The 122,814-nt window shown below is 39.2% G+C and overlaps 5 protein-coding genes across 21 annotated transcripts; 2 read left to right on the forward strand and 3 right to left on the reverse strand.

Moving 5' to 3' along the window:
• The first annotated feature begins 420 nt into the window (after positions 1-420).
• Positions 421-13,209, forward strand: LOC138437809 (uncharacterized). Of its 2 annotated transcripts, XM_069585719.1 has the most exons (5): positions 421-585; positions 1,421-1,516; positions 2,308-2,391; positions 10,822-10,908; positions 11,158-13,209. In XM_069585719.1, exons 1-4 carry the CDS (start codon positions 504-506, stop codon positions 10,896-10,898), a joined length of 339 nt encoding a protein of 112 aa, XP_069441820.1. In that variant the 5' UTR covers positions 421-503; the 3' UTR covers positions 10,899-10,908; positions 11,158-13,209. The 2 variants fall into 2 exon arrangements, with proteins under 2 accessions (XP_069441820.1, XP_069441821.1); XM_069585720.1 differs by having other exon boundaries at positions 456-585; positions 10,822-11,730.
• A 3,929-nt stretch (positions 13,210-17,138) lies between these two features.
• LOC138437807 (killer cell lectin-like receptor subfamily E member 1) lies at positions 17,139-49,866 on the reverse strand. Of its 11 annotated transcripts, XM_069585706.1 has the most exons (11): positions 49,748-49,866; positions 43,713-44,427; positions 38,974-39,036; positions 37,610-37,814; positions 35,783-35,881; positions 35,511-35,549; positions 34,544-34,713; positions 31,066-31,166; positions 29,862-29,962; positions 19,820-19,929; positions 17,912-18,345 (listed from the first exon to the last, which is right to left on the reverse strand). In XM_069585706.1, exons 4-10 carry the CDS (start codon positions 37,794-37,796, stop codon positions 19,895-19,897), a joined length of 732 nt encoding a protein of 243 aa, XP_069441807.1. In that variant the 5' UTR covers positions 37,797-37,814; positions 38,974-39,036; positions 43,713-44,427; positions 49,748-49,866; the 3' UTR covers positions 17,912-18,345; positions 19,820-19,894. The 11 variants fall into 11 exon arrangements, with proteins under 11 accessions (XP_069441815.1, XP_069441807.1, XP_069441816.1 ...); XM_069585715.1 differs by lacking the exon at positions 29,862-29,962 and having other exon boundaries at positions 19,820-19,913; XM_069585710.1 differs by lacking the exon at positions 49,748-49,866 and having other exon boundaries at positions 19,820-19,913; positions 43,713-43,855.
• A 672-nt stretch (positions 49,867-50,538) lies between these two features.
• Positions 50,539-62,368, reverse strand: GABARAPL1 (GABA type A receptor associated protein like 1). Its single transcript, XM_069585717.1, has 5 exons — positions 60,936-62,368; positions 56,116-56,194; positions 54,541-54,659; positions 53,067-53,128; positions 50,539-51,504 (listed from the first exon to the last, which is right to left on the reverse strand). Exons 1-5 carry the CDS (start codon positions 61,023-61,025, stop codon positions 51,501-51,503), a joined length of 354 nt encoding a protein of 117 aa, XP_069441818.1. The 5' UTR covers positions 61,026-62,368; the 3' UTR covers positions 50,539-51,500.
• Positions 62,369-70,757: 8,389 nt separating this feature from the next.
• On the reverse strand, positions 70,758-80,705 carry TMEM52B (transmembrane protein 52B). 5 transcript variants are annotated; one of them, XM_069585725.1, is made up of 7 exons: positions 80,566-80,620; positions 79,980-80,126; positions 77,694-77,737; positions 75,289-75,327; positions 74,573-74,739; positions 72,676-72,820; positions 70,758-71,883 (listed from the first exon to the last, which is right to left on the reverse strand). In XM_069585725.1, the coding sequence occupies exons 2-7, from the start codon at positions 80,031-80,033 to the stop codon at positions 71,808-71,810; spliced, it is 525 nt and encodes a 174-aa protein (XP_069441826.1). In that variant the 5' UTR covers positions 80,034-80,126; positions 80,566-80,620; the 3' UTR covers positions 70,758-71,807. The 5 variants fall into 5 exon arrangements, with proteins under 5 accessions (XP_069441826.1, XP_069441823.1, XP_069441824.1 ...); XM_069585722.1 differs by having other exon boundaries at positions 70,758-72,820; positions 80,566-80,705; XM_069585723.1 differs by having other exon boundaries at positions 70,758-72,820; positions 80,518-80,646.
• A 10,869-nt stretch (positions 80,706-91,574) lies between these two features.
• On the forward strand, positions 91,575-103,190 carry OLR1 (oxidized low density lipoprotein receptor 1). 2 transcript variants are annotated; one of them, XM_069585726.1, is made up of 6 exons: positions 91,575-91,779; positions 93,824-93,925; positions 95,427-95,672; positions 100,848-100,987; positions 101,304-101,419; positions 102,001-103,190. In XM_069585726.1, exons 1-6 carry the CDS (start codon positions 91,701-91,703, stop codon positions 102,143-102,145), a joined length of 828 nt encoding a protein of 275 aa, XP_069441827.1. In that variant the 5' UTR covers positions 91,575-91,700; the 3' UTR covers positions 102,146-103,190. The 2 variants fall into 2 exon arrangements, with proteins under 2 accessions (XP_069441827.1, XP_069441829.1); XM_069585728.1 differs by having other exon boundaries at positions 91,575-91,770.
• Positions 103,191-122,814: the final 19,624 nt, after the last annotated feature.

The following is a 122,814-nucleotide window of genomic DNA, read 5'->3' on the forward strand; positions in this document are numbered from 1 at the left end:
GAAAAGCTATGAATAATTATTTCAACAGAAGTTGTGTTGCGGGAACAGAGTTTTATGTCATTTTCATTCCCTCTAAGGTACATTTTAACAATGATTATGAATATTTATAACCACAAAAAAAAGATATTTAAAAAAAATGAGTATTTGTTACGTTTTATTTGAATACAATATATCACTTATTTACATAACAATGCTTTCATATTCTTTGTTCATTTATTTTTGAAAAATAACAAGACAGAAAAAAGATCAGTATAGTTAATATAATTTTAAAGTTTGTCTTTGGAAATAAAGAAGAGCTTCATTATACATGGAAAAATAACAAAGTTAATCTATTGGGACTGAATTACATTGCCTTTTATTTTCTTAAGTGTAAAAAGTACTTTACATATTAAATTTAGAGTAAACATCCTGTCTGATGTTGCATATGAAGAGATCTGTTTCCTTGATCCTGTTTCATTCTGACCCTCTGCTAGTCACCTGATCCATGCAATCTGAATTCAACTATGGAACCAAAGACACCAGCACTGTCCAGCCCCCGTCCTGGTCATCAACGTTTGCCAGAGGAATTGCATGAACTAAATACAGGTAATGCTGCTATTGCTAATTAATTCCTTTATTTACTGAGAAAATAATATTATAAATAACTAAGTCCATAGCTAGCTACTTTTAGAAGAAGAGTTAAAAACTTTTTGTTCTTGCAAATGAATTTTAGATTTTCTAATGGAAGGGAATTTAAAATACAATCACTGTTTGATGAGTAAATATTTGTAATGGAGTTAGATTTAATATTATTTGGAAAAATATGATTGACTTGGTGGCTGTGAATTCTGCTTTTCTTGTACTGAAAGAGTACATATTGCTAAGAAAATTTATCTACCTAGCAAGAATTAGATGATTTTGTTTCTCACACTCCTTTCATTTACATTAAATTCAACTGTAAGAAGGAGTATATGTAGACATTTAAATTATAGGCACTTAAACTAATTCTTAAATTTCTATTCTTTCTGCAACTGATATTACTTCAGATGCTATTGTCCATTATATTCTTATACTTACTATTCTAAATACTACTATGAGTATTTTTATAATAATAAAATTTATTGCATGTTAATTGCTTCAAGCACCATGCTATTGACTTTATATACATTAGCTTAATCTCCACAATATATATATGGATAAATACTGCTGTTATTCTTATTTTATATAAGAAACTAAGGATAAAAAAAACCTTGCCACAATTCACAAAGCAACTGCCTAACTGAGAAAATTTTTAAAACTTTGTTATAAGTCTAAAAATAGGGACAATTTATGTTTCTAACATGCATTTAATTGTTTGTCATTATAAATATATGTATATATACATGTGTATATACAAAATTACAATAATTTATTGCATGCATTTTTCTAACATACTTTCTAGAGTTTTGTGATGAAAGTGTAACATACTCAGAACTCAAAGTTCGTGATTCTTCAAATATTCAGAAGAGAAAACTAACTAGGATTTGGAAAACAAAAGGTAAAAAAATGTAAAACTCTAGACTCCCTTTTTTTGCCTTCATATTTTAATGAGAAGTCATGAAAATCAATATGGACTAATCTTTCAAATGGAAATCGTCCCTCATACACTTTTAAGCAGGTCATAAGGACCCAAAGTCAAGTGTTTAGAGCAAATGGAAATGAACAATGAACTACTGATCATTTTGCTCTGAATAATCAACCATGGCTTAAAATGATGTACCAAAGCCATAGAATAAAGACTGTTTTTAGATATTTTGTGGGTTGATATTTTAGCTTTGCAAAAGGTAAGTGCTCCTTTTATGCTACAACATTTCTAAAAACGAAATGGAGTGTGGGAGGTATATCATAGTAAACAGATTTTATCAAAACTATCACAGAGTATCTGTCAAGGTCAACAGCTATTGCAAAAGTTTTATTCTTAGTTCTGCTACAAAGATGGGGGAAAAAATTGTTTTAATTAAAAGAAAGTAATGAATTAAATCCCTTATAGGATTTCTGAAGTTCTCTTTTTGATCGTAAAATGTCTTTACTAGAGCAACTTGTTAGTTCAACATTTCTGCATAAAAATATTTATATTTCCCTAGCTATATCCAAATCTTCAAAATAATTTTTAAAGTTTTCCTTGCAGAGTGGGAATACCAATAATGCAGCACTCCTCTGGGTTTAGATTTCAATCAAATTCTAATAGGATGAACATTCCTAGCCAAAATTCCTTCTAATCCCAACTCCTCAATCCTGGTGAAGACCGAGGAGATCATCATGGTGAACTACTTTTTTCTCTTTGGGCAGAGTCTCCATGGTGCATTGCTACAGTGATATTTGCCTTGCTTTATTTAATTGTTCTTGCACTAGCTGCATTTATGATAGCTAAAGGTGAGTATTTTTCAGTTTTTTCATTAACTTGTTAAAAGTTACTAGAATAGAGTTCTGAAGCATTTGAAATTAATTCTAAGGATTTACTAAAGTTATTTTTCTCATTCGTTATTTTAGTTGCATAAAAGTAATTTCACCAATTCAGTTTTTGAATTATCAACAATAACTTTGTCCCAGGTGAGCCTATAAAAGATGTTAGTTGATAGCTGTGCATTTTGAAAAATATGAAAAATAATAGCAATGTTCTCTATGTTATTGTATTTTTACTGACATTAGACTTAGCAACTGTGAGAGGAAAGAAAACTTGGAAATATTTATAGAATTTATTTGGGCAGTTAAAAACTGATTGTAAGAACATCAAGTCAGGAATTTGAAAGAAAGAATCTAATAGAAGAAATAAAATGATAATGGGCAGAGATTCATCAAAAAATGAAAAAAAATATTATCAGGATATTGGACCAAGTCTATATATTGCTTGAACTCAGTGTCTTAATATTAAAAAATATATTAGCTTTAAAAAAATAGACTTATAAATGGTACTATCTGCAAACCAGAAATAAGAAAATTCCTTCAAATATAGAAAGGTAATTTATGCTTACAAAGCAGAGAATATAACAGCACAAAACATATGAATGATAAATTTATTCAAAAGTTATAAGTAGATCTAAATCAGTAGAATATAGTATAATATATAATTATCAGAAATAAACATAAAAACTTTGTGTATAATTTTAAACAAAGATATATATATGATAATAAATGACAATGTAGAGAAATTAAATAAATATAGCTCTATTCTATAGATAAATAAATATCTATTTGGATGCACAAAGATAGTAATTTTTAAGAATGAACTTGAAAAGATGTTAATAACAAAACATGACTCCTATATAAACTGTTTAGTAGCTAGCAAAAGATCAAAGAGTCCCATTCAAATTCATAAGGCAAGCATGTACTGTGCTATGCTTAGTCACCCAGTCATGCTCTTTGCTCTTTGCGACCCCGTGGACTGCAAGCACACCAGGCTTTCCTGTCCTTCACTATCTTCCAGAGTCTGCTCAAATTCATGTCCATTGAGTTGGTGATGCCATCAAACCATTTCGTCCTCTGTCATCCCCTTCTCCTGCCTTCAATCTTTCGCAGCATCAATGTCTTTTCCAGTGAGTCAGCTCTTTGCATCAGGCAGCCAAAGTATTGGAGTTTCAGCTTCAGCATCTGTCCTTGCATTGAATATTCAGGGTTGATCTCCTTTAGGATGGACTGGTTGGATCTCCTTGCAGTCCAAGGGACTCTCAAGAGTCTTCTCCAGCACCACAGTTTGAAAGCATCAATTCTTTGGCACTTGGCCTTTTTTATGGCCCCACTCTCACATCCATACATGACTATTGGAAAAACCATGGCTTTGACTAGACAGACCTTTGTAGGCAAATCAATGCCTCTGCTTTTTAATATGCTTTCAAGGAGCAAGCGTCTCTTAATATTATGGCTGTAGTCATCTTCCACAGTGATCTTGGAGCTCAAGAAAGTAAAGTCTGTCACTGTTTCCATTTTTTACCCGTCTGTATGCCATGAAGTGGTGAGACCAGATGCCATGATCTTAGTTTTTTTAATGTTGTTTTAAGCCAGATTTTTCACTTTCCTCTTTCACCTTCAAGTCTCCCTTTGCTTTCTGCCATAAGGATGGTATTATCTGCATATCTGAGGCTGCTGGTATTTCTGTCAGCAATCTTGATTCCAGCCTGTAATTCTTGCAGCCCTGCATTTCACAAGATGTACTCTGCATAGAAGTTAAATAAGCAGGATGACAATATACAGCCTTGACATACTCCTTTCCCAATTTTGAACCCGTCTATTGTTCCCTGTTCAGTTCTACCTCTTGCTTCTTGACATGCACACAGGTTTATAATTGCTGCTATTCTTTTGGATGTGAGGGGCAAAGAAATCAATGCTGTGGGAAAACCTTTTTAGATACAAATATTTGAAACTAAATACTGAAATTATCAGAGAAGGAAATGACAACCCACTCCAGTAGACTTGCCTGGAAAATTCCATGGACAGAGGAGACTGGTGGGCTACAGTCCAAGGGGTTGCAGAGTTGGACATGTCCTAACAGATAAAAACACACACACTAAAAGTATATGTAGATGATGTGCTTTCTTACATAGATATACCAAGAAAATCTACTGAAAAAAAATCATAATAAAGACGCTTTGATAACAATGCTTGAAACAAAGTTAACAGAGTTTCATTATACACCATCTAGAGCTAACATCCAATATTCAGGTCCACATATTAAGCCTCTCACTTGGCATTTCTTCTTTGATATCTTGAAAAACACTTAACCTACAACATTTTTAAATAGACTTTCTTCCCAGCCATGATCCTTACTGGCATCAGGGGGAAATAACCAAATACTTTAATATTGCTGTCTCTCTTGGCACCTGTCTAGTGAGACAAGACTAGGAATCATCTGCGTTGTTTAACTGCTACTGATTATTCCAACTTAGTGAATAAGTACATTTCTCTACAGTTGCATTATTACCCATCTAATCTAACCAATTCTTTCTCTCTCTTTCTCTCTCTCCCTTAGTCTAGGCTATAAACCTCCTAAAGGTCTACCTACATTCACCCTTGACCTCCTCCATTAAATTTCCAGAGTAACTTCTTCAAAATATAAATTTTATAAACTCACCAGACTTAGCCTATTAATACTCTAAATTCAATATAAATTTTAAAATCTTTAACATGGTGTATGAAGTCCTTCCATACTTGGTCCATGATTTCTATCCCAGCTGGTATCACATACTTTCTCACTCTATGGGTTCCAGTCACAGGTATCTTTTAGTTCCCTGAATGACTCAGAGTTAGTATTACCATGTAGCATTATATAAACAGGGATCATTTTAATAATGAAAGTAGATGATGCTAATAATTACTCTAGGACAACAACATACATCAGGACTTCTCTGTGTAGACTGATATTAACTATAACTTTATCTGTAATCCTTCTTGCTACAAAGCATATGCATAGACTGCTTTGTTTTTTACCTGAAACAGCCTTTCTTCTATGTAGCTATTTCTTCTAAGTAGCTAATCCTTTAGTAGAGTAATCAATTAACACTATCCATTTATAATTAAGCCAGATTTCTCTGTTACAATATCTTAATAGTGATTCATTTGTAGTACCTTTCACAGTCTCACCTGTGTAATTATTTGTGTGATTATTTACTTAAGATCTGTCTCTCCCACTAGCTTGTTAGCTTCTTTAGAAAGAACCCATGTATATATTTGCTCTACATTTTAACCTTTGCTTTTGAAAACTATGTTATCACATTAGAGGTACTTGGTGAATTTTGTATTAAATAAATTAATACACCTAATAAATGCATATGGCTTATGTAAAAGAGATTGTAATACTTTTAATATTAAAAGACATAAAGAAATACATTTAATGAACTCAGTATATATTAAGTGTACCTTGGTGGGAAGACTAATACTGTGTAGATAATTATACAATTCTAGATTTATTGAAGATTTACATGATCCTAATTCATGTGTATCTTCACGATAAGTATGTTAATTATAAACTATGTTGTTGTTATTGTTCAGTCACTAAGTCATGTCCAACTCTTTGTGACCTGCAGCACACAAGGCTTCCCTGTCCTTCACTGTCTCCCGGAATTTGCTCAAATTCATGTCCATTGAGTTGGTGATGCTATCTATCCATCTCATCCCCTGCAGCCCTCTTCTCCTTTTGCCTTCAGTCTTTCCCAGCATCAAGGTATTTTCCAATGAGTCAGCTCTTCACATCAGATGGCCAAAGTATTGGAGCGTCAGCTTTAGTATCCAGTCCTTCCAATGAATATTCAGGGTTGATTTCCTTTAGGATTGACTGGTTTAAGTCCCATAGAAGTAAAAAAATGATTAGCAAAATACCTATTAAATATATTAACAAGAGCGATAGCAATCTAGTATTTCCAAGTACCAAAACAGTCTATAAAGCTAAAGATAATTTAACATTATAGTATTGGTATAAAATAAATATATTCAAAATAAGAGAAAAAGAAACAGCTTAGTCATAAAATCGTATGAATATGTGTACCCATTATATAGATATATTTAGCATTTTAGTTTGCTTGTTTTTTAATCTACATCCTGGCTTACGTGATATTCAATCCTTACTATACATTTGCCTTTTCTGTTGGAATTTTCTCTTCTCTGTAGACTTTTTTTTTTTTTTCTTTTCCATTTGGAGAAAACCCTTTAACATTCTTTTAGGGTAAGTTTAGTGCTCCTGAATTCTTTTAGTTTTTGTTTGTCTAAGATGTCTCTATTTCTCCTGCTTCACTCAACGATAATCTTGCTGAATATGGTATCCTAGGTTGCAGGGTTTTCCCATTCAGAACTCTGACTATATCACCCCATTCCCTTCCAGCCTCTAACTATGCAGAGAAATCAGCTCATAACCTCATGGCTGTCCCCTTGTGACTGACTCTTTGTTTCTTCCTGCCTTTAGAATCCTCCATCTTTAAATTTCACCATTTTAATTGTGATATGTCTTAGTGTAGATCTGCTTGGTTTCATCTTATTTGAAACCTTCTGTGCTTTGTGCACCTGGATATCTGTTTCCTTCTTTAAGTTTAGGAAATGTTCAGCCATATTTTCTCCAAATACATTTTTAAAAATTTTTATTAGAGCATAATTGCTTTACATTGTGGTGTCAGTTTCCGCTCTACAGTAAAGTAAATCAGTTATATGTACACATGTATCCACTCACTTTTAGATTTCCTTCCCATTTAGGTCACCACAGAACATTGTGCTACATAGTAGGTTCTCATTAGTTATCTATTTTATACATAGTAGTGTATATACGTCAGTCCTAACTCCCAGCTTCATTCTACTCCCCGAGCCCCTTCCCCCTTGGTAACCATAAGTTTGCTGTCTGCATCTGTGACTCTGTTTCTGCTTTGCCAAAAGTTCATCGGTACCATTTTTCCAGATATCACATGTATTCATTAATATACAGTATTTGTTTTTTCTTTCCAACTGATTTCACTCAGTATGATAGTCCATCTATGTTTCTGCAAATGGAACTATTTTGTTCCTTTTTATGGCAGAGTATTATTCCATTGCATATATGTGTGACATCTTTATTCATCCCTCTGTAGATGGGCATTTACGTTGCTTCTATGACTTGGCTATTGAAATAGTGCCTCAGTGAACATAGGGGTGCATGAGTGAAAGTTGCTCAGTTGTGTCCAACTCTTTACCACACCATGGGTTGTAGCTCACCAGTCTCTATGCCCATGGAATTTTCCAGTGAGTGAGTGGAATAATGAGTGAGTGAGTAATGGAGTGAGTGGCCATTCCCTTCTCCAGGGGAATCTTCCTGATGCAGGGATTGAATCCAGGTCTCTGGCATTGCAGGCAGATTCTTTACTGTCTGAGCCACCAGGGAAACCCCATAGGAGTGCATACATCCTTTCAAATTATGGTTCTCTCCAGATATATGCCCAGGAGTGGGATTGCTGGGTCATATGGAAGCTGTGTTTTTAGTTTTTTTAAGGAAACTCCATACTGTTCTCCACAGTGGCAGTACCAATTTATATTCCTACCAACATTTGGGAGGGTTCCCTTCTCTTTAAACACATTTTTGATCCCCTTCTCTCTCTTCTCCTTCTGGAACCCCTATTATGTATAGTTGGCATGCTTTATATTATCCCATAGACCTTGCATGTTGTTTTCATTTATTGTTTGTTTGTCTTTCTGTCTGCTATTTTGATTGGAATTCTAACTTTCAGAACACTTAGGCATTCTTCTGAGTCATTTAGTCTGCTATTCATTGCTTCTAGAGTGCTTTTTAATCTCAGAAATTGAATTGTCCATCTTTGATTGAGTCTTCTTTATACTTTCTAGTTTCTTGTTAAAATGACCTCAGATCAATTCTCTTCCCTAATTCAGTTAGAATTTTTACTAGTAATGTTTTAAATTCATTATCTGGTTGGCTGATTACCTCTGTTTCATTATTCAATTTTCAAGGGTTTTCTCTTGCTCTTTCAATTGAGAGGAGTTCCTTTGCCTTTTCATTTTATTTAACTTTCTCTGTCTCTACTAGTTTAGGCGAAACTGTTACCTATTGTGTTCTTGAGGCAGTGAGTTGTGTGGGAGCATCCTCATGTAGACCGAGTGCCCTCCCATTTGGTGGGAGAAGTGGATTTGATGAGGATGCCAGTCACATCTTTCCTCAAGGTGTGCTGGCCGCCATCACCTTGGTAGGAGGTGTGGTGGTAATGGGGTAGCTGGAGGCTGATTAGGGTGTGAGATGGGACTTCCTTTCTGCTCAGTGACCATAGTCGCCATGTTGGGGCAGAGTCTGCTTCCAAGTTGCTAGAGCAAAAGTCTTGAGGGTCGAGCTCCAGCTGGGTCTGTTTCCTTTGTGTGTTCTTCCTTTTCCCCACTGGGGACTTTGCCCCAAGGCAGGGAGTGCTGAAGTAAACGAGGCTGGTGTACTTAAAGATGTCTGATGTGCTGCCTGCGTAGGCATCCATGGCTTCACTCAGACACAGCCCAAAGTCATGCCTTTTCCCTTGCTGTGGTCATCCCAGATCTAGTGCTAGTTTATGGCATGGAATAGCAGGGGTTGGATGTTTGCTTGACTGGGACTGTGGAGTGTGGTGTGGTGGATGCGGAAAATCAAGCAGCTGCGTTGCTTTCAGAAGTCTGGGCTGCTTTACGGGTGCTGTTTGAGTACGCACCAACAGCGACCACCCCTGCCCCACCTGGACCACACCCTGGACCCTGTGTTGCCTCTGTGTCCTTAGATCAAGCCTTTTCCTAGGTCCCGGCTAAGCTAGATCCAGTGTCACGCTGTAGCATGCAGTGAGTGAGGAATCTAGGAGCACAGTGGGGCAGCAGCTGCTACATCAGACCTCTTTCTGCTTTGTTTGAAAGCACTTGGCAGGCAAGCCAGCATCTACCTTACGAGTGGAGTTTAAGCTGCTTCAGCCACTCTTAACCCCAAACCCTCTCCAACAAGCCTAGGGGGATTGCATCCTCCATGTAGAACCCCTGGGCTGGGACACCTGGACTGTGGCACAACCTTCTCATGTCCCAGGGTGAGTGTTCACCTGTACAATCTCCCTTTTGCTCTTAGTCTCCTCCCAAGGATACAGGTTCTGTTGTTGTTGTTTTGGTTTTTTTTTCCAGTCTTACCCAATTCATCCTTGTAGTCTTCATTGTATAGGAGTACTTCTGCCAGTTTCCAGTTCATTTTCCATGACAATTATTCCACAGGTAGTTGCATTTTTGATGTGTGTGTAGGGGGTGGTGAATTCCTTGCCTTCTTACTCTGCTTTTTTGATCCTCTTCTAGTACATCTATTCTTATGAGTCCAGCAATGCATCTGAGACTCAAACTGCAGTGCTATGGTCGAGAGAATTTAAAGTCTCCCTCATATGAGCCTGCACTTGGCTGTTTGAAACTTTATGTCCAGCAAGTTACATGATCTTGTAGTTGGACTAGGATCAGACCTCTAAAAAGTAGGCATGCAGAAAGATTTTCTTTACAATTTGTGTGAAGTCTCCAAATTATCTTAGAAGCAACCATAGGCCATTCAGACTAAATAAAATAAATTCAAGCTAGGAGCATCCCAGTCACTCTATTTTTTTCAGATCAAGTTTAGCCAACTAGAGGGCCAGATTCTCCAAAATAAAACAAAATACATCATGCGAAATGACGTGGGTTAGAGGTTTCAGATTTGAAAACAGAAATATGGATGTTAAGAAAAATGGCACAATTTTAGAAATTGTTTATTTTAATGAGCTTGAAATTTAAAATATAAATAATTGATAGCTTGAAGTTCTTTGAAAGGGTAGCATTAGTAAAGCTGTGTAATGGGGGGTATTAACTTTAGAGGCATCTTGAGAAAAATAGTGGATAGTGATAGAGAGTTTGCAGAATATTATAAAAGTTCCACATAAAAATAATGAAAACCTGAATGGGGAAAAGGTTATGGTGCTGTGAAAAAGTAAATAGATATGTGAAGCACTGTAGTAATAGAATAAACAGTACTTTGTGACTGACTGGATGTGTGCTATGTCAAAGGCATTTGCTTCAGAGGCAAATTTGGTCATTGTGTCCTAATTGGGTTTACTAATTGCTTAGGATAGCATCAATCAGATGTGGAAATCTGCAATGATTAAAGCATCGATCATTACCTCATAAACGTCTGTCATAAGAAAAATGTTTTATATTTAATGTCAGTTATTTGCAAGTGATAATTCCAATTTACTCTACAGCTAATCATTTAAAAAAATAAATGGATAAATTATATTTAAACTTTTCTGAACTTCTATTTTATTTGCATTGTCAAAGGTTTAAAAGTGATAAATCTTAAAATGTATTTTCATTTGTAAATTTTACAAATTCCAGTTAATTGTCTAGAAGAAATTCTGAATACACAGCAAAATAATAAGTCAATTGTGGCTGGACTTTGCAACACAATATAGCAAAACAGAGGTAAGTACTGAATTACAATGAGAATCGTGCTATCAATGTAAGTTATTTAAATTTAGATGCATATATACAATTAATAAATACAAAATCAAAGTTAGTAACTATGGCTTACTTTTCAGAAAAATTCTTAAATATCATGGGCTTCTTTTGAAGTTAGGGAGGATAATTAAAAACAATAATACAAAAATTATGATACACAGAGTTAGCATGGGTGACAAAGTTATCCTCATGGATGCATTTTTTCTTGTCAAGGTAATTGGTCCTTCTCTGAAGAAAATTGATATCTTATTTCTGCTGAAAATAAGATCTTGGCAGCAAGGAAATTGTCCTGAAGCCCTGAGCTCCAGTCTTATCAAGACATAAAGAAGAACTGGAAATGTATGGCCAATAACTCTCCTTACATTTTCTTATACAGAAGATAATTACAGAGACAATTTTAACATTTTGTGTTCATTCAAGCATGCTAAACTCAACATATTGTAATAACTGGAGATCTCTTAATCAAACCCAAACATCAAAATATGGGCTTAAATGGTTATGTGATTTTTAAATTTTAAATATATTTGTACATAAAAGTAAATGCTAATATATTAAAATCTCAGACCCTGGTAAATAAACGAGAGGAAACCACATAGCACATATGCACTAAGGAGCATTTAGTCACAATCAGCACTTAAAAAATACCTAACATTTATTGATTGCTTCTAATGTTCCCAATACTACTTCAATGAATCACATATTAGATCATGTACTGCCCCAATAATTCCTACAAAACTGTATTATCTTTATGGCTGTCATATCAATAAAGAAACTGAGACCCAGAAAGAATGAGGAATTTTCCAAAGTTGTATAGCTAGTAAAAAATAGAAACAATTTAAGCCAAGATAGGTTTACTCTAGAGATTACACATGGAAACTTTATGCTATGCTGACCTCAGAACAATAAGTAATGTCAGATCAAGATGTAAAAATATTGCTTCTTCAGAAATAATGAGGGCTGCAGATTTACATTTTCCCCTGGCTGTATCTTTCAGAGAGAAACAAATGAGAAAAATAACTTTCAAGAATGAAATATTATACTAGCTCTTTTTATAAAGAGTATGTTATGAATATTTTATACTAATCATTCTCTGGAATATGGAAGAAAGAGACTAATAAAAGTGATATTTTTCACCTTAGTAGACTCCAGCAAGCTTAAAGAATACAGGTTTCCTTTATTTTTAGTTCTCATCTACTATGTGACTGTATATTATTTCTTTTTTTATTGCATTCAAGTTCTGTTATTGCCTTTAATAAAGACTTCCGTCTATAGCATGATGATAAGTTGATGGCATATATGCTGACAATTTCCATATGATGCCCTTGGGAGACACACCTCATAATTTCAGCATTCCTCCCTGCCAAGGCTGGCCTCTGCTCTAAATAATTCCTGACAATCTTTCCCAGTTGCATTGCTCCCATCTCAACCACATAAAATGCTCTAAATTGAATTTATATACACAGATAATTGGGCTTCCCAGGGCTCAATGATAAAGAATCTGCTTACCAAGGTAGGAGACGCAGGAGACATGGGTTTGATCCCTGGGTTGGGAAGATGCCCTGGAGGAGAAAAGACAACCCACTCCAGTATGCTTGCCTGAAAAATCCTATGGACAGAGGAGTCTGATGGGCCACAGTCTATAGAGTTGCAAAGAGTCAGACACCATTAAGTGACTGGGCATGCATACATATCAATAGTGAACTCTTTCCTCTTTCAGGAAAAACAATTTTTAAAATGTATAAACAAAGTAACACATTTGTTAAGGCAGTGTCTCCTAATGATCCCTTACCTCAAAATGTGATTTTGTAAATACAGGTTACCCATAACTTACAGTGGAATAGCTAATGTCTGTGAATATCCCAAAACTGATAGAGGACATCAAACTACACAATGCCAAAGCAGTCTGAATTCCTGTCTGGTGAACAAAATAAAAACAATGTTACCTATATCATGCTTAACTGCTGAAAACCAAAGATAAATGGAAGCTGAAAGGCAGGCAGTAAAATACAGAATTTATATATTTGTATATTTATTTTTTAATGCTTTTTTTTTTTGTCTTTATTGAGTTTGTCATAACATTGCTTCTGTTTTCTGTTTTGGTTTTTTTCGCCCACGAGGCACACGGGATCTGAGCTCCCTGACCAGGGATTAAACCCACATCCTCTGCATTGTAAAGTCGAGTCTTAACCACTGGACAAACAGGGAAGTCCAGAATTTACTTTTAAAGAAGGAATTAGTAGCTAATATCTAAAAAGAAAAAAGAAAGCATGGAAGTATTGAAAGACAATTGTTTTACAAAACTCTATCCCCAGAGAAAAGATAATTATATGAGAATCATATGAAGATATACTTATATTCCATAGGTGAAATAAAGATAATTTAAGATAGGCAGAGAAAAATTGTCATTACCTTAGGTCTATGCTAAGGATATACTATAAGGTCCATTAGAAAATAATCCCAAATGGAACCTCTAAGATTCAGGATAACGGGCAATGAAATAGGTAAATGCAGGTATAAATCTAAATGAATAGTTATTACATAAAACCATAATATTAGTGTCTATAGTTTAAAATTGCATAAGCTTGAACTACACTGTAAATGTTGCATTTAAATTAAAAGGAGGATATGGAGTTAAAAGGACCTAAGGCTATGGCCCAGAGAGTAAAGAATCTGCCTGCAAGGTAGACATGCAGGTTAAATCTCTGGATCAGGAAGATCCACTGGAAATATTGCTTGGGAAAGCCTATGGACAGAGGAGACTGGGGAACTACAGTCCACATGATCACAAAAGAGTTGGATGTGCAGCAAAAACAACAAGAAGGCTATTAAAATGTCTAAGAAGAGGTAAAGGAATTATTTATCTTGGGCATTACTAGGTCAAGAATGCATGTTGAGTGGGAGGGGGGTTCATATTTGGAAAAGCATGTACACTCATGGTGGATTCATGTGAATGTATGGCAAAACCAATACAATATTGTAAAGTAAAATAAAGTAAAAATAAAAATTAAAAAAATATATATAATAGAAAAATAAAATAAAATAAAACCTACTGAATTTAAAAAAAAAGAATGTGTGTTGAAATTTTTAGTTATTTAGGATAACTGCTAAAACAATAAAATATTATGTAGTTATGAAGCTAATGAAGGAATTAATCAGTGGAATGATAATAATTTAGTGGATAATTCTTTTTCCTTAATTTCTTTACTTGTTTATTCTTGTTTGGCTGTGCTAGGTCTTTCTTGCTGAGTGTAGGCTCTAGAGCTGAGGCCCATTAGCTGTGGCACACAGGCCTAGTTGTCCTGCATGCGGAATCTTCCCAGGCCAGGGACTAAACCAGTGTCCCCTCATTGGCAGGCAGATTCTTAACCACTGGACCGCCAAGAAAGTCCAAACAGCTTATTCTTAATTAACAGATAATACTCCACGAAATCACTGAGGTAGAAGATTTCATATCAGCATCATTCTTAGACAAAGATAATCAATCTGAGGGTTGCAGGAGTTAAAGCAAGAATTTCAGCCTTATCCTTTCTGGGTATTAAGGGGCCCATAAAGTATTGAGGGTGGCAATTGGAGTATGAGAATGAATAATTCTAATCTCAAAACTAGAAGTAATCTCAAATGCCTCCAAGTCAGAGTGTTCTTGTATTCTCCTTTTCCTATCAACTACTTTCACTTGCAGACTAATTTTATTTACTTCTGTCAATTGGTCATTTATTTAAAAATTACTTCAGCTCCCTTGACTTCTTCATAGTTCTTAACAGATTCATTTATCTCAGATGAATATATATAGTTTAGTAGCGCATAATGTAATTTTCTCAGCCTCTTTTTCTAGAAAAAGAACCATGTGGTTTTGTGTGAGGAAGCCACACTAAGGAACTTCATCTTTGTGTAATCTAACTCATTTATTTCAGTTTCAAAGAATGACCTAAAATAAATTTTCAAGGTACTTTTTGCTCTATTTCTCCCCCTTAACATGTGTTTCTATAAGAACTAGTCTATTATCTTTGTGAGGAACTGATGGTAACTGATTCTTCAAATCATTTTAATAGCTGAGGCTTCAAATATACTTATTATCTTAATTTCTACTTTCAGTGAATTTTCTGCACTAGGATTTTGCAGTCCCTAGACATAATTCCTGTGATTGTCTTATTACTGACTACTCTATTTAGGTTGACTGCCTCATCATTGTTCTCTCAAGAGAAAATGAGTATAACTCACCCTAAGTTTGTTAAAAAGAATATGCTTCACTTCCAAAAGGCCATTATCTTGGGAAAGGGTAATTTATGTTGCATGTTGATAATAGTAATAAACATGGCAGACACTGCAGGTAAAAGCTGAAGGACTACAGACCTATATATACCTGGAGCAAGAGGTAGAGGAAGAGACATACACCAGATCATCTAAAGGCTCTGAGAACAAGCCTGGAAGTTAGGACATTTAAAAGCAGCCTATATGTGAGGGAATAAAAATCTGCACAGAGACTCAGGCAAGATGCAAGTTCAAAAAGGCCTGAGAACCCTGTTTGAGAAAAGCACGTTAGGAACTTGTTCGGAAACCAGTGATCTTTAACAGAGCTGCTCTCGTCTACTGATCTTGGACTTAAGCTGAAACATACAGCTCTTTAAGGATACCTAGCAACCCTTTAGAAATTTATTTTTCACAGCATTGGTGAAAGGTATATCTTCTGGATCACCTCCCACATGTGGGTGAGAGGGTCTTGAATGACAAATCCACTTTAATGTTCTTATCTCCTTAAGCCATTGATATTCCTTCCTCTATATTAAACCAAGGCAGGCCCAGCATTCAGGCTCACTCAGCATGGACTGTTTGTCGAATCTTTGTGTGTACACTCCAAACTAATATATTGTATGTCAATTATATCTCAGTGTAAACAAGGCCTGTTGAAATTAATAAACTAAATCAGCAAAGTTACAGGATACAAATCAACACACAAAAATCAACTGCATTTCTATACACTAAAAATGAGCTAGCGAATTATGAAAAAAATTAAACAATCCCATTTATAATAGCATCAAAAAATAATAAGACACTTAGTGATAAACTTAACCAAGGAGGTGAAAAACTTGTACACTGACAACAAATCATTAATGGAAGAAATTAAGGAAGACACAAATGAATGAAAAGACAATCTATGTTTATGGATTGGAAGATTTAATATTGTGGAAATGTCCAAATATTGGGCTTCCCAGGTGGTGCTAATGGTAAAAAACCCACCTGCCAATGCAGGGGACATAAGAGACATGGGTTCAATCTCTGGGTCGTGAAGATACCCTGGAGAGAAGGGCATGGCAGCCCACTCGGGTATTCTTACCTGAAGAATCTCCATGGACAGAGGAGCCTGGCAGGCTTTAGGCCATATAGGGTCACAAAGAGTTGAACACTGCTGAAGCAACTTAGCATGCACACACAGATGTCCATATTATTCACAGTGATCTGCAGATACAATGCAATTTCTATCAAAACCCGAATGGCCTTTCTTTTTAACAAAAAAATAAATCAACCCAATACTAAAATATGCATAGAACAGCAAGAGATCCTGAATAATCTAAGCAATTTTGAGCAAGAAGAACCAAGTTGAAGGTATCACACTCTTTGATTTCAAAACATATTACAAGGCTACAGTAGTCAAAATGATATGATACTGGCATATGCAACAACACAGATAAGCCTGGAAGACACAATAAGAGAAGGAACCCAGACAGAAGGACAAATACACACGATTCCACTTACATGAGGTAATGAAAAGAGTCAGATTCATAGAAACAGAGAACAGAATAGTGGTTACCAGGGACTGAGAGTGGAGGAAATGGGGAGCTGCTGCTCAATCAGTATAAAATTTTAGTTTTGCGATACAAATAAGTTCTAGAAGTCTATTGTAGAGCATTGTCACTATACTTTAAAAATTTTTAAGAGGGTGGATATCATGTCATGTTCTTATCACAATAAAAATAAATAAAAATGCTCAGAGTGGTTAAAAAAAAGACAAGTGACTACACCCTATACTGTGATAAACTGAATTTCTATTAGTATAGTTCTATGCTTAGAATGTATGGAGAAGAGAGGAAAAATCACATGCATACTACCGAAATTCTGACTCCAAAATAGTGTCCACTTTGACAATATCTATTTCTGTCAACCCTTCAGAAAAAATGACTTCAGAAAACAGATTCTATCAGTTCTTTTTACTTCTGTTCAGTGACACTCCCATAACCATTGCAGATTTTTTTTTGTATTATCTCTTCAATGAATGAATGCATGCATAAATGTACAAATGGAACCTGGAGAAGAATAGCATTCCAAAATTGAATAACTTTTAAGATCTTGGGGAGTGGGAAGAAGAGAGGAGTAAGATAGAGAGAGGGGATTAAGTGATACAAATTACTATGTATAAAATAAATAGACTACAAGGATATATAGTACAGCCCAGGCAGTATAGTTGATGTTTTATAATAATTATAAATGAAATCTAACCTTTAAAAATTGTGAATCACTGTGCCATATACATGAAACATATAATATTGTAAATCAACTATGCATCAATGAAAAAATAAATGGAAAAGATGTATTTTTATAAAAGAGGAAGAAAAGAATCAACTATGAACAGGTTCAACACCATTGTGAGAGTTGTTGTTGTTACGGTTAAAACACTAAGTTGTGTCCGACTCTATAAACTCGTGAAATGCAGCACGCCAGGCTTCTCTGTCCTTCACCATCTCCCAGAAGTTGTTCACATTCATGTCCATTGAGTTGGTGATGCCATCCAATCATTTCATTCTCTGTCACCCTGTTCTCCTCTTGCCTTCAATCTTTCCCAGTATCTTTTCTAATGAGTTGGCTCTTCACATCTTGTGGCCAGTGTTGGAGCTTCTGCTTCAGCATCACTCCTTCCAATGAATAGTCAGGATTGAGTTCCCATAGGATCGACTACTGTGTAGGAAAGGAAAACTGAATTGAATAGATTTATTTAAAAGTGATTATAATCTTTCCAACTTATCCACTGAGTGGGATAATCTAATGAGGAAAAAGTACAGAGTATCTAGAAAAGTGGCAGCACAAAGCTAAATGATATGACAACAGAGTGGCAAGCTACTTAGCATTCAAATCTAATTTTTTTAATCTTTTTACTTGGTATTGGAGTATAACCAATTAACAATGCTGTGACAGTTTCAGGTAAACAGCCAAGGGACTCAGTCATACACATACATGTATCCATTCTCCCCCAAACTCCCTCCCATCCAGGCTGCCACATAACATTGAGCAGAGTTCCCTGTGCTATAGAGTAGGTCCTTGTTGGCTATCCGCTGGAGCTTGAGATGAACAAATCTAATTTTAATTGATCCAAATTGGGGGGACATTCTCTTCCTTTCCTTCTTCAACCTGCTGAACAAGAGATGTCAAACGTCAGTTGTTTCAAGTGTCTGATTCTGTGAAGTGTTATATTTATAAACTTGAATAATATTCACAATCCCTAGAAGATTCATTCTCATCATCTGAAAAAATGTAAAACTAAAATGAACAGAAATATGTCCTGAGAACAGTTCAATGTATATAAAAGTATTAACATATATCACCTAGCAACTAATAATAATAATTAGAAAAAAAAACACGTATGTTGGGGCTCACAGGACAGAGGGTGATATTTAGAGTAAGCTTGGAAATTAAATTTTAACTAAAGAACCTGCACCCTGATATGGCACAGCGCCGAAATTTTCAGAAATGGTAAAAACGTGGTCATTATCAATCAACCTGTCTTCTTTGTTCACACCTTTATGCGTCAGTTGAATACGCTCTATCAGTTTGATAGTTTATACGTGTGTGGCTGAAACATCACACTGAACAGTACAGAATATTTCCAACCACAGACTTGTTGCTGCTCGAAACAACAGTTAACACTGACACTAGTCTTGATGTGGCCATACCGTTCCAGGGAAGAGTTGGAAGGGCATGGAAAACATAAAAAACGGCATGGTTGATTAAAAGAACAAGCAGCAGCTGCAAAATATATGAGGAGTCAAAGCAGTGTACCTGGCCAAGGAATAGAAGATGAAGTTTAAGGAGGAGAGAAAGAGACCAAAAGTGAGGGGCATAACCCTGGATGTGCGTGATCCACATAACCCTGGATGTGTGCTGTCACTTTAACATCATTGTTTGTGTTGTCATCATTCAGGCAGGCAAGTGTGATCACAGGAAATCACACTAGATTCAGAATCATGACAGCCTTTACCCTCTAAAAGAGGAGGGTGCAAGAATAAATACCCAAACAAAGGAAAAAGTAAATAAGTAAAGATGATGATCATAAAGCATTGACTGGCCTGTGGATTCTCTAGCCACATTTTACATGAGATCTATTTTAACCTAAAAATTCATTTTAATATAAAAAATGCATAGAGGTAGCATATACTGTAGATGGAAATACTAGAAAATAAAGACACATCAGGAACACCTAAATTGCCATGAGGAAGGGTCTCAATAATGCCAAACAAAAGTTATTCTGGTTGCTATTAAATACAATTTTTAAAAAATATTTACCTTATACACATCTGTGTCTTTTTTGGACTTTTGGACTCAGAGGGAGAGGGAGAGGGTGGGATGATTTGGGAGAATGGCATTGTAACATGTATACTATCATGTAAGAATCGAATCGCCAGTCTATGTCCGATGCAGGATACAGCATGCTTGGGGCTGGTGCACGGTGATGACCCAGAGAGATGTTATGGAGAGGGAGGTGGGAGGGGGGTTCATGTTTGGGAACGCATGTACACCCGTGGTGGATTCATGTCAATGTATGGCAAAACCAATACAGTATTGTAAAGTAAAATAAAGTAAATATATATATATATATATATATATTTACCTTAGTAAAAATCTTTATTGTCTATCTCAAGTTCCTCAGCACCACTGAAAAGTGATTGAGCTCAATGGAAAGTTCTCAGAATAGCCAACTCACACTGGAAGAAAAGAAAGCTATCATATGACAAAAATTATTCCTGAGATAAAAGATGAATCACACACCCATGATTTTGCAGATTAAGAGAATCAACCTATTCTTAGAAATCAGTTGCAAGACTGTGTAGTTAAATGTCAGTTTTAGCAAGAACACAATTTAAAATTTAAAGCTTATTTTACAAATAGAAGTCAAATTTATAAATTAAAAATATGTTATTCTAATCCAGAATGATATGAGACACAGCCAACATGAATCACACATAACATCCAACAGAGTCAGAAAATAAAGACAAATCAAACAAGTAGTGATTGTTCTTTTATAGACAGTGCTTTCTCATCATTTCTTTATAGAAATTATAATGTGTAAGGTCCATGATATCATATGTAAAGCCTGTGAAGAGAAATGAATTTTAAGATTAATACTTTTTGTTAATAAGCATTACATATGAATACATATATGAATTAGTTCCCAGTGAGGTCATTTGAAAATCAAGCATAATAATATTTGTTCAGCAAAATGTAGAATGGGAAATCTATAATTAGCTTAGTTCAGGCCCTGGAGCCAAACAGGTAAAAATGTTTTACTTTACAAAGATATGGATTTTGGCATTGTGGATAAGAGATAAGACACTTGTATCTCTGATGTCAGTATATCAAATAAAGTATTCTCAATTCTTTCTTTGCCAAACATGTTTTCAATACACCCCCCCACCATTCCTGAACCCTTCTATACATGGTTCCATATTGATAATTTATCTTAGTGATATTACCCATGTGTCACAATAAAGAAGCTGACATACAGATTAGACAAGATAGGTTTACTGAATCTCTTCACAAAATAACTGTGTTAACAAGTCATACTTCTGATTGGGTACAAGAAATATCTCTCCCAAAACACTGTGGTCCTTTGTCCTTGGGAGACCTGCTTTCTTCCACCCTGTGTCAGTCACTACCCTTTTTGTCCCCTTCCACTTACCCCTCTGCTCCTAACTCAGGTGCTGATTCCCACAAAACATATGTCAGTTTTCATACCAACCAGCTTCCAGTCCGATTCAGTCAATGGGAGCAAGTGGCTTGACATTTGAAAGGTGGGAAGTGGTGAGAAGCCTGGTATTCTTGCATCTCTCTCTCTGCTTCAGGCTACATCTCCCACCATGGCTACTTCTCCCACTATGGTTACACCAAATGGGTTTAACTCCTGCCAAACAGCAACTGCCTCTGCTTCCCAGCCTCCACCAGACACCATCCCACCAACTGGAACTGTGGTCCTGGTTCCCACTAAGTGGCTTTGGAGGCCCACCTGCTCCCTCATCTCCTCCAGCCCTGGGAATGGTCCCCACTTTCTGTTTTGCTCATCTCTGGGCTGTCTTCTTTCTCCCTGTTTGTCTTTTCAGATCTATAACTGTTTTGGACATATTTTCCTATATTAAATTCCCTCCATTTAATGATCTGGCCTGGGCTTAGTGTACCTGACTGGACCCTTACCAGTGCTGCTCCCTTCTTCAAATAAGATCCAAACTAATCGACACATCCTTGCTTGCCTGACTAGTCCTGTAGTTTCATTTCCTATCCCTCTTCTCTTCATTCACTCAGCTCTGGTCACAACGCCTTTTTGCTGTTCCTCAAACAAACCATGCCATCTTGCATCTGAAAGCCTTTGCACTGTTTTCATGGCTCCTCCCAAAAATGTTTTGGAGGCTTGTTCCTTCATTTCGTTTATATTTTGTGTAGGTTTTATTCCTGGAAAATTCTCATGGAGCCCTGTACCTATAGTTGTCCTCACCTGGGCAGTGAACTTGCACCGATTTATTTTCCAATCATGATCATCCCCTCAAATCAGATATCCTGTGTCCCACACTCTCTGTTTGAGCTCTATATTTTAAATATATGTATTTACGTATTTATTTGGCTGTATCAGGTTTCATTTGCAGCACAAGTCATCTTTGTTGTATCATGCAGGGTCTTTGATCGCGGTGCACCAGCTCTCTAGTTGTGACACACATGCTCCAGAGTGTGCAGACTCAGGAACGCCATGCATGTAGGACCTTTGCTCCCTGACCAGAAGTTGAACCCAGCTGCCTGCAAGACCCTCAGGGAAGTCTGGTTGAGCTCTATATTTGACGAGACAGTATTCTTATATAGTTGGAGAAGGGGATGGCAACCCACTCCAGTATTCTTGCCTGGAAAATCCCAGGGACAGAGGAGCCTGACAAGCTACAGTCCATGGGATCACAAAGAGTCCAACAAGACTGAGCGACTGAGCACATTCTTATATAGTATCTATATTTGTTTGCTATTACTACAGCAACAAATCACTACAATCTTAGTAAGTAAATGAAAACAACAGAAATTTATTCTCTTATAGTTTTGGAGGCTAGAAATCTAAATGAGGGCCAATATTAAGATTTCATCAGGACTGGTTTCACCTGCAAGCTTCAAGCCTCATCCTTGTCTCACCCAGCTTTCGTGGCTGCCAGCATGTCTTGAACCTTGGCCACATCACTCCAGTCTCTGTTTCTGCAGCATCACTTTCCCCCCCTCACTGATCGCCTGTCAAGGCACACTCTACTTCCATCCTGAAAGGACACTTGTGATTACATTTAGGACACGCCTGGATAATCGAGAAAAATCTTCCTATCTCAGGACTCTTAATTTGCAAGCTTAGATGTGTGGGAACATGGACATTAGCATTATCAGTTGGGCATACATTATCACAAGTAACAGAATTAGCTTCAAAATCATGACTGCTCTTTTATTTGGAAGAGGAAGGAAGGAGGAAAAAGAGACAGAAAAAAAAAATGTGAAATAATATGAGGCTGGAAAAGTCTTTAATGAAAGTTAGGATTACATGAGGATGGAGAAATCATTAATACAAGTCATAATATGATGATATAAATGTTACAATCATATTCTAAATTATATATTTATTCCCGAGAGATTTCGTTTCAACTGAATGTATTGGGTAGCATATTTTTTAGAAGAAACTACTGGGAAAGAAAATGCATTATCAGGAAAAGCTCCCAAATACCTGGCATACTTTCCACTTCTATAAAAATAAAATTTTTTGAAAACTTGAATTATTCCCCCTTAGGGAAATAATTGTAATTGGACAAGAAAGTTATAAGAACAGATATATAGATATTCATGTTAATTAAAGCAGAAAACTAGACTATGCAACCATGATAAAAATAATTCCTAAAATAATAAGTGAATGAGACAGGTATGAGTTACAGAACATGTGGAAGGAAACAATCCATTCCTAGCAACCAGATATAAAACCTCTGTATTTAAATGGAAGTTTTAGGAAGATTATAGAAAGCTAAGAATTTAAAGCAATAAGATTTTAAAATCCATGTTTGTCATGAGACAAAATCTTAAGAGATGAATAAGAAAATCAACAGACAATAAAAAGGGTTAAAGATAGCACCAGTTCAGGGATTGTGTTAAGTACAAGATACAGTCACACTACTTCTTTTCTCTCTCTCTCTTAGTAGATTTATTTAGAGAGAAACACATTCCACAGACAGAGAGTAGCCATCTCACATGGCAAGAGGCCCCCAAATATGTGGTGATTAGTTTTTATGGACTGGGTAATTTCAGGGCTTCCCTGATAGCTCAGCGGATAAAGAATCTGCCTGCAAAGCAAGAAACCTGGGTAGGTCAGGAAGACCCCCTGGAGGAGGAAATAGCAACCCATTCCAGTTTTTTTGCCTGAAAAAATCCCATGGACAGGGGAACCTGGTGGGCTACCGTCCAAATGGTCATAAAGAGTCAGGCACAGCTGAATTACCAAGCACACAGAATGAATAGGTGAATTTTTCCAACATTTTGGGGAAGGAGCAGGGATTTCCAGGAATTGGTCCCGTGCCCACTTTGTTTCCTTTTATGGTTAGCTTCAGAATTGTCATTGTGCCTGTGGGTATGCCCTTTAGCTTATGCTAATGAATTATAATGAGCATATAAGAGGCTCAAGGTCTACTGAAAGTTAAATCTTCCACCATCTTGGACCTAGTTGGTTCTAACTACATTTTTTTTTCCAGTAATAGAACTAGATATAGATGTTAAATCCCTACTATATATATGTTTTATTTTTGGTTGAAAATACACACACACACCCACATGCATGTATCTTTCTGGGGACAGCTTCATTCAGTGATCAAATTGCCTTACTAAGAAGAAGGAAAGTAGAGTCTTTCTTTCATTTCTTTCATAAATTTTTGAGGAAGCCATACTAAAATTCAAAAGCAACTAGATGCCCAAGAATGATATGGGTCATGGTGATCCATTAAACACCTTAACTATTAGCCACTTTGAGTGGCTTTATATGAAAACAATCACAACTGTCAGAATATTAATAATCTCAAAAACTGAGGGCCTGGTACAGAGTACAGTTGTGTTGCTGGAATTGGTTGAGTAAAGTGAAATAGAAACACTATTGCTTAGAAAAGTGCTGATAGCAGTGAGGTATCATGGGTAACTCCAAGAAGGGGTCAAGCATCTGATGTAAGTAATCTACCAGGAGTAGGTAGGGAGAAATGCCCAGTGCTGTGTGGTCTCCTCTACTAGGAAACAATGGAGTCAACTTTAAGAGTCGAAAGTCTGGTACGGAGTAGAAGCCTATGCAGTCAGAAGCAGGGTCCTATACTTGGTGCTAATCTGTGATAACACTGCACCAAAACCCAACTGAAATCCATGAAGATGGTGAAAATGAAGTCATCATTTCTGGAAATAGGACTGTCAAAGTAAGGCTGCCAAAGGAACTCTATGATGCCAAATATAAAACCTTGCCCACCTTAGGAAAAAAAAATCAGTGGAAATTAATATCAATTTTTGTGTGAAATCTGAACATCACATATAATAATGTAGATGAATCACACAAACATTACACTGGAAAAAAAATGCTTTATACAAAACATAACAAAACAGAACTTGAAATAATTCCTGAAAAAGAATATACAAAATATACTAGAGAAATATCAGAATAGTGGTTGACTTTAAAGATAAATAAATTAAAGTATTTATTTAAAGAGTGGATAGGGATCTATTGGAATGAACTTGAGGGAATCTTCTGGGAAAGAGTAATAATCTTCATCTTTTTAGGAAATAATTTAATGTATTTGTTTATTTTTGGCTGCACTGAGTCTTTGTTGCTATGAGCAGACTTTCTCTAGTTGTAGCGAGCAGGGGCTACTTTCTAGTTGTGGTGCAAGGCTTCTCATTGCGGTGGCCTCTCTTGTTGTGGAGCACAGGCTCTAGGGCCAGTGGGCTCAGTAGTTGTGGTATATGGGCTTAGTTGCCCTATGGCATGTGGAATCTTCCCTGACCAGCAATCGAACCTGTGTCCCTTACATTGGTAGGATTCTTAACCCCTGGACCACCCGTGAAGACCAATACTCTGCATCTTGATCACAATTTGCAGCAGACTGTATGATAAACTTATTGAATAATAACACTAGAATCTGGGCATTTATTGTATGCAAATTATAATTCAAAAGAACAAGAGAATTGTAAACAAATATTGAATGCTAGTGAGTGATATACATGCTATAGTACTCAGGAGGGAAGTGTGCTGATATCTGGAAATTATTTTGAAATGTATAAAAAATAAGGTGTATCAAGATAGATAAAAACATAGGAGACAGATATGTAATGGAGCAAACATACTCAAATGTTAATGGTACAATCTGGGTGACGAATATATCTATGCTTGCTATAAAATTCTATCACCAGTTCTGTTATTAAATTTTCACAATGATATGAATGGCAGTGCTTAACTTTATTCTGTGGTTCAACAGCTTTTCAGGTTCTTCTTCAAAGGATAATGTTAATATATACTTCAGGGATATTTGGGGGAAATGCCTATAAATTATGTATGATATTTGCCTGTTGATACTAATAATTCAGTTATATTATTCACTGACTTCTAAACAAGATGAGTTGTAACATGTCATGTCAATGCTTCAGATATTGCCCTTCAACAGTAGGTAATAAAACGATGTATTGTAGCACATGGGCTGCACTGTTGTAAGTAATTATATACCTTTAAGGGAATCAAGTTGAAAACATAGGCAGAACACTCTCTGACATAAATCACAGAAAGATATTTTTGATCTACCTCCTAGAATAATAAAAATAAAAACAAAAATAAGCAAATGGGACCTAATTAACTTAAAAGCTTTTACAAAGCAAAGGAAGCCATAAAGAAGGTGAAAGACAACCCACGGAATGGGAGAAAATATTTGCAATGAAGTGACCCACGAGGGATTTATCTCCAAAACGTACAAACAGCTCATGCACCTCAATATCAAAAGAACAAACAACCCAATCAAAAAATGGGTGAAAGATTTAAACAGATCTGCCCAAAAAAACACATGAAAAGATGCTCAACATGATGAATTATCACTGTTATTCAATTCAATTGTGTCCAACTCTTTTCAAACCCATAGACTATAGTGCGCCAGGCTTCTCTGTTCTTCACTATCTCCTGGAGTTTGCTCAAACTTATGTGCATTGAGTGGATGATACCATCCAACCATCTCATCCTCTGTAGCCCCCACTCCACTCCGCCTGCCCTCAACCTTTCTCAGCACTAATTATTAGAGAAATGCAAATCAAAACACCAATGAGCTATTACTTCACACCAATCAGAATAACCATCACTAAAAATTTTACAAACAATAAGTGCTGGAGAGGGTGTGGAGAAAAGGAAACCCTTCTATACTGTTGCTGGGAAGGTAAAATGGTACTATGGATAGCAGTCTGGAGGTTCCTTAAAAAACTAAACATAGAACTACTATCTGCTCCTACAGTCTCACTCCTTGCCATATATCAGAGAAAACCATAACTCAAAAAGGAAACTTAAAAAAAAATGCTCATGAAACCATACCAGAGTAAAAAGCTAATAAACTCTGAAAAGTTGCTCTGATCTGCTTTTGTGCTTAGAATGACCACCTAGGAAAGAAATTTTTTGTTTAAAATGACCATCTAGGAAGGGAAATTTTTTTGCTTAGAATGACCATCTAGGAAGGGAAATATTTAAAGAATAAAAGCATACTAAAGTAAGTATGGAGGAGTGGAAGAAACTGACAAAAGGAGTTTTGACTTATTGAGGTATGCGGAAGTCACTGTGGCTTATGCATAAGTTAACCTGAATCTTATACTACAGTGAAGGTGTTAGTTGTTCAGACATGTCCGACTCTTTGTGACCCCATGAACTGCAGCCTTCCAGGCTCCTCTGTCCATGGAATTATCCAAGCATGAATACTAGAATGGGTTGCCATTTCCTTGTCCAGGAGATCTTCCAGACCCAGGGATTGAACCCAGGTCTCCCACATTGCAGGCAGATTCTTTGCCATCTGACCCACCAGGGAAACTAACACCCTATTTGTGGCCTATCAAACATACACTGTACATCTGCTTTAATTATTAAAGAAAAGGACACACTGATCATAACTAAAGAGTGTCCATGTTAAAAATAAAGATTAAATGCTCCCTTCTGGGGATGCCAATGCTGATCCTCCTTTGATGATAAGACTCTCTTCCTAGGTGCCACAGCCACACTGACCCTCTGCATACATGCTGATTTTTTTCTTTTTTTGTGAATCCCTGAAGGAATGTTGGGCTTCCCTGGTGGCTTAGAGAGTATAGGGTCTGCCTGCAATGCCGGAGACCCTGGGTCGAGAAGATCCCCTGGAGAAGAAAATGGCAACCCACTCTGGTACTCTTGCCTGGAAAAGCCCATGGACGGAGAAGCCTGGTATGCTACAGTCCATGGGGTTGCAAGGAGTCGGACACAACTGAGCAACTTCGCTTTCACTTTGAAGGAATCCCTGACTTGCTTGTCCTTTGTTCTAACAAGATATGAAACAATGCTGAAAATCCTGCTTCTCCAGAGAAGTTATTGGAGAATCCGCCTTCCAGACTATAGTCCTCAGTTTGACTCAAATAAAGCTCCTTTCTGCTCTTATTAGAGATTGTTTATTGGTTATTTTCATCAATGGAAATGCTTGGATTAAGAACAAATACAGCACAGTTGGACCTCTGCACCCATGGGTTTTGCATCTTTCAATCCAACTTATCATAAATCAAAAATATTTTTAAAAAGCTAGAAATTTCTGAAAAGCAAATCTTGAATTTGCCACACCCAGGCAACTATCTACATAGTACTTACATTGTATTGACAATAACTTACATAGCATTTACATTGTATTAGGTATAAATAACCTAGAGATGACTTATATGTACATCTGTTATATGTAAATAATACACCAAGGTTATTTTTTGTACATAAGCCATACATTTATATGGAGAAGGCAATGGCGACCCACTCCGGTACTCTTGCCTGGAAAATCCCATGGAGAGAGAAGCTTGGTAGGCTGCATTCCATGGGGTCGCTAAGAGTCAGGCACAACTGAGTGACTTCGCTTTCACTTTTCACTTTCATGCATTGGAGAAGGAAATGGCAACCCATTCCAGTATTCTTGCCTGGAGAATCCCAGGGACAGAGGAGCCTAGTGGGCTGCCGTCTATGGGGTCGCACAGAGGTGGACACAACTGAAGTGACTTAGCAGCTATACAAATATTGTAAAATATATGCAAATATTTTATATAAGGACCTGGACACGTCTACACAGTTTGGCACCCACCAAGGGTCCTGGAAGCAATCTCCTGTAAATATCAGGGGACGATTATATCTAATTCTGTCATTATAATGTTGCTTCTGCTCTAGTGAAATAAGAACTTTGGTAAAGCATAGCTTTTGCTCTTTGCATATAATTTTAGACCAAATCTTATTAAATAAACATAAAAGGAGCTTATTGTATCTGTATGTGTAAAAGGTATAGAAGGTTTTAAGACTAAGAGAAGATAAACCACAGCTTGTCATCACTATTGTTTTAATAATTCTAAAGGCTTTGATACAATTAAAAGGAAATAAATACTAATCATTTATTTTTGATTTTTTAAAAATACTATGCAACAGAACAACTTACAGGAATGAACATTTCACAATTGAGACTTTAAAGCAAAGTCCTTTTAAACCACACCTGTGGGTCTAATTAGCTATCTCAGAGTCACCATGTTACAAAATAAATTGGACTTTGGGGCAGTAATCAAGCTGAAAACTAATTTTGAAAAAATTATGGAACAATTCTATTTCTTGGGCAGTTATACTAATCTCTACATCCGGTTCTGTGTTCTATCACTTAACAATATATTTTGACAATTTTATAGACAAAAAAAGCAATGCATATATCAGTGACAATCGTGTAAGTTTACATAAAACAACTGTTTAATGTCCAACACAATCTAACCTTGTCTCATTAACTTTATCTCATGGCATAATTCAGAAAATACTTAAGGCAATGTCTCCTAAAGTTCATTGGCATATATATTCTAAGTATTATCATGGTGTTATTCCATGAAAAGTCATCTAAATCAAAGTATATCCACTCAACAAAATTATAGTACATTTATAAAATAGTATTGCAGTATATTTTGAGAATATCCCGTTTTTACTAGAGGTGTCTATTTACATATTTTCTCTATAGACCAAGAAAGTGATCATTGATGATTCTATCAAGGTGTAGAATTAGATAAGAGTAATGCTCATCTTTTCTGTGAATTTACAGAATAAATAGGGTGATTCTATTTTTTATTTCTTATTGGAGTATAATTGCTTTGCAACTACAGGTCACCATAGAGCACTGAGTAGAGTTCCCTGTGCTAGACAGTAGGTTCTCACTAGTTATCTGTTTTGTATATGGCAGTGTATAGAGGTCAATCCCAATCTCCCGATCCATCCCACTCCCCCTTTCCACCCATCTTGGGGTCCACAGATTTGTTCTCTACATCTGTGTCTCTAGGTTTGATAACAGGTTTTGCAAGTAGGTTCATCTGGATCATTTTTCTAGATTCCACATATATGTATCAAAAAATAAGGTGATTCTTACAAATGTAAGTCTGTTTAATTCCACAGCTTTCACTTAGATAAACTTCTCCTGATTTGTAAGATAGACAGTTTTGTCTTAATATAGGTGTAGGAAGAGAAAACCTAAAACAGAAGAAATGGCATAGTCTTCGTGAAATTCTATAACAAGTAAATATGAGAGAGGAGAAATATAAAACTTTCTTTTCATATATAAACACTTAAAACGTAATGTACATATAATTGAATCAAATTGAATTTCTATCAGTAGCACAGATAACTAAGATTTTTACAAATCTAAAAGTTATTGATAGATTACAGAACCTTAAATATTTCATAAAAACTTAAGTAAGGATATAAGCCTCTGAGAGGATGGAGAGCAGGCTGATTATCATTGCTTATAGAAGTAGAGACAACTTAAAAACAAAAGACTGAAAGGCCTATGAATAACAGGTATCATCACATTTTTCTGGTGAAGAAAATAAACATTTTTAGTGTCCACAGTGTTTAGGCAGATGGTGGGTAGAATATAAAAATGCAGGGAGATTTTAAAGCTATATTAATGACCTGGAAGTTGGGTCTTATCGAGCACTATGGTTAATGAGGAAGTAAGATTTTAATCCATGGTTTGTGTTATGAGCTGAATTGTGTCCCATTAAAATGTATACATTGGGATCCTACCCTCCAACACCCTAGAATATGAGTGTAGATAAGGTCTTTCAAGAATTAATTCTGTTAAAAGAGGTGATTAGGGTGGGCCCTAATCCAATATTGCTGCTGTCCTTACAAGAGGAAATTTGCACATAAACAGGAATGGGGGAAGACCACCTGTAGACCCACGGAGTAGACAGTCAAGGAGAGAGGCCTCAGAAGAAACAAAACTGCCAGGACCTTGGCCTTGGACTTCTATCCTCTGCATTCAAGAAAATAAATTTCTGCTGTTTAAGCTACTTCATCTGCAGTGCTTTGTTATGAGAGCCCTAGCAAACTGAGATGATGTGTAAGAAAAATTCTCAGGAGAGGACTTATTAAGGAACTGAGTTATGTTATCTGCTTCTGGAGGCTATAATTCTGAACATGGGATTGGATTTAAGTTACTGTCTCTTTTCCCACTTCCCTAAATGCACTTGAAATTGTGTCTCGGGCACCATTTATTTCTACTATTTTGGGCAAATGCAGCAATTAAACCAAGGGCAAAGAAGACTGCATTGTGTCAGACAGATACTTACATATCAGAAGGCAGAAGTGAATCATTTTCCCACAGCCAGTGCCTGCCAGTTTCATTATAGTAGACTCCAATCCAAAAGAAAGATTTTAAGGAGAAGAAATGCTAGTGATAAACAAATACATGCAAATACAAGGTTCTCGTTATTATCTTTTCATCAACTGCATGAGAGTCCTTTTAAAAAAATCCAACACTGTGTTTATCTTTATTCAATTCATCCCATCCACAAACTCATTATCACATGCTATATTCCAAAACCATTTTGAGATTTAGCTAATGATACAGCAAGAAACAACACAAATTCCCAATTCTCATGGGAGACACGGAAAATAAATAAATATGAGTAAAAAGATAGTGTGGCTTTGGTGAATAAGGGAGTAAGGTTTTTAATGGCAGCAAGGTCTATAAGCAACAACTTTATAGATGTCTTAAAGATTACTTTTACCCCTAACTCCTGTCTAACTCCTGTCTCTTCCGGTGCAGAATGGAGAGAACATCCTCTATCAGAAGAATTCTTACAGTGGATGCTTTAACTCGATGCTGATGTCCATTGGCAGAGTGAGGGAAAGCTCTTCTATCTCCTTGTATCCTGTTCTAGATTGTGAGGCACTGCTCACACAATGCCATTAACTTTTGGACCACAAAGGCTATACTATCTGGTTGTTGGGCTATATACCAGGTTCTTTTTTCTCTGATTGGGATAGTTCTTGTAATAAGTGTCTCCTTCAAAATTCATTCAATATGCATATTTTCCAACTGTCTTTTTTTGAGGGGTGTAGAATTCACCTGGGCTAGGAAGCTCCCCTGGAGAAGGGCATGGCAACCCATTCCAGTATTCTTGCCTGGAGAATCCCACGGACAGAGAAGCCTGCTGGGTTACAGTCCAAGGGGTCACAAAGAGTAAGACACGACTGAGCGACTGCCATGTTCGCATAATATAAAATATACAATTTGAACTATATTGAACTGTACAGTTCATGATGGCACTAAGTACATTCACATTGTTATGAAACTCTCAACCTTCATCTGTCTCCAGACTTTTTCACCTTCCTAAACCAAAGCGATCAATGCAAAGAAATAGAGGAAAACAACAGAATGGGAAAGACCAGAGATCTCTTCAAGAAAATTAGAGATACCAAGGGAACATTTCATGCAAGATGGGCTCAATAAAGGACAGAAATGGTATGGACCTAACGGAAATGCTATGGACCTAACAGAAGCAGAAGATATTAAGAAGAGGTGGCAAGAATACATGGAAGAACTGTACAAAAAAGATCTTTACAACCAAGATAATCACGATGGTGTGAACATTTACCTAGAGCCAGACATCGTGGAATGTGAAGTCAAGTGGGCCTTAGAAAATATCACTACGAACAAAGCTAGTAGAGGTGATGGAATTCCAGTTGAGCTGTTTCAGATTCTGAAAGATGATGCTGTGACAGTGCTGCACACAATATGCCAGCAAATTTGGAAAACTCAGCAGTGGCCAAGGACTGGAAAAGGTCAGTTTTCATTCCAATCCCAAAGAAAGGCAATGCCAAAGAATGCTCAAACTACCGCACAATTGCACTCATCTCGCACGCTAGTAAAGTAATGCTCAAAATTCTCCAAGCCAGGCTTCAGCAATACATGAAATGTGAACTTCCAGATGTTCAAGCTTGTTTTACAAAAGGCAGAGGAACCAGAGATCAAATTGCCAACATGTGCTGGATCATGGAAAAAGCAAGAGAGCTCCAGAAAAACATCGATTTCTGCTTTATTGACTATGTCAAAGCCTTTGACTGTGTGGATCACAATAAACTGTGGAAAATTCTGAAAGAGATGGGAATACCAGACCACCTGACCTGCCTCTTGAGAAACCTATATGCAGGTCAGGAAGCAACAGTTAGAACTGGACATGGAACAACAGACTGGTTCCAAATAGGGAAAGGAGCCTGTCAAGGCTGTACATTGTCACCCTGCTTATTTAACTTCTATGTAGAGTACATCATGAGAAACGCTGGGCTGCAAGAAGCAGAAGCTGGAATCAAGATTGCTGGAAGAAATCTCAATAACCTCAGATATGCAGATGACACCACCCTTATGGCAGAAAGTGAAGAGGAACTAAAAAGCCTCTTGATGAAAGTGAAAGAGGAGAGTGAAAAAGTTGGCTTAAAGCTCAACATTCAGAAAACGAAGATCATGGCATCTGGTCCCATCACTTCATGGGAAATAGATGGGGAAACAGTGGAAACAGTGTCAGACTTTATTTTTGAGGGCTCCAAAATCACTTCAGATGGTAATTGCAGCCATGAAGTTAAAAGACGCTTACTCCTTGGAAGGAAAGTTGTGACCAACCTAGACAGCATATTCAAAAGCAGAGACATTACTTTGTCAACAAAGATCCGTCTAGTCAAGGCTATGGTTTTTCCAGTGGTCATGTATGGATATGAGAGTTGGACTGTGAAGAAAGCTGAGCGCCGAAGAATTGATGCTTTTGAACTGTGGTGTTGAAGAAGACTCTTGAGAGTCCCTTGGACTGCAAGGAGATGCAATCAGTCCATTCTAAAGGAGATCAGTCCTGGGTGTTCTTTGGAACGACTGATGCTAAAGCTGAAACTCCAATACTTTGGCCACCTCAAGTGAAAAGTTGACTCATTGGAAAAGACTCTGATGCTGTGTGGATTGGGGGCAGGAGGAGAAGGGGACAACAGAGGATGAGATGGCTAGATGGCATCACCGACTCGATGGACGTGAGTTTGAGTGAACTCCAGGAGATGGTGATGGACAGGGAGGCCTGGCGTGCTGCAATTCATGGGGTCACAAAGAGTCGGACACGACTCAGCGACTGAACTGAACTGAACCGAAACCAAAACTCTGTCGCCCCTACACACTAACTCCCCATCACCCCTCCCCGGCGATGTACTCCCCTGCCGCTAGCATCTACCAATGTACCTTCTGACTGTGAGTTTGACTATTCTAGGTGCCTTGTATAAGGGGACTCTAACAGCATCTGTCTGTACCTGAAGGTCTTTCTACTTATTATTTCAAAACATCTCCCCCCTTTACATAAGAGCCTGATCCAGTGGCACATTTTGCATATGAAAATGTAAACAAAAGATAAACTAGTCATACCCTTCAGCCATTTGTCTAGTTCTGAAACTCCAGTACTTTGGCCACCTGATGTAAAGAGTTGACTCATTGGAAAAGACTCTGATGCTGGGAGGGATTGGGGGCAGGAGGAGAAGGGGGCGACAGAGAGTGAGATGGCTGGATGGCATCACTGACTCGATGGACATGAGTCTGAGTGAACTCTGGGAGTTGGTGATGGACAGGGAGGCCTGGCGTGCTGCAGTTCATGGGGTCGCAAAGAGTCGGACACGACTGAGCGACTGAACTGAACTGAACTGAGGTCATGTAAATGTAAATAACTCTCAGCTTAATCCACTCAGTCGACTTCACATGTTTCACATACCATTATGATGCTCTGTTTTACAACTTACCATTTCCTCCTTGTTTATCTTGATGAGACTGGAATTTAGAGATGAACAGGCACTTTGACTCTCTCTCCAAGTTAACTTTTCCTTGGAAAAGTAGTAACATCTGCATCTGAACCAAACCCAATTCTCTGGACAAGAATGACACTGAGGTCCAAGACACAGGTTCTCTATGACTGCATTGGGGAAAAAAAATCACATAGCCTGACTTTATTGTGTTAAATACACCTTGTAAACAGAAGTACACCTTTGTCATGAGAGTAACATTTGATAAACACAAAAATTACTCATAATAAAATTATGAATTAGAATGAAAACTTTCCTTTTTCTCTCACTTCTGAGACATGTTGGAGCCTTCATATTTTATATGACACGGGTGACCTAGAATTTATTCATGTTCTTATCTCCATACTTTGATATTACTGCATTTCAGGGTTAGAATGTCTTCACATTACATCTCCATTAGATTAATGTGTGTTACTATTTTGCCCCTGTAATATAAACTCTACTTCCCCAAAATTTGTTCTCATTACAGGTATTTCTATTCCCCTACAAACATATGAAGTCTTACAACAATTTTTTAAAACACCCCAGAAAACCCCCAGAAAACCTTACCCCGGTCTTCTTATATTTCAGTTAATTATACACAAACATCAGTTTCACAAGACTGTAAGTTATTTGATGGCTGGAATTATGTCTTATATTTTCTATTACACATTCTAGAGTAACTTGCCCAGAGAAATCTCCATGTGTGTGGATAGATAGTGATAGTGTTAGTTGTTTAGTCATGTCCAACTGTTTGTGACCCCATGCCAGACTCCTCTGTCCATGGAATTCTTCATGGCAAGAATTCTGGAGTTGGTAGCCATTCATTTCTCTGGGGGATCTTCCCAACCCAGGGATAGAACCTGGGTCTCTGACCAGCACAATAATACTTTTAAATACGTTTAAGAAATCAGTGTGTAAAACCTACCTTTCTGCTGGATTTTGAGAGATGGTTTTTTGGAAGAAGCTGCAAAAACAGTCAAATATCATGAGTAGATCTTATTTTAAGTTGAAACATCAAAAATGAGACACTCAAAGACTATATTTCATAGAAATAAATCAGCAATTTTCAAGAAAATAAAAAAGGAAGAATTTGGGTAAGCTAAAATTATTCTCAGTCTGTTTTGGCTTATCATATTCTATGAAATTAAACAGTGCTCCTGAGGGGAAGACAATTTGGATGTTTCTGTATTTACTTACAGTCTGCAGTAACAACAGCTACCACAATGGCCATTAGGAGAAGGCACAAGACACCCAGCATGCTAGAAATGAGCCTCCATGGAAGAGGCAAGACATTTCCTGAGAGGATTGAAAACACAGAATCAAAATTAGATGAAGCAAGATGACTGGATGAATAAACACAATGCTTCAAGAGTAGCTTACAGTAAGAACACATCAAATACATGTCAATTCTTGATTCTCACAACAGGCCTGAAAAATATTTTCAAACAGTTTTAGATAATACTGAAATAGAAGTTTTAAAAAAATCTCATTTTTTCCATAGGCTTTTTGTCTAAGATAACACAATAAATTCACAGCCAAACAGAGTCCCTAATTCACTAATGCTGCCTCCAAAGCTTACCATCATTCTTCTCCCTGCCACCCCCCCCAACTCCCACCCCCACCCACCCACTACAAAAAAGAAAAGAAAGATAAGTTGAGCAAGAAAACTGCAGAATGCCAATCGATTCATTTAGGCACTGAGCAGGTTTCCACATGAAAAGTGAAAAGAGGCTACAATTTAGATTAGGAAGTCAACAAATGGCGTCTGTTTACTCTTCTCTCACATATTAAGGTTCGTAGTGTTTCATGCAAGTATAGAACCAGTGATGGTGTTATGGAAAGAAGAAGCTAGGGGCTTCTCTGATGGTTCAGTGGTTAAGACTTTGCCTCCTAATACAGGGGCTGTGGGTTTGAGCCCTGGTTGGGGAGTTAAGATCCCAAATACCTCACGTCCAAAAAGCCAAAACATAAAACAGAAATAATAGTGTAAGAAATCCAATAAATACCTTAAAAATGGTCCACATCAGAAAAAAAAAAATCTTTAAGAAAAAAAAATAAACAGCTGCCAGCATCCCTGATGGACCTATACTTCACCAGTTGGAAGATCAGAAGCAATAAAATGCAGGCTTATTTTTGTCATTCAACTCGGGGACATTTAATATGTAAAAAAATAATTTTTGAGTATCACCTTTATCTTTCATATCAACTTCCTTCCTCCCACTGAATTTCTTCCCCAATATTATTGTCACGCATCTCTTACAGTCTCTTCATTCGTTATCACCACCATGCCTTAATCACCCAACTTAGACCTAGTGATGGGTCACCTGAGTGATTGCACTGATGCCAACTGCTCATTCTCCATTTTATACACCTTGTGTACGGTTACAGATATCTGATGAAGGAAGTCAGACAGCTTGCTACTGATTCACATCAGGGTCCCAAACTTCACCTGGATTCTCAGTGGCACTTGACAATGATTTACCCAATCTATTTTGTGCTCCAAATTTAAAAGAAATACATTTATGTTCTGCTTATGTAAATAGTTACATCAAAGATTTTGGCACAAAGTATACTACACTCTAGCCCAGAGATCAATCAGTTGAAAATATTTATTTCTCACACTATACAACTTCTGGCTTCCAATCAAGGTATCTAACTCAATCCTCTCAAACAGCTACAGCTAGTCATTGTCCTTCATTTACCATTGTTGTCTCAAGGGAATTACTTTCCAATGCATTTCTATTCAAATCATATTCTTCCTCTAGAGTCTAAATAAATTCCCACTTTAGCAGTGAGATTTCTAAACTATACAAGGTATCTTTTAAATTATTTACAGTATTTAACATTTGGCCTTTAGCATTATCTGCACTAAATTAACATTTACATTTTTGGTTATACATTTTCATTTTCTAACTAAATTTAGAAACTATTGTATTTTTCTATCCCCCAGTGCATAGCATGTCAGTATACAACCTTAGGCATTCTCTACATGTTTACTGAATACTCTGTTTTAATGTAGCTTACCTTCATCATTGACATCTTCTGCTATATTTTTGTGCTGTTTTTTACAAGGTTTCTGGTGTTTCAGCTTCTTCTTGGTTAATGGCAATTCATTTGGATTCAGTTTATCCTTAATATTTTTTGGTGTGTGCCTCTGCTGAAAATCCTGGTTTAGAGCAGTAATACTATAAATTATGGGTTCTTCATCCATCTTTATATAGGAAAAAAACTGTAAGGGATAAAGTGCTCAAATATCAGTATATCCTTCTATAATTTGGGAAGGCATATTATAATATAGAAAAGTGAAACAATAATATAAAATCTGAGTTGTGGAGAATTCCCCAACAGTCCAGTGGTTAGTACTCTTTACTTGTACTGCTGGGGTCATAGGTTCAATCCTTGGTCAGGGAACTAAGATCCTGCAAGCCACGTGACATGGCCAAAATAAAATGAAATAAAATCTGAGTTGATAAATAGATACATTTATTACACTTCCCGGAAGTATGTTCTCAACAGTTTGAAGCCCTGAGTACAGGGAAAAAATGTCACCAAGAACACAAAAGTAAAGGAAACAGAACCCTACAAAAGTTAAGCTCTCTTTATTCTTAACCAATTCTTATATAGAAAGTAATCATTGCTTTTAGTACAGAATTTAAAATTTAAAAATTCTAGGTCTGCAATGAAGTCACCCAAAAATCCCAAGCCTATTTCTGACATAGTTGCAGTTTGCCTCATGAAATTGAATAGTAAAAGACAGAGCTGGTATTCTGCTATTATTAGAAATTGAAATATATTTATTAGCTGTGATTCTCGGAGGCATTGCATAATTTACGATTAGAACACAAAGTTAACCATTTCACTTTTCCTAAGTGACTCTATGATTAACAACAGGACTTATGAACAATATCTTTTGTATTATTTTGTAACTGAAATAAGACACCTCATAAGTGGACTTAATAGCTTGTTTCTATGTTTTATATAAATTCTCTTTATTGTTAAAAAATAAGCAAAATAGGTTAAGCATCCAAATAGCTAAACTTCAAAAGTGTGAAGAATTTTGTTGTAAACACGGGCTATCAGATTCATCGCTGGCAAAACACTAAACAGGATGAAGTCCCTTATTTGTCAGGGTTCTAAATCCCTTCAGTTTAAACTTCTCCGAGAAACTTTATTTAAAAAAGATTACTGGACATACATCAAAGACTTGAACATAGTCAAATAAAGCAAAATGCAATATGTTGAAGCAGAAAAAATATTATACTTGATGTTTAAATTTATTTAAAATGTTTAAAACTAGAAACTGCACAAAGAAGAACTGTCTAGTGGTCACATCTTTCAGGAATGAGAGGGGGATGGATTACAAAAGAGCCAGAAGCAGTAAAACATACCTGAAATGAGGAGGGAATTCCTTGTGCTACAAATTAGTTTGTGTAAGTCTGAGGAAGCAGGACCTGGCACAGAATCAGAAACTGGGCCTCAGCAGAAAAACTACTTGTTATGCAAGGTTTCAGAATTAACCAACAGGAAGCCTTATTCTTTTTTTTTTTTTTTTCCTGCATTTGTCCTTAGCAGCCACAATATTGCTGATATAATCTTATCTCTTGTAACTTGGGCCAAAGTTACAAGAAAATATTACATGCATTTTATTCTCAGCCATACTAAATAATAATGTTTCTGAACTGAAAAGAAAACTTTGCTCCTCTATATTATTTACTACACTGCATTATAATTGATGTTTGTATATCAGTCATTCCACTGGACTAAAGTCCTGAGAGAGACCATATATTTTGATCATTTTATCTGTAGGTAATTTTATGTTTATGAGAACATAGTAGACATAAAATTCATCTAGAGTGGATAAAGAAATCCCTTGCAATTTCTTCATTCAGGCTACTTAGACGACTTTGCACTGACATATTTCCCGTCAGAGATTTCTCTTCACACATTCGCACATAGAGAGAAATTTAAAAAGGTAGGAACAATGTGCAAGTTAGGGGGGAAATTACCTTTAAATAAATCTCAAGGAAATCACAGTATTGGCTCTCTCAATGACAATATGATAATAAAATGAAGTTTATTATATCAGAAAGTATCACAAAATCCTAAAATAAACAAAGGGAGAGTGAGCTATTTTTTAAGTCAATATATGCTCTAGGATTCTTGCCTGAAGAATCCCATGGACAGAGGAGCCTGGCAGGCTACTGTCCATGGGCTCACATAGAGTCAGACCACGACCTAGGGACTAAACCACCACCACCTCCGTGCCCCTTAATGGACAGAACACGGGGAAAGAAAAACACTAGGAAATAAGGCACGTCATGGAAGCATGCCAAAATTCCTCAAACTACTCTGCTTATGACAAAATCGATAACAGACCCCCAAATTTATGTTTTGGTTCAATGAAGATGGGTAGATAGTATGCAGTCAAGTGCTATATACAGCCATTAATGATTAAATAATCAATGCGCATGTAATACGTGCATGCCTGTTTACAAAGCTAAATTTAACCAGAGAGCTACAAAATGACTAGGGTAAATAACGTAAAAAAAATACTTTCTGTATGCTTACCTCTCTGAAGTGAGACAAGCCTTTTTCAGGCTATTGGTTCTTTTTTTAAAAATTTTATTTATTTATTTATTTTTGGCTGCAGTGGATCTTTGTTGCTGCACACAGGCTTTCTCTAGCTGTGGTGGGCGGGGGCTACTCTTGTTGCGATGCTCAGGCCTCTTATTGCAGTGGCTTCTCGTTGCTGAGCACAGGCTCTCGGGTAACCGGTCTTCACTAGCTGTGGCTCGTGGGCTCTAGGGCGCAGGCTTAGTAGCTGGGGCCATGGGCTTAGTTGCTCCCATGCGTGTGGGATCATCCCAGACCAGGGATCGAACCCATGTCCCCTGAATTGTCAGACGGATTCTTAACCAATGGACCATCAGGGAAGCCCTGTTATCAGTCTTTTCCCCATGCTCGGCCATTGGCCCAGGATTCAGTATCTAATCTCCAGATACTGAAGAAATATCTTTAGTTCTTTGGGGTTTTTCTTATTAAATGATTAATAAATCAGCTGAGTAATTAGCCACAACAAAAACCAGCATAAGGCAACAGGAAAAACTTTGGTGAACGTCAGGCTTCCCAGTCAAGACTTGCAGAATTCCTGAGCTTCTAGAGCAATTTAGTAATAATTAATGATGCTAAAGCTGAAACTCCAGTACTTTGGCCACCTCATGCAAAGAGTTGACTCATTGGAAAAGACTCTGATGCTGGGAGGGATTGGGGGCAGGAGGAGAAGGGGACGACCGAGGATGAGATGGCTGGATGGCATCACTGACTCGATGGATGTGAGTCTGAGTGAACTCCAGGAGTTGGTGATGGACAGGGAGGCCTGGCATGCTGCGATTCATGGGGTCACAAAGATTCAGACACGACTGAGCGACTGAACTGAACTGAACTGAAGTGACTGCCCAAGAAAACTGGGGTGTAGGGGTGCAGTGGAAAGGAAATCCAAGAAGGAGCGCATAGGTATGTGCATAGAGCCGAAGAATTGATGCTTTTGAACTGTGGTGCTGGAGAAGACACTTGAGAGTCCCTTGGACTGCAAGGAGATCCAACCAGTCAATCCTAAAGGAAATCAGCCTTAAATATTCATTGAAGGACTGGATGCTGAAGCTGAAACTCCAATACTTTGGCCACCTGATGTGAAGAACTGACTCACTGGAAAAGACCCTGATGCTGGGAAAGATCGAAGGCAGGAGGAGAAGGGGACCACAGAGGATGAGCTGGTTGGATGGCATCACTGACTCGATGGACATGAGTTTGAGAAAGCTCTGGGAGTTGGTGATGGACAGAGAAGCCTGGAGTGCTGCAGTCCATGGGCTTGCAAATAGTCTGACACAACTGAGCAAGTGAACTGAAATGAACTGATAGCTGATTCACTTTATTGTACAGCAGAAACTAACACAACATTGTGAAGCAATTATCCTCTAACAAAAAAAATTAAAATAATTGCAATTTTTTAAAAAAGGTTTGAAAGTCTGACTGAGTAGATGGATGAACTGGAAAAATCACAGGTCAGAGACCGCAAACATCACCTCCAACTCACATTGTTATCCTTCTTCAGATCAGAGTCACACAGTCCTAATGAAAGGAAGGTCACCAGCAACCACAGGTTAAAGTTGAAACATCATGATAATTTAGACCCTAAATGGGCTGGCTTTGTCTCATTTCACCAAATTTCAATTCATCACTTTGTTAAACTAATATTGTATGTTCAATTATTTAGGTTACATGGTTCTGGTTCTGTGATATTTGTTCCACACATTTAAATTTTTAGGTTAGTGATGCACTTTTTTCTTATACATGTTAATAGGTGTATATATCACATTACTTCTTTACTGATATGGAAATAGGATCATGTGCTTATTTCAAGTTCTGAACTTCTGAAAAGTTCAAGAGTTTGAACTTTTACTACTTGCTTCTCTTTATTTATATATAGAAACTTTAAAGGAGAGAGGGTTCCCTCTAAAGAGATATTGTTATTCATTTAACAGTTATTGAGTGCCTAATGGTATACTACCTGATAAAGAGTAGACACGCAGTGGGCTTCCCTGGTGGCTCAATCTGCCTGCAATGCGGGAGACCTAGGTTCCATCCTTGGGTTGGGAAGATCCCCTGGAGGAGGGCACGGCAACCCACTCCAGTACTCTTGTCTGGATAATTCTATGGACAGGGGAGCCTGGCAGGTTACAGTCCATGGGATCACCAAGAGTCAGACATGACTTAGAGACTTACACATACACACACACACACATTAAATATTTAAGTGACAAAATTATAGAATAATTAAAAAACAGACATGGTCTCTGTTGGTCTCATGATCTCCATGGTCTCTGGTCTCATGGAGATTATACTCTTCCTAATAAGAGAAATTTTAAAATCTAAGTAAAAAGGCAAATTAAAAAAATGCAAGTTCCAGACTTCCCTGGTGGTGCAGCAGATAAAAATCTGCCTGCTAGTGCAGGGGACATGGGTTCAATCCCTGGTCCAGGAAGATCCCACACGCCACAGCACAACCAAATGGGTGCATCACAACTACTCAGCCCAGGCTCCTAGAGTCCGTGCTCTGCAACAAGAGAAGCCCAAGAACCACAACAACGAGTAGGTGCAGATCGCTGCAATTAGGGGAAGACCACACAAAGCTATGAAGCCAAAAATAAAATAACAAATACAAGTTCCAATTTGTGTTACAAATGAAACAAAAAAGGGTTTGAGATTCAGAGCAATAGTGAAGGGGGCCTATAATCTCTAACATGGCGATCAGAGATTATAAAATTTAAGTGAAAACTAAGTATAAGAATGAGCTGGACATAAAGAGTGAAGGAAGCAGCAATTCAACAGAACCTGCGAGCATGCACACAGCCCTCAAAGAGGAAACTGCTTAGCATAGTTCCCAAAAGAGATAAAGGACCCATGCGGTTCAAGATTAATTAGTGAGAGGGCAATTGACAAGCAGTGGTTAAGCCTGCAGAGATAAGCCGAGGACTACTGTATATGTGTGTATATATATATATAAAATCTCTTTAGATCTGAACGTTATAAACAAACTCAGGAGTGTATTTTCCTAGTTGCAGAGGTTCTTTTTATTTTTCTGTTTGCCTTTTTTCTTTTTTAAGGAAGTACCAAAATGTAGCTCTAGTCTTTTATTCTTGAAAGCTTGCATGCATGCATGCTAAGTCACCTCAGTCGTGTCCAGGTCTTTGCGACCCCATGGACTGTAGCCCACCAGGCTCCTCTGTCCATGTGATTCTCCAGGCAAGAATATTGGAGTGGGTTGCCCCGCGCTCCTCCAGGGGAGCTTCCTGACACAGGGATCAAACCCGAGTCTCTCATGCTTCCAGCATTGGCAGGAGGGTTCTTTACCACTAGTGCCACCTGGCAAGCCCCCAGTGAAAGGTCAGTCTCCTAAACATTAGGAGTAGAGCACATTTGGAAGAAGATGCTCGAAAGTGTTCATTTCCTGCCTCATCTTCCTCTATCACCTACCACAGGAGAAAGTTCTTCATTAATTGGTAACACTGAGGCAGAGACGGAAGTCAGTTTTGAGAGACATTTAAAGGAATTTATCACTGATACCTACCTTTTGGATTGTAATGATGGTCTGTTAACAAAACTTCACCTTTTCCAGAGGCAAATACTCTCAGAGGTGGAAAAACAGAGACAAAGCATTCAGCATTTTGCTTCCCTGCACCCCCGCCTCCCGCCACCACCCCCCCACCCCCCCCCCCCCCCGCAAATCTTTACTTGGGCTTCGCTCTTTTTTTCAACTTTTTAGGTAACTCAGACAAAACAAATGGGGGGATCAGGTCTCTAGCTGTATTACAAATGTTGCATTCTTTACAAAATGAAGATCTGTGGCCAACCTTCACCAAGTCTGTTGGCATTACTTTTTCCAAGACCATCTGCTCACTTCATATCTGTGTCACATGTGGCAATTCTCACAGTATTCAAACTTGCATCATAGTGACCTCTGATTAGTGATCTTTGATGCTACTATTGCAAATATTACAGCTCACAGCAGGCTCAGGTGGTGGTTAGCATTTTTTACTAACATAATATTTTTAATTAAAGTATACACATTTAAACAAAATGTCATTCTACTCAATAGGCTACAGTATAATACAAACATAGCTTTTATATGCCCTCAGAAACCAAAAGAAACTTGTGACTCACTTTATTGCTGTCATCTAGAACCGAACCCACAATAAGCCACAATAAAGTTACAGGTATGTCTGTAATTGCATTCCTAGATTTCCATCACTGTTAACTCTTTGAACAGAGACATTTCCATGTATCTGAAATAAGAGTGTTGGTGTTTTTCTTAGATTCTGGAAGGGACACTAGAAGATCAGAATAACAATATAAAATGTGTAAGCAACCTCCCTACTTTGGAAGATATAAACAGATAATCAATGATCAGGATCATCTCATATTTCTGTCTAGTCCTAAGATTCTGTACTCTTCATTTGTAGAAGTGTGATACATTCTTATTAATAACAAATGGGAAAAAGATCATTGGAGCCCGGCAACTGGAGCTAATGAAATTGTCTGGCCCGCCGCCTTGTGGCCATTAAGTGAAATAACATAATTTTTTTTTTTCCAAAACCTAGTTGTGACTGCGTAGGAAAGTCAGGGCTTGGGGGGTGTCTTGCTCATCAGTCTTTCAATCAGATCAAAACAGCAACAGGGTCACTGTGGAAAGACAGGTAGCTTGTTTTCTTTTCTTTTAATATAAATTTATTTATTTTAATTGGAGGTTACTCTACAATATTGTATTGGTTTTGCCATACATCAACATGAATCCGCCACAGGTATACACGTGTTCCCCATCCTGAAACCCCCACCCACTTCCCTCCCCGAGAAGCCTTGTAACACCTACTCATATGTAGCAGAAACCTAGTTCATGGTATTGTCTTAGATTCTGCAGCCCTGCAAGGATTAATGGAGAAGGAAATACAGATCTGGCAAGAATTATTCTAGGACTAGGAAAATGATACTTGAACTGTGGTGTTGGAGAAGACTCTTGAGAGTCGCTTGGACTGCAAGGAGATCAAACCAGTCAATCTTAAAGGAAATCAGTCTTGAATACTCATCAGAAGGACTGATGCTGAAGCTTAAGCTCCAATACTTTGGCCACCTGATGAAAAGAACTGATTCATTGGAAAAGACCCTGATGCTGGGAAATATTGAAGGCAGGAGGAGAAGGGGAAAACAGAGGATTAGATGGTTGGATGGCATCACAGACTCAATGGATACAAGTTTGAGCAACCTCTGAGAGTTGGTGATGGACAGGGAAGCCTGGCGTGCTGCACTCCATGGGGTTGTAAAGAGTCGGACACAACTGAGCGACTAAATTGAGCTGAAGGAAAATGAAGTAAATTCAGAAGAAAAGCCATTTTCAGAACTGGTACCAATGAGTTTGTTAGAAAAAAAGCATCCAGTTGAGTTGTTCAGAACCCTGGCTGCAGAGATTCCTTGAGAGGTTTGTAAAAACGTAAAGATGCCAGGATCCTGCTATGTCCTGATGCTAAAGTGGGGTCCTGGTTGGTATCAGTTGTTTTTAAAAATGTACCACTGATGCCAGGCAGCTGGACCTGGAAATACGTACCTTAAACCCATTCAGTGGGATGGTCGGTAGTTGTTCTTTTTTTTTTTTTTTTTCATTTTATTTATGTCTATTTTTGGCTGCATCAGGTCCTCATCCCTGTCCCTGGGTTTCTCCAGCTGTGGTGCACTGGCTTCTCATTGTGGTGGCTTCTTTTATTACAGAACATGGACTCTGGAGTGTGAAGGCTTCAGTAGCTGCGGCTCCTGGGCTCTAGAGCACAGGCTCAGTAGTCGGGGCACAAGGGCTTAGCTGCTCTGAGGCATGTTAAATCTTCCCCGACCTGGGATCAAACCCATGACCCCTGCATTGGCAAGTGGACTCTTAACCACTAGACCACCAGGGATGTCTCAGATGGCTGGAAATTTTAATTGAATGTGGTTATAAAACACAGCTTATTCTGTTCAAGAACAAACAAAACTCCCTACATTACAGCGAGTCATGTGCAGATGATAACACAGCAATATTATCCGAATCTTTAGAATGATTATATGAAAAGAAACCCCAAATCTTTCTAGAATGGGCCCAATAAAGTTCATATATCCCAAGTGGTAGTCTGGTTTCCATTCCTTTTTAAGCCCAGATGCATTTTAGTGCGGCCATTCCTATGTTGTGAGTTTCTGTCACTGTTTGGCAAGTGTTAACACTCTACCTAGTAAGTCTCAAGATTCCATCTGTTTAGGTAAAGTCTTGCTTAAAATTCCGTTTCTTTTATTTACCCCTCAGAAGTTCACATGACTAACTTTGAAGGGGTGAGTAGAAATCTCCTACAGTTAGCAACCAATCAAGGCAAGTCAGATGCTAGTGATTTCCTTTATGTTCTTTTTCCATAGTAATACATTTAAATCCGATTTTAATTTTTTAAATCATTGTAATAAGTGCTTTACAATGCTGTGTTTCTGCAGTACATGAATCAAATGTAAGTATACATATATTCACTCACTCTTGAGCCTCCCTCTCCCCACCCCACCTCCATCCCACCCCTCTAGGTCATCACAGAGCATCAGGCTGAGCGTCCTATGCTACACAGCAATTTCCCACTAGCTATCTATTTTACACACGGTAGTGTATATGATCAATTATACTATATGTTCTTATCAGTCATAAAGTTTTGAACCAGGATAATGGCCACCTAGGATAGACTAAATTTTCCCAATTCCATTTGCAAGTAGGAGTGGCTGTGTTACTCAACCCCAGCCAGTAGAGGTCAGTGGTGCTGTCTTTAGTACCTTCAGGGAGCTTTCCTTCAGAGAGCTGGCCAGTATGCTGTCCTGCTGTCCTCTTCTGGGTCTCTTCCTCCATCTGATAACAAGGAGTAGATCTTGTGTCTGACTTTCAGGATGAGGATTACACCCTACTGATGTGGAACAGAGGGCAGAAGTAGCCTGGGCCTCAAGAGGCAGTTTGTTGTGATCCACACAGTCAAAGGCTTTAGCATAGTCAACGAAACAGAAGTCACTGCTTTTTTGGAATTCCTTTGCTTTTTCTATGATCCAACAGCCGTTGGCAATTTGATTTCTGGTTCCCCTGCCTTTTCTAAATCCATCTGTAGCATCTGGAAGTTCTCGGTTCACATACTGTTGAAGCCTAGCTTGAAGGATTTTGAGCATTACCTTGTCAGCATGTGAAATGAGCCCAATTGTGAGGTAGTCTGAACATTCTTTGGAATTGCCTTTCTTTGGGATTGGAATGAAAACTGATCTTTTCCAGTCCTGTGGCCACTGCTGAGTTTTCCAAATTTGCTGTCATATTGAATGCAGCACTTTAAAAGCATCATCTTTTAGGATTTAAGCAGCTTAGCCAGAATTCCATCACCCCCACTAGCTTTGTTAGAAGTAATGCTTCTAAGGCCCACTTGATTTCACAATCCAGGATGTCTGGCTCAAGGTGAGTGACCACACCATCGTGGTTATCCTGGTCATTAAGACCTTTTTTGTGTACTTCTGTGTGCATTCTGTGTATTTTTTCATGATGCGAAGAGCCGACTCACTGGCAAAAGACCCTGATGTAGGAAAGACTGAGAGCAAGAGAAGGGGGCGACAGAGAGTGAGATGGTTGGAGCACACCACGGACTCAATGGACATCAGTATCAGCAAACTCTGGGAGATAGTGAAGGCCAGGGAAGCCCGGCATGCTGCGGTCCACGGAGTCACAAAGTGTCAAACACAACTTGGTGACTGAACAACAGGAGGCAAAGTCACTATGCCAAACCTGGACATTTTTACACAAGAATGCAGTCAATGTCTTGTGCATGTATTTTAAATATACAAATACTTGTATTTAAATTTAAATACACAAATACTTGTGTATTTAAATTTTAATATACAAATATTTGTGCATTTTAAATGTTTTAAATATTTTAAAAATACTTACATATTTCAAATATTTTCACATATTCATGCTGGTTCTAGCCTGATAAGCCTCTGAAATGTTTTAGCTACTCTGTCCCACATCTAGGTTTTACCTGCACCCGAAGAAAAGGAGACCAGGCAAGATCATCTTCAAAGATGATGATCAGCTACTTCCATCAAGAAAATCAATCCTCAAGGAGTTTACTAACCAAAGGAAGGAGAGCCTTCTCAGCTAAATTTCCCATCAAGTCTGAAAACTGTTTTTAGAGACACCCAGCTCAACATATGCTACACTTTCCCTGACTCATGCCATATCCTGCATTTTCCAAATAAGTGCAGGATTTATTATAATAAATGTCCTGCAATATTCAGTCAGTTCAGTCACTCAGTCATGCCCGACTCTTTGTGACCCCATGGACTATAGCACTCCAGGCTTCCCTGTCCATCACCAACTCCCAGAGCTTACTCAAACTCATGTCCATCGAGTCAGTGATGCCATCTAACTATCTCATCCTCTGTTGTCCCCTTCTCCTCCTGCCTTCGATATATCCCAGCATTAGGGTCTTTTCCAATGAGTCAGTTCTGAGCTGAATTGATACACACACACACTAGTCTAGACTTTGGGTAAGACTGATATATATATATATATGATTGATATATATATACACTGATATCATTATATATAAATATATATATTTTATATATATATATACCGATATCAATCTATGTTTCCAAACTTATTTTGCACGATAATCCCAAGCCGAACATTTTAAGACAATAGCTCACTGTAGGAGAGAGGGTAGAATGAAAGCAGATGGGTTTGCATCAGTCCTTCTAATGAATATCACCAGTGAATAAAAAAAAACAAAAACCTAGATTATTCTGGCTAGTTAGCCTAAGTCACTGCCATTTTAGTCTTAAATAAAACTTACTCCTAATATACAACAATGTCATTTAATTTGCAAAGGATTTCATAGTCACAACCTCTGATATATCTAACAGGAAGGAAATTCACCACTTAATTTATATAAAAAATAAATTGGCCCACCCATGTCACAGAGCTAGTTTAGTGGCAAACCTGGGATTTGAGCCCTACGCCCAGCCTCCAAATCTTTCTAGTAAGATCCAAGGTGTTCCCAATGGTTCTTGAATGGCCCATTTGAAACTTGTGCTTTTATGGATAATTTGGTTCTTCATGACCTAACCCCTGAACTGAAACCTTCAAGCCTATCAGAAGCTATCATTCTTTCACTATTTTTTGAGCATCAGCTCTAAGCCAAGCACTGTTCTGACCAGAGTGTATGAACCATTGAACAAAATAAAACTTCTGCCTTTGTGGAGCTTACAATCTAGTAAGAGTGGACCATGAACTTGAGAAAATGTTAGGATCTGTGTTCAGCAAACAGGACTAAAGTAGATCAACGTGGGAATTAGAGCTGCAAGTGGGTGAAGGTTGCTGAAATATTTAAAAAGGTGCTCTGTGTAGCCTGAAGTGATAGCTGAGCCAAGACTTGAAGGAGGTAGGGAAGGGAATTAGAGCACCTAAAACACAGTTTTCCTTTTTCTTTGAATGGCAAACAATGTAAAACCAAGCTTTGACTGAGTGATGTAAGGCAACATAGGCCCCAAGAGATGAGTACAAACAGTTGTGTTTCATACCTCCAACCCAAGAGCTCAGGATCACTTTTTAAGTTTCAGGAGCTAAACACATCTAAATCGAAGTCTTGAGGATCTTAAAGCAGTGTTGAAAACAGAACTGTCAGAACTGATGGTCCGCACTGCAAAATATACACGAAGAGTGACGAGGGTTGTCTCTTAGTCACTGTTGAAATATGTGCAGGCCTGCACAGTGGCACATGGAAATGTCATTTGACTCCTTCTGGAGTGATCGTTTCCTGTTACTTCACAATGAAAACAATCTGTTTGCCTGTATTTACAAACTATTAAAGTGTCCTTAACCACAGGAATAAAAGTAAAAAGAAAATATATGGTAAATAGACTGAGATCACAGGCTGAGAACATCTTACAGCTTTGGGAACAAGGACTGTTTTCTGTTTGGGGGATGGGGAAGGTTAAAAGAAAAACAAGAAAAACAAGCTCTGTAGCCCTGATTACCCACGGGAGAGCATGCCACAGGCTGGAGCTGGCCAGATTGCAGGCCTAGCTCTGTAATATCCAGGTAAACAAAGGGGCGAGTGAGGAGCTGGACAGGAGGCAGGGCCAGGAAGGAAACAGTTACTTGGGGCTGCAGTAGAGTGACCAGCCGGACTCAGCCACTCAAGGACAAAGTAGACCAGTTTCTCAAAATAATTGGTGGTTTCATGCAGTAAAAACAAAATGAGGATGAATGCTTGGAGCTTATTCAAATAAGAGTAAAAACATATCCAAAAGAAAACACAGCTAGAAATAGTTGAATACAAGCTTTGTATTGAGTTAAAAACTGGACACAATCAGTTTATCAACTAGTTTATTTTTCTGGAAATGACTGGTGTGTTATTACAGCTGACTTAAGGCTGTATTCATGGGCAAGAGCACCCCCAACTCACACACAAGACCTCAAATCACACCATAACTATTATATTGGGTGGTTACTGACAGAGTCACCATAAAGAATTATGTGGTTAATATATGGAACATTTTCACAGCAGCTTGGAATAACTGACAATATTATGTTCAAAGGGTGAATGCAACAAGGCAGAGACCTGGGCCCTACCCAGCTCTGGAGAATGCCATACACACCACCAGGGCAGAGCGCCCCCCAGAGTCTGAGCATGGCAGTGCACTTGTCTGCCTAGTCACCACTATTCAGTTTTAACCATTTGTTGTTCTTTCACATTTTTAACCTGATTTCACAATATAGTCCTACAAACTTTCTTAAGTGCATCAGGATTTCTAGGGAAAAAAAATAATTTTGCGTTGGGAAAAAAGTGGAATAAAGCAGAATCACCTGATTTCTTTTAGAAAGGAAATTCCACTCATCTGTTTTTTGCTGTCTCTTAACTTGTACCCCAACTGCCCACCTACATATGGGTTCCTGACTGAAGGTTCTAACCTAAGGTTGGAAGGGGCACCAAGCTTGTGCCAAGCCCAAAAGCCATTGAGGTGCCTTTTGCTGCTTTGGAAGACAGTGGCCTCTTACAGACCAGGACGTGATAGCAAGAACAGGCTGGCTTGGGACTTACAGGGAAGCCAGGTTAACAGAGCAGAGCCTCTGCAGCTTCGGTGTGCAGCAGAGTCACAAGCAGCCAGTTAATGCAGCTGCCTACGCTGAGATTCTGAGTCAGCTAAACCCGGGACAAGACGTAGACATCTGCATTTTAACAAGCACCCCCCACCTCCACTCCGCTATCTTCTCATGTAGGCAGTCTTCCACCTTCAGCTCTGAGGAGCACGTAAAGCAGTGACAAGGCATTTATCTGTGGAGGAAAAAACCACGCACATTCTGCCAACAGACAACCTGGGCACCCCGCCCCCCAGCTCCCTTCGCCTTTGGCCTTTTGACAGTGACTCCTGGGTGGTGAGGGGCGGAGTACACGTCTGACCACATCTGGGCGACCCTCAAAAGGCCACTTTCTCCCAGTTTCCCACTCGGAGTCCACACGCCATCTACTCTAATACCTACTAAATAAAGGCAACATTTCTAACTCATTTTAAGGTATGCAATTCTTTTATTTCCTTGGCCTGACAGCAGAAACTTCATTATACAAGAGCCTGCATCTTGACAGAGCTGACCCTCAGACTTCCCCCACGGGAAGGACCCTTTTCATTCACGGAGATGAACTGAAGTGTCTTGAGATGAATTGAAATGTCCCATCTGGGTGCAAATTCCTGCTTCCCACCCAGATCATAACCCTAACGTGAAAATAATCAGACTCAAATGGAATCCCCAAGAAGTATGAAAAGTCACCCTTCTCAAATTTTTCTAACTAGCAGCTGTGGGAAATTAAGACCCAAGGAGGGGGTGCCACTGGCCCTCACCATGCATCTCTGTGCATTGAGAAAGTGGAGGATGGTGGGCCGGGAGCAAGAGTTCTGGATAAGCGGGAGGTGCAGACAAGCCATCTTACCCCATACCTGCCCCTTCTATACGTAACTCCGTCAACTCATGGAGTGAAGTCTGGGAAATGTCAGGACGAGTGGTTTTAGCCTATTACTGAAATGCGTGACGCTCATTCAAGTCCAAGGTAGGTGTGGGGAAAACGGGCACCAAAGAGCAAAGCAGGTTAGACAGAGATGCTCAGAACTCATTCAGTTCCAGTTCTATGCTATGGAGACTATCTTCGCAATCCTAACATCCCTCACACCTTGGCCTCTACTCTCCAGCAGAAGGGGAGCTCCATCTAAGTGTCTGGGTCTGAGGTCTACAGCCACCACAGGGTGGTGGGCTGGGTACTGTGATGCTTGCGAGATGACCACTGGGATGTGGGAGGGATGTGGGAGATAGGAGAGGTCAGGGGCCACAACACCTCAATTACAGTGGGTCTCTTGGTCCCCAGGAATGGTCCACTACCAGCCAGTGGCCCTGCAACATTCTCAACCCCTTTCCCCACCTGTCTTGTGCAAATGTCAAAAACAGAATCTCTGCCCAAAGCAAAGGAGAGCAGGAAGTTACCGTGGTCCACGGTCTCTGGCCCCAACTTGCCCACCCCCCGATTCTTCCATGGAAATCAGATTTCGCAGCAGTGTTTGTTGTGAGACTGGAGTATCCCCATTTTTTTTTTTTTTTTTTCCTATCAAAGCCAACTCAACAGCTCTGTCCTGACATGCTTTCTCCCAGGGCTGAGAAAGCAGCAAAAAATGTCAATCGAGCATGTGAAAATATGGTGATGGTGTGTGTGGTGTTGTGTTTCCAGGAGTTCCACCTCTGTCTCCTTCACGGGGGGAGCCCTCCCTCTGAATCTCTCTCCCCAAGCCCCACACTTGCCCCTCCCCCTGCCCCGAGTCCGGTCGCTCCCATCGGCCGGTTTCCGCCACTCACTTCCCGTAGACACTCTCGTCACTGTAGGCCACATACAGAAAGTAGTCTTCCTCATGGTTGTCCTAGGCAAAGAGGGGAGAGAATGGTTTAGAAACATAATCAAGCTCATCATCCCTAGGGTCTGGAGTCTCACACAACTTTGCAGGGTAGGCATAGGAGGTACCCTTCATCCCCGTTCAAAAGAGGATAGTGTGACTCCCCTGCTGGTCCAGTGCTGAAGACTCTGAGCTTTCAATGCAGGGGGTACCAGTTTGATCCCTGGTCAGCGAACTTGGCTCCTGCATGCCACTGGGCAGGGCCAAAAAGACAGGGATCAAAGAAGCAGCACAAGTGGCTGGGATTCAACTTTGAACTCTAAGTTCACAAAAACCTTCATGGAGAACATCATACACATCAGAGATATGAAGCTCATTCTGGCAAGAAGAGCAATGACACAACATGATATATTGTTGTTAACTGCTGCTCAGTCACTGTCGAGTCCAACTCTTCTGTGACCCCATGGACTATAGCCCACTAGGCTCCCTTGTCCATGGAATTTCCCAACAAGAAAGTAGGTGGGTTGCCATTTCTTCCTCCAGGAGATCTTCGTGACCCAAGGATTAAACACGTGTCTCCTGCACTGGCAGGCAGGTTCTTTACCGCTGAGCCACCAGGGAAACCCATTAACCATATAAATTTGAAAGTGAAAGTCACTCAGCATGTCAGACTCTTTATGACCCCATGGACTATACAGTCCATGGAATTCTCTAGGCCAGAATAATGGAGTGGGTAGCCTATCCCTTCTCCAGCAGATCTTTCCAACCTGGGAATCAAAGGGATAATTATATATATTGGGATATAAAATTATATATATTGGGATATATATATATATATATGAATATAAACCAGAGAATATATGTTGTGGAATAAAAACTAGAAATTATTAGAAAAGTTCACTAATAGGATACAACTATAAGGCAGTATTGTGTGAAACCCTTTGAAGAATAATGATGCAGTTACAGTCTAAGGTGATAAATCATGATCAAGTCCTCTACTATAGTTTATCATCATATTTTTACAGTTTACCAAAAATTAAACCAAATAAAATCATTCAAGTTACTATCCCTCCAACTGAGTTGATTTGTGAAGACAAATGAATCCACTGCAAGACTGCCTGGTCTTTAAATTTCATTTGATTTGGTATATCTGTGGTCAGAAAGCACTTCCTGCTGTTTCAATAAGGACACTCCAATCTTAAAACACTACGGCAGGGCAAGACTGAGAAAATAATTCAAAGGGACTGAATCCAGTGGGCCACTCAATTGCTGAGGGACAAGAGACACGTGATCTCCCAGAGCCTGACACGGCCATGTGAGAGCATCCTGATAAATGATACCTCTACCACCTGCCCCACTTCCCGAGTGTGTGGATGATAACACCTGGGACAGAGGCTAGAGAAGGCCAGACGGTACGGCCTTGTTGCCAGGACAATTACCTCATACAGCTGGCCCATGGTCGCACTAGTGGGAGGTATGGTGTTGTTGACAAAGAAGAATAAGGCGTCCTCAGGTCTCAGGTGGATTCTCTTTCGGATTAAGAAGTAGAACTGGCCAACTGGATGGAGGCGGTAGGGGGCAGTGGGGTGGTTAGGAAATGAAGACAAAGCGGAAGAAGACGAGAGGTTAGCAGGAGGGTAGTAAGATCCAGAAGACAATTCTACTGCACCTGTTTCCCAAAGCACCAGACTGCCATTATCATCTGAGCAGAGCCAAACACTGTCCTGCAGCTTCAGAAACAAAAACCGACATGGCAAGAAGCCTGTGTGCTCCTTGATATGCTATGGAGTTTAATTCCTCAATCCGTCTCCACTTTACTCAATTTCAGACCTAATGCTAACATTCCCACGGTCTAAATCTGATTTGAAACACACTTCTCGGAATTATTTGGGGTCCAGTGGTTAGGACTCTGGTGCTTTCAATGCCAGGGCCCAGCTTCTATCCCTGGTAGGGGGAACTAAGATCCCAAAGCCACATAATATGGGGAAAAAACAAAAAAACAGATACTTTCATGTCCATTTCCGCCTAAGACAAACTTGTGATGGAAGAGATCTGCTGGACTCCAGTAATCTTAGTACAATCCCTCATCCCAATGTCAGGGCAGTGAGTGGCGTTCAGTGCTTTATTTTTCACTGAGCACATTGAAAGGTTTCTGCTGCTGCTGCTAAGTCGCTTCAGTCATGTCCGACTCTTTGCGACCCCATGGACTGCAGCGTAACAGGCTCCTCCGCCCATGGTTTCTAGAAGGCTGATATTCAAACCTAACCACTCTGGAGCAAACACATCTACCAATATCTTTCCAAGTGTCTCCTGGATGCAGTGGTTAAGTAAGTAAGTAAAGTCACTCAGTCGTGTCCGACTCTTTGTGACCCTGTGGACTGCAGCCCACCAGGCTCCTCAGTCCATGGGATTCTCCAGGCAAGAATACTGGAGTGGGTTGCCATTTCCTTCTCCAGGGGATCTTCCTGACCCAGGGATCAAACCCGGGTCTCCCGCATTGGAGGCAGATGCTTTAACCTCTGAGCCACCAGGGAAGTTATTCCATTAAAAATCAACATGAACAATTAACATATCTTTTACAAATCCAAACAGTATCTACAAGATGTATGAACAAAAAACCCGTAACTTGAAGAGGTCAAGGTATTCAGCTGAGAATCTCTATAATGTGATCTTCCCAACAAATTAGTCTGGTTTTCCTTATGGTGTAAATTGGTATCACAATAACAAACCTGAATTTTAAGCAGCTTATATAATACGCATCTGCTCTTTTCTTTCAAGCTCTCACACTCTGCTGCCTCTAAATCAAACAAGGCCCTACAACAATGGGAAAAGCTTAAGGAAATCGGTGATGGGAAAGAACAATTACATCACCATCGCTGAATCACCCAACTCTCTGGGGCATCCCACTCACTTCCCTCAGTTCTACCTCCCCTCAAGCCCACGATCACATGCACACAGGAAGGACTGGGAAGGCTCTGCTGTGGGAGGAAGGGTCGAGGGGGACAGAGCATTACCAGTGAGGTCAGAGGGCACGAGGTACTTCCTCTTGTCCAGGTCAGGCACCCTGGCCTTGGGAGCCTTCTCCACAATCACCTGGGAGGACAGACAAAGGGTGGGAATGAAAACTGCAGAATCCAACCAATGTTACCTTCTTTCTACACCCTACAAGTGCCCTTATCTGAAGTGAGTTTCTCTAGGCGCAATACAACTTTTCCATCTCTTATTCTCTCTTACCCTTTACAAAATGTACGGGGAAACAAACTTTCTTAATAAGGTTATAATTTTATTACTGAAACAAGAAGAGGATAGGGAAGGGATATTATGAAAAGTAAAGAGGACCTTGATTTTAATTACAAGTTACCTATAAGATGTGCGTGTGTACATGCTAAGTCGCTTCAGTCGTTTCCAACTCTTTGCAACCCTATGGACTATAGGCCACCAGGCTCCTCTCTCCTTAGGTCTCCAGGCAAGAATACTGGAGTGGGTTGGCATGTCCTCCTCCAGGGGATCTTCCTGACCCAGGGATGAAACTAGAGCCTCTTATGGCTCTTGCATTGGTAGGCAGGTACTTTGTTATAGGACATATACTTTCTGGCATTTAGTTGAAGCACCAAGAAAATTGCCTGGATTTTCTCAAGTGGTCCTGAGTACCTACTAGGTTTATTCTTTCTCATAAATGATAATTTATCTGTAAAGGTACAGATAATGTGGTTTAAATTTTGTACTTCATCAAAGTTTTTTTGAGAGTGACTGTAAAAAAAAAGAAGTGCATTCAAGGCACTATTAAGTGAAAAAAGTGTTAAAATAGTCCTTATATTAACAGAATGTCGGTACAATAACCCATAATAACCCATATTGATTATCTGTTAGAATTTTAAGAGATTTTCAGTGTCTACATTAAATATTTCTACAATACTTCCAAGTTTAGAAGGGTCATTTATTTTTGTAATGAAAAGGAAAAAAAGATCAAAAGGGAGGAGATATATGTATACCTGTGTTTGACAGAAAACAAAATTCTGTAAACCAATTATCCTTCAATAAAAATAATAATTAAAAAAAGAAAAAAGATACATAAGTTATACATGTAGATGTATAAAACAGGAAATATTTTATAAATAAAATTTCAAGCAATAAGTTAAATAATGTACTTAAATATTTCAAAAACACATTCAGTATTTATATACTATATAAGTGATATAATATGTAATTTGATTTAACTTATAAATACTTTGAATTGATTATAAAACCATCAGTTTTAGATTTTTAGTCTAGAAAATATAACCATTTTAGGTAGAAGATAAGGAAAGTACAGAAAAGTTAAAGTATAAACAAACACTGGGCACAGGTCACATGAATTCTCTTAACTTCAGCACTCCAAGGAGTAAAATATGTATGTACGTTTAGACGCTCAGTTGTGTCCGAGCCTTTGTGACCCCATGGACTGTAGACCACCAGGCTCCTCTGTCCATGGGATTCTCCAGGCAAGAATATTGGAGTGGGTTGCTATGCACTCCTCCAGGGGATATTCCCAACCCAGAGATCAAACCTGGGTCTCCCACATTTCAAGCAAATCCTTTACCATTTGAGCCACCAGGGAAGCCCAATAAAAAGGAACACAGTAACCTTCAAACACACCTTTTACAGACATATGGAATGGATCCAACAAACTCAAATAATCCATAAATCCATAAAACTTTTATGTGAAAAGGCTTTGTAAACTGTAAAGATCTAAAAATAAAGATTTGGAGAAATCTGAAGCTTTTAAATTTAAGGGGATAGGTTAACATAGTGAAAAACCTACTTATTTTTGCAGAGAAAGAGAATTCTGCACCAGGAAGACCAGAAGGACATTATCACACTTAAGTCACAGGCACAAAATGAGGAACAGAGTAGTAACCAACACAGTGATATTGTCATAACTAGACTTATCATGGTGTCTTGAAATGTACATTAAAAAACACTATGTTGTGTAACAGGAATTAACAGTGTTGTAGGTCAATTATACTTTGAGAGTAAATCCTGAGTTCTTATCACACACATTTTTTTTTCTATTTCTTTAATTCTGTATCTGTATGAGATGATGAATATTCACTAAATTTATTGTGACCATCATTCTATAAGGTATGTAAGTCAAATCATGATGCTCTACACTTTATAGGTATACAGTGCCATATGTCAATTATATTTCTATAAAACCAGAAGAAAAAATAAAAAAATAAATAAAACTTAAACCTGGAGTACTGATATATGAATCGCTAGTCTATGTCTGACGCAGGGTGCAGCATGCTTGGGGCTGGTGCATGGGGATAACCCAGAGAGATGTTGTGGGGAGGGAGGTGGGGGGGGGGGGTTCATGTTTGGGAACACATGTAAGAATTAAAGATTTTAAAATTTAAAAAAAAAAAAAAGATAATATAAAAAAAATAAATAAAGTGTACCAAAAAAAAAAAGAAAGAAAGAAATGAAAGTGGGAAGAGCATAGGAACAGACCAGTGAAGATCCATCAATGAGGCAGCAGGTAAATAAAATTAAAAGGGAAGGAAGGAGCATAGCATTGTGCTACGCATGAACTGAGACCTGGCAGCTCCAGCCCCAATTAACACGAGATGGAAACCACAAGAAGGGAGCAGGAAAAGAGAGCAACAAAGACAAGTGCAATTGAATCAGGGTACGTGACTGCTTTGATAACAAAACAGTCCAGTGAGAAAGGGCTTTGGAAATCATTTAACCCTCTTTTCTGTCAACATGACACTTCAGCACAGTGAGATGCAGAGTTCTGCCCAGAACTAACACCAAATCTCAGGATTCAAAGAGCAAAGCTCCTTTTATTATTATTATATATATATATATTTTTGGTCATCAGAAAGAAAGCCACACACTGAGCAGCTGGAAGGAGTTTGGCCACTGGTTAAAATCCAACTGGAGAAATCATGAGATCTGAGTGAGTCATAAAAGCTTACAAATTATCAAATAAGTAAAATATTTAACAGCAAACAATGAGAAAAAAATACAGGGATTAGCTGAAAGTCTGGGTGAATGCATGGAAATAACTGAAATGGGAAGGGCTGTTTTGAGGAAATATAGGAGAATTTTAACTAGATTTTGGAACAGGTACAATTCTGAGCTTGTAGCTTATACAAAACTATTGGAACAGAGCTTTAATCTTGGAGTTCTGAAAAAAACGGTCGTCATTTTGCTCACTGGAATGTTTTTCTGGCATCATACTGCCATCTTAACTGTTGAGGGCAGCAACAGTTGACTTCTCTATTTCTAATACCTGATAGCACAAGGCACGCTTAAATCATTCTTAAATCATGAACTGCCTTGGACCTTGAGAAACACTATGGCCTGGAGGATCCAACAGCCAGGATCAGAATCCCAGCTCAGGCACACATCAGCCACTTTCAGGAAGTTACTCCATTTCTTCAGATCCTTCATCTGTAGAAAGGGATTATAATGGCGTGAGGACTAAGTGAATGGCTACAGACAGGGCACTGAAGATATTCCCAGGGATGTGGTAAGCTATCAATCAGTTAGTTGTCACTTGAAAATATTATAAGAGGGTTAGGATGGGCGTCACCAAGACTTGGTGGGAAACTTTTAAAACAGTCATCCAAGATCCAGAGACCAGGAAAGAAATTTGCGAAGCATCCTTTAGTAGGTAACAGGGCTAGTTCTCCTTTTTAGCTGAAAACACCTCTGTACATAATTCCTCTAATGTAACAGCCTTCATGTCTCCCTTAGTTTACAGAAAAAGTACTGCAAGAGGTTTATACGGCCCACGTCGCTTCTGGCAGCTGGAAGAACATGAAAAGTTAGATGAAGACTGGAAAGGAATTCACCATCAGATAACTGAAATTCCTTTACACGTAAATTACCTGTAATATTTATCCTAAAGTCCCTGCCCTAAGATAAACAACACAGTCTTAGGGTCTCTAATCCTATCTCCAAAACTCAAAGATTGCTGTTCCCTCTATCACACTTCAAAAGCCTTCTGCCCTCAAATCCAGCTACGCAGCCCACATTAGCGAAAACCAGGCAAGAGGCGGGGGGAAGGGTGACAGGAAAAACGCCCGGATGCAAAAAGACACCTTGGTATTTCTTCCCCGTTCCTTCTCTCCGCCTGCACTAGGTTTAAGAACATAAACCTGAGTCCAAAAACCCGAGAAGGTCTCAGTCCTTCCTGACTGTGTTCAGGTACAATGTGTTCAGAATAAACACCGGCCCACACACCCTGGAGCCAAGAATGATGAGGCAACCGGGTTGCTGCGCAGAGAACGTGACCTTGTTTTCTGGGCCAGGCCTCTCTTGTGGCGTCCCCTTCCCTTCCTAATCCTCACAGAATAAAATAAAAGATCCAATGGCTTGCGAACATTTCCCTCCCAAACCCAAGGCTACAAAGGGCCAAAGTCCTTCCGATTAACGGAGAACCACCTAAGGGCGGAAATTGATGGGAGCAAATCCCCTGGATCTGTCATTCCTGAACACTTCCATGCTATCTTAAGGCAGCATATGGGTGGTCCCGACCTCATCACTCTCGCGCCAAAAAGCTACATTTTGAGTACACCCCAGCCAACATATCCACTGAACACTGCTGAGTCACTCAATCGTAGGATCCGTTCTAAAACTGCGGTCAGCTCTAAAAGATGGGGACAGGCTCTAGGGATACGAGTTTTAAAAGGTCCGCAGTCCGAACGTCCATTCCACTGGCTCTCCCCGTGGTGAAAGGCGTGCAGGTTGAGTAATTTTAGGGGCCACCCTTCTGTGCCTTTGGGCAGCTATCACGACTCCCCCGTCCCCATCCCCATCCCCCTCTCCCCCCTAGGACACTCACAGGGACCCGGTCCGGATATTTCTTCCGGATCTTTTCTCCTTCCTTTTTCCGATACTCAAAGGGATGGTCCTCCTTATACTGGAATTTCATGATGAACCGCAGGATTTCTAAAATCCCCGGACGGGGCCTGCCTCCCTCGCGGACGAAAGCGTCTCTCCCGTCTTTTGATGATCCCTTTGGGCAATTCGCAATGAGTCTCAGATTCGCTTCCGAGAGGCCAGCCCACGTCGCAGCGCCGCTCGGCAGAGCTTTCAGAAAGGCGGGACTCGGGGCCTGGGTTCCAAGACAGGATAGGGCCAGGTAAAGAATTCCCGGTCGCTTTTCCCGAGAGCCGCGAGCACAAAAACAACACGACGGCCGGCTGATCCTGTGACGTCAGGAAGCCCCGCCCCCGCGAACCTTGGACCGCGGGATGGGGGTGGGCAGGCGCAGTCCATTTCAGTGTTTTCTCATTCTAGTTACAGTTTTCCCGAATACAGTCCAATTAAAACACGAGAAATTTCCACATTTTATTTTATTGTGACAGTGACATTAGAGGTGTTTATAAAAGAACAACAAAAAATAATGTTCTAAAGATGTCTTCTACCCTCTCCGCCATTTCTTGGTTGGGCCCCGAAACAAATACAGATGGTGAAAATCCAGCTTTTTTTCAGCCTGTTGGGATCTGGAGTCTGGAAAGAGGTGGGATGGGGGTCCTCGAACTCCTTTGGCCCATTCAGAGGTGCCCCGGGCTTGTATTTCGCCCTTTGCCCGTTCATTGACTACACTGGTGCCTCGGATGCTGGGCTGGCTGCCTCCGCCCCTTGACCTCTCGTTCACCACGTTGGTGTCATATTTGGGTTTTTGCAGCAAATCTGCTCCTAGAGCAGCAACATAAACAGAGCATGACTCAGGGAACTGAAGAGATGTAGCAGGTGAAGGGCATGAGGCATGATCAAGGTCCAGGGAAGTGACGTCAGTCGTTACTACTAAGAACTTTGCATAGGTTGAGCTATGGAAGTGAATGACAGATCTCAGAAGTTAGGTGTCTTCGGAAAAGAAAACATCAGGCGATTCAGGCGATTAACTCGGTAGTCCTCAATTTTTCCCCTGATGCAAAAATTCACCGGAGGAGAGTACTCCTTTCCAGACATGAATACAGAGTGCCACCTGAAGGGCTGGTGGAAGACTGAAGGTAACAGTGTCGCCTCCCTTTGGCCCTCCACTTTCGCTGCTAAGACAGAGGAATAAGGCCTTTCCAACCACTACTAGCAAGTGACTATAGGGACCTGTAAGGGAAGAGCAGCTGTAATATTTAAAAAGAGTGAAGATACAGAATAAGGGGCTGCTGTGCCAGTCCAGGAAGTTCTGAAAAATGACAACAGTGGCCTGGGTCACTTGTCATCTTTCATCAAGGTCTCAGGATCTCTGATTTAAAAAAAAAAAAAAATGAAAAGAAACAAGGACAATGAATTGCATAGCCCTGCATTTCTTTATTTTTAGGATTTTTTTTAATGTGGGCCATTTAAAAAATCTTCATTCAGTTTGTTACAACACTGCTTCTCTTTTATGGTTTTGTTTTTTGTTCACAAGTCATGTGGGATCTAAGCTCCCCAACGAGGGATTGAATTTGCACCCCTGCACTGCAAGGTGGTCTTCACCATTGGACCACCAGGGAAGTCCCTAGCCTTTGTTTTTAATGCTAATCATTTTTCTCCGTGGCATTTTTCAATCCTTATTATGTATGAAAATCCAGGAATTCTTGTATCACATTATATTTTTGTAATGTTTAGTCCTTATTCGCAAATTGGTTATTTTAGCTGTTTGAGCTTGGACCCAAATATAGCCAAATCTCTCAAAGGAATACTTTAAAATGAGTGTAGAAGAGTATTGTTTTCCCATCAAATCTACTGGAAACAATCACAGCTAGTTTAAAAATGATTTTAACTTTTATCTTAAAAATACCTATTCACAGTAGCAGATTACATAACAAAGATACTCAGGAGATGAAATTTCATTAACTTTTATGCCTTAAGGCCTTTCTAAATGCAAATACTTTTTCACAGACTAGCCACTCTGTCAACCCTTTACAGCTTGCTACATATACTTGTGGCAGAACACTTAAAATATTATACAGAAGGTAATTTTGTAAGGGCTTCCCTGGTAGCTCGACCGTGAACAATCTGCCTGCAATGCAGGAGACCTGGGTTCCATCCCTGGGTTGGGAGGATCTCCTGGAGAAGAAAATGGCAACCCACTCCAGTATTCTTGCCTGGAAAATGCCAGGGATAGAGGAGTCTTGCAGGCTGCAATCCATATGGGTCACAAAGAGTCAGACACGACTGAGCAACTAAATAACGACAACTTTCAAAGTCAATTGGTGGTTTTGTGGGAAACCAGACAGTGTTCTTGCCTGGAGAATCCCAGGGACGGGGGAGCCTGGTGGGCTGCCATCTATGGGGTCACACAGAGTCGGACACAACTGAAGCGACTTAGCAGCAGCAGCAGACATACTTTAACAATACAATACAGCAAAATTTAGTTCACATGTGTCGTGACAGGGCTTCCCAGATGGCTCTAGCAGTAAAGAACCCACCTGCCAATGCAGAAGATGTAAGTGACATGGGTTCAAACGCTGGGTCAGGAAGATCCCCTGGAGGAGAGCATGGCAACCCTCTTTAGTATTCTTGCTTGGAGAATCCCATGGACAGAGGAGCCTGGTGGGTTATAGTCCATGGGGTCACAAGGAGTCAGACATGACTGCAGCAACTTGGCACCGGTGCACACACATGTCATGACAAGTAATCTTTTTCTATTTATTCCAATATATTACTTCTTAGTTACTCTGTTATTGTTGTCTGTCAAGTCAGACTCTTTTATGACACTATGGTCAGTGACCTGCTAAGCTCCTCTGTCCATGGAAATCTTTAGGCAAGAATACTGAAGTGGGTAGCCATTCCCTTCTCCAGGTTGTATCTTCCTTTCTCCAGGATGTCTTCCCCACCCAGGGATCAAACCCAGGTCTCCTGCACAAAAGGCAGATTTTCAAATGAGGAGCAGTCACAAAACCACAAGATTAAAGGGACCAGAGAGGCTCATTAAGATTAAGAGACTGGACTACCTAAGACCCTGCACACACCCTAATCTTGTCAGCAAGCCCATCCTTTTGAAACTTTGCAGAAGAAAGAAGAACTCAAGACTTCCTTGCATTGATCCTTATTACATACCCCTGCTTGACTTGGCCAAAAGCGAAGAGGAAGCCTCAAGGAGCCTCTTGATGAGGGTGAAAGAGGAGAGTGGAAAAGCTACCTTAAAACTCAACATTCAAAAAACAAAGATCATGGCATCTGGTCCCATCACTTCATGGCAAATAGAAGGGGAAAAACTAGAAACAGTGACAGGTTTTATTTTCTTGGTCTCCAAAATCACTGCAGACAGTGACTGCAGCCATGAAATTAAAAGACATTTGCTCCTGGGAAGAAAAGCTATGACAAACCTAGACAACTACCCTTTCCAGTACTCTTGCCTGGAGAATTCCATGGACAGAGGAGCCTGGTAGGCTACAGTCCATGGGGTCTCAAAGAGTCAGATACAACTGAACAACTAACTTCATACTTCATTTTTGTTGTTCACCCCAGGCTTCCCTGTTCTTCACTGTCTCGCAGTGTTTGCTCAAACTCATGTCCACTGAGTCGATGATGCCATCCAACCATCTTATCCTCTGTCACCCCCATCTCCTCCTGCCCTCAATCTTTCCCAGCATCAGGATCTTTTCCATTGAGTCGACTCTTCACATCAGGTGGCCAAAGTACTGGGGCTTCAGCTTAATCAGTCTTTCTGATGAATATTCAGAATTGATTTCCTTTAGGATGAATTGGTTTGATCTCCTTGCTGTCCAAGGGACTCTCAAAAGTCTTCTCCAACACTATGGTTTGAAAGCATTAATTCTTCAGCCCGAAGCCATTTTTTTATGGTCCAACGTCCCAATCTGTACGTGACTACTGGAAAGATCATTGCTTTGACTACATGGACCTTTGCTGTACACCTGAAACTAACACAACTTTGTGTATCAACTATACTTCAAAAAAAAAAAAGGAATATAAACTTATGCATAGTATTTGAAGTAAAGTAGATTTTAAAAGTCAGCTAAAATGTAGGGATTTTACATGTGTGTGGTAGAAAGGTGCTTCTCTTCACAAGCCTTGTAGAGCTATTTGACTTTGCAATCTATCTGAAGGAGTAAAAGGAATAAAAATTAAACTAAAAAACTAACAGCAAAAGGTTTTTCGGTTTGGTGTTTAAAGTCTGAGGAAATTGAGTGCAAAGCCAGCTCAGGAACTCAGTTTTCTGCCAGTGATATCACTTCTCTGTAACTTAGTCTCAAAAGCTGACCAAAAGGAGCACATTGTTTGGAAAATTAAAAGGGCCCTGTAGGCATTCAGAAGGTTATGGTTACTTACTAATTGTTTGACCCCTCATGAACTTTTGTCCACTTTGAATTGGATTTGCATTTATCTACTTTGGTGTTCACTGAGTTTGAATTTACACCCGTTTTGGGGGGAGAGAGAAGATAGGACCTAATTCCACCCGCCATAGTAATCAGATCAACATTGGAAGGAAAATCAAGTCCTAAGTCTAGTTCAGGAGGGATGTACCACACAAATCCTGTATAGGCAAGTTTGATATATAAACTGGAACCAAGAAAGGTCCAGGCACTCAGAACACTGATATCATTGACTTCCCTGGTGGCTCAGATGGTAAAGCGTTTGTCTACAATGCAGGAGACCCGGGTTTGAGCCCTGGGTTGGGAAGATCCCCTGGAGAAGGAGATGGCAATCCACTCCAGTACTATTGCCTGGAAAATCCCATGGACAGAGAAGCCTGGTAGGCTATAGTTTGTGGGGTTGCAAAGAGTCGGACATGACTGAGCAACTACACTTCACAGTAAGAACCAAAGGGTAGCATGAACATTTAGTCTGTGTTCTACCTGGAAACTGAAACACAATGAAGAGGCATTAAATTTAGTCTGCTTATTTCATAACTTTGTCTGTAACCAAGCTCTTATGAAAGATATTGGAGTATTGTTTTTGTGGTAGCTGAATAGCCATAGTGGTTTCCCTGTATTCTACATCTCACTTCTCCCATTCATCCTCTAGTGACAGTAATCTTACAGGTTACATGATCTTTTTTCCCCTCTTCAAAAACTTTCAATAGCTTCTCATACAATGCAGGATAAAAACCAAACTGCTTAAACTCATATGGTATCTCCTTTGCCTCTCCTTTCTGTTTGTCCATCCCTGTTTCCTTTAGACCTTGATCATAAAGATGAGACCATTAGACATTAATAACTTAGCTCATTAATAATTTAGCTCCTGATTTCTGCTTTACTAAATATATGTAACACCTTACTGAATCTATTGATTGCTTTCTTGGAGGAGGAGTAAGAACGAAGAATTGAGTTGTTAACAAATGACTGACCCTCTCTCCCTAGCTTCCTCTTTAGTAAATTTGCAGGTGGATCTTTCAAGCGCAAGTGGATCACACAGGCAAAAGAACACCCAACCACAGGTGGACCACGGGAGCAAGACAATGTTCCGAGGAAGAGACATCAGCAGGTTTGCATGCAGTGGAAAGATGATGAAGAATCTGAGCTCCTGCCTTAATGATTAACTAAGACTGTTTCTCCTTGTTCCATTTAAAAATTGTCATGACTGAGCAGGATCATCAGAGTTGGTCTCTGGACATAAGTTCATCATCTCCTCAGATTGCTGACTTTTCTTCTTTATCAAAGCTTGCCCTTCGATTTATTAGCTGTTGAGCAGCAAGCGGCCAAGCTTGCACACAGTTATAAAATGTAATTTGTTGTTTGTTTAGTCGTTCGGTTGTGTCTGACTCTTTGCAACCCCTTGGACTATAGCCCACTAGGTTCCTCTGTTTGTGGGGTTTCCCACGCAAGAATACTGGAGTGGGTTGCCATTTCTTCCTTCAGGGGATCTTCCCAACCCAGGGATTGAACCTGCATCTCCTGCATTGCAGGCCGATTCTTTACGGCTGAACCACTGGGGAAGCCTCATACTATGTAATACTTAATTGCCATCAAAAGATCCCAGCCTATCTTTTCAGAACCTTTCTTTTTCTGTTACTCTTGGGATTTTTAACACTCTCCATGATTCGAATTCCCATCTTTCCCGTCTTTGGTCATAGACAGAAAATGGACTTATCATGCATATTTGATGTTTACATTCTATAATCCTTCAGGTTTCAACTCAGACACGACTGCTTCATGACACCCTTTCCAAACTCTTAAGTTCTGAGCAATTCTGAGGTGGGAAATAGTGGAATTCTGGCTTAACAGAGGTGAAGGTGCCAACAGATGGGTATTGGCCAACATTATTCAGACACAGCTTGTAAATTATCTTCCACAAATGTATCTTGGACAAACCATAAATCACTGAAATTGTTTTCCCTGTCAGTCTGTTCAAGGGCGGACTTTCCATCCTGGCTTCTTTATTACCTTCCAGCCAATCTGTTCAGCCGATGAAAAGAAAACAAAACTGGGCTGTTCCCAGACTTTGCAGTTTTTCTCCCCTGCCTATTAAATTTGTTACATAAATTTCATTTTTGCTTTAATTCCATGCTCTCATATACATGTAACTCCTAATGTGTTAACTAATCAGACTCTTTTATAGTCTTCCCAGCCAGACCTATAAGGCCAACTCAACAAGACTCGACATTATAAATCCTGACCTAGACTTGGACCAGAAACAAACTACTACAAGGTTTCTTGTGCTGTTCTATTTGCCTCGAAACCACAGAGGAAAGCAGTCATCACAACCCAGTCAATCTTCTCTCAGACTCATCTTCCCACAGAAAGGAGCTCCTGTATCATCCTTGTGTAAACTAGTCCACATCTGGTCCATCTCTCTCAGACTGGGAGCCTCATGCTCGCGGAGTCTTCTCCTTCTGCTCTGTAGATATATATATATTTTTATATAATGAATCTCTGTGGGGTCACACGGAGTCGGACACGACTGAAGCGACTTAGCAGCAGCAGCAACAGTGTATATGCGTCCATGCTACTCTCTCCATTCATATAGATACTGACACTTCCTTTCAGATATTCATGTCCCACTGGACATATTTCAGTTTGGGCAAATAAAAAATGATTTTTTAAAGTGTGGGTTTTTTTCCCCCCACTTAGTGTAATCACCCCCAGTTCAGTTCAGTTCAGTTCAGTCGCTCAGTCATGTCCGAATCTTTGCAACCCCATGGACTGAGGCACGCCAGGCTTCCCTGTCCATCACCAACTCCCAGAGCTTACTCAAACTCATGTCCATCGAGTCAGTGATGCCTTCCAACCATCTCATCGACTGTCGTCCCCTTCTCCTCCTGCCCTCGATCTTTCCCAGCATCAGCATCTTTTCAAGTGAGTCAGTTCTTTGCATCAGGTGGCCGTAGTATTGGAGTTTCAGCTTCAGTATCACTCCTTCCAATGAATATTCAAGACTGATTTCCTTTAGGATTGACTGGTTTGACTGGTAAACACCCTAGAAAACCCAAATTAAGCTCTCTCTCTCTCTCTCTCTCTCTCTCTCTCTATATATATATATATATATATATATATATAAATTAAGCTATAGAGTTTGGATAATGAAGCTTCATAGGCAAGCTTCATATTTATGCCATTTAGACTGAGAAGTGGGTGGCAGAGATTCTTCACTACTTAAAATGACAGGAAAGACCTAGAGAACAATAATGTAAAAGTCGTATTTCCTAACTACTCTATTATTCATTGTTTTTAATCTAAGTACAGTTTAGAGTTCTCCTGAAGAGATGAAGTGATTATCACTCATTTCATCACCACCATTCCACATCCAGTCCCCCATCCCTTTTCAGGCTTTCATCACTTTTAACTAGGATTTTTGCAATGTATGCTCCTGTCTGGATTGAAGACCTGCTTTTTCACACTTCAGCTAAGACCTTAGACTTTTATCAGTGTCTTTCTAAACACTGAGCACGTGGAATTTTTCTCCTAAAAGACTTTCATGACTGTCTTCAAGTTCAGTGTAGGGCTTACTGAGTACCAGGCTTAGCAATGTAATGTTTTTCTTCTTCAGCTTATGCTCACCCTTCTTTTTATAATATATAATTCATACTAAACTAATGTGCAGTAAAAGGAAGAAATGATAGAAAGTGAACAATTGAAAAATAAGCAAGAGGAACAAGGAGAAGGGAGAACTGGTTAACTTACTTACATATACATATATATATATATATATATATATATATATATATATATATATATATATATGTATATAGACATTTTAACTTGAGAGCTTCCAGACTTACATCCTCCTGCCCAGACCCTGAATCCCCAATTAGCAAATTCAACAATCTCTGGCCATTTCCATTGGCTTATTTTATAAACACTACAAAGTGTAAAGGTCCAATATGGAATTTTTTTTTTTTTTTTTTTTTACAAATTGAGGATTCCCTCACTCACGAGGAAAATGATTTTTCTCATTGGCACATCTGAATCTTCCTTGTATTAGACCTTATCTCAGATTAACTTGGTTTATATTTACCATCAGCTGCCTTTCCCCCATCTTAGAAATCCCTGAATTTAATTTCCCCCTAAATGAGGTCTCCACTAGTCTTCCACATCCTCAAAGACAGGTACACCTTCCACACATTGGCTCAGGTCACTGATGCAGAACTTAATTTTCCCTTACAAAGTTTCCCTACCCAATCCATCAGCAAGTCCTGTCCCCAGAATATCTTTTTGACTGCAGCACTACTCAGAGATGTAGACTTTGGGGAGAGATCAGTTAGCTTCATCGAACCCACATTTAAAGTTTGGAAGATGGGTACTGAAGTTTGAAAGGCAAGAATTCTGAAAGTGGATCTTTCTCCAGGGGATCTTCCTGACCCGGGATTGAACCAGGGTCTCCTGCATTGCAGGCAGATTCTTTACCATCTATGCCAGCAGAGAAACCTGTGAGGATAGTTAAAAGGAGTGAAACAAAATTGAGACCAGTGGTGAAAGTGATTGAGCTGATGAGCAGATGTCTTAGACTGAGTAAAGAAGTGAAGCCAAAAAGCTGCTAATGGCTTGTGACAAAATGGGAGGAGGACAGGGGTGGGAGACTCCATGCGGCTAAGGACAGGGCAAGGGGGGAGGGAAAGTGAGGCAGATAGATCTCTTTAGAACAAGATCCTTACAGGCAGGGTTTCTTTCAAGATCTCCTTGTACCTGAGGACATTTTAACTTCTTTAAGGCTGTAGCATCCTGAAGGTTGAAAGGATCTAGAGTACTTTATGGAATATTTGACACTGAAGAGATTCATTTGGCAGTGCAAAACAAGGCCCCCTTGGGTGTTATTAACAATTCATGCATTTAACAATTTCCAGAGGCAGTGTCTTAAATGACTCAGAATAAAGTAGATCACCAGCAGATTATACTTACTTAGAACATTTTCCCTCCTGGCTCAGTGAGCGTTCCAAGAAAGGGCTTAATGAGGTGGTACATTAATCAGCCACCCCTGGGTCTGTATTGCTCCCTGAAATGGAGCTAATTGACTAATAAACAAATTTTCTAAAATATTCCTTATCTTTATACAGGATGTATTAAGATGGATCACATGTCTCCAGCTGTTTACCTCAACCAAAGAATATTTATTGATGAAATAAAGCTACATGAGGGGTGACTTAGCAATAACACAGCAGGCTGACTGGCAAAAGGACAAATCAGAATATAATTCTCAGCAGCATCATAGGAGGCAAGTGAAAATAAATTGTCAAAAGTAGGAGTAACAAATGCATGTGTATAAAAACTTACAAATCTTGTCATTTCTAAATGGTTTATTTGATTTTCACAACTATCATCAGTGGTGTTATTATCCCTTATTTTATAAATGAGAAACTGTGCTTGAAAGAGTTCAGTAACTTTCCTTAAGTCATTGGCAAGTAGTTTTTCCCCAAATCTACTTCATTTCCTAAATTTTCCAATAATAGGACATTCTGGAGGTAGTGTGTTATGTGGACAGGATAGCAATGCAACAGCAGGATGGTGCCCTGGGAAGGACTCCAAGCAGTTAGTGCTCCAAAGATTGGAGAGGTACACATTTGCCAAGCTAGAACACTTGAGTGGGTTGCCATTTCCTCCTCCAGGAGATCTTCCTGACCCAGGGATCAAACCCACGTCTCTTGGATTAGCAGGGGGATTCTTTACCACTGAGCCACCAGACAAGCTTTAGGTGCCAATAGGAGAATGCATTTCTACCATGGCTCCACCAGGTGGCAGTGAAGGTCACCACTAGAAGCAAGTGTTGTCACTATAGAGATAGGACTTGCAAGCAGTCAAAGCAGGAACGAGGAAAGAGGCAAAACAATGCTATTCTTTTAGAGTTACAAAAGCATGCATGTGCATATGTGTGCATGCCTCCATGTGCATGCATGTATTGGCAGGGCAGAGGAACTAAAAAATGAATGGAACTGTTACTGCATTCTGTTCAGTTTCCCATACTGTTCGTGGGTAGAAGAATGAAAGAAGGACCTTGATATTTGCACTTCAGTACTTTACTGTGCCTTCTTAGCCCATGCCTGCAATCCCACCCCTGGACTTTGAATGTCCAGTGAGGTATTACATGATGTCTCAAATTATCACTGTCATTTAGCATAAAAGTGAATGTTCTCCTGAGAGGAAGGGTGTGTGAATTCAGTGCATTAACAGCTCTGGCTGTGCCTATACGAGTGTCTTTCTCCACAAGTGTACACACCTGTTTGCTGCTAGGGAAACTTGCAGTGTCCTCTGGGATAAGGAATTGGCTAGGTGAAGGAATCCAAGGTGTCTCTGGTGCTTTCCTGTTCAGCAGTAATCAGCATCACTTCAGGTTAATTGCAAATTTTTTTACCACTGGATAAAGAAGAGTTCTCAACAAGAGCATCCGATAGCAGAAAATAGATGCATCTGGAAATGAAGAGTTAGAATCTATCTTTCCCACGGAATGATGTTTAGATGCCATCCTAACCCTTCTGAAAGTTAGGAAAAAATTTTCCATTTGTCTGTGAGTATCTACCAACCCTGAGGACACCTCCACTCCATTAATAAAACCAGATGTCGGGGGTTGGGAGGGATGTTCAAGAAGTAGAGGATATATATATATATATATATATATATATATATATATATATATGGCTGATTCATGTAGTTGTACAGCAGAACCCAACACAACATTATAAAGCAATTATCCTACAATGAAAAATAAAAAGGAACTTCTAAGCTATGACTACTATACTTCAGCAGATGAGACATTAAATTACAGAGAATTTAAACCACTTATAAATGTAATGTTTTCCCTATAAACCACTTATAAATGTAATGTGAATCACTTATAAATGTAAATTATTTTAGTGTGCTAATTTTAAATTGCGTTGCAAGCAGGAACCAAAGAAGGAATGTTTAACATATTACAAGAAAAAATATGTGTACTATAGTAACTGTTACTACTAACAACTAGTGGCCATGTCTGTTTATAATTACATTTCTCTTGCTGGGTCTATAGGCTTATCTCAAATTTAACATAAACAAAAGTTTTAGTAATTTGATTTGTTACAGCTAAATAAAATACAGTGGTTAAAAAAGAAAAAAAAAGGTCCCCATCAATTAGAAGAGTGTTGTACTCCGGGAGACTCTTTCTCCATCGGGGGCAGCTGCTTTTCTTCTGGCACTGATGGTAGATCAGGTGCTTTCTGCCCGCACCTTGAAACAGTGAAGCGAGTCATGCGAAGTGCTTCCTCATACCCTGGGAGGGTGTCCAGGGAGGAGGGCAGCTGGCCCAGGGAGCTGGGGGAGTGAGCCACAGCCAGGATCCTTCGAGCCGCAGGGCTGAACACTGACTGCAGGGCTAGGCAGGAAAGAACCGGAGTTCAGGTGCATGCAGCATCTTCAGAAACCAGAGACTTACAGCACATGCAGTTCCCCTTGATTTCTATTATTTTATGAAAAGGGTGTCTAGCCTCTGTCCCTTTTCTTTATTTACTCATTGGCTGCACTGGGTCTTTATTGTTGCCCACAGGTTTTCTCCAGTTGTGGTGAAGAGGGGCTACTCTCTAGCTGGTGTGTGGGTTTCTCATTGTGGTGGATTCGCTTATTTCAGAGCACAGGCTCAGTAGCTGAGGAGGACGGGATTAGTCGTCCCACAGCATGTAGGATCTTCCTGGACCAGGAACTGAATGCAGGAACGTGCCTCCTGCATTGGCAGGCAGATTCTTTACCACTGAATCCCCAGGGAAGCCCAATCCCCCTTCATTTTAAACAAGTGTCAAAACTCATCGTCACTCTTGGCAACAGATGTTATAAAAGTCCTGTGAAGCTTGCGTAGAAACCAACTTCCCTCTTTGCTTTCTCAAATAATCTAAAATGTGTCCTCACATCTCATAACCCCTTTCTTTCCCCTTTACGAATTTAAAACCCTTTATGCCAACCCACTGAAGTTGCAGATCCCTTAGAAGTAATTGTTTTTGCCTATTAATGTTTCCCCATGGACTGACAGCGAGAAAAGAAGCAGGAAAAGGCAAACAATATGCTATAGAGCTCTCTTTTTTTCAAAATAAATATCACAGGATATTGCCACCTGCTGTTCTGCCCAGTAGGTCACTCTCCAATATTAGTAAAGAATATAATCCAAAGAAGAGAACAGAGGGAAATAAAGGAAAGTGTCTTATAACTATCAAGTGTTGGGCCTAATATTTAACAGAGTAAGACCTGGTGAATAAAGAATTGAAAGTATTTCTCTATAGTTAAGAGAAAATATAAGTTTGGTTTTCACAAAGTCTAAGATGCTTTCAAAACAGGGATATGTGCAGTGCTTAAAATGGTTTTATCAAAGTAATTGTTTATAAAATTGGAAATTTCTCCTATAAGACATTTCCAATATCATCTCTAACATTTCATTTCTTCCTTCTTTCCATCATCAGACCAAAAGTACAAGCATCCGTGAGAGGCAAGGTCACCACACCATCAGGCATCTGGAAATTAAAGCTGCCCCAAGATTTAGAATCTTTAATACTATTCCCTCTTGGTACAGTGGGCTTCCCTGGTGGCTCAGCTGGTAAAGAATCCACCTGCAATGCGGGAGACTTGGGTTTGATCCCTGGGTTGGGAAGATCCCCTGGAGAAGAGAAAGGTTACCCACGCCAGTATTCTTGCCTGGAGAATTCCATGGACTGTATAGTCCATGGGATCGCAAAGAGTCAGATACAATTGAGTGACTTTTTATTTCTTGGCACAATGGAAAAGAATCAACCTGACAATGCAGGGAACAAGGGTTCCATTCCTGGTCCTCGAAGATTTCTCATGTCACGGAGCAACTAAAGCCCTGTATCACAACTGCTGAACCTTGCTTGCTCTAGAGCCCGTGCTCCCCAACCAGAGAAGCCATCCCCGTGCAAAGCCCTCCCACCGAAACCAGGAAGCAGCCCTTCCCCGGGGCAACTAGAGAAAGCCCGTATGCAGCAACGAAGACCCAGCGCAAGCAAAAATAATACATGAATAAGTAAATAAATCTAACACTGTTTGATCAATGTTTTTACACCTTCGCACGAGGTGTTCTTTTAAACCTGGCTTCACTTCCCGTGTTACACGTCCGTATACTCACAAGTGACCGTGCTCTGGAGGGTGCTGTCACGGTCAAAAGCGATGACCGTCACTTCATAGGGTGCCCGGCCCTCCTCTCCCCCATTTTGCTGGCGACCCAGACAGCAGCGGAAGCACACAGAAGTCAGGCCGCACAGGAGAAGCAGTGCCCCGATGACCACCAGCAACCTGCAAGGGCCCCACGGAGTAGTGAGAGCTCTGTGCTCCTTGTTTTGCTTTGTTTTTTTAAACCAGTTTGCATAATCAACGTCTGCATTTTAATCCTTGCTTGAATGGTTTTTAGAATGCTTTTTAGATTTCAGTTCCCAGGCTTTCCTGTCATATATACACTTCCTTATTTTGTCAGCGAGACTGTCAGTTCACTTGAACAGTTCATGAGACATTTAAATGCGTTTTGGAGGCGCAGATTTTTACTGAAGCAGTCTCCTTTCTGTGGCTATTTCTAGAGTTGACCCTGAGAAAACACACAACAATCTGTTGATGTTGGCCCAGGAGATGGTATTGAAATAGGAAATCCTGCTATATTGTCACATAGGTTAGTGATGAGGAAAAGAGGCTTTACTCTGTGAGATGTTAGGTAAGTAGGCTCGATATCTCAGATTTTTTCCATTCTGTTGCCAATATATTTAAAAATGAAAAAAAAAAACCTTAAAAAGTAATACCCCTGAGAAAAGCTTCCTTTTAAATGTCTTTTTGGGTAACATAGCTGAAACTTACCATATATACCAGAGATGTACCCAGTCTGTGGTCAGGCAGCTATGGAGAAAGAATAATAATTTTATTTTGCAATAAAAATATAATCAATACCTGTTATACTTTCAGAATCAGAAATATGAGTTACAAAAATGTATGATACCTATATAATCAAAGCATTACAGGTTATGTTAACTTCAATGTAACCAGCTAAATCAGTCATGAAATGGGATGCCTTTAGTAGTGGTTTATTCATGCGTGCATGCTATTGCTTCAGTTGTGTCTGACTTTTTTGCAACCCTATGGACTGTAGCCTGCCAGGCTTCTCTGTCCATGGGATTCTGCAAGCAAGAACACTGAAGTGGGTTGCCATGCCCTCCCCCAGGGGATCTTCCTGACCCAGGGAGTGAACCTGAGTCTCTTACATCTCCTGCTTTGGCAGGCAGGTTCTTTACCACTAGTGCCACCTGGGAAGCCCAAAAGTGGTTTATACCATCATGTAAACCACTATAAGACAGACTAAACTAGTTATCACTAAAGTAATGTTGATGGAACATGTAACCACAATCATTGTAAACAGTTTTGATGACGATTATCAAGAAAGAACTTGCAGAGTAAGCTTACAAAGGGTAAAAATGAATGTGACAGTTAAGGTTTGTGTATATTTGAAGTCAATAGCTTAAACATAAAGAATATTTCAATTATAAGCATGAACATTTATAATTTGTTTTACAAGCAGTTGCAAAAAGGGGGACCATATAGATAAATAATACAGTCCTACTATATAGCACAGGGAACTATATTCAATGACCTGTAATAATCTATAATGGAAAAGAATATGAAAAAGAATATATATATATATATAACTTAACCCTTTTGCTGTACCCTAGAAACTAACACAATATTATAAATCAACTATATTTTGATAAAAAATAAAAAGCAGAAACAAAGGGGAAAAAAAGAAAAAGGAGGGTCACAATAAAACCATAAAAACGCCCACTATAAAAAGGGCTTTAAATTTTCACAAAACTGATAAGCATATCCACTGAGGCCAAACAAGAAGGGGGGGGGGGGGAATGTAAAAACCAACTCCATCATGATGAAAGCTAATTAAATATTCTGAATGAACTACAGTAATTATCAATTTTCTCTACAGGATGAAGAAAATATGGATTGCGTGGGACAAGAAGTGGGATAAGTTTGTAAGTGGGAAGAGGAGGGGAAGGAAAACATTTGTTACTGAAGATAATTATTAATGCATTTAATAATCCTTTCTGCTATAGTGATCTGTTGAAATCTATTGCAATCTACTTCTCTATCCTCTCTGCACAGTTGTAGACCATGTAGTTTGTTTCATCAATGAACAGTGTCTCTAAGTGTCCTCATATTTCTCATTCGTTCAAAGCCCCTTCCACTTCTACAGTGTTATGATTCTGATTCTATTAAAAGTAGCCCTCCTGCAGCGGTAGGTGTGTAAAACCTCAAAGAGCATGTGACAAGTAATGAAGGCCATTGCCATTCCTCCTGGGTTTAACAGACTTGGCTGTTGGGAAACTCTTTCCGTGGCTAAATATGTATTTTTCTTCAGCCTAAGTAAGTCTTTTATTCAAACTGTCCCTGCTTCCTTAAAACAGTTTATCTCCAAGAGGAATGAATCTCTTCCCCTTTTTATCTTGGTGTCCTGTGTCTACGTGAGACCTAATTGTAACAGATTTAGATGGAGGGATAACCACCTCAAAGTGAGAGCTAAGTGACACCTGCAATAAATGTTGTTGTCACTGTGGTTGTTGTTTAGTCTCTAAGTTTTGTCTGACTCTGTTGACATCGCATGGACTGTAGCCCACCAGGCTCCTCTGTCTGTGGGATTTCCCAGGCAAGAATACTGGAGTGGGCTGCCATTTCCTTCTCCAGGGGATCTTCCTGGCTCAGGGGTTGAGCTTGCACGTCTCTTGCATCTTCTGTGTTGGCAGGCGGATTCTTCACTGCTGAGCCACCAGGAAAGTCCAATAAATACTAACGTGCCCTAAAAAATAGGAAATGTTCTGCATATCTGAAATGGTGGTTCTACTCTGGCAATGACCCAAGTTTATCTGTCTGAGTCTAGTGAATTCTGTCTGTCCCAGTGAGTCACTGAGAAGCATGGGAAAGAAAATCTTTCACAAATCTCCGTGACTGTATAAACTGAGATTAAGTTTTGATAGGAAGATTGGCCTTGGGGAAAAATGCTGTCAGCAGTATTATTTTGAGTGTTTAGGATGACAGGAATGCTTGTTTGTTTTTGGAGAACCCGTCTGTGAGATTAGTGGGTGGAGGCCCATTTAAGTAGAATTAGGGAAATCACAGCTATCTCATGACATTTGACCCTGTTTGGGGTGTTGATGTTTTTGTCTGTCTCGCCTTCCTTCCACTGAGCATTCTCAGATACTTACTGTTCAGGACTGACACAGTTCTCCTCACATCTTGCCCGAGGAAGCTGTAGGAAGGGAAATAATCTCAGACAGGGAAATAGTCTCATTTGCTCTGCTCAGCAGCCTATGTGTCACCCTTTTGACTCTGCCATCAGGTGAGTGGGTGAGAGTGAAGCAAATACAAGGAAAAGGTCATAGGGTCAATCGTGGTTAGGACTGTTTTCATCTCTCCTATGCCTGATCTTTATTAAATTCAAAGTGGGAAAACCTACAAGAGCAAATGTCTACTCTGATCTGGTTCTTCTTTTTTTTCGTGGTGGTGAGGGAGCATCCCTGACTTTGTGAATGAGATGCAGTGTTTACACCAATTTGTTCATCTTAGAAACTTTCTCATCTGTCCCCCAGACAGATCCTTCAAATTCTGTCTCATTTACAAGTTGAATTCAACCCCAGTGCTCTTTTTTAATTTCCTCTGTACATCAATAACTCACTGGCAGTACTTCAATCTAAAATTAAAAGTTAAAAAAAAGCAACTCAGTGACTTAGTGGTGGTGAATCTGTATTTAATTCTGTGTAGTACTATTTATAATCTGAGTAAAGCATTTTGAAAACATGACTTAAGATTAAGCTAGATATGTCATTCCGCTTGTTCAGAGGGAAAATATTAAAACAAAAGCAAAAACTCACCATACAAGAGAAGGAGGGGGGAAGGGCGTGGAAGAACTATTTATTGAATAGCTGCTCTGTGCCAGCCAGATTGCTAAGAATTTTTAAGATTTCATAACATTTCAGCACAATAACCATGCCAGTGGGGACTTTACTTTGAAATGTTAAGGGTCTAAGGCATAGAAATTTAAGTGACATGACAACTGCACATACCTATAGATTTGGCCAGAATTCCAAACCAAATTCTATCATATGTTCATGTTGAATGAATTACTAGAACCAGAGACAGATCTGCTCTAACTCCTTGACATTGCTGCCAGATCCCTTCTCCTCCCAGGAAAGAAATCTTCCACTGCCTCTTCTAGGTATGTTTCAGTTCACTTTCTCCTTCTAAGACTCTCTAGGTAAATTTTTGTTCTAAAAACTGTTTCACTCTTCCAGTAACTTGGATGATTTGATATTACAGGAAATCAACAATAAATGCCACAAAATTTCTCTAAGGAGATGGAAATTTGTACTTATTGAGAATTGGGAGCAAGGGACAAGCAGACTCGTGACATCGGGTGAAAAGGACTTGTAAAGGGACTAACAGCTGACTTTTGCAAAAAACACTTGAGAAACCCCTGGTTTCACTAAAGATGACAAAGTATGGGTTTCCTCCACCCATCCACGGGACTTTGTTTTGCTTTCTTTACTAAAGGAAAATAAAAATAAAAAAGCCTAAGGTGGTTAGTAGATAAAACATCCCTTTTCAAGCCTGTTGCAAATAGAGAAGAAATGAGAAAAGAAATTTGGAAGGGAAGGACAGAAGAGAAGAGGAAGCAAAAAGAAAATACAAGAGAAAGATATGGTTTCAGGCACTCAATTAACTGGTATAGAGGAAGCAAATAGACAGCAACCTTCCTGTTAGGAGCTATACAGAAATTGGAAACCAACCCATTTCATCATTTGCTTTTCTTCTTAGCAGATTTCATAACTGAATAAACTTCTCTCTGACAATGGTCTGGAATCCCTCAGTCCAATGACCCTTTCTCAGTTGAGTTACTTAGAATCTCCTGCTTCTCAATGGAGAGAAATAAAAGGTCCAAATTACTTTTAAAGAGTTTTCTTTCTCTTATCTCTGACCGGGAGGCACCTAAACTGCTAGAGTGGTATTAAGGCTGATGTGGGACATACCATTTAGGAGAATTATGTCCTTAGTTTTAATAATTTACTTGAGAACATTTTTTCTTTTTTTGGCCACATGAGTGACTTACTTGTTGGACCTTAATTCCCCCACCAGGGATTGAACCTTGCCCCCTGCAGTGGAAACATGGTGTCCTAACCCCTGGACCACCAGGAAAGTCTCAATAATCTACTTGAGATTTTGAGGGCTAGTAAGATGCTAAAAGAGAGAAATACACATAATAGACACTTCTAAATTGCCTTCGCTATCCTACTCGTATATATGTCCTTCTTTTCATTGATGTTATTCGTCACAGGTCACTAAGGGAACATTCCAGTTAATTATTTTTCCCTACCACCCCTTTGGTTCCAAAGTATATGACTTTCCTCCTCATTCATTTCCCCCCCAGGTTTTCTGAAAGTTGGCTTTATCTGAGAAACAAACAAAAGTCTCATTCCTGCATTTTCACGACTCACCTGGATGAAATACACCAGGGCAGAGGCCATCAGGGCTGGGGACTGCAGTCCCATCTGGCTGGAGTCTTACTTCTCCAGATCAAGCACTGGGCATCCGGCTTCTCCCTTCTGTGCTCCGGGCCATGTCTGACTTTTTGACCTAGAGGACTTAAGGAGAGAAACTTCTCTCAGCAATAAGCTGGTTTTTCCCTCCTCTGTCTCTTTCTCTCCTCTCACTCTCTGTAGTTGTTATTTTCTGTAATTTTTCTCTCCCCTTTCATCCTAGCTTCTTTCTCTACTTCTGCCCCTGAGTTTAAGGTCTCTACATTTCCTTCCCTGCCCCTCCTTTTCTTCCATTCTACTTTTAGTCCTTTCTAGATGCCTTGAAGTTTTTTCCACACTGCCTCCGAAAGGACAACTCTCAGGAAGGACACGTAAGTCCTGTGAATTAGGTATTTTTCTAGGCAGTGGTGAGATACTGGGCTTGAAGGAGGATCAAAGAGAGACCAGATAAAATCTCTTTTCCATCAGAAAAGGAGTAATATTCTTGGCCCTTCACCCAAGCACTCTAGGATGACTGTTGCTGGTTGAAAGTCACCCTGCCAACCTCCATTCACACCGGCTCTCAATGTGATTAGCCCTCCTCTCTTGCTCTTGGAAACCACCGCCCTTCACTATGTTGATAATCAACTCTCCTGGTTCTGGGTCATTTATTCCTAGACACTGGAGTAGGGCTGAGAGGTTGCCAAATGAACTGGAAAGCTATAGCATCTTTGGAAAAGCAAGTTTGGAAATTAGAATTTCTGGATGCTGTCCTTGAAGTTGCCCTCCACACTGACCTCAGTTCTCATTGAAATAGTGAAAAATCAAACAGACGTTTCTAAAACAAGACTCAAGATCTCTCTCTCTCTCATATAATCTAAAGTCAGAGCCAAAATAAGTACCCATGGAAAGGACATAGAATATTTATAGAGATACACCTCTCTAGGGACAAATGAATGCTGTATAAATGATGTGTGCTTAAGCCAGTAATCTTTCAATACAAAATATTCAGAATTTTTTAAAAAAGAAATTATTTAATAGGAAAATTGGACATTTCTTTACAGGGATCTATCTCATAAAAATTGAGAGAGAGGAAAAAAAAACAACCTAATTCTAGAAATCTGATTTTACTGAGTTATTGAGAGAAGACCATTGGGGGCAGTTGGTTCTAAAGGCCCTCAAACAGCGTAACAATGTGATATGAGAATGGAGAATATAAACTCAATTTTCTTTTTCTTAGCCAAGGAATTCAAATAGAGAAAAAGTTGGTACAATACTGATGATCCAAAATCATTCATTTTCAGAAATAAATGAGCACTATGTCATTTAAAAAAAATATAACAGTATGTTCCAAATTTCAGCAGAAGAGGGGCCAGGTAGGAGGCATTTTACAGGACAAAGTTGGCAGAATCTTGGCCCTTCACTAAATTATCATATAATTTCTCAGTCCTCAATTTTCCGATTCATGAACTAGGAATGGAATGCCCCATGAGACCTGCCCTCGATGTTGTTTCATAGAGAAAATACAATCAGAGACATGAAGGCATTTTGATTAGAGTATTTCTATTCAGAGTGTGATGTAGCATCGTTAAACTTGCTCTTCTCTTACTCTTGTCAAAGAGACAGTGGGGCATCATGGCTAAGACTCCAGCTACATTGTCTGTGGGGTGAAATACTTGGTCACTTATTAGCTGTGGGATCTTGAGCAAGATATTACATCTCTCTGTTGGCTCAGTTTCATCCTATATAAAATGGATAATAGTAATAATAATAATAATCGTTGTTATTGTTCATTGTTCTGTCACTAAGTCGTGTCTAACTCTTTGTGACCCCATGAACTGCAGCACACTAGGCTTCCCCACCCTTTACTATCTCTCGGAGTTGCTCAAACTCATGTCCATTGAGTTGGTGATGCCATCCAACCATCTCATTCTCTGCTGCCCTCTTCTCCTACCCTCAATCTTTCTCAGCATCAGGATCTTTGCCAATGAGTCAGCTTCTTGCATCAGGTGGCCAAAGTACTGGAGCTTCAGCTCCAGCATCAGTCCTTTCAGTGAATATGCAGGGTTAATTTCTTTTTGTATTGACGGGTTTGATCTCCCTGAAGTCCAAGGGACTCTCAAAAGTCTTCTCCAGAACCATAATTTGAAAGCATCACGTTACTTCATACACTTATGGTAGCTCAGATGGTAAAGAATCTGCCTGCAATGCAGGAGACATGGATTCAATCTCTGGGTTGGGAAGATCCCCTGGGGAAGGGAACGGCTACCCAATCCAGTATTCTTGCATGAAGAATCCCATGGACAGAGGAACCTGGTGGGCTACAGTCTATGGGTTTGCAAAGAGTTGGACATGACTGAGTGACTAACTTTTATACACTTAAAGAGATTAAATATGTTAATGTGTATGAAATGCGTATACCGTGAATGTAGTGAAAATCGCTCAGTCATGTCTGACTCTTTGTGACCCCATGGACTGTATTCCACCAGGATACATATACAACCTTGATATGAAAAAAATATTTTGTGTTAGCCAAGATTATTTTGATTTCCACTCAGTTTTAGCAATGACTTTTACCCTCAGTAGACTGGAAAACATGTCCTCCTGCTTCATGTATTGTCACCATGACCTTGTTTTAGCTTTTCTGGGATTCCTGTTCTTGAATATTTCCCCTTGCTACCCTGGCCCTCTTCTCTCCCAATCATGCCAGCCGTCACCTGCATGAACAGGTTTTCCTATTAACACGACATTTTTCACCCCAGTTGCACTTTCCTGCCTTGTGATTGCCATCATCTCTTTGCCTTCCAGCTTCCTAATAATTTAGAACAAATGGAATTCTGTTAATGACCTTCTTGTTATTTTTCTTACAATTACTGCTGCCGCTTCCCCTCCCCCACCCCTCCCCCCACCACTGGGTTAGTGAAAGAGAACTTTTTGTTTATTCAAATGGAAGTGATTATGCCTTGTGGCAGTTTTAACTCTGAGCTCAGTCTCTATCAAAGCATCCATATAGGGACTGAAGAGAGAGGAAAGAGAATGCAAGTGAGAAGACTGAAGACAGTCTGCATTGGAAGGGCAGGTGGCTGAGCCAGAAGGGAATGATCTCATTACAACCCTACACAATTTTGTGGTTCCATTACGCTCGTGAATCATTAGCTTGTACCCAGGTTGTTAAGGACATGGTGTGGAACCAATGGAGGGGACTGTACACAGGTCTTTTCACCTATGCTTCAGGGAATTGTTAATACAATACCTATAATAAGTGGGGCTAAGGAATTTTTTATGTCTGGTTCCTCTGATTATTCTCCTTTGGACCTTGCCTAGGTCAGGTCAGTGTTGCTGTTGTTGTTTAGTCACTAAGTTGCAACCCCATGGGCTGTAGCCTGCTAGGTTCTTCTGTCCATGTAATTTCTCAGGCAAGAATACTTGAGCGGGTTGCCATTTCCTCCTCCAGGGGATCTTCCCCACACAGAGATTGAACCCTCATCTCCTGCATTGGCAGGTGGATTCTTTACTGCTGAACCACTAGGGAAGCATTCAGCGAAACAGGCCAGGACTATTACTACTCTGAGGCATCTAGGATGAGCTATGAAGAACTGAACAGCGGATCTTCAAAAATAGATACTATTACAGGAGAAACCAGTTCTATCTTACAACTACTGGAAGCTCCACCAGGAAGACAAAATATTCAGTTCAGTTCAGTTCAGTCTCTCAGTCGTGTCCGACTCTGCGACCCCATGAATCGCAGCACGCCAGGCCTCCCTGTCCATCACCAACTCCCGGAGTTCACTCAGACTCACGTCCATCGAGTCGGTGATGCCATCCAGCCATCTCATCCTCAGTTGTCCCTTTCTCCTCCTGCCCCCGAATCCCTCCCAGCATCAGAGTCTTTTCCAATGAGTCAACTCTTTGGGTGAGGTGTCCAAAGTACTGGAGCTTCAGCTTTAGCATCATTCCTTCCAAAGAAGTCCCAAGGTTGATATCCTTCAGAATGGACTGGTTGGATCTCCTTGCAGACAAAATATAGCGTCTGTATTTTACAAACAATATGCAGTTTAAGTATTGAGTGGTGACTTCAGAGGCACTGAAAGTCAGCAATAGGACTAGACTCAAGGAAGTTTAACAAAATAGGAGGATTAAGATTATCATAGAATTACTGGTTTTATATGCCATGTAACACGTTACTACAAATTATGTAAGCAGCAATGTAAAATGATACACATTTATTATCTCACAATATCTGTGGCTCAGAAAGGTGGGCACAGTTTAGTTACAGCCTCTCCTTAGGGTCTCATGAGGCTGTGCTCAAGGTCCTTGATGGCTTGCATTCTCACTGAAAGACTTAACTGGGAAAGGATTCATTTCTAAGCTCCCCTAGGCAGAATTCATGCACGTTTGTTTCTTGAGATAGGTACAATACCTTATGTAACCACATATACATGATCACATACATTACATCACCTTTACTTCATCCCAAGCCACAAATTCCACCCACATTTAAGAGGAAGAGATTACGCAGGAATAATGAGAACCACTTACAGTCTGTCAAGTCTGTCCACCTATCTGCCACATAGAGATTGTAGAAATTATCCCCAAGGATCTTTCCAAAACAGGAAAAAGCCAAAAATTCCTCAATGAATCAATGGATAAACAAGACGTGACATACTTATGCAGTGGAATATTATTCAGCCTTAAAAAGGAAGGAAATTCTGACAGTTACTACAGTGTTACTGCTGCTGTGTCCATGCTCTAGTCATGCCTGACTCTATAACTGCATGGACTGTAACCTGCCAGGTTCCTCTGACCATGGGATCCTCCAGGCAAGAATATTGGAGTGGGTTGCCATTTCCTTCTCCAGGGGATCTTCCTGACTCAGGGACTGAACCCACATCTTTTGCATTTCCTGCACTGCAGGTGAGGCCTTTACCACTGAGTCACCTGAAAAGCCCATATACTAAAACATTGGATGAATCTTAAAGACATTATGCTAAGTGAAATAAGACAGATATAAAAGGACAAGTATCATAAACTTCCACTTGTATGAGGTTCCTAGAGTAGTCAGATTCATAAAGGCAAAAAATAGGATGGTGGTTTCAGGAACTGGGAGGAAGAAGAAGTGGGGTGCTGTATGAGTCAGGGTTTTCCAGGGAAATGAAACCAATAGAATTTGTATATATACCTAAAGAGATTTATTATAATAAATTGACTCATTCAATTATGGAGGCTGACAAGTCTAAATTTGTAGTGTGAGCTGGTGGGGTCCAGACCTAGGATAGTCAGTGGTGAGTTCCTGTCCAAGTCCAAAGGCTATCTCTTGGAGAATTTTTTTTTTTTTCCTTTTTTGGAGGAAGGCTAGTCCTTTGTTCTGTTTAGGCTTTCAACTGATTGGATGAAACCCACTCACATGGAGAGAAATCTTCTTTACTCTACTGATTGAGATGGTAAATAGTAAGTGTTAGCTGCTTAATCGTGTCTTACTCATTGCTACCTCATGGACAATAGCCCACCAGACTTCTCTGTCCATGGGATTTTCCAGGCAAGAATACTGGTATGGGTTGCCATGCCCTTCTCCAGATCTTACCAACCCAGGGGTCGAACCTGGGTTTCCTGCTTGGCAGGCAGATTTTTTTTTACCATCTGAGCCACCAGGGAAGCCTATATTGAAATGGTAATCTCATCCAAAAACACCCAGCAGAAACACTCAGAAGAATGTTGGACCAAATATCTGGGCAGGCTGTGACCCAGTCACGTTGACGCATAAAATCAACCATCACAGGAGTTATTGTTTAAAGGATACAGTTTCAGTTAGAGAAGATGAGAATGTTATGGAGATGGATAGTGAAAGGTTAAGTAGCAATGTGAATGTGTTTAATGCCATGAAACTGTACACCTAAAAACAGTTAAACTGGTAAAAATGTTATATTATATGACATTTATCACAATAGAAAAAAAAGAACCCACTTATTTCTAATGGGCTTAAATAGCAGAAGGCAAAACATGGCTCTCAGCACGGCCGTGCTGAGGAGCTAGATCACGTGGAAGACAGTGACTGATCTAGTTTTTCCCACTGTCCACATGATGGCACTTCTGTGTGAGCTCTGTGTCCCTTCTTCAAGAGACATCAAGAAAAAGTCTGAAGGACTTCTCTGGCAGTCCTGTGGTTAAGACTCCAGGCACCTGTTTGGGGACACTGAGATCCTGCAAGGGGTAGGTATGACCAAAAATAAAAACAAATGCAAAGAAAAGGTTTGAAAGTGAATGCAGGTATCCTCTACCAGACAACATGCTTAAAGTCTTGTGTGAAACTGATATTCTCTGTCTTGGTGATCTGAAAACTCTTTCACTGAATCCTTTGAGAGAGTTTCATACTGCATTAGGAGAAGGCAATGGTAACTCACTCCAGTACTCTTGCTTGGAAAATCCCATAGATGGAGGAGCCTGGTAGGCTATGGTCCATGGGGTCTTGAAGAATCGGACACAACTGAGCAACTACACTTTCACTTTTCACTTTCATGCATTGGAGAAGGAAATGGCAACCCACTCCAGTGTTCTTGCCTGGAGAATCCCAGGGACAGGGGAGCCTGGTGGGCTGCTGTCTCTGGGGTCACACAGAGTCGGACATGACTGAAGCGACTTAGCAGCAGCAGCATGCTGCATTTATAATACCACTCAGAAGAAATCACCTATGTCTTTTATAATCTGATATAACTGAAAGAACAGTGAACTGAGTTTTTGCGTAGCATCAAACAGAAAAAAGATAGTCAGTAAACCACTTAATACAGTTGCGGTTTGGGGGGATGACTTTAGTTCTACTTTCTCAAAATAATACAGTTGAGATAGATTTTCCTTAAATTTCTTTGTAGTTTAAAAATCTAGTTCATGCTGGTGATGTCTTGGTAGTTGAGAACCTCATGTGCTGACTGTTAACTGTTTGTAGAATATAACACAATTTACATAGTATGCCTGGTATAGAAAAGAATGAGATTTCCTTAACGGAAGGCAATCAAACCTTACTTTTCAAGAGTTTATAGTTTAAATGGAGAGATGGAATAACACCAATGGAATTGAAAATCAACACAGTGCCTGTTAGAACTGGACATGGAACAATAGACTGGGTCCAAATCAGGAAGGGTATACATCAAGGCTGTATATTGTCACCCTGTTTCTATAACTTATATGCAGAGTATATCATGAGAAACGCTGGACTAGATGAAGCAGAAGCTGGAATCAAGATTGCCGGGAGAAATACCAATAACCTCAGATATGCAGATGACACAACCCTTATGGCAGAAGGTGAAGAAGAACTAAAGAGCCTCTTGATGAAAGTGAAGGAGGAAAGTCAAAAACTCAACATTTGGAAAACTAAGATCATGGCATCCGGTCCCATCACTTCCTGGGAAATAGATGGGGAAACACTGACACTATATTTTGGGGGGCTCCAAAATCACTGAAGATGGTGACTTCAGCCATAACGCTAAAGGTGTTTGCTCCTTGGAATAAAAGTTAAGACTAACCTAGACAGCATAGTAAAAGCAGAGACATTACTTTGCCAACAAAAGTCCATGTAGTCAAAGCTATGGTTTTTCCAGTAGTCATGTGTGGATGTGAGAGTTGTCCTATAAAGAGAGCTGAGTGCTGAAGAATTGATGCTTCTGAACTGTGGTGCTGGAGAAGACTCTTGAGAGTCCCTTGGACTGCAAGGAGATCCAACCAGTCCATCCTAAAGGAAATCAGTCCTGAATATTCATTGGAAGGACTGATGTTGAAGCTGAAACCCCAATACTTTGGCCACCTGATGCGAAGAACTGATTCATTTGAAAAGACCCTAATGCTGGGAAAGACTGAAGGCGGGAGGAGAAGGGGACAACAGAGGATGAGGTGGTTGGATGGCATCACCGACTCAACAAACATGAGTTTGAGTAAACTCCAGGAGTTGGTGATGGACAGGGAGGCCTGGCATGCTGCAGTCCATGGGGTCTCAAAGAGTCGGACATGACTGAGCCACTGAACTGAACTGAACTGACAATGCATGTTAGAGTATAGGAAATGAAGGTGGAAAAGGAAATTGATGATGACAATCCAACCTCTAAAAGTTGAGAGGATTTATTAAAACATAAAATAATTGTTTGTGAAGGAAGTACAAGATTTGTAGAGCTTGGCACCAAGTCCCAGACTGCTTAGGGAGATTCCTGTGAGTGTTGGCCCAAAGGACAATGGATGATTATGCTTTTCTGGGTCTCATAAGTGAAGTGTGGAGGTGAATATCAGAACTCTGAGAGATCTGGCTCAATCTTAGGCCTTCTGTAGTTCTTTCTGGTCTTGTGTGTTTCTTTAGGTATTTTAACTATGTACTCACATGCATCCTTCTGAAACATTACTTCCCAGGACATCCCGTAAAGGCTAGGAGGATGGGATATGCTCTAAGAAACACGTGTCATATCCCTTCCCTCAACAAAGTTACCTGCATGTCTCACCTTCTAGTGTATTTGTGCTCAGTCGTGTCTGACTCTTTGGGACTCCATGGAGGGTAGCTTGCTGTGTTCCTCTGTCCATGGGATATTCCCAGAAAGAATACCAGAGTGGGTTGCCATTTCCTCCTCCAGGAAATCCCCTGAATCTTCCCAGCCCAGGGATTGAACCCATATCTCCTGTGTCTCCTGCATTACAGGCAGATTCTTTACTGCTGAGCCATGGGGGAAGCCCATAATGGCTCATATTACTCCACTAGGATATTGATGGCCTCCAAAATAGCTGTCACTGTGAGAAATGAAAAGGTTTCCATTTCATTGTGGTGTCATTTCAGTGTTTATTAATCACCATTAAAATAATTTCCTGAGATTCTGTTTATGTGTACAGTCACTGTGGCAAATGCAGTATTTAATCTTGCTTCCTGGCATTCACAATCAAGGGAGGTGGAATGGGTCTTTAGTTAAAAGGAAAGTAACACTGATTTGTTACGAGCTGATTGGAGGAGGACATATTGGCTACATGCTGAGTTTTCCTTCCTGAACTGTCTCACAGAATAGCCCTTTAAGTGATAGACAAACTATTTTCAATTTGGTCCAGGTACCCTGTACAGAAAAAGGGAGGGCAAAAAACTTAGGGACAGAAATGAAATCCTAATTAAACTATCATATTTGTGAGTTTTCCTAATGGTTTCCTAGATATTTTATTTATTTACTTTTCTCCAATCTTCTTTTATGTAGTCCCTGATTAAAAAAAAATTTTATGTATTTGGCTACACCAGGTCTGAGTTGCAGCATGAGAACTCTTAGTTGCAGCATGTGGGATCTAGTTCTCTGACCAGGGATTGAACTCAGGGCCCCTGCCTTAGCAGCATGGAGTCTTAGCCACTGGACCACCAAGGAAGCCTTCCTATATAGTCCCTTCTTTATATATATATATTTTTTCTGGCATCATTTAAAGCATATATTAGCTATCACACCATTTTTGCCCATAAATAATTCAAAAAATATCTCTCATAGATAAGGATTTTTTTTTTTAAGCAAGAATAACTGCAAGGAGACATTTCTTTTCTGGTTAGGAAGTTGTTGGGGGTGGAGGGGGGATAGGTGGGAATTTTATCAGTGAATAAATGGCAACCCATGGACAGAGGAGCCTGGTAGGCTATATGGGGTTGCAAAGAGTCAGACATGACTGAGCAACTTCACTAGAGAATGTATTCTTGCCTGGAGAATCCTAGGGACAGAGGAGCCTGGTGGGCTGCTGTCTATGGGGTTGCACAGGCTTGGACACGACTGAAGTGACTCAGCAGCAGCAGCACATATAGTATCTTTGTTGAGATTCCATAGAAATCTTTGTGACTTAAGGCAAACACATATAAAATGTATTCTTTGATGAAAAATTCAACTGTGTTGAGTGTAAACCTGTATGCAGGTCAGGAAGCAACAGTTAGAACTAGACATGGAACAACAGACTGGTTCCAAAGAGGAAAAGGAGTACGTCGAGGCTGTATATTGTCACCCTGCTTATTTAACTTCTATGCAGAGTACATCATGAGAAACGCTGGGCTGGAGGAAGCACAAACTGGAATCAAGATTGCCGGGAGAAATATCAATAACCTCAGATATGCAGATGACATCACCCTTATGGCAGAAAGTGAAGAAGAACTAAAGAGCCTCTTGATGAAAGTGAAAGAGGAGAGTGAAAAAGTTGACTTAAAGCTCAACATTCAGAACACTAAGATCTGGCATCCAGTCCCATCCCTTCATGGGAAATAGATGGGGAAACAGTGGCTGACTTTATTTGGGGGGTTCCAAAATCACTGAGATGGTGATTGCAGCCATAAAATTAAAAGACACTTACTCCTTGGAAGGAAAGTTATGACCAACCTAAACAGCATATTAAAAAGCAGAGACATTACTTAGCCAACAAAGGTCCATCTAGTCAAGGCTATGGTTTTCCCAGTGGTCATGTATGGATGTGAGAGTTAGACTGTAAAGAAAGCTGAGTGCCGAAGAACTGATGCTTTTGAACTGTGGTGTTGGAGAAGACTCTTGAGAGTCCCTTGAACTGCAAAGAGATCCAGTCAGTCCATCCTAAAGGAAATCAGTCCTGGGTGTTCATTGGAAGGACTGGTGTTGAAGCTGAAACTCCAATACTTTGACCACCTGATGCGAAGAGCTGACTCATTTGAAAAGACCCTGATGCTGGGAAAGATTGAAGGCAGGAGGAGAAGGGGATGACGGAGAATGAGATGGTTGGATGGCATCACTGATTCAATGGACATGGGTTTGGAAAAACTCCAGGAGTTGGTGATGGACAGGGAGGCCTGGTGTGCTGCGATTCATGGAGTCACAAAGAGCTGGACAGGACTGAGCGACTGAACTGAACTGTGTTACTACTGCTAATAATAATAGCTATCATTTATTGAGTTGTTACTGTGTTTGAAATACAAAGCTTAGCACTTTCACTCAGTATCTTATTTGAATCCCTACAACAGCTTTATCTACGTTATCAAGTAGACATTGTAGTGTCCCAATTTATAGCTAAAGACATTCCCCTAGATTATAGACCAAGGGAATAGTAAAGGAAAAAAAACACAAACTAGCTCCATCTGCTGCAAATTTCTCTATACTGCCACTGTATGAAATAGTATTCCTAAGTTCTAAAATTACCAAGGTTGTCACGGCTAGAGAGATGAGTCATGTGATTAACTGCCAAATTCTTAAGCCTACTGCTGAAAAAAAAAAAAAAACCATCAAAATTAAAAAAGAAAATGTGAGACTTATGAAAGACCCCAGTGTAAAGATAGTCTGTTATAGTGAAATAAACATTTATGGATATTGGAATAAAACTCTAGTCTAAATCCACACTCTTCTACAAATTTTGTGGGACTTACTCTTTTAAACTTCAGTTTTCTTATCTGAAGCATGAGTAAACATCCACTCCTCTTAAGGCTCATGGAAAATACAATTTTCCCTTTCATAAATTACTTGGTGAAATATCCTGAAACACTATCAGATTCACCACTTTCCCCTCCTGCAATAAACATATCTCAAGAATTTGCGTCAGCCAACTTCCCAATATGAAGCAAAGCTGCTCCTTCCTCCTACCAATGATTGAGTCATTCCACCAGATATCAGTAGCTATTTAAACACTCCAGGAGGAACTCACCAACTTTTACTTTGTAGAAGTCCTCAACAGCTTCACTCTCTGATTCTTGGAATACATTTGAAAATGACTGTTGATGACCACAAGAGTATGAGAGATCAACTTGATCAGAAGCCAAATGGCGAGACAGCAAAAGGTACTAGAGGTGGGTAAATGAATACAAGGACAGAGTTCATTTAGACCTGTAAACTAACCAAATATAGGAGCAGGAAACTATAATGCCTGAATGTGGGAAGATATTAGAGTTAATAACATTTACTTAAAAGGAAAACAAGTCAGATATAATGGTTATTAAAGAAGATGATGATAAACTAACTTGGTATGAATGATGATATAGTAGAGGGTGATGATAACCAACTCTTATTGATCATTTGCTATAGGCTAGTTTCTATGATATTCACTTTATATGCATTAAAGCTTTACACCTTGAGGTTGGGACTACTATCCTCTCCCTTTTACAGAGGACTAACTGGTGATCTTCCCTGGTGGTGCAGAGGTTAAAGCGTCTGCCTGCAATGTGGGAGACCTGGGTTCGATCCCTGGGTCAGGAAGATCCCCTGGAGAAGGAAATGGCAACCCACTCCAGTATTCTTGCCTGGAGAATCCCATGGACAGAGGAGCTTGGTGGGCTACAGTCCACAGTCGCAAAGAGTCAGACACGACTGAGCAACTTCATTTTCACTTTCAACTGGTGATCAGGAGGATTAACTAAATTACCCAGTTTTACGTGGCTATTAAGTGGTAGAGTTAAGACTGAGCTATAATATGGGAGGAATATTGACCAGAGGGAAATGTCGATTGAAAGATTTACCCAGATATTTTTTTCTAATGCCAGGATAGAGCAATTATTTGCAAGACACATAATTATCTTCAACTTCCTTTCTGCCAAGTTGCCAGACATAGTCTAGAAGCTTAATCACTCTTGAATCAGTGAATGAACCATATTCCTTCCTGTCAAAACTTCTATTTGGTTTGATTCATCTGTAGAGTGCTTTTGACACTTGAGAACTCAGTGAAAATAGTAATATTTGATCATTGATTGATTTGAATCATTACACATTCACACTGGAGCTTTTGTGATGTGATGGTCCAAGCCATGTAGCTACTCGCAATTGGATTAAAGATCTCTGTTTGGATCTTAACATCTGTGTGATCTTAGGCAACTAACTGAACGGTCAGTTTCCTTATTTGCATATAGAGAGTTAACATTTTCAGTGCCTTATTTGTTTATCTTACAAGGTGAGGAGTCCAAATCCTTTATTTGAAATGTTTTCCTTCTGAACCAGTAGTATCTGTGCTTTTTCGGTGGTGGACTTCATAATAAGATATTCATACACTTGTGAGCTACATGATTTGCTTTTATAATAATGGGGAATTTTTTTTCTCATAACAAGAGTGCTAAAGCTGGTGTGAGTGAAGGACGTGATATTAATATGAATCAAGTGAATAAAGAGTTTCATTTATATTTTTTCTTTGGTCAATAACCCCAGGTCCAAGATGTATTTATTTTTAATGAAATAAAAACTCAATAGCATAAAATTATGTGTTAGTTCTTTGAGGCGTTCTCAGTTGTTAACTGACTAAAGACTTTACTTATTTGATGTCTAATATTCATTTATTATATGTTACTTATAACTGTGGTTACGTGTGTGTGGGGTGTGAGTGTGTGTGCACACGTATGCATACATACACATGGTCTATACTGAAAATATCAGACTCTGCCTTGTGGAGGAAGTTGATCCAATCAAGCTGAACTGAGAGTTTCTTGAGACAAAGCATATGCTTTAGAATCAGATACTTGGAGAATTCCCAGGTAATCCAGTGGTTAGGATTCCATGCTTCCAATGTCATGGGCATGACTTTGGTCCCTGGGCAGGGAAGTTTAGAGTGGCAAGGTCCAAAAGAAAAAAGAAAAAAAAAAAATTGAACTTAACTAGAATCAGATCCTTGGAGTCAAATAGCTGATATTGAATCCCAGCTCCTAAATTTCATCAGTTGTGTGACCTCGGGTAAATTACTTAAAGTTTTTAACTGCCCATATTTTTTGTCTGTAAATGTGGATAGTGAATTATTTGCAGAGTCATTGGAAAGACTAGAAGTAAGTAGTGCAAAGTGCCAGGTACAGGCTGGATCCAAAGAATTGTCTGACCACTTACCTCCATCATTTTTGTCTTTCTGAATCACTCTAGGTCTTCGTTTTGTTTCTTCTTGGAAGTGGTACCCTGCTGCTGTGACCCTAGGGGTCCTTTGTCTGGGATTACTGGTGACTGTTATATTGTTGATACTGCAATGTAAGTGCTGAGGCAGGGAAAGAAGGGAGAAAAAAAATAAGGGCTTATAAACACGGTTTATTGGTTAGTTTCATAGTAACTATAAACCACCTTGATTTAGATACATTTGAGGCAGACTGTTTTTAGGAGTGAATGGGAAGATGAATGAGTTTATTGTGTTCTTCCCTCAAATAGATTGAGGCATGGGGTGAAGATTATGGATATTAGGTTTTTGTTTGATTTTGTTTCCAGAACTTCATAGATAGAGTCCATTTAAATCCCAGAATAATGAGGAGGGAAATAATTTGAAGTTACTAACCCATAAGATCACCTGAGGGACCCATAAAAAGACATTTCATTTAGTTTACATTGAGTTTTAATACAAGTGGTTAAATACCAATTTAAAGTTAACTCAGAAACACAGTCTTCATAAATACAATATTTAAAATATAACAGTCTTCGGATTTACAATATGGCCATTTAGGAAAGAGGGGATGTCAAGAGGAAAAGAAATGAAAAGGTGAAAGTGAACAAGAAGGGGAAAAAATGGCTATGATCATACATCTCATCCACCTATGTATTTAGGTTATAGCTTTGAGCTATTTTGGCTCTCTAGAATCCTAGAATCCAAGTTATGAAGGCCTTTGAAGTGCTAATTTGTTCCTCAATTGGTGTTTAAGGTCGCAAACCACTTAGTTTTTCAATCTATAAACACTTTGGACCTGTAAATCCTTTCCTAATGATGTGGGAGAAGAGCCCTTGACTCAGTGGTGGTCATTGGAAGAGTCTTCCTCTGAGGTTCTGACCACTTTTTAACAGGGTCAAGTATGGGTTTCAAGCCAAAGGGTCTACTTTGTACTGAACCATCAGACTTATAGAATTGAGACATTGGACCCTTAACATTTGTTGCCTGCTTGATTTCACAACCTTCCTTTCATTTTCACCCTTTCTAAAAACAAACAAAAAAAACAAGCTAAAATTGAAAAACTGTTTTCATATTCTTGCGAAAGCAGCTTAAAATAATCCCATGGGAGAGTTTCTCAAAAACAGGGTGAGTGTCACAGTTTTTATGTAAAATCAGGAAGTGTGGAAGGGTGGAGAGAGGGCAATTAAGACACAGAATTTAGACAGAGTAACTCATTAATGACAAGTGCTACTAATAGTCACTGAGTATGATTGGTGTCTGACTGTTTTAGATTATCTGCATTTTACTTATGCCACTGATGAGTGACTTAACCTGTGACTTCTTTTAACTTGTGTGTAACTCTCAGTAACAAGTAAATTCCTGTTTGTTTGTTTGTATTTTACCACAAGTATCTGAGACTTTCTCCAACATTAATATATATATATATATATATAGCAGAAATATCAAATAACTTCCAAATCCATAATTTGAGTAAAGTTGGGTTGCTTTGTTGTCAAAACAGATGGCTTGATTCTGTTCTTTGATTTCACCAAAATCCAGTGGAGGCATTTTTTTATTGGGAATTGGAATTGGAATCTAAATTTAGTTCTAATTTAGTATCCCAGGTGTCTGATCTCCTAAAGCAACAGCAAGCAAACATTACTCACCAGGAAAATATCCTCGAGGGACAGATTTTAGCGCAGCGCCAATCAGAAAAATCTTCCCAGGAGTCACAGAAGGAACTCAAAGAAATGATAGAAACCCTTGCCCACAAGCTGGATGAGAAATCCAAGAAACTAATGGAACTTCATCGCCAGAACCTGAATCTTCAGGAAGTTCTGAAAGAGGCAGCAAACTATTCAGGTATGAGGGCGAGAGGGGGTCAAGAGAGACAGTAGAAGCTTATGTGTAAATCTTAACCTTTCTGTTGAAGTGTCCCAAGGACAATATTGGTGTATGGATGCATCTATCATTTTTCATTCTTCAGATTCTACATTAGAGGCCCTCTATTTTTGTCATCCTTGCTCTGGAGAGTGAAGTTGCTCAGTCGTGTCCGACTGTTTGTGATCCCATGGACTGTAGCCCACCAGGCTCCTCTGTCCATGGAATTTTCCAGGCAAGAGTACTGGAGTGGGTTGCCACTTCCTTCTCCAGGGGATCTTCCAGATCCAGGAATTGAACCCAGGTCTCCTGCATTTCAGGCAGATGCTTTACCCTCTGAGCCACCAGGGAAGCCCCCATCCCATGTCATCCTCACTCTATCACATGTCCAATTCTTGAGATTATCTGATTCAATCAACCACACTTTCTGGTGGGTTTAAGCTTTCCTTCCTCACAAGAGCCTTCTCTTTCTTTCTAAGATTTTAATTTTGAGATTTTCTGGCAGAATCCTCCCACTTCTTTGTACAGGTTCTCATCTCTTTCCATTCCAGTGTATCATAATCACTGATTTCTTTTCCCAAGTGGTCTCCTTTGTCCTGGGGATTCCTAGCTCTTCATCAGCTTTATTCTATGGGACTGTTTCTTAAAGCATACAACTACGTCAACATTAGTTGAGTCAATAGAGGTGAGCTGGCTTGTAAGTGTTAAGTAGATACTTCAAATCAGATAAAAATGTGAGGGACCCAGGAAGTCAGTGCATATGAGAAGAACTGAGTTGATCTCAGTCGACGAAGTGAACTAAGAATCTAGGAGGCAGGTAGAAATAGTAGCATCTATAACAAGGAGAGGATAATGTGAACTCTGATAATACAGAACTGATCCATACGTACTATTTAGTTTTTCAACAGTGTGTAATTAAATCAGGTATGTGCTTTTAGTCATAGGGAGCATTAGAAAGTGCGAAATGGAGTTACTTTTGGTAGTACCTTGCTTTCTTGGTGGGGCGCCTGAGAATCTTATTCTTGACAATAGCACCTAACTGCCACTTAATAAACAGAGATTTCTCTAGCTTCTTGCTTGTACAGCTCATGGTCTCAACCATGTAAGTTTGTTGACTAAAGATTACATAGTAACAGTTTACAGATACCCATGCATTAATTTTGTAGATCAAAAAGTTGAAACACAGGTAAGTTTAATGATAAGTAGGTTCATGTAAACTTTTGCAGTTTACAAATACCTTCAGTATGTATGTGCTCAGTTATGCCCAACTCTTGGCGACCCTATGGGCTTTAACCCACCAGGGTCCTCTGTTCATGGATTTCTCCAGGCAAGAACACTGGAATGAGTAGCCATTTCCTCCTCCAGGAGATCGTCCCAACCCAGGAATTAAACCCATATCTCCTGCATTGGCAGGCAGGTGGATTCTTTACCACTGTGCTACTTGGGAGGCCCTCAGTATGTACAGTTCAGTTCAGCTCAGTCGCTCAGTCATGTCCGACTCTTTGCGACCCCATGAATCGCAGCACGCCAGGCCTCCCTGTCCATCACCAACTCCCGGAGTCCACCCAAACCCATGTCCATTGAGTCAGTAATGCCATCCAGCCATCTCATCCTCTGTCGTCCCCTTCTCCTCCTGCCCCTAATCCTTCCCAGCATTAGGGTCTTTTCCAATGAGTCAACTCTTTGCATGAGGTGGCCAAAGTATTGGAGTTTCAGCTTCAACATCAGTTCTTTCAATGAACACCAGGACTGATTTCCTTTAGGATGGACGGGTTGGATCTCCTTGCAGTCCAAGGGACTCTCAAGAGTCTTCTCCAACACCACAGTTCAAAAGCATCAATTCTTTGGCACTCAGCTTTCTTCACAGTCCAACTCTCACATCCGTAGATAACCTCTGGAAAAACCATAGCCTTGACTAGATGGACCTTTGTTGGCAAAGTAATGTCTCTGCTTTTGAATATGCTGTCTAGGTTGGTCATAACTTTCCTTCCAAGGAGCAAGTGTCTTTCAATTTCATGGCTGCAATCACCATCTGCAGTGATTTTGGAGCCCAGAAAAATAAAGTCTGACACTGTTTCCACTGTTTCCCCATCTATTTCCCATGAAGTGATGGGACCAGATGCTCTGATCTTAGTTTTTTGAATGTTGAGCTTTAAGCCAACTTTTTCACTCTCCTCTTTCACTTCCATCAAGAGGCTTTTTAGCTCCTCTTTACTTTCTACCATAAGGGTGGTGTCATCTGCATATCTGAGGTTATTGATATTTCTCCCAGCAATCTTGATTCCAGCTTGTGCTTCTTCCACCAGGGTTATTTAAATTTCCAAAATAAGCAGAAATTTTTAGACAAGCTGATTTTTTTAAGCAAGTGTCAATTGTATATTGAACCTCTTTAAGGAAAGAACAGCTGAGGAAATACAACCATCTTAAATAAGGCTTAAAGGAAGGAACCTAATATATCAAGGACAGGGATGTTTATATAAGCAGACATAGCTACATATCAAAAATGGTTTATTTCACAGGTGGGGCCATAAACTAGTCTTGTTTTTATCAGTCATATGGGATTAAAATTATGTCAGGACTATTCAGAACCATCTTCCAGTGGTGCCAAGTTTAGAGAACTAATCAAAAACACTAGATGATGTGTCTTTTGCTGGCAGACATGCTTTTCATCAAGCAGCTTTGCGAAGATTCTCAAAAGCAACAACAAAATACTATGCAGAAAAATATGCCAGTTTTCTCAAGTTTGAGATAAGTTTTATCTTTCTTACTGACAAGTCTGTGATTCTCCATAAAAGTATGAAGAGGGCGAGATGCTGAGAAATTCACATATGTAGTTTGCTTGAGGTCAGCCAGCTAGAAAGATGCAGTGCCTTCCAAGTAACAGATATTTTAGGACTGGAATTAGTGGTGGTTCTCAACTTTTAGTGTACATAATTGTCACCCAAGTAGCCTGTTAAAAGTGGCAAGTTCCAGATTTTCCTTGAAACACTGTATCAACATGTCTTGATAGGCACCAAGAAGTATTTCCTCAATCCATTCAAACTCAGGAGCTTGAGAGGCAATGTGATATAATGGGGGCTTCCCAGGTGGCTCAGTGTGTAAAAAATCCACCTGCAATACAGGGGTAGCTGGAGTCGCAGTTGTATCCCTGGGTTGGGAAGATCCCCTGGAGGAGGATGTGGCAATCCACTCCAGTATTCTTGCCTGGAGAATCCCATGGACAGAGGAGCCTGGTGGGACGCAAAGCGTCAGACACTACTGAAATGACTGAACACACACGCATGGGATATACTGATAAAACACACAGATGCTGGATTTAGACTGCCTACGTTCAAATTCTCATTTTCTCTGTCTTTCAAATGAAGAAAATGAATGAACTTATACATACTGTTGTTATGAGGATTAAATGAGCCAATACATAAAAATTACTGCCAACCATTAATGGCACCTAGCAGTTTTTGTGTTTGTTAAATAAAAAATAATTAAAGAAATACAGGTGGTTTGAATACATTATGAGATTCATCTTTTTCACTTTTTCATGACTTGGAAAACCTACCTAGACTTTTCTTTTAGTTCAAGAAAGCCAGTATTCTCTTTCCTTCAACATAGTAAGACAGGACTATGCAAACTGAGAAGAATCTTGCACTCTTTGCTTTCAGCCCCGTGTTCTGTATGTCCTCTTTCATTCACTTTCTCCTTTCGTAGTTCAGTGCCCTTCTATTTTGTCCTCTCTGATAAAGCCTGTTCTTACAAAACTATCGGATGATTTTATGTCACAAAGTGAAATTGAAATGTTGCCTTTCTCAGGGATTTGAGTTTTGTATTTTTGGTCACAGCATAGAACAAAGGGCTTTGTTCCCTAGTAGAGAGGTTCCAAGTATTACTAACACACAGAAGAGATGGTGATGATGGTAATGAAGAAAGGAAGAAAGGGGAAGGGTGAGAGGGAGAAAAAGGTGAGGGGAAGTGAGAGGAAGAGGGAAAGGAGGAGAAGGAACTGGGGAGTGTTTAAAATATCTGTAAACACATAGACAGGTTTCCCTGGTGGCCCAGACAGTAAAGAGTCTGCTTGCAATGCAGGAGACCTGGGTTCGATCCCTGGGTCGGGAAGTTCCCCTGGAGAAGGAAATGGCAGCCTACTCCAGTATTCTTGCTTAGAAAATCCCATGGACAGACCAGCCTGGCAGGCTACAGCCCATGCAGTCACAAAGGGTCAGACATGACTGAGCGACTAACACACGCAGACACACAGACACTGTCATGTTTTTGCCTGTCTCCTAAGCCCCAAGGTTTTTGGACTTCCTGGGAATTTTGCTGCTGAAAACTCTCTACCTACTAAAATCTTGTTGAAATGAAGATGCCCACTTTGCCTCCATATACTTTCTCCCTAAAGCAGCTCTGTCCAAAAGAAAATACAGGGGATACCACACATGCAACATTAAAGCTTCTATTATTCTATAAAATATTACAGAAAAACTTTTTGGCCACCCCAATAGGAGCCACATAAAAAATGAAAAAGAAAGAGATGAAATTAATTTTAGTGACATATTTTATTTCATTCAATATACTTGAAATATTATCGCAAAACTAATCAGTATAAATATTATTCATGCAATATTTTACATTCTTTTTTTATACTAAATTTTCAAAATTAGGTGTATTTTATACACACTGCAAATCTCAATGCAGATGAGCCACGACTCAAGTACTCAAAAGCCACATAGGGCTACCTATCCAGAGGTAAGAATTATAGGATCTAAGCCTAACTTTGTTATTCAAAGAGCTAAAGTTTTAAAATATATAAGCACATCTTTTAGTAACAGAATAGCTACTAAATATTCATCCCCTCTCATTTTCATAGTTCCAAACATAATTAAAAAAAATAGATCAGTATCTAATATTACATCCCAGCTCAAGCCTTGCTTTTTAATTTAGTTTTCTAAAATCAGAATGCATATTTTTTCCTCCAAAAAAAAAAAAAAAGAGAAATAAAGACTCTAGGCTATTTAGGAATTTGCAGAGTCTGGGTGTAATTCTGACTAAGAAGAGATGGCATGCATGTGGGAGTCCTGAGAGGTGAACTGAGTTAAGAATTGTAGAAATATTAATATCTTTTCTCAGGCACAACTCACTGATTAGATATACTGTATTTCCAAGGTCCTTGTCCCCAAGACTGGCTCTGGCATGAAGAAAACTGTTACCAATTTTCCTCTGGCTCTTTTAATTGGGAAAAAAGCCAGGAGAACTGCTTGTCTTTGGACGCCCACTTGCTGAAGATTAATAGCACAGATGAACTGGTGAGTGTAATGGATGTGTGGGATGTGTCGGGCTGGATTATTGGGTCATAGGTAAGCAGATCTGGTTTAGACCCTCAGTAGAGGAGTGCTTGCTTAAGAATCAGAATACGTACATGATTTCTAGCCTTGTGTGGCCACTGGATATGTGCGTGACCTTGGATGGACAGGTTACTAAGTATTTCTAGGCTCCACTAGACTTCGCTGTCAAGCCATGGAGAGGATGTCAAAGTTCTCTTTGAGTTCTTTAGTTTCGTGAATCTAATCTAAAAAGTCCACATCCACTCATTCATTAACACAGAAATGTTACTCCCCACAGGAATTCATCCAGCAGATGATTGCCCATTCCAATTTCCCCTTCTGGACGGGGTTGTCAATGAGGAAACCCAGCTACTTGTGGCTTTGGGAAGATGGTACTCCTTTGATGCCCCACTTGTAAGTTTGTTGCTCTGTTTTAGTTTCGTTTATTTATTTATTTTTATTTTTGTCGCTTTGCGTAGGCTTTCCCTAGTTGCCGCGAGCATGGGCTGCTCCCCCGCGTGATGCGTGGGCTTCTCACTGCAGTGGCTTCTCTTGTTGCCAGGCATGGGTCCTAGGGGGTCGGGCTTCCATAGTTGTGGCTCTTGGGCTGTAGAGCACAGGCTCAGTAGCTGTGGCACATGGGCTTAGTTGCTCCAAGACATATGGGATCTTTCCAGACCAGGGATCGAAACTGTGTCCCCTGCATTGGCAAGCAGATTCTTATCCACTGAACAACCAGGGTAGTCAGTTTCTTATTCTTCACTGAACCTACTAGTGAAGTTACTGCTGCATTCCATGCAGTGTCCTCTTCTTGCTGGAAAGAATCTTGGGGAATTTCCGAATCTCTCTCTCCAACTCTCTCACACAGCAACTTGCCCATTTATCCATTCGGATCTTCTCTTAGCTTTTCCTTCTCACATTTATTACTGACTTGAAGCTTTAAGACAAGGTGGCAGTAAATCTAATTTTTCTCTTTTTTTCCTCCCTGCCTGCAGGTTTAGAATTCAGGGAGCTGTTTCCCATATGTATCCTTCAGGGACCTGTGCGTATATTCAAAGGCGAACTGTTTTTGCTGAAAACTGTATTTTAACTGCATTCAGTATATGTCAAAAGAAGGCGAATATATTGAGAGCACAGTGAATTTGAAGGATCTGGAGGAAAAGAAGAAGACCTTTGAATTCTCTTCTGGAGTTTAAGCTATACTTCGTCACTTAGGTGTAAACCATAAGAGCCTCGGGAACTGCCTGCTACTAGTTGAGTGCAGAACTCCTTAGCAGAGACTGGCCCAGCTGCCTGGCACCTTGATAGCAAAAGTTGTAATTCCCTCTGTATATTTTTCCCTAACTTGTTCCAAGTCCTCCCCTGCTGGACTTCAGAGAAGTCAATTTTCCTGTTTCCATTGTTTCTAAGAATTTGTTGCCTAACTCAAGGTCACACAGCATTTTTCTCATTTTTGTCCTATGCTTTCTTCTAGACATTGTAGAGTTTCAGATTTTTCATGGAAATCTAGAACTTATTTTAGGTTAATTTTTAAGTGACATATGGATGTATGGAAGTGTTTTTTTTTGGCTTGTGGGGATTCAATTGTTTTTGCAACATTTGTTGAAAAGACTATTCTTCCTTCACTACATTGCCTTTGCACTTTTGTCCACAATTTTCCATACATGGCTGGGTCTATTTCTGGACTTTCTATTCCTTTCCATTGATTTATTTATTATTCTTGGCTTACAACAGCACCTTGATATTTTGAATTCTATGGTTCTTTAATATATCTTGAAATCACATGGTAGTAGTTATTCATTGGTATTCTTTTTTAGAGTTGTTTGGTTAATCTATGCTTTTGTATTTCTGTCTTAAATTGGCTTGTCCATTTCTAAAAAAAAAAAAAAACTTGAAATTTTGAATTGCACTGAATCCATACATAAATTTGGGGAAAATTGAATTCTTAAAAATATTGATTTGTTCAACTCATGAAAAAGGTGTATTGCTCTATTTAGGTATTCCTTATGTTCTTTAAGCAATGCTTTTTAATGTTCTTTGTGTAGATGTTGTTAGATTATCATGTATTTCACATTTTTTATGCTACTGTAGATGGTATTGTTATCATTTGTAGTTCTTATTTTCAAAGTCTTCTGCTAGTATGTAGAGTTATAATAAAGTTTCATATTAATATTATACCCTGAAACCTTGATTAACTCACTTATTTCTTCTAGTAAGTTTTTTCTGTGTGTATTTCATTAGATTTTCCATATATATAATCATGTTATTTGAAAAAAAAATACTTTTATATTTTTCCTTTCTGGATGATTTCTTTTTCTTTTCCTTGCCTGATTTCATGGACTAGAATATCTAGTAAAATATTGAATAAGAATGGTGAGAGTACATATCTTTATTTTGTTCTTGATTTTGGGAATAAGTCATTCAGTGTTATACTATTAAATATGGTGCTGTGTATTTTTCACAAATGAAATTAACCAGTTTGAGGAATTTTCCTTTTATTTATATAATACTGAGAGGTTTTATTAAGAATGAGTATTGATTTGTCTTGAGAGGAAAATGGTAAGCTACTCTAGAATTCTTGCCTGGAAAATTCCATGGACAGAGAAGCCTGGTGGGCTACAGTCCAAGGAATCAGAGTTGGACATGACAGAGAGACTAACACATTGATTTGTCTAATATTTTTCCTACATCTATTGATACCATTATATAGTTTTCTTTTTTTTTTTTCTAACAAGGTAAATTACACTGTATAATTATATAAGGCTGGAGTTGGTGATGGACAGGGAGGCCTGGCATGCTGCGATTTATGGGGTTGCAAAGAGTCGGACATGACTGAGCGACTGAACTGAACTGAACTGAACTGAAGCCATATTTGGATTCTTGGGATTAAAATTACTCTTGGGGTTAAAATTATCACTTCAATATATCACCAAATTTTAGATCCACTAAAGTTTGGCTTAGGATTTCTGCAACTACATTTTTGAAGGATACTGATATGTAATTTTTTTTCGTGTAATGGCTTTGTCAGGTTTAGGCTTCAGAGAAGTACTCCTCCTTCATGTCAATTTTTGGAAAATTTTGTGTAAAATTGGTACTATTTGTTTACTTAGTGTTTGAAGCAATTTACCATTAAAGTCATCTGGGCAAAATTTTTTCTTTGTTTTTTAAGATTTTTAACTACTTACAGTTAAACAGTCCATTTCTTTAATCGATGCAGTGCTATTCGAATTATTTATTCTTTTTTTTTTTTTTTTACAAACTTGTCTCTTTTGTTTTTATTTTTTTAAGTTGAAATTTGCATTTTTATTTTTATTTTTTATTTTTTTTTAATTTTTATTTTTACTTTATTTTACTTTACAATACTGGCTTTGGTGGCTCTGTCTTTTGAGGAATTTGTCCATTTCATCTAAGTTTCTATTTTTTTTTTTCCTGTTTCTGGCTTAACATTTTTCTTTATATTTTCTTATTATTTTAATATTTCTAGAGTCTGTAGTGATGCTACCTCTCTCATTCCTGACATTGTTTACTTGTGCCTCCCCCTACCTTTAAAAAAAAAACACTCAGTTTGGCTCTATAATGTTTGCTTTGAAATCTATTTGAATGAAATGAATACAGGCAATTCTGGTTTTCTATGATTAATGTAAACCTTGTGCATCTTTTCCCATTCTTTTACTTTTTAATTTATTTTTGGTTGCGCTGGATTTTCATTGTTGCATGTGGGCTTTCACTAGCTGTACAAGCAGAGGCTACTCTTCCTTGAGGTGCCTGGCTTCTCACTGCAGTGACTTCTCTTACTGCACAACGTAAGCTTTAGTAGTTGCAGCATATGGGCTCAGTAGTTGTGGCACATGGGCTTAGCTGCTCCACGGCACATGGGTCTTCCTGGACCAGGGAGCCCACCTGTGTCCCCTGCATTGGCAGGCGGATTCTGATCCACTCTACCACCAGAAAAGTCCCTATCCTTTTACTTTTAATCATTTTTTGTCTTTGTACTTAGAGTGTGTTTCTTTCAGGTGACAGAGAGTTAAGTCTTGCTATTTTATATACTTTGACAATTTCTGCCTGTGTTTGTGTGTTTAAATGATTACATTTATTGTGACATTGATACAGTTAGATTTAAGTTTATCATCTGGATATCATCTTCACTCTTTTCACCTCATCTTTGTTGCCTTTCTCGCTTTCCTTGTCTACTTTGATGTTAATTAAATATTGCTCCAGAGATAATGATGGGATGGAGCCAAAGTAAAAACAAGACCTAGTTGTGGATGTGACTGGTGATAGAAGCAAGGTCTGATGCTATAAAGAGCAATATTGCATAGCAACCTAGAATATTAGGTCCATGAATCAAGGCAAATTGGAAGTGGTCAAACAGGAGATGGCAAGAGTGAACGTCAACATTGTAGGAATCAGTGAATTGAAATGGACTGGAATGGGTGAATTTGACTCAGATGACCACTATATCTACTACTGTGGGTGAGAATCCCTTAGAAGAAATGGAGTGTAGCTATCACAGTCAACAAAATGGTCCAAAATGCAGTACTTGGATGCAATCTCAAAAACGACAGAATAATCTCTGTTCATTTCCAAGGCAAACCATACAATATCACGATAATCCAAGTCTATGCCCTAACAAGTAATGCTGAAGAAGCTGAAGGTGAAAGGCTCTATGAAGACCTAGAAGACCTTTTAAAACTAATGCCCAAAAAAGATGTCCTTTTCATTATAGGGGACTGGAATGTAAAAGTAGGAAGTCAAGAAACACCTGGAGTAAAAGGCAAATTTGGCCTTGGAGTACAGAATGAAGCAGGGCAAAGGCTGATAGCATTTTGCCAAGAGAATGCACTGGTCATAGCAAACACCCTCTTCCAACAACACAAGAGAAGACTCTACACATGGACATCACCAGATGGAAAACACTGAAATCAGATTGATTATATTCTTTGCAGCCAAAGAAGGAGAAGCTCTATACATTCAACAAAAACAAGACCGGGAGCTGACTGTGGGTCAGATCATGAACTCCTTATTGCCAAATTCAGACTTAAATTGAAAAAAGTGGGGAAAACTACTAGAGCATTCAGGTATGACCTAAATCAAATCCCCTATGATTATACAGTGGAAGTGAGAAATAGATTTAAGGACTAGATCTGATAGATAGAGTGCCTCATGAATTATGGATGGAGGTTCATGACATTCTATAGGAGACAGGGATCAAGACCATCCCCAAGAAAAAGAAATGCAAAAAAGCAAAATGGCTGTCTAAGGAGGCCTTACAAATAGCTGTGAAAAGAAGAGAAGCCAAAAGCAAAGGAGAAAAGGAAAGATATATGCATTTGAATGCAGAGTTCCAAAGAATAGCAAGGAGAGATCAGAAAGTCTTCCTCAGTGATCAGTGCAAAGAAATAGAGGAAAATAATAGAATGGGAAAGACTAGAGATCTCTTCAAGAAAATTAGAGATACCACGGGAACATTTCATGCAAAGATGAGCTCAGTAAAGGACAGAAATGGTATATACCTAACAAAAGCAGAAGATATTAAAAAGAGGTGGCAAGAATACACAGAAGAACAGTACAAAAGAGATCTTCATGACCCAGATAATCATGATGCTGTGATTAGTCACTTAGAGCCAGACATCCTGGAATGTGAAGTCAAGTGGGCCTTAGGAAGCATCACTAATAACAAAGCTAGTGGAGATGATGGAATTCCAGTTGAGCTATTTCAAATCCTAAAAGATGATGCTGTGAAAGTGCTGCACTAATTATGTTAGCAAATTTGGAAAAATCTGCAGTGGCCAAGGGACTGGAAAAGGTCAGTTTTCATTCCAATCCCAAGAAAGGCAATGCCAAAGAATGCTCAAACTACTACACAATTGCACTCATCTCACATGCTAGAAAAGTAATGCTCAAAATTCTCCAAGCCAGGCTTCAGCAATATGTGAACTGTGAACTTCCAAATGTTCAAGCTGGTTTTAGGAAAGGCAGAAGACCGAGAGATCAAATTGCCAACATCCGCTGGATCATCAGAAAAGTGAGAAAGTTCCAGAAAAACATCGATGTCTGCTTTATTGACTATGCCAAAGCCTTTGACTGTGTAGATCACAATAAACTGTGGAAAATTCTGAAAGAGATAGGAATACCAGACCACCTGACCTGCTTCTTGAGAAATCTGTATGCAGGTCAGGAAGCAACAGTTAGAACCGGACATGGAACAACAGACTGGTTCCAAATAGGAAAAGGAGTATGTCGAGGCTGTATATTGTCACCCTGCTTATTTAACTTCTATGAAGAGTATATCATGAGAAACCCTGGAGGAATCACAAGCTGGAATCAAGATTGCTGGGAAAAATATCAATAACCTCAGATATGCAGATGACACTACCCTTATGGCAGAAAGTGAAGAAGAACTAAAGGTCCTCTTGATGACAGTGAAAGAGGAGAGTGAAAAAGTTGGCTTAAAGCTCAACATTCAGAAAACAAAGATCATGGCATCTGGTCCCATCCCTTCATGGCAAATAGATGGGGAAACAGTGGAAACAGTGGCTGACTTTATTTGGGGGGGGGGCTCCAAAATCACTGCAGATGGTGATTGCAGCCATGAAATTAGAACATGCTTACTCCTTGGAAGAAAAGTTATGACCAACCAGACAGCATGTTAAGAAGCAGAGACATTACTTTGTCAACAAAGGTCCATCTAGTCAAGGCTATGGTTTTTTCAGTAGTCATGTATGGATGTGAGAGGTGGACTATAAAGAAAGCTAAGCACTGAAGAACTGATGCTTTTGAACTGTAGTGTCGGAGAAGACTCTTGAGAGTCCCTTGGACTGCAAGGAGATCCAAACAGTCCATCCTAAAGAAGATTAATCCTGAGTGTTCATTGGAAAGACTGATGTTGAAGCTGAAATTCCAATACTTTGGCAACCTGATGTGAAGAGAGCTGACTCATTTGAAAAGACCCTGATGCTGTGTAAGATTGAAGGCAGGAAGAGAAAGGGACAACATAGGATGAGATGGTTGGATGGCATCACTGGCTCAATGGACATGGGTTTGGGTAAACTCTGGGAGTTGGTGATGGACAGAGAGGCCTGGCATGCTGCAGTCCCTGGGGTCACAAAGAGTCAGACATGACTGAGTGACTGAACTGGGCTGAACTGAAATATTGCTTACTATCCTGTTTTATCTTCCCGGTGGCTTATTAACATTACTCTTTTTTTGTTGTTATTTTAGTAGTTGTTTCAAGATTTATATACAGATTGTGACTTACTGCAATCTGTCTTAAAGTGATGGGGCTTCCAGGTTGCTCAGTGGTAAAGAATCCTCCTGCTAATGCCAGGAAATGCAGGAGACAGTGAGTTGGATCCGTGAATTGGAAAGATCCCCAGGAGGAGGAAAAGGCAACCCACTCCAGTAATCTTGCCTGGGAAATCCCATGGACAGAGGAGCATCGCCAGCTACAGGTCTCAAAGAATCGTACAAGACAAGCAATTCAGCATGCGCACATGCAGTTGAAGAGATATGATACATCTTCATGTATAGGAATCATCTAGGAATGGAACCTTAAGCTAGTATTCTTCCATGTCTTTTCTCCCAGCCTTCACATTAACATTGCCATACATTTTTATATCTGTTATAATTTTTGCTTAAATAGTAAAACATCTTTTAATGGCATCTAAACAATAAGCAAAAAAATCTTAAATATTTACCCATGGAGTAAACATTTTGGGTGCTCTTCATTTTTTTCTTTTTAGATCAATATTACATCATGTGATATTTTAATTTTTCTTAAATGACTTTTATCATTTCCTATAGTGAAGGTCTGCTTGTGAGGAAATCTTTATTCTTTTCCATCAAGTCTGAAAATTTTTAAGTTGCTTGGCATTACCTCTTCAAATATTTTCTCTGCCCTGCCTCCCCAAACACCCCTGCCTCCACTCCACGTCTCTCTCTCTTTCCTTCTCCCTGCCCCTATGCACACACACACTGTTCAAGGACTCCAAATATATGAATATTGGGCTGCCACAGTACCATTTGATGCAAAGAGCCAACTCATTGGAAAAGACCCTGATGCCTGGAAAGACTGAGGATAGGAGGAGAAGAGGGCAACAGAGAATGAGATGGAGGGAAGGCATCATCAACTCAATGCACATGACTTTGGGCAAACTCCGGGAGATAGTGATAGACAGGGAAGCCTGGCGTACTGCAGTTTACAGGGTGGCAAAGAGACTGAACAACAACAATGGTATGCTAATTCTTCTTTCTTTCTTTCTTCCCTCCCTCTCTCCCTCCCTGTCCTCACACCTTCCTTTCCTTTTTAAAATTATTTTCTCTCAGTGTTTCAGTTTTCATAGTTTCTATTGTTATATCATCAGGTCCGTGAATCTCTTGTACTGAGTGTCTATCATTAATATACACATATTTTCCATCTCGCACTTCGTAGTTCTCATCTCTAGAAGTATGCTTTAAAAAATCTTCCTTGTCCACAAATGCAGAGAATAAATATATGGATACTAAGGGGGAAGGGTGGGTACAGAGGAACTGGGAGCTTGGGATTGACATATATACACTACTGATAGTATGCATAAAATAGATAACTAATGAGAACATGCTGTATAGCACAAACGAATCTACTCAACAGTCTGTAGTGACCTAAATGGTAAGGAAATCCCCCAAAGAGGGGATATACGTAAACATATAGTTGATTCACTTTGCTGTACAGCAGAAACTGGCAAAACATTGTATAGAGACTATATTCCAATAAAAACTAATTTTCAAAACCCTGCATTTACAAAGCAAAAAAAAAAAAAAAAAAGAAAAAAGAACCTTCCATGTCTCCATGGAGCACTTTAAATCTATGAATATATGAAGAACATATTAACTATTTTAATGTCTGTGCCTTTTAATTCTAGACTCTGAGGTGGGTTTTCTTTTGTAATTTTATTTTTTATTGGAGTACAATTGACCCTTAAGTGATGGGGTGGGGTTGTAGGGGTACCAACCCTTCATGTGTTGGAAAATCCTCATATAACTTTATTTTTTTAAATTTTATTTTATTTTTAATTGGAGGGTAGTTACTGTACAATATTGTGCTGATTTCTGCTATACATCAACATGAATCAGCAGCCATCAGTATACATATGTCCCTTCCTTCTTAAACCTCCCCCCATCTCCCTCCCCATCCTGCCCCTCTACATTGTCACAAAGCATTGGCTTTGGGTCCCCTGTATCCTTATATAACTTTATAGTCAGCCTTCTGCATCCTCCATTCCAAATGCAGATTGAGTAGTATGGTAGTATGGATTTAGTGAAAAAAAAATTGCATGTATTTGTGGATTCATGCATTTCAAATCTGTGTCATTCAAGGGGTTACTGCATAATTGACTTATGATGTTATATCAGGTCAAAGTTAGATATTTTTTTTGTTCTTATAAATCTTCCTGAGTTTTATTGTGGAACAATTTAAGTTACATAGAAACAGTGATATGCTTCTGGCTATTGCCTTTACGATTATCAGGCAGTATCAAAGAAGTTCTCAGTCTGGGGTTAATTATTCTCCATTATGAAGGAAGAATTTTCTGAATATCCTATCCAAAAATCCATGAGCTGTGATCCTGTCTAGTCTTGTTGTTGGGAAAGGGCAGTGTTTCCTGCCCCATGTGAACTTTAGGCATTATTTCCTTTGTTTCTTTCTTTCTTTTTTTAATGATTCATTTATTCTTGGTTTCACTAAGTCTTCATTGATGTTCCTGGGCTCTCTCTAGTTGTAGTGAGCAGGGGCTACTCTTCCTTGCAATACATGGGCTTCTCATTGTGGTGGCTTCTCTTGTTACAGAGTACAGACTCAAGGCACCAGGGTTTCAGCAGTTGTGGTATACGGGCCCAGCTTCTCCTCAGCATGTGGAATCTCCCCAAACTAGGGATCAAACCTTCGTCCCCTGCATTTGCAGGTGAATTCTAATCTACTATACCACCAGGGAAGTCCTCTTTTGTTTATTTTTGATAGTTCTTTTTTGTGGCTCATCTGGTAAATAATCCACCTGCAATATGGGAGACCTGGGTTCGATCCCTGAGTCGGAAAGATCCCCTGGAAAAGTGAAAGGCTAATCTCCAGTATTCTGGCCTGGAGAGTTCCATGACTGTATAGTCTATGGGATTGCAGAGTCAGCCACGACTGAGCGACTTTCACTTCACTTCTCCAATCCCTCTGGTAATTCTCTCACATTATGCTCTAATGTGTAGGAGATTCTCTGCAAGTCTGTGCAGTTCTCTCTGTGCAGCTCTCCTTTCTCTTGCACTTTCCTTTGAAATCTTGCTGCCTTTTAGTCTTTCTCAATTCAGGGGTTTTCCAGCAAATGCCTCAGTTCCCCTTTCCCTTGTGTGTGGCCTGCAAACTCTATAAACATGATAAACTGGCCAGTCCTGGTACTCACCTTGTTTGTTTCCATCTCTTATGGATCACTGTCCTTCTTTGTCATTTGATATCCAATGTTTTAAAAACTGCTGATCATGCATTTTGTCTGTTTTGTTTGTTATCAGGTTGGAAGGTAAATCCTGCTGTCCACTGAAAAAAATTGCACAACATGAGAGTTGAGACTTAAGTTCTATTTGGGGCAAAATGAGGACTATAGCCTAGGAGGCAGCAGTTCGGGTAGCTCTGAGAAATTGCTTCAAAGAGGTAGGGGGTGAAGATCAATGTTATGTATGATTTTAGAGAAGAGGAGTGCGTGCGGTCAAGCACACATTATGGCAGATGCTTGCTGCTAGTCATAAAGAACAGATGTCACCATTAATGATTTTAGTGTTTTTCTAAATACAAGGAGATGCAAGAATTGGGGTCATAAAATCTTCTGACCTGTTCTGCCAGTTTCACCCAGAACACAGAGTGCCTTATTCTGGATCTCCACTCTGAATTCCTTTCAGGGGGTGTTGAAGGTCAGCAGCTGCAGTGGCTCATGATTTAAACCTTGTTGAGGTAAATGGCAAGTGACAACTTATAGTTGGCATAGTATTTGTTATTCCATTTGGCTTTAGGCAAATGTCCAAGAGAAGGATTTCCTAAGTAGGGACTTTAGTTTCTCTTTCTGTTGGAACTACTGGTATCTCTGAACAAAAACATGTTGAGCTGAAAGGATCTTCGGTGGGGGAGGGGGGATATGATCAAGGCTGGAAGATGAATTTCTTGCCTCTGTGTCTGATATAGAAATTTCAAAGTTGATGACAGAGCTATCTTCTTTAGCCAAGCTGACAGGGCCTATGAGTCAATGTTCAGTCACTTCTACTATTTCTGTCTCCAATTCCTCCAGACATTGGCAACTTGTCTTCCTAAACTTTAGATTTGGAGGAAATTGCCCTAATCTGATCTATTTTGGGGATATGTCTCTCACTTTAAGTACTGCTTCTTAATCCCAAACATATCCATGTTCCTATCTTTGCATTATTTAAATTAGGGCTACAACTACAGCCTTGGCCCGCAGTTTATTTGGGTATGCCCTGAGGGTTAAGACTGGTTTTTACATTTTTTAAAGTTTTATTAAAACAAATATGTTTTGTGGCAGTCTAGATGGGAAGGGTGTTTGGCAGAAAATGGATACATGTATATATAGCTGAGTCTCTTCACTGTTCACCTGAGATTATCACATCATTGTTAGTTATACCCTAATACAAAATACAAAGTTTAAAAAAAACACAAAAATAATTATGCAGCAGACTGTAAGTGATTCACAGAGTCTGAAATATTTACTCTGTTGTCCTTTGTTGGAAAAGTTTGCTGATTCCTGATGTAAATAACTTTATGTTTATGCCATGTTTATTTTTCATCAAAGGAATGCACTCTAAATTTGGGCTACCTGATTTCAAATCCCTTTTTTAAAAAATATATCTTTGCTATATAAGGAAAGTTATTTAGCATCTTTTCCTTAACTGAAAAATAGGAATAACTCCAATAGCTCATAAATTCTCTAGTAGTTCATAGCTATGTGAGGATTTAATGAAATAATGCTTATATAATAACTCATACAGTGCCTAGGATTTGGTTAGAGTTCAAGAAATGTTAACTATTTATACTATTACTGTTGTTGTTGTTTTAATAGGCTCCTACAAGTGTTTCTGTTTTTGGTAGAGGTTCTTAATCTCATACAGTAAATTGACCAAATAACTTCTTAACTTAGGTTTAACTGTGTTTATAAACATTGCTTAGAATTATTTGTTGTTGTTGTTGTTGAAATAGTGTCCTGTGGATCTTCTCTTGACTTGGCATTTGTTTCCTGAACCATAATGAGTATTGCTTAACAGTTCTTCAGTTTCTTATTCGTAGAGATTTTCTGAGTTATTAGGGCTTACAGGGCATTTGGGTTAATGGGAATAGATGGCATATAAATGAATATAATTTCAAATATAGAATTACCTTAGAGTATTGCACAGAGTTAGACTGTTCTGGTTTGGAGAGATGAGCAGAATATATATGCTTTCCTAGCTCTGTTGTTCAAGTTTTTAAATTTTAACAAGTAAAATGAGCAAATTTAAAGTATTTAATCCTGGGACTTCCCAGGTGTGGCTAAGACTCCACACTTCTAATGCAGGGGGCTCAGGTTTGATCCCTAATCAGGGAACTAGATCCCACATGCTATACTTAAGACCAGGGCAGAGCCAAATAAATAAACAGATATTTTTTAAAATAAATGATTAAAATAAAACATCTAATCTTTATACCTTATGTCTCCAAATGTACCTTCTTTGCACCTCTATTTACTTCCAAAATTGCCTCAAACTCAGCCCCCATGATCAGCCAGACTCATTCCAGTGGTGCGCAAGGTATTACTCTGTGAAGGATGCCATAAACCAGAAAATTAGCGAACCACTCATTTCCTGGAAGCAAATTTTTAAAATGAGACAGAAGTACATGGTCCTAAGCATATACACAGTTGGGAAAACTCAGAATTTTAAGTAAGAGTATTAGGCATTTGACTTACATGGACCATAAGAAAATCTCAGGGACTTTGACAATTATTAAACTGGACATTTGTAGAACCCATTTAAACTTAATGGTCCAAGTTATACTCCAGTGAACATAACTCAGCTCTTCCCTAGTTTTTTACTCCATTAAGAAAGAGCACAACTGATAGATAATTTATAATTTTCCTTTTAGAGAACATAAATAATTTAAGTTTACTAAAGCATCCTATAAGGCTGACAGCAGGAATCTACCTGAATATATTCATAAGCATCAGACTATTTGTGTTTATTAAATTCTTTTCTGGGATACCCTTCTACAGCACTGTCTTTTATTTATTTATAACAAACCCCAAACATTAAAAAAAATTAAGTGAACAGCTTTAATATTATGCCTATCTTATTAAGCATGCGGATTATATATTGGAAATAAAGTAGGATGCCTAATATATAACTTCAAAATACCTGCTTATATACCTAAGTGACCTAAAAATCTGAGTAATAGTTTCAGGCTGTTTTGCTTTTCCCGAGTTATTCTATTTTACTGAAGAGATGTTGATTAGAAATTATTCTCACTTGTGGATGAGAATTTATTCATTTAACAAGTCTCATTCATATGTCTTCTTTCTTTAGTGCTAACAGAGTAGATAGTAATTAATATAGAGAGAGCTTATTCCCAGGATGTTTATAATCTAGTGTGTAGGAAGAAAATAAAAATAGCTACGTATGTACAGTTTTATTCTCTTAATATATGAAGCACTGCTTTACATGCTGGGAATTTGTAGTGAACAAGACAAGCTTCCTGCCCTCCAGAGACTAACACATTGTCAGGCATTGAAAATTAAATATACAATAAACATATCTGGTAATTACTGGGTCTTCCCTTGTGGCTCAGCTGGTAAAGAATCCACCTGCAATGAGGAAGACCTGAGTTCGATCCCTGGATTGGGAAGATCCCCTGAAGAAGGGAAAGGTTACCCACTCGAGTATTCTGGACTGGAGAATTCCATGGACTCTATAGTCCATGGGGTGACTGCTCACAATAGAATAACTCCCAAAGCCATAACTTCTTAGGAATAAAGAAATATGGATGACTTTAAGCAGACTGAAAGCCACATTTTTTTCTGAAAAGTTACATTTTTGTTGAGTCCAATGCAGCCTGCAAAAATTCAATTTCACTCACAAATCAGTAAAACGTTAACTTCCTCTAACTTGCCTTGAAATTCATAATACAAAGCAGCAGAGGGCACCATCACCTCATGCACCCTGCCTGATTTTGCTAAATTTTTTTGATCGATTCATATTGACTCAGTTCAGATCATACACCACATGTGTCTATTTTCATTTTTTAGTTACCCTGTAACTAAGGGTACCTAAAAAGCAACAAGGTAAGATGATTAATTCATTAGATGGAATGCAGACTTTGAATCTGGTAGTTCTGCCCAAACTTGGAGATTGTTTTCCCCTCTGAAGTTCAGTTGCCCTATCTCAGGCGGCCTCCCCTCTTAAAAAAAAAAAAAAAAGAGTGGAATACACTGGATGTGTGTATGTTTAGTCGCTCAGTCCTGTCTAACTCTTTCGATTCCATGTACTATAGCCTGCCACAGTTTGTCCTTTGTCCATGGGGGTTTCCCAGGCAAGAATACTGGTGTGGGTTGCCATTTTCTCTTCCAGGGGAAATTCCCGACCCAGGGATTGAACCTGTGTCTCCTGTACCCCCTGCATTCTTTACCACTGAGCCACCTGGAAAGCCCATATAACAGATGAAGAACTTCCAAATATTTGATGAGTTCAATTGCTTTTTTTTCTAGATAAAACTATATATTAACTTTCCAAATATAAAACAGTAAAATCAGAGATGTTCTGTTTGTAGCGGTACTGGGGCAGTCTAGACACTTTCCTATTTGACTTGTACTACATCACATTTTGCTATATTTCTCTTCTTTTTAAAGATGATTCTGAGTTTAAAGGTATAGGGAAAAAAGAAAATATAGTAAACATAGCTAACCAAAACAGTAATGGCCCATTAACAAAAGCAAATACAGTGGAGAAAGAAGAGCCACAGTGGGTAGGAAAAAAGAGACAATGCCACATGTAACCTAAAACGCACAAGCAAACACACATACAAGAAAAACCTCCCATTTGAAAATAACACCCCTCAAACTTAGTTTTTCCTTGCTCTCCAAAGGCAATTTAAAGACAACTTGATTGTGATTTGGGATTAGAAATTGGAATCACCAATAGCTTAGCTCTTAGTTCATAAGAATCATAATTGCTAGCTTTCTTATCTATTTCCCCCAGTAGACAGGACCGTTAAGATGCTGGCTTAGAAAATGGACACAGAACACAGATGAAGACAGAATGCTTATTTTTTGGGGGTTTATATAGGTAGTTTTAGACTATAGTATATGAAGGCCCTTATATATGTTTGTACATGTTTTATTATTTTTAAAGTATTTGTTTATTTATAATCTTTTTTTATTGGAGTATCATTGCTTTACAATGTTGTGTTAGTTTCTGCTGTACAATGAAATGAATCAGCAATATGTATATATATATCCCCTCCCTCTTGGAAACCCCCCCCCGCCCCCCCGCCACCCCGCCACCCCCGACCCTTTAAGGTCATCACAGAGCACTGAGCTGAGCTCCCCGTGCTATACAGCAGCCTCCCATTAGCCATCTTACACGTGGTTATATATATAAATATATATATATATATATATATATATATATATATATATATATATATATATATCAGTGCTACGTTCCCAATTTGTCCCACCCTCCCCTTCGTAATCTTTTATACATATATTTATTGATAACCTACAGGGAATCAGAAACAAGTCTAGTTTCTTGGGCTATATGTATGAATGAGACAAGCAGATTTCTAATTCATGGGGGCTTCTCCAGTGGTCTGGTGGTTAAGACTCCCTCTGCCTTCCAATGCAGGGAATGAGGTTTTAATCCCTGGTCAGGGAACTAAGATCACATGCTGTGTGGTGTGGCCAAAACAAAACAAACAAAATCCTAAGTCATGGGACTTACAAACATCTGGACGTGGAGAGTCTAAGTATAAACAGACGAGAGATATTCAACATCAGTAAGTACTTTGAAGAGAAAAAGAAAAGCTATATGTTGTGATTAAGAGTGAAAGGAAGGTGCTCTGGCTGTATTCTGCTTCATTATCAAGAAAACCCTCACCATGCAATGTTCTCAAGGCAAAGCACATCAGCCAACATGTATCTGCCAAGTCCCTGACCTTGATGTGTTTGTGTGATCACTCGCATGTAGAATCTAAAAAATACCACAAACGAATTCATTTACAAAACAGAAACAGATTCATAGACATAGAAAAATAACTTATGGTTTCCAAAGGGGAAGGACAAATTGGGAATATGAGATTAAAAGATCCACACTATCATATATAAAATAGATAAACAACAAGGACTTACTGTAAAGCACAGGGAACTGTATTCAATATATTGTAATAATCTGTAATGGAAAAGAATAAAAAACCAAATATATACATACACACACACACACATACACACACACATATATATGAATCATTTTGCTATACATCTGAAATTTACACAGCATTGTAAATCAACTATACTTATTTTTTTTTTTAAGCCAGTATTTCAAGACCATGGTTAATGAGGGGGAGACAGCTAAGGCATGAAGTTAAAAAGATAGTCAGACATCAGATTATTTAGACCCTTATAGAATAGAGAAGATAAAGCCAATGAGTGTTCAGCAGGCAATAAGGAGGTGGTCAATGGTCTGAGGAGAAGTAAAATGATAACATTTTCTAGAAGTCACTTTGCTTTTTATAATTATCATGTATCAGCAATACTAAACAACATCAGTGATAAACTATTCCCTGAAAATGTCTTTTGTTGCCCAAAGTTTTAAACAGTTATGGTGATAACAGTTGAATTTTAGCTTTCCGTTTATCTATTTATCTACACAGTTCTTATTATTCATGGTTATGTTGTATAGAGCCACAGAGAATACTCAACAACCATTGTTTCCAGGGGAAACACAAGATTAGTTTCCTCTGAGTGTCTATTCACAATGTTTTAATCAATAAATTTGTAACCAAAAGTAGAGTCTGGTTGCTTGCTAGCCAAAAGCTAATAAAGAGGTCAGTTTGGGGGAAAGGAAAGTTTGCTTAATTTTGGATGCCAGCAACTGTGGGTGGAGGAGTGAGGAGTGGTGAGACAGACGTCTGTCTAGAAGTCTTCCTCCCACCCCCACCCAAGGGAGGGGGCTACATGCAGAAACGGCACAGTCAGCTCAGACAGACCAGTCTTGAAACTGGCAATTGGTAGTCTGCCCAGCATCATCTTGGTTGTTTTAGGTTTGTTCCCATTTCCTTGAGGCCAGTTCTAGGAACTGTGGAAGCTTATGTCATGGTTACAGTCCGATCATTATGTAGTTAACTTCTTCACGTGATGGGAGTTTCAGGATTTATTATATATGATAGCTCACAGGATATGGCTCAGAATATTATCTATAGTCCTTGAAAAGGAACTAAAAGTCCTTGACTTTGCTCACAGACTGAACTATTATTGTTTGGTCTCTTTGTTTTCCTTTGTTTCTGCATGTTTTCACTTCTCTGATTAAACTTATTCTTATTAAACTTATTCTGGCTAAAGTTTTTCCACAGACAAGAGGCAGGCTGAAGACATGCGGAACAAGGACCGCAGGGTCTTGCTCTGTTTCAGGGAGGAGTTATGTGTATACATATAACAGATTCACTTTGTTGTACAGCAGAAACTAACACAACATTGTAAAGCAATCGTATACCAATTAAAAAAAAAGATAGAATTTTGCCTCAATTAAAAAATTTAAGGGATCTAGAAAGCATTCTGTGTTATTTGAAGTAAGCATAAATTTAACACTGGAAAGAGTGTTGTGAATAAAGTTAAGTGATTTTTATGGTCTGCCCAAACCAGAGGATTCTTAACTAATTTAAGTAACTTCTTTTTAGGTCTTCACCCTTCAGATATAATCTGAAACCAGTTAGGATGGAGACTGGGGCTTATGCTTCTTTGTATCCTGGTTACTGAAAATATGGTAAATGCTCAGCTCATGTTTAATTGCTTAGTGGATGAATGGAGGGAGGAAGGGAAGAAGGAGACCAAAGTCTGCATTCAAACTAGAGGTGAAATTTGAGGATTTTTTTTTTTTTAATTTGTGATAGGTAAGTTATTTGAAATGTGTCCTGAAGACATATTTTCTTCTTCTACAATGGTTCTTAAGTGAATGCCTAGTTTATTTTTAATAATCTTGTTTTCTATATAACATTTATTTCTACATATTTGTATATTTATTTCTCTTTACTCATTTATTTATATAAAATTTCCAAAAAGTCACGTTGGACTTATGCCTCAGGATCTCCTATGTTCCTTTTCCTGATGTAACACTCATTCTGGTAAACCTATCAAAATAGGTATTTATTTAGGAAGGTTATTATTTTCGAGATTTAGTTCTGGGAGCAAACACTAGGGTTAACAACAGTTTAACATATGTAGAAATGAGAGAACTCTCACGCTCACTAAGTTGATTCAGTTGTGTCCAATTCTGTGCAACCCCATGGACTGTAGTCAGCCAGGCTCCTCTGTCCATGGGCTTCTCCAGGCAAGAAGACTGGAGTGGGTTGCCAATCCCAGGCTAACTCAGCTGTACTGAATGTATGTTGTTTTCTTGGTACAGTTTTCAATTTGACTCGATTCAATTAATTGTCTTTTTATTTTATAAAATATATATATTTTCACTTCTAAGAACTTTTCTCAGATTTTTCATTTTTCTTCGAAGAAAAAACTTGCTGTAGAACTAAAGTTTTTCATTAATTCTCACTAAGATTGTTGTTATTTGCTGGGTTTTGTTTGTTTATTGGTTAGGCGCTTTGTTACATTAATGTTTAACCTGTTTCTTACATTAAAGTTTAACCAGGGGACCAGGGGTATTTTTCTCTGAATATGCAAACTCTCGGACTTCCCTGTGGCTCAGACAGTGGTGAATCCACCTGCATGCGAGAACTGTTTGATCGCTCGTTTGGGAAAATCCCTGGAAGAGTGCACGGCTGAGAGTAACACTCGACTGAGCCACTAAAACACAGCACATGCAAACTCTTACTCTCTCCTGCTCTTTTTTTTTTTTTAAATTTGGCCATGACTTGCAGCCTGCAGGATCTTAGCTAACTTATCAGGGACTGAACCCGGGCCATGGCAGTGAAAGCTCTGAATACTAACCACTGAACTGCCAGGGAATTTCCCCTTCTGCCTTTTAAAATGATGAGGGATTATTTTTTTCTAATTCGTCAATGATTTGTATATTCACTGTTTAATTGTTTCAGTTCCAGACAAACGAAAAGACTAATGTTTACATTTATGGGAAATTTTCTTTGACAATTTAGAAAGACAATTGTTTTTGTGGGATTGTGATTTAATAGAGTATCAGTTACAGAATCTAAAACTAATCTGTAAAGATTCTTCCATTGAGTGTGCATGTGCGGCATGGGGGGCGGGTGTCAGAATCAGTAGTAAAATCTTTTTGTTACTGTCTAGAAGAGTCTCTCCTCATTTCCATGCTCTAGCTCTACTTAGTTAACTGAACTTTCTTCTTTGAACCAATTTATTCATTGAGAAAAATCCTCTGTTCTCCAGCTCTCCTCTGTTTTCTCAAGGGCTGCATCATGGAGCTGGAGGTTGAGATTAGCTCCATCCCACTACTTCGCAATGTGTCTGTGAAAAGTTAATAAAACTTTCATGGCAAGTAGGTATGAGGGAGAAATGTCTCTCTTTTTTCTTTTCCCTTTAACCTCTCTTAGAACTCTTGGAATAGAACAATTCTATCCAAACCTCTGCACTAAGGAATTTGACAGACTCTGACTTGGTTTCCAGCAGTTTAAGGCAGTGTCCTGGAATGATCCCAGGTCCCTTTAAAATGCCTGCCTGAGAAAACTTGATGTTTCCAGGAGAATTTACTGCTTGCTCCAGTCAAAACTTGGTGATAAATAGATAGACCCCTGAAACCCCTCGCAGAGCAGTTACTTCAGAAATCCTGCAATTAAAGTCCTCTCTCTGCCCTTTGAGATGTAAATCTACCACCTAAAACATTCTTCAGGGTTGTTACAGCCATCTCTGAAAGCAAAAATCCAGGAAGTTAGGGAGCTAACACGCCCAGTCCCCATGGGAGGGAGGAAAGTGTCTAACTTGGGTAGGGACACCACCTTGCTTCAACACCAACCACTGTCTCCTGTCAAAAAGGGAAGTCTGTTTCTCTTCTGAAGAAGCAGCAATTAACAAATCTGAATGGTCTAGTCACATGGATTAACCCTCAGAGCCTGTTCCGTAGCACACTCCAGCCTTTAAAAAGTCTCTTGTCTTCTGTTTTGGGGAAGTTGAGTTCAGTTTATTCTGGGCCCTCTTTTCTGTTGTAACTGTGCTACTGAAACAATTACTGTCCCAACTGCTTTAATGAAGTCTGGCTTTATCTTTGATAACAACCAGATGTCTGCTTCTTTCTGCCTGCTTCCAACTCTTGTGAACAGATGGTACCTCTCTAGTTTCTAGCAATGACAAGTGTTTTCCATATCTCATTAACTTGGGCATTTCTGTGGAAATTGGAAAAGAGGAAACATTAAGCATGTAACACAATATTTCATTTCCTGAATTCTCCATAAGCTGTCACTTGCAATATAAGTGTACAGAATGGTGAAGGAGGCAGTGTAGCATAACAGGAAAGATCATGAGTTTTATAGTGAGAGTAAAGTTTGGTTTGATTCCTTGCATCAATATTTTTATTAGCTTCTTAAAACTATACAAGGGACTAAAATTTCTATGTCTCAGTTTTGTCATAAAATTTCTATGGCTCAGTTTTGAAAAGAAGAATAAACATCAAGGTCTGACAGTATAGATCAGGGAAGTATATTCAATATCTTGTAATAAACTGTAATGGAAAATATTATGAAAAATAATATATATTATATGCATATCATATATATATATATAACTGAGTTGTTGTAAATGATAAACTAACACAACATTGTAAATCAACTATGCTTTTAAAAAAAGAAAATAGTACTAATTTATAGGTGCCTACTTCCTAGACTTATTGGAAAACTGAAATTGTATAAGAACACATGTGCAATGGATAGTATTAAGCTCGTTATTGAATAACTAATTTTCTACTTTGTATCATTAACCTCTGACCAGCGCTGAAGAGATTTGCTTCCTCTCTCTGTTGTTACAACAATGTACCTCCTTACAGCATCCTCCATACACCCATCTGTGGGTTTGCTCTATTACTCAGTGAGCTTCTTCACAGGTATCATTGATCCTTTTGCCCCCCCAGCTACTGTCAATTTAAAATATAGGCATCTGATAAAAGTTTATTGATAGAGCCGGTACATGAATGAATGAATGAATGGTTATAACACAGTATTGGTGAACTCAAGGAACTAAAATTGTTTTAGGTTTCGGTTCAGTTTAGTTCAGTTCACTCGCTCAGTCGTGTCCGACTCTTTGTAACCCCATGAACTGCAGCACGCCAGGCCTCCCTCCATCACCAACTGCCGGAGTTCACTCAGACTGACGTCTATTGAGTCCGTGATGCCATCCAGCCATCTCATCCTCTGTCGTCCCCTTCTCCTCCTGCCCCCAGTCCCTCCCAGCATCAGAGTCTTTTCTAATGAGTCAGTTCTTCGCATGAGGTGGCCAAAGTACTGGAGTTTCAGCTTTCGCATCATTCCCTCCAAAGAAATCCCAGGGCTGATCTCCTTCAGAATGGACTGGTTGGATCCCTTGGATCTCCAAGGGACTCTCAAGAGTCTTCTCCAACACCACAGTTCAAAAGCATCA

The sequence above is a fragment of the Ovis canadensis genome, chromosome 3, assembly GCF_042477335.2.
Source record: "Ovis canadensis isolate MfBH-ARS-UI-01 breed Bighorn chromosome 3, ARS-UI_OviCan_v2, whole genome shotgun sequence".
NCBI classification, from domain to species: domain Eukaryota; kingdom Metazoa; phylum Chordata; class Mammalia; order Artiodactyla; family Bovidae; genus Ovis; species Ovis canadensis.

What these genes read in the sequence shown, in the direction of transcription:
- LOC138437809 (XM_069585719.1), top strand. Translation starts at nt 504, where the DNA reads ATGGAACCAAAGACACCAGCACTGTCCAGCCCCCGTCCTGGTCATCAA. An exon ending in ATTGCATGAACTAAATACAG is followed by an intron (nt 586 to 1,420) that starts GTAATGCTGCTA and finishes CATACTTTCTAG; the next exon opens with AGTTTTGTGATGAAAGTGTA. An exon ending in TGCATTTATGATAGCTAAAG is followed by an intron (nt 2,392 to 10,821) that starts GTGAGTATTTTT and finishes TACAAATTCCAG; the next exon opens with TTAATTGTCTAGAAGAAATT.
- LOC138437807 (XM_069585705.1), bottom strand. Translation starts at nt 37,796, where the DNA reads ATGGATGAAGAACCCATAATTTATAGTATTACTGCTCTAAACCAGGAT. An exon ending in AGAAGATGTCAATGATGAAG is followed by an intron (nt 35,882 to 37,609) that starts GTAAGCTACATT and finishes CAATCCTCTCAG; the next exon opens with GAAATGTCTTGCCTCTTCCA. An exon ending in TCTCAAAATCCAGCAGAAAG is followed by an intron (nt 34,714 to 35,510) that starts GTAGGTTTTACA and finishes TCCCCAATGCAG; the next exon opens with TCATAGAGAACCTGTGTCTT.
- GABARAPL1 (XM_069585717.1), bottom strand. Translation starts at nt 61,025, where the DNA reads ATGAAATTCCAGTATAAGGAGGACCATCCCTTTGAGTATCGGAAAAAG. An exon ending in AATATCCGGACCGGGTCCCT is followed by an intron (nt 56,195 to 60,935) that starts GTGAGTGTCCTA and finishes CTGTCCTCCCAG; the next exon opens with GTGATTGTGGAGAAGGCTCC. An exon ending in CGTGCCCTCTGACCTCACTG is followed by an intron (nt 54,660 to 56,115) that starts GTAATGCTCTGT and finishes GCCTCCATCCAG; the next exon opens with TTGGCCAGTTCTACTTCTTA.
- TMEM52B (XM_069585722.1), bottom strand. Translation starts at nt 80,033, where the DNA reads ATGGGACTGCAGTCCCCAGCCCTGATGGCCTCTGCCCTGGTGTATTTC. An exon ending in AACTGTGTCAGTCCTGAACA is followed by an intron (nt 75,328 to 77,693) that starts GTAAGTATCTGA and finishes CTTTCTCCATAG; the next exon opens with CTGCCTGACCACAGACTGGG. An exon ending in CCTCCAGAGCACGGTCACTT is followed by an intron (nt 72,821 to 74,572) that starts GTGAGTATACGG and finishes TTTCCTGCCTAG; the next exon opens with CCCTGCAGTCAGTGTTCAGC.
- OLR1 (XM_069585726.1), top strand. Translation starts at nt 91,701, where the DNA reads ATGACTGTTGATGACCACAAGAGTATGAGAGATCAACTTGATCAGAAG. An exon ending in GACAGCAAAAGGTACTAGAG is followed by an intron (nt 91,780 to 93,823) that starts GTGGGTAAATGA and finishes GAATCACTCTAG; the next exon opens with GTCTTCGTTTTGTTTCTTCT. An exon ending in ACTCCTTTGATGCCCCACTT is followed by an intron (nt 101,420 to 102,000) that starts GTAAGTTTGTTG and finishes CCCTGCCTGCAG; the next exon opens with GTTTAGAATTCAGGGAGCTG.